Source organism: Megalobrama amblycephala, linkage group LG2 (genome assembly GCF_018812025.1).
Source record: "Megalobrama amblycephala isolate DHTTF-2021 linkage group LG2, ASM1881202v1, whole genome shotgun sequence".
In the NCBI taxonomy this organism is placed as follows: Eukaryota; Metazoa; Chordata; class Actinopteri; order Cypriniformes; family Xenocyprididae; genus Megalobrama; species Megalobrama amblycephala.
Window position 1 is genome coordinate 3,871,203 of NC_063045.1, and position 144,179 is coordinate 4,015,381.

The 144,179-nt window shown below is 40.0% G+C and overlaps 5 protein-coding genes and 3 pseudogenes across 6 annotated transcripts; 3 read left to right on the forward strand and 5 right to left on the reverse strand.

Moving 5' to 3' along the window:
* Positions 1-10,186: 10,186 nt before the first annotated feature.
* Positions 10,187-29,929, reverse strand: LOC125263208. Its single transcript, XM_048182197.1, has 9 exons — positions 29,664-29,929; positions 28,354-28,620; positions 27,980-28,261; positions 27,580-27,867; positions 14,777-15,043; positions 13,492-13,770; positions 13,105-13,395; positions 11,250-11,325; positions 10,187-10,864 (listed from the first exon to the last, which is right to left on the reverse strand). The coding sequence occupies exons 1-8, from the start codon at positions 29,707-29,709 to the stop codon at positions 11,291-11,293; spliced, it is 1,755 nt and encodes a 584-aa protein (XP_048038154.1). The 5' UTR covers positions 29,710-29,929; the 3' UTR covers positions 10,187-10,864; positions 11,250-11,290.
* A 3,242-nt stretch (positions 29,930-33,171) lies between these two features.
* Positions 33,172-37,533, reverse strand: LOC125263211 (major histocompatibility complex class I-related gene protein-like). The gene is made up of 6 exons (XM_048182199.1): positions 37,345-37,533; positions 36,717-36,983; positions 36,338-36,619; positions 35,383-35,673; positions 34,827-34,906; positions 33,172-34,120 (listed from the first exon to the last, which is right to left on the reverse strand). The coding sequence occupies exons 1-6, from the start codon at positions 37,388-37,390 to the stop codon at positions 34,040-34,042; spliced, it is 1,047 nt and encodes a 348-aa protein (XP_048038156.1). The 5' UTR covers positions 37,391-37,533; the 3' UTR covers positions 33,172-34,039.
* A 74-nt stretch (positions 37,534-37,607) lies between these two features.
* On the forward strand, positions 37,608-45,161 carry LOC125263209 (major histocompatibility complex class I-related gene protein-like). 2 transcript variants are annotated; one of them, XR_007183712.1, is made up of 6 exons: positions 37,608-37,747; positions 38,250-38,516; positions 41,965-42,243; positions 43,098-43,415; positions 43,547-43,651; positions 43,896-43,925. XR_007183712.1 is itself a non-coding variant. In XM_048182198.1 (6 exons), exons 1-6 carry the CDS (start codon positions 37,702-37,704, stop codon positions 43,973-43,975), a joined length of 1,071 nt encoding a protein of 356 aa, XP_048038155.1. In that variant the 5' UTR covers positions 37,608-37,701; the 3' UTR covers positions 43,976-45,161. The 2 variants fall into 2 exon arrangements, 1 of the variants encoding a protein (XP_048038155.1); XM_048182198.1 differs by having other exon boundaries at positions 43,098-43,391; positions 43,896-45,161.
* Positions 45,162-48,772: 3,611 nt separating this feature from the next.
* LOC125256540 lies at positions 48,773-65,692 on the reverse strand (annotated as a pseudogene).
* Positions 65,693-74,191: 8,499 nt separating this feature from the next.
* LOC125257033 lies at positions 74,192-91,364 on the reverse strand. The gene is made up of 11 exons (XM_048173448.1): positions 91,228-91,364; positions 90,670-90,936; positions 90,286-90,564; positions 89,680-89,753; positions 88,289-88,361; positions 83,255-83,518; positions 82,880-83,167; positions 81,873-82,166; positions 81,728-81,785; positions 81,187-81,257; positions 74,192-74,279 (listed from the first exon to the last, which is right to left on the reverse strand). Exons 1-10 carry the CDS (start codon positions 91,271-91,273, stop codon positions 81,197-81,199), a joined length of 1,704 nt encoding a protein of 567 aa, XP_048029405.1. The 5' UTR covers positions 91,274-91,364; the 3' UTR covers positions 74,192-74,279; positions 81,187-81,196.
* Positions 91,365-91,442: 78 nt separating this feature from the next.
* On the forward strand, positions 91,443-103,831 carry LOC125263212 (major histocompatibility complex class I-related gene protein-like). Its single transcript, XM_048182200.1, has 6 exons — positions 91,443-91,581; positions 97,378-97,644; positions 100,016-100,294; positions 100,489-100,785; positions 100,976-101,065; positions 101,295-103,831. The coding sequence occupies exons 1-5, from the start codon at positions 91,536-91,538 to the stop codon at positions 101,053-101,055; spliced, it is 969 nt and encodes a 322-aa protein (XP_048038157.1). The 5' UTR covers positions 91,443-91,535; the 3' UTR covers positions 101,056-101,065; positions 101,295-103,831.
* A 9,552-nt stretch (positions 103,832-113,383) lies between these two features.
* LOC125263847 lies at positions 113,384-113,500 on the forward strand (annotated as a pseudogene).
* Positions 113,501-132,794: 19,294 nt separating this feature from the next.
* On the reverse strand, positions 132,795-136,271 carry LOC125257589 (annotated as a pseudogene).
* Between the last annotated feature and the right edge of the window lie 7,908 nt (positions 136,272-144,179).

Consider the following 144,179-nt stretch of genomic DNA (forward strand, 5'->3'; position numbering starts at 1 on the left):
TATCTGTGACGAGTGAATGTTGTTACACCAGATTATTGAAATAATTAGTAACTGTTAATTTAAGGGTATTTTATTTTGAAATTTGTATTGGAAGTGTGATCTATGGTCATGTGATCTTAAGTATAATAGTTTTATTTTCATTTAATGTATATCTGTATTTCTGTGTTATTGTTTTTGTATTACACCTTTTTCTAAATTTGTTATAAACTCTATAAAAAGTTAAGGAACACATCTACGAAAGTCCCGACATGTACGCAAAGGGAATATGCGCGCGCTGTTATTTACTGGTTGTCATGGCAAGAGGTATGTTTTTATCATCTCCTCGAAAAAGTGCTTGAATTTTGTTAATTAAATATCGTTTATGGATTTACTGTGTAAAATATGTTTGTTTGTTTGTAAAATTTTCCTTGAGAGATTAGTAAACTAAGTTATACACATTGTTAAGAGAGTATGTTTAATCAATAATGTAATAACCGCTGTTACATGTGCGGTCAGCTGATGCATTTCGTTATATATACAGTTGTGGCCAGAATTATTAGCCCCCTTCATAAATATGATCAAAGATGACTCTAAAAATAAATCTGCATTGTTTATCCTTTTGATCTTTAATTTATAAAATTAGCAAAAATCTAACCTTTCATTGAAGGAAAAGAATTGAAAGTGGGGGGAAATAACATTATGAAATAAATGTTTTTCTCCAAAACACGTTGCCCACAATTATTAGCACCCTTTTATTCAAAATCTCTCCAGATCCTTCAGATTCCAGCTCCATGTTGGTGCTTCTTCTCTTCAGTTCACTCCACTCATTTTTTTTAGGGTTCAGGTCAGGGGACTGGGATGGCCATGGCAGAAGCTTCATTTTGTGCTCAGTGACACATTTTTGTGTTGGTTTTGATGTTTGTTTTGGATCATTGTCCCGACGGATGATCCAACCACAGCCCATTATAAGATTTCTAGCAGAAGTGGTCAGGTTTTGATTTTTTATCTGTTGGTATTTGATAGAATCCATGATATGATATATCTGAACAAGTTGTCCAGGACCTCCAGCACAAAAATAGGCCCACAACATTAAAGATCCAGCAGTATATTTAACCGTGGGCATGGGGTACTATTTATTCATGTGTGCACCAAACCCATCTGGTGGGTTTGCTGCCAAAAAGCTCTTTTTTTAGTTTCATCTTACCATAGAAGCCGGTCCAGTTTGAAGTTCCTGACAACTGAATATGCTGGAGATTGTTTCTGGATGAGAGCAGAGGATTTTTCTTGAAACCCTCCCGAACAACTTGTGGGGATGTAGGTGATGTTTGATCTTTTTTTTTTAGTCTTTCTGAGACTCAAGATTCAACTAATCTCTGCAATTCTCCAGCTGTGATCCTTGGAGAGTCTTTGGCCACTTAAACATTCCTCCTCACTTCACATTAGGATGATTTAGACACATGTCCTCTTCCAGGCAGATTTGTAACATCTTTAGTTGATTGGAACTTCTCAATTATTGCCCTGATGGTGGAAATGGGGATTTTCAATGCTTTAGCTATTTTCTTACAGCCATTTTCTATTTTGTGAAGCTCGACAATCATTTGCTACACATCAGAACTATATTCTTTGTTTTTTCTCATTGTGATGAATGATTAAGGGGACTTGGCCTTTGTGTTTCCTCATGTTTATACTCCTGTGGAACAGGAAGTCATGGCTGGACAATTTCATGTTCATGATCACCCCGGTGAGCTAAAAAAAATTAAATATGAATGGGAATATACTTCAGAGATATTTTACTCATAAAAAATTCTAGGGGTGCTAATAATTGTGTTGCAACGAAAAACATTTATTTCTTAATGTTATTTTCCCCCCACTTTTCCTTCAATGAAAGGTTAGAATTTTTGCTAATTTTATGAATTAAAGATCAAAAGGATAAACAATGCAGATTTATTTTTAGAGTTATCTTTGATCATATTTATGAAGGGGGCTAATAATTCTGGCCACAACTGTATATATATATATATATATATATATATAATTTCCCCATTTTGGTGTAATATTTGTTTGAGCGTTATGTTTAAAGTAATTGTGAAGCGAACACTTTCACCTGGTAAGCGTCGGAGGGAGAGTCTCACCGGAGCACTAATGACTTCAGCCGTTAATAGAGGAAAGACACAAGTGGACTTTGCCTCATTAGTCTGCGGCCAGTTTGTTTTCCTAATGAGGGTTTTCTCTCGTTTGCCCTGAGGTGTTTGGTGGCGGCGTGGGGTCAGACGACGACGGACGAAACACAGACCTTCATCGGTCAGGCCATGACCTCAACGCTCGGCGTCTACGACAAAAACATCAAATCAAGCTCAGATCTTTAACAGAGTTTAGAAAGAGAGAGATTGGAGGTGCTTTAATCCTAATCTCACACACTAAACCGCACAGACAGGAAGTCTCTTAACATGTTCATCTGTCCTCTCATCTTCAAGTGCTCTCACAGGCTGCTCTCTGATTCCTCTCTAATTTACATGCTGTCATCAGACGCCCTCGTCTCGCTCTCACTGCAAGCGTTTGTTTACTCGCGTGTTTGTTTGTTTGTTTGATGGCAGATGTTGGCACGTTGACTTCCGAACTTTCGACTTTCGACTGTCATGGAGCATTGAAGAGCCCAGATTATCAGAAACGACAATGTTATTAAAAACTGAAAACAGTCGAGCAATGACGCTCCCATTCTTCTCACAAAACTGGTGAATCTGAGCACTGAAATAAGTGGTACTCTTAGTCCTCTAAAAAATATGACCCAAATTTCATGGGATTTATACCCAAATTAAATCATTATTCAGATGTGATACTGTGGTCTTTCTTTACCAGAACAGAATATGTGAATTAAATGAAATTAACTGGCTTCCGGTCAAGCTCAAAACTTCGGTAAAGTTGGTTTTATATTCGCACATTCGGACTTCTGATAAATTCAGACTTTCCAATAAATGTGCAATAAAGTAATGCTTGCAAATTTTAAGCAGCGACATGATATTGACAACCAACGATTGTCAACTTACAACATTTTTCACAGTCGATCAAAATAGGCAAGTATTGATTTAATGGCATATTTACTTGTGAATGTCCACTGAATGTCCAATGTATTGTGATTAACAAGGCTATTGAATACGGATGTCCGAATGTGCGAATAGAAAAACCAACTTTACCCAAGTAAGCTCAAAGTGTAAACAACATGACCGCCCTCGCTGGAGTTTGACAAATACCTCTATAGCTACAAATATATTACATTTATTGGAACGGTGATGTATTTCCTTTCACCATTCTTCTCTTATTTAGAAAAAAAATATGTTGCGGAAAGACAAAAGGCCCATGAGAAGCGACTTCACAGATGAGCGCGGCTATACGGGACGACACGTCCACTTTATCTTAAGCTCTGCGAGGAGAGAAAGCAAGCAGAGGTCACCGATTTACCCGATAGATACGTTACTCTCTCCCACCAGACGAATCTGAGCTCGACAAACGCAAGCAGTCAGCGGGAGTTAAGCTGAAATGAACAAGGAATCGTTTCTGAAAGGCGCCAAATCATAAAGAATGGAGGAGCCGCTGGCTAGGCGAGGAATAAATCCACAGTTAGCGTGTTCCTGATGAGCGCCGGCTATTTTGAAGAGATAGTTCACCTAAAAAAACGAATGTTGAGTCTTTATTTACTCACCCTCGTGTGTTTTGAAAGTGTTTTGTGCCTGCTGGGACGTAACCTACTGAGTCTTTCTTCACCAGATCGTCTTTCCCCTGCGTGTGTCATGTTTAAAACTCATAAATACACACTTCACCGCTGTTGTTTCACAGACGAACAAGGCTGTATGAAGTCATCTGTACAGCAGAGACAACGAAAACCCATTTGTCTGTGAATTCATAATACATTTTGTGTGGTAAAGATCTATATATACCAGCCATTGCCACGATTCTGCCACTTTTCTTTTTGAATCATCTCTCATCCTCTTTGCAAATGGCTTTTGATGGCGGTTTACAGCCTGTTTACGGCCTCTTAAGTAATAAACATGCATTAAATGAGTGCTAAAATAATAAAAGCAAATGAATCAAATCCACCTTAGAGGAGCTAGTGGTCCTTCATCATCCTCTCGTTCTCTCCAGTCTTTTAAGAGTCACTTGAGATGTTCTCGGTAGTTGTTAAGGTCAAAAGTTTTATCTTAAGTTTCAATTTGAAACATTCTGAAAATTGCGGGAAAAAAAATTTAGCTTCAAAACATCACTTTATCATAATTTTATGACAAAAACCAAACGGCAATATTTCTGTAACATTTTGGTTGAAATTTAAATAAAATCTGTACATTTAAATGCAATATTTTATAAGCACAATAAGCATGTTTTAATGTTTTAAAAGATTACAAGAGGACGTTCTGACAACATTATAACATTTCTACAATGGTACAAAAAAGTTTTACATTAAAAAAAAAACAAACAAACGTGTATTTAAAATAGTGCTGTCAAATCGATTAATCACATGCAACTTAAGTTGGAAACGAACAAAATTTTTTTTTTATAGCAATAAAACCAAGTGGGCCACACACGTCCTGATCGCCCCCTGGTGGCTGGCTGCAGTATAGGTCTTAAGCCCCACACTCTCCATGTAATCGAATGGGACGAGAGCCAAACTAAAGAATCCAATTAGACTTCTGAAGATGGTTTCTGTTATTTTAGGTAGCTCTTATCACGCTGATGTATGTTCAAGTGTTCGTTTTTCCATTAAGTTCAGTTTTAGTCAGTTATTTGATGCTTTAAAAAGGGGGTGTGGCATCATGATTGACAGCTCTGTGATCGAGTCTATGGGCAACTCCACGGCTGCGTCCGAAAACTGGAAAATGCTGCCTTCTGAGGACACATTTCAAGGTAGTAAGGCATCAAGGCACATCCGAATCCAATGTTAGCTTCACTTCCTGTCTCATGAGATACCTTCCTCAGATCGATTTTTGAAGGAAGCATAGATGTATCCTTAGCTGCCTTTGATATCCCACAATCCTGTGCTTTCCATTCTGTGACAGTTGAGCTAGAAAAGTAAAGATGGTGTCCGAAAGTTGCGTTTGCTGCCCAGTTTGTGTATAAATGTACGATTTTGACCAACATATTTCAATTTTGATATTTCTATCGAGAAATTACTACTGTAGTAATTAATTATTTGTTTAGTTCTCACCAAAGCTCGCACTATATTGCTGTAGATCATTAAACTGTTACACTGCCTCAGAAGTCTGTCCAAAATCAGCTTCATGAGGTGCCTTCATGCACAAACGCTGCCGTACAAGTCATTCTCTTAAAAGACAGCGAGGCAGCAAGACAGCTACCTAGGTTTTCGGACGCAGCCCAACTCATGATCGCTACTGCTCAGACCTGGGCTCCAAACAACGTAATCGTCACAAGATGTCAGCGGCCATTTCTAAGATATTTTGGCTTCTTTCTTTTGTTATGGAAAGAAGTGGAGACTACCATCTTTTTATTACATTCTATAAAAAAACTCCTATCTAAGGACGTTTACATACAAGTTGAATCTAATCCAATGAAAGACACAAAGTGTCATCTTGGATTTCACACCTTCATATGTGGATTTGAGGCTTTCATCAATATATTCATTAAGAGTCTTGATTTCCTCTTCCTGTTAAACTTCACAGATGCTGACAGCAAATCGATGACAATGGCACCTCCTTAGTCTGGAAGTGTTAAAAAACACTTAACACCCATTCAAATTACGACATGAGAGCGGTTTGAGTTCAGCTAGTCGTTTTATATTGTCATCATTGTGAGGCGTTTCAGAATTACTCCATTTCAAGTTAAACTGAATTTGTCTGTTACACTTCGGCTTACCGTTTGTGCCACAGACATGAATGAACTGCCTAGCAACGCCATAGTAACTGAGCAGAGCATTGTAGCAACTGCAAAGCAGCACCTAGCAACCACCCATAAAACCCTACTGACTACATAGCATTTCCTCGGCAACACCTTAGAAGCCACCTAGCAATCATGCAAAATACCCTAGAAATCTCACAGCAACACCCTGGCAACTGCATAGTTACACAAAGGCAATCACCCATAACTTCCTAGCAACTGCTTAGCAACACCCAATTAACTGCAGAGCATTGTAGCAATTGCAAAGCAGTGCCTAGCAACCACCCATAAAACCCTTCTAATTGTATAATTCATTAGCAACAGCACAGAACACCTTACAAAACACCTACAGTAGTAATACCCTAGCAACCACCCCAAACACCCTACCAACGGCATGACGAAAAGCAATGCCCTGACAATACAGAACACCCTAGCAACAGCCTAGTCACCATGCTGAACACCATGACAATCACTTAACAACCCTACATAAAACCATAACTGCTTAGGAAACAACCCAAAACACCTTAGAAACCACCTAGCAATACTCTAACAACCATGCAAAACACCCTAGCAAACACTTCTAACACCTGCATAGCAATGCCCTGACAACAATACAGAACACCCTAGCAACACCCTAGTCACCATGCTGAACACCATGACAATCACTTAACAACCCTACATAAAACCATAACTGCTTAGGAAACAACCCAAAACACCTTAGAAACCACCTAGCAATACTCTAACAACCATGCAAAACACCCTAGCAAACACTTCTAACACCTGCATAGCAATGCCCTGACAACAATACAGAACACCCTAGCAACACCCTAGTCACCATGCTGAACACCATGACAATCACTTAACAACCCTACATAAAACCATAACTGCTTAGGAAACAACCCAAAACACCTTAGAAACCACCTAGCAATACTCTAACAACCATGCAAAACAACCTAGCAAACACTTCTAACACCTGCATAGCAATGCCCTGACAACAATACAGAAGGCCCTAGCAACGCCCTAGCCATTATGCCAAACATTGCAGCAATCACCATAGCAACCACCCATAAAACTACTGATTGCATAGCTATTCGTTGACAACAAGCCAGAACACCATAGAAATCAGCTAGTAACACCCCAGGAACTAAATAGCAATGCCCTGACAATTAAGAACACCCTACCAACAACCCTAGTAACCATTATAACAATGCCAACTGCATAGCAACACCAAACAATAGAAGAAACCCTAACATCCACCTATGTAACAATACTCTAGAAACCAAACAGAACACCATAACTATTGGATAGCCTTAGAAGTGCCCTGACAACAATACAGAAGGCCCTAGCAACGCCTGAGCATCAGGCCAAACATTGCAGCAATCTCATAACAGCAGCCTCCCTGGAAGCCGCCTAGCAACCACCCATAAAACCTGACTGACTGCATAGCTATTACACTGTGACAAACCAGAATACCTTATAAATCACATAGTAACACCTTAGCAATGCCCTGACAACTAAGAATACCCTAGCAACATCCTAGCCACAATGTAGCAATTACAGCTTAGCAATGACCCTACAATTGCCTAGCAACCATTCTAACACTGCTAATTGCATAGCAACACCTAACAATAGAAGAGACCCTAGCAATCACCTATTTAACAATACCCTAGAAACAAAACAGAACACCATAGCAACACCCTGGCAACAGGATTAGAATTCTACATATTAAAATGTAGTTTCTGTCTATAATGTGTGCAGTAAATAGTAAAGAACACTGAATTCTACACCTAAAACTGCAGTGTTTGAGGAAGCACACATAAGTGGTTCTTCTCCAGAGGTCAGAGATGACATTGTGACCCTCCGGATGAGTGAAACTGATGATGTGATTTGGACTGGGAAATCTTCAGGATTCTTCAGGAACTCTTCGCCCGTGGCGAGCAGCGGGGAGCGTGTGTGTGTTTACTCGCCAGCGCGTTCATCTCCCCCACCTCTCGTCGAGCTAATGGCCGCTGGAATCACGCTGTAAGCACTCAGGCCTCCGAGAGTGAGGAATAAACCTGCTGGGAGGAAAGACGAGGAGAGAGAGGGACCCTCGCTGTTTGAAACAAGAGGGCAAAGGAGGTGAGCCAAAACACGCCGGCAAAACCTGTTCATATTCCTCCCGAAGCGCCACGGTGTCCCGCGAGCCAAAAAGTGCCTTACGTGCTGGAATCTCTCTTCATTTTCATTACCAAGAACAATATTTCAGCAGCGCTCACACCGGCCCCATGAGGTGGAAAATTACGAGATTCAGGGTTTTATCATCTGAAACACTGTTTAATTTTCTGAGAGACAGTGAAGCGATGGAGGGAGACCTTTAACAGAGACAACGGCTCTCTTCACAACTGAATACTAAAATACTCACGGCTATAACTGTGCATATGTAACAGATTATATATAGTTATTTAGTATATATAGTTGTGCTCTGTATTATTTAATTAATAAGTAAAAGGCAAATGCAGCATAATTTAGCTGATGCTTTCAAGAAGAAATACATAATGCCATATTTTGAATCAATACAACTGTAAATGCATGAAAAAGACTCAGGACTCGTCGTTCCAGTATTAATTAAAATATAAACCCATAAACAGTAATCTGCATAATGAATTTGTGCTGTGGTGCATTCTGGGAACTCAAGACATACTGTGTTTATTGGTGAGGACATCAGCACCTGTCAAAAGATAAGACTTGCCATGCTTTCTAACAACAAAGAACTTGCATACTGAACACATACTTGTATTTACATGCTTAAATCCCCCATATTCATATAATGACAAAATCTGTGATTTAGCAGCAAAGAAATAAAGATGTGTGGCTGTACGATGACTATTTATGTTAAGCCCCATTTCCATCGCAGGAACTAGGGACTTATGAGGGTGATATTCGGTGTGTTTCGACCGCAGGAGCCGGGGTCTAAATAAAGTTCCAGGTAAAAAATTCCCCCTCAGAAAGTCCCTGCTCGCGAGGTAGTACTTTTTAAAAGTTCACGCAGCGTTTTATTTCCACCACCATTTTTTAAAGTCTGTTGCGGTGCGTGCAGTAAGAGTTGTGTGCTATTCGGAGTTTAAAAATATCACCGATGGACAAATTGTTCCAGGTAATTTCAGTGGAAACGAGGCTTTAGTGATTACATTAAAATTTGTTTCGTTTTTTTTTTTTCAGGATACTAAGGAAAAAAGGCTAAATTGTGAGATATAAGGCACAAAAAATATAACTATGCATTTTATTTCACATTGCAAGGTATTAACTAAATGTATTAAAAATAGCGTTTCTCGCTTTTTACACATTTCAAAACAACCATTTAAAATTTAGCTGATGTTGCACCTACAATTATTTAAAGGTGCCCTCGAATGAAAAATTGAATTTATCTTGGCATAGTTGAATAACAAGAGTTCAGTACATGGAAATGACATACAGTGAGTCTCAAACTCCATTGTTTCCTCCTTCTTATATAAATCTAATTTGTTTAAAAGACCTCCGAAGAACAGGCGAATCTCAACATAACACCGACTGTTACGTAACAGTCGGGATCATTAATATGTACGCCCCCAATATTTGCATATGCCAGACACATTCACAGACACATTCACAGACACATTCAGGGGACACCTTAGACTTATATTACATCTTTTAAAAACATAATCTAGGGCACCTTTAAATTATATTATATAACTTATTAAAATATGCTTATTTGGAAAAATATTGGCTTTATATTGTTAACATACTGTGATTGAAAAAATAGAACTGTGAGTGTTCTTTAATTTTAACGTTTAAGCAGTCTTCAGTCACTTTAGACAGAAATTTTACTTTTTTAAATTTTAAACATTGTAGCTTTGTAATGGTATGAAATCTGGTGATTTTTATGGCACTTGGTATGTGAACACAAAAAAATTAAGGGTATGATTCAAACATGCTAAATGATCGATCACGCACACAAAATAATCTCTCAATTTTCGTATTTTTACTGATTTCCCATTAATTTCATATGGTGTGGAATTAATGACCATGAGTGTGGCTTGATTCTTCGCACCATTCTGAGCATTCTTATTTTTATATTCTTATTTATTTTTATTTTTTGCAGGACTCTGTGGCAAGAAAATGTTTGAAAAATGTTTACATGAAGCATTATGATTGAATGAATTGCATTTTTATTAAATTCTGAATCAAAAAATGGGTAGCAAAATGCTTCTCTTTCTAACACAATATTCAGATTTGACTGTAATCATAATGCAAAAACTAACACTTCAAATCACTCTTTCTAGTGAAAAAATATGACTTGACAAAAATAATCTTTGAGATTGTTTAATTATATATATATTTAAATCTTGTAATTATGTCTAAAAACAATTATGCAATTCACAAGCTGAGATATACTGGAACCTAGTGGTTACACTGTAACATTTATTTTTTATTTTTTACAACCAATTGGTGCTAATCTGCTTTTCAAAAATTGGATTTTAAAGGCCTGGCCTCTGTTTTAACCTGAAATACTGCATTAATTGAAAAAATATTTTAAAAAATATGTGCAAAAATTTGTATTGTTTTCAATGGAAAAGATTGATAATAATTATAGCATAAATATTAATTAGTACCATAAAATTCTCTCAAAATGCAAAATAAAAAAGACAAAATATTATTAAACAAAAATATATGACATTGATTTTACTGAAGAAGGAAAAAAAGTGACATTTCAGGTGTATAAGGAACATGAGTGTGGTTCACAAATAAGAACCGCACAAGTTCAACATTTAAACTTATAAAAGCCTTTAAACTGCTTGAAATCAGTGAAGTTACAACTTGAAAAAAATGCATTAAATTGTATATTCCAAAAGGCAAAATAATGAAAGATGCGCACATTTAAATTGTATATTTGCAGGAGCTTTTCTTCTAAAATAAAACATGTTTTGGTTACACAAGCAAGCTGGAAATCATCTGTTCTCCTGAAGATTGTCAGCCGGACTGAGATCTGGAGAAAGATTGGAAAAACTTTTGTTACTATAGGTCTGTTTTTCATTCTGACAGATCGTCTCCTCACACTTTAGCTTCTGCAAAGAAATAAAGATTAAATTTAATAAAGATCCAATGAGGATATTTGGTAAAATGGTAAAATCAGCTAATTCTGCAAATCCCTTTATCTAAAATGTTGATTTAAAAACTGTTTGAATTCACGTGAAATCTCAATCAGATTTGGCCAGTTTATTCTAACTGACATGGTTACATGAGACTCTTTTTATTTAGACTGAATAAGACTGGACTGGACTAATGTGAATACAGCTACTGAAAACTGGATTATACATCTAATGCTTGGTTGAACAATAAATGCTTTAAATATAAGATCAAAACAGACTTACTTGCTTCATACGGACTACAGTACAAATATGAATCACTCCCATCACACACAGAAGTGCATGTGTGTTTCTGTAGGTCCTTAAAAATAAAAACAGTGATAATTGAAATATAGCTCAAAACAAAACAAAATATTAGATTAAAATCAAACTTAAAGTAATAAATGTTGCCTTGGCACCTACAGTTACTGAAATAGGTTAAGCCACCTTATATTGATGACAACAAACCTGTTTGCATGTGCACTGCAATGAATAACAACTTAAATTTTGTTCTGTTCCTCAAACAAAGCTATCATATGATTTTGTAAAACTAGAAATATGCTGGAGGACAAAACATCCAGAGAACTGCAGCACAGGCCTGTTAACTTTCCATCTCAAAAAAAAGAGAAATACAAAAATATGTGAACAAAATGCACGTTGTGATCCATACCCAGCACCTGCAGCAGAATTTCAATCACGAAAAACAGCAGGAAGTTCTAAAATGCTTAACATGAAAACCACATTATAGAAAGTCACGTCTAATATAAAAATAAAGTGTCTTACTGTACTAAAACAGTGATATTAAAGGATTCAGTACTGTCTTTATTGATGATGCACACTATAAACAGAAGAGCAGTAACACTTTCTCATGGTTTTCACTTAAAGGTGCCCTAGATTGTTTTTTTTACAAGATGTAATATAAGTCTAAGGTGTCCCCTGAATGTGTCTGAAGTTTCAGCTCAAAATACCCCATAGATTTTTTTTAATTAATTTTTTTAACTGCCTATTTTGGGGCATCATTAACTATGCACTGATTTTTTCAGCACGGCCCCTTTAAGAGATGCGCTCCCTCTGCCCCACGAGCTCTCGACTATATATACATCGCATAAACAAAGTTCACACAGCTAATATAACCCTCAAATGGATCTTTACAAGATGTTCGTCATGCATGCTGCATGCATACATCGAATTATGTGAGTAAAGTATTTATTTAGATGGTTACGTTTGATTCGGTGTGAGTTTGAGGCTATGCTCTGTGGCTAAAGCTAACATTACACACTGTTGGAGAGATTTATAAAGAATGAAGTTGTGTTTATGAATTATACAGACTGCAAGTGTTTAAAAATGAAAATAGCGACGACTCTTGTCTCCGTGAATACAGTAATAAACGATGGTAACTTTAACCACATTTAACAGTACATTAGCAACATGCTAACGAAACATTTAGAAAGACAATTTACAAATATCACTAAAAATATCATGATATCATGGATCATGTCAGTTATTATCGCTCCATCTGCCATTTTTCGCTGTTGTCCTTGCTTGCTTACCTTGTCTGTGCACAGATCCAGACGTTAATACTGCCTTTCCTTGTCTAATGCGTTGAATGGGCTGGCATTATGCAAATATTGGGGGCGTACATATTAATGATCCCGACTGTTACGTAACAGTCGGTGTTATGTTGAGATCCGAGTGTTTTCCGGAAGTCTTTTAAACAAATGAGATTTACATAAGAAAGAGGAAGCAATGGGGTTTGAAACTCAATGTATGTCATTTCCATGTACTGAACTCTTGTTATTCAACTATGCCAAGGTAAATTCAAATTCTGATTCTAGGGCACCTTTAATGAGAAACTGCATATGTTGTGTTTATATAGGCTCAACTGCTCGTATATAGTATGCATTGTCAATATATGTAATTTATTAATATCACTCTCTTCATACATTAGTTCTTGGTACAATCTTGGTGAAATGACTGGTGGGGGAAGGAAAGCTTTGTTTTGTCCAACAGGTAAGCAGTCCTACAAGTGTGATGTCAGGTCAAAACTATGAATTTAAAAGGCGTAAATTAAAAACACTATACGGCACTATTAACAACTTACTGTTGTTGCTCTTGATCTTATCCTCTGTCAGAATCTTCTGGATGGCTTTTACCTGGTGCTCCACCACACAAGTGTACTGGTTCTTCTCCCAGTCCTCTGGAGTAACATATATGGTAGATGTCTTCTGGAAGGTCCCGTCCTCATTTGGCAGAAGCTCTCCAAGATCCACATCCTCATGATGATCCAGTCCATTTCTTAACCAGGTAATAGTGACTCTTGATGGGTAGAAACCTGTCGCATGACACACTAGTGGAGAAGAGGGATGCTTCTGTAACAGAGACACTTCAGGAGCTGAAAAAGATTGAGATAAATGTGAGGAAAGCCCCTTTATATACACACATATATAAATTATCTTGTTGAACAAAAGCGAATTTCTGAACAAGGTACCTCTTATCTCTAAATCTGCTTTGCTTAACTTCAAGAACTCTTTCAGCCAGTAAACACAGTCATTTTTGAAGTATTGTTTCAGAAGTTCAAGCTGTGCTCTGTTATTATTCCACTTCCGCACTGTGGATGATCCCTGCTGTACAGGTGTGATGTATCTGAGCTCCTTCACGTCCAGTGCGACGAAATCCTCTCCATCATAAGCGTACTGATCAAACCCTTGTGAGTCTCCAGTCTGATCATCCCACTCACATCCATACATCCTCTGATACGTATGAAGACCTGAAGAAGAAAACGGGATACCATGAGATCTGCTCTTTAATGTAAAGGGTCATTTTCACATTTAAATTGTAGTATAAAGCATTGTTACGTGTTTAAGATTGTTAAATGGAATGACCGCAACATTTAAATGAGATGCAGCTGTTGCGGTGTGGGGAGGAACAAACCAAACAACAAGGGATGCAATTAATATCCAATATTTATTAACACGGTAGAAATAAGTCAACACAAGTAAGACATAAACTCAATGAAAGTAAGAAAAAAACGAGGATGTCGCCAAAGAAAAGAAATAATCAAAACAAAACCCACTAACTAGCGCCCACGCCCCTAAACTAACTACCATAAATAAAATGTAGAAACAAAACCGAAAACTTCGGCACGGCGCCTTAACTAAACTCCACTAAATAAATAAACAAAAATACAAGGGAGGCGAGCACCCACATTATAACTAACATTAATTGCTAGCTACCAAATCGAGCCGTCACGCACTATACGGAATTAACAATGGTCAGTGAGGTTGATGTTATCTCTGAGCTGTCCGCAGCAAAAGGTTTCATTATCGGTCAACCCTTCGGTTGACAGATAATGACTTCACGCCAGAATTCAAATGGGCTCAACCATTTAACACGAGACTTGTATCACTCTCTCACTCCGTCAGCTTATTACATAGAATCAAACAACCAGGTGCTGTCTCAATAAACCACAGACTAAATAAACAGTTCGCAGACACAAAGGATGGCTGGCTCTGGCTCGACAAGCGTGAGTGAGGTCCGAGCCCAAACGCTCACTGCAGATGGAATGCCGCCAAAGCCTTTTAAATGATCAGCCACCCGCAGATTGGCAGATCGCTGGTTGGGACGTCAGAGTGTCATGACGTCACCAAGATGAGCACCGCTTTACCGTCAACCTAAAATTCTACAGATAACAAAAGAAAAGAAAAGAGAGGGAGGGAAAAAACAACAACAATATACAAAAACATACGTGGAACGTAACAAGCATTTTAACTCACCATGTGACTGACTGAATTCCTGCATTACATCATGAATGTTGAGTTTGTTGATCTGCTGCACACGTTCTCTGATCTCAGTGTATTTCCTCCACTTTTCTGTAGATGCAAACTCCTTCATCCAGTCCTGTTTGGGAATCAGCTTCTTTGTGTTACTGTCATAATAATCGATCTGTTGATCATCCAGTTTAGTTACAGCAGAAAACTCTGGCATTCCTGAAGTCGTCTGGCCTCTTATTTCAGTGTATGTGGTGATAAACCTGTGTAACTCTGAACAAACACAAACACAAAGCTCTCAAACACGGTTAAACACCACATTAGACAGTGTCATAAATCAAATTACCATTTGAGTCATTCGTTTTTTTTTTTTTTCTTTTAAGTTCAATTCAAGACTTTTGCACAGATATTTAAGTATTTTAGGTATCATTAGAAAGTATTCAAAATTTACCCTGTGAAACTGTTTTGAAATTGAACATTGTTTTACTATGGTAACACTACTTTAAATGCTTTTAGTGGCTTATTTTTTATGTGATATCAACTTCAAATTTGGACAACTTGGCTTGATATGGCTTTGATTTTATAGCAGTCGAGAATATTTTGAATATAGAATATTTAGTTTAGTACATTTGCTTTACAGTAAACCTAAACTTCTTTAACTTTTTAAACTTTCATGTTTTAAAGTGTTTTCTCTTCTGCAGTAATTTCTCATTATTGTCTTATATCAGGGGTGTCCAAACTTGGTCCTGGAGGGTCACTGTCCTGCAGATTTTAGCTCCAACTTGAATTTAAATTTTTGCACATTTTCAGTGCAGTGCAAATGTGCAAAAAAAAAAAAAAAAAAAAAAGCCTAACGATGTTCTGTCAGTTCAACAAATAAAACTATTAAAAATATTTCTGTTGAATGAAGTAAAGTTAAATAAATAAAAAATCAATTAAAATGAATAATAATTATAAAATAAATTAAAGCTGTAAGCAGCATTTACGGTGCATTTACAAGCACGTAAAAAGGTATTATATTTTATTTAGCAAGCATGTAAACACTTAGGTCATAGATGGAAAAGACCATTTACAGCCAATATAGGCAATTTAGTAAGGAAAAACATGGATTTAAAGGTTTTTTGACAGGTATAGCGCCATCTATTGCCCGATTTCCACCACTTTTTTTGTGTGTCCTCACAGTGTGCCCATACATATGTGTGCCAATTTTGCTGAAAATGTCTCATTACGTTTTGAAGTTATAGACACTTATATATAAGAGAGCATAATTAATGATCCAAGAAAGACTTTGATTGGATTTTTTTTGCCACTTCCTATCAAAATTTTGACATTTGAGCATTAATGTTTAGTTAATCAACTTAGGTTCCGTGTTTCCTATGCTGGTTTCGTCTCGATCGAACTAACAGTTTCGAAGATATTCACAAAAGTTTTTGAGCGCTAAATCACAACGTTGCACAAACCATAAGCCCAAACCTGGCAAGTCTGGTATCATAGGACTCGGCAAGGTTTCAGGAGTCTAAAGACATGACTCCCGTGAAAATAAGTTGACCACATCCAAAGTTATACACATTTTCATCCAAAACCATTAAAAACATATGTTTTTAAAGGTTTTTAACAGTTATAGCGCCACCAATGGTCCGATCTGCACAAAAATTGGCATGCTTCTTTAGAGTTATATGCTGCATGTGCTCACCTATTATTGTTAAGTTCTGATTTTTCTTTTAGGTTTTATAGACTTTTGGGTATATATAGCCACGCCCACTTTCTAAATTACCCTGTTATAGCTACCCAAAGGGCAAAGTTCAACTTTTTTGATAATTATTGATCTAGAGAGTCCAGAGAATTGTCCTGTGCTGGTTTCGTTCCGATCAGGCAAAAAACCTAGGACTAGTTTGCAAAAGTAGGTTTTTCACGTATTCGCGAATAATGAATCATTTGATTGACAGCATTGGTTCTTAAGGCAAAGATCTATCAAATGATATGCATATTTTGTGGATCTGTGAAACACCACGTGATTACTGAGGCATAAAACTCATTAGCGCCAACTAGTGGCCGATTTCTTTCAAAATTCTTACAGACCTCTAGGACCATGAGTCGAACATGCCCATCGAGTTTCGTTCCGATTGGCCTCCGTTAACCTTGTCTAATAGGTGCTCAAACTTCATTGGCCGATGGCGGCCATGTTTTTTGAGATACGCCAATGTCCTCATAGACCATCATGCCCCCTTGGACAAAGACACTGTATAACAAAATTCAAGTCAATCGGATAAACGGTTGCAGTTACAGCTGTTTCATGTTTTTTTTTAAAGTTATAGCATCACCTAGTGTCCAATCGATTGCGATTTTTTTACCGTGACCAAAGATTGAGCCCCTACACATGTGTACCAAGTTTGGTGCAAATATCTAATTTCGTTGTCGAGTTTTAGTAAAAGTAACTCCGCCCTCATTGTACGTTTTGGCACCCCTTATGGTGCGTTCACACCAGACACGAATGAAGCGGTAAGCGCGAGTGATTTACATGTTAAGTCAATGCAAAGACGCAAATTGACCTCCTGCAGCGCGAATGATGCGATTCGCGCGAATCGCGCAAGTTGAAAAATCTGAACTTTGGCGAATTTCCGCGCCGCGTTAACCAATCAGGAGCTTGCTCTAGAAGTGACGTGACGTAGCGAGCTGAGGCAGAATTTCGAAACAACAATGGAGGACAAAATCATCGTCGCTGTAAGTTACATCTTCATACATTTATAGAAACAGACATAAAATCGTGTTTGAAAGAAAGTGAGTGAGGAGGTCGGACAATCTGATAAGTTGTAAAAAACGGTCTTTACTCAATTAGAGCTATATATATATATAATCATATTAAGACTACAAGCCAACTAAAGACGACCAATTGAGCTTATTCGCTGTAATTTACAACTATTTCCCCACTGACAAGTTGTGTTTATTCAGAGGAAGTGTGCAGAAAGCAGTGGGAGAGTCTGGGACACATAAAGGAGCGGGAGAGCCCCTCTCATGACACGAATTCACGTCTGTTGTGAAGGGATTTTCACGCGCGAATGTCACGCGCGAATGAAGCGAGTAAACTCAAAATGTTCAAGCGTCCAACTACGCGCGAATAGCGCGATTTATTCGCGCAAGTCGCGTCTGGTGTGAACGCAGCATTAGCGACCGTGAATCAAAATTTCAACTTTTTTTTGATAACTTTTGATATTCAGACTCTTGAGAACATTTCTGCACTGGTTTGGTTCTGATCGGGTGAAAAACCTAGGGCTAGTTTGCAAAGTAGGTTTTGGACAAAATTCAAAATGGCAGAAAATTTTGCATACCGGAAATGAAATCAGATATACATTTTGTTTGATTTGAGCCAGGGATTACAATGATATAAGACACTTGAGTCTACGACAAACGGTCTATGAGTTATGAGCCGTTTCGCGTTTTGATCGCTGTAGCGCCAACTATTGGCCAATTGGGGTCATAACTCCTGAGATTCTCCCCAAATTGAGGACTATCATCTGGCAACGTTTCAAGTCTCTAGGCCTTAGGGTTTGTGCTGCACTATTCTTTTTACGGTGGAAGAAAAATAATAAAAATCCTTACAATTACAATAGAAGTTTCTGTCTTACCCATGATACTCTCCAAAAAGGTCATGATGCCTATCCACAGCAGTGTATAAAAACTGATTTCTTGTTTATCAAGATGAAATTCAAACTTTATTTTCAAAATAAAACATAAGATAATAACCATAACTTGATGAGATATTAATAATGAAAAATGTAATTCCAGTATTAGTTAACCGTGAACCTTAATGTAGGGTGGACGCTTGTGAACCATTTATTATTGAGTTATAAACATTAATAACCTGTGAAAGTGAACCTTAATGTAAAGTGAACACATGTGAACCATTTATGTGTTATATATGTTATAATAATAAATATATTGATAGAAAAATGTTCAATTTCATCTTGATAAACAAGCTGTAGATAGGCATCATGACCTTTTTGAAGAGTATCATGGGTAAGACAGAAACTTCTGGTAAGCAACATAGTAATAAAAGTGGCAGTCATGAGATATTAATAAGAAAACTAATACAACACCTTTCTATGGTGGCCCAGTAGTGCACAACACAACGAAATTAAAAAAGCAAACATAAGTTCACAAAATCGAAATCGAGCCACAACACAACGGAAATGCTCCCGACCACTAGGGGGCTCTCAGAGCTCGGTAAAGTTATTTTTCCTTGCCACTGTTCTATAGAGTCGGCAGTAATATCAATACCACGATTAGTTTAAACAGTATGTAACCACCGTATATCGACATGAAATATTAATTCAATATCACCTACGTGCAAAATAGCTTCATATTTATACTTGTGAATGATTTGACGCGCTACCACGGCGCATGATGAAGGGAACGTCTGCCAATCCCACCAAGTGGTTAAAACGTATGATTTGTATTCATTAAAATTACTTTTAACATTTAAAAACAGACATATTCAAATTTCAAAGCTTGTCAGTCTTACCAACAGGAACTAACAAGCTTTGGAATTTGAACATGTCTGTTTTTAGCAGGAAAAGACTCATTGTGCAAAGGCCTTTAAAGAGACAGCAGCCCTTGCTTTCCTGCTACCTGAATGTGTTTTTAATGTTAATCATACAACAAAAGACAAGGAAATCACTCATTGCTCATAACTGAATAGTAACTTAATTAATAATGATTGATCTTTATTTAATTTATACAGTGAAGTTTACATGCAATGTTGTTTTACATTTTATTAGCTATTCAAATTCTGTACCTGAAAACTGAATACATGATAATTCTGAAAAGCTTTAATTATTTGTAGCTTTACTGTCTTTATTTGTGCCGTTTGATTATTTGTTCTTATTATCTTTATTTTTATTTGACAGTATTAATTTTTTACCTGAACATAGCACAAACCGAACCGTACCGAAACCGTGAGCCTAAAACCGTGATACCATGAGTAATATGAACCGTTGCACCTCTAGTAGTAAGTGTAAGTATTAATGGGTCAAGTGTTGCCAAAAAAGATGTGACTTCAGCAGTTTCTTTAAAATGACTAAGGCCGGGTTCACACCGCATGCGTCAGCAGAGCGTAAGCAGCGCGTATTGTTTTCGGCGTCCATGTTAAAGGTCCTCTAAGCGATGTCACGCGTTTTTAGGCCAAAACATTTTTTGTCACATACAGCAAACATCTCCTCACTATCTGCTAGCTGCCTGTCTCCTGAACATACTGTAAAAAAACGCGGTCTCTGTAGTCGCCACAAGCTCCGAAAACGGCAATAAAAACAAACTGGTGCAGCCTGGACCACTTAACATAATAAACATGCTCCAGCCAATAACCGACAAGAATGATTTTAAATGCGCGTTCATGACTGTTTCAGGAAGCACGGAGGGGAGGCGGAGGAGGAGGAAGTGTCTAGCTAGCCTCTGTTTTGTTTGACAACACTTCGAATGTCAACAGGAAGTTACTCCGCTCAGGATTGCTTAAGCCCCGGGTATACTTCGGCCGTCCGCGTTCGTGCACCGTCCGCATGACGTAATTTTCGTTCACTGGCCGCGTGCAGGCCAAATTGAGACTGCGTGGACAGTCCGCGTGCAACAGCGCATGCGCAAGCAGTACAGAAGAGTCCACTAGGTGGCAATACGCACAGTATTGAGCACAGTGTTCAGCCGTCAAAGAAGAGTGTGAAAAGACCGGTTTAAAAACAACACGCTTGAAAAAAGAGAAAAACACGACAATGGACAGCGAACTTGACCAGCGTTTTGCGAAGAGATTAGAAAGTGTTAAATAATTTCTTATTTATTGGGCTTCACTTTTTGACTTTCTCTGTGTCTTGGGATTTTTCCATTGTGCAGCTCATGTGCCTACCTAGACAAAACAAGAAGTAGTAGTCCTTGGACACACTGACACTCTCACACGTAACCAGAAGTTGAAGACACACACACATTTATGCACATACATTTCTTATTTGTTATTATATTTTGTGAAATGCCATACATGGTAAGGTTTGATTCTCAAGTCGTATGATTGGATGCTCAAGCCATCCTGGAGATTGTTGTTTGACCTATGTCTATATATATGACCCTTCTTCCTGAATAAATCTGAGAATACTTTGTACCACACTTGATCTGTGTCTGCTTGGTCATTCTCCTGAGATCTCGCGCTGCTGCTGCCACACATCACAGGGGTTGAGGCGCCTGTTTCTAAACTGATGACTGAGACTACCTATTATTGAGATTTTGATCTAACAGAAAGTAACCACATTTGTACAATTCATGTTTGAAAGAGTACAAAGATGTGTTTAGGGCGGCAAATTCATGGAGGGGGATAAGTAAAATATGGGAAAGGATGCACTTCTTTTCTTCTCATGCCCAGTGAATGTCCCGTTGATGACACGACTCAGTGGTGCTCTCCGATGTCTGGTAGAGCATAGAAAAAACCTGTACCGCGCATGTGACGAACACGGTCAGCCGCGCGCATCCGTGGTGTAGTATACTTTGAAAGACGCGCGGACTTGACTGCGCGTGTGACGCCTCCGGGCGCGGAAAGTGAAGTATACCCAGGGCTTTAGAGAACCTTGAACAGATGAGAGCATTCACACTGCACGCAGAGGCTGCGCGGCAGCGCGTTGCAGGAGCAGCAGTGCTGCGATCGTTTTGGCGCTGGGTCTATTTTTGTTGCGCTGCTAAAGGCTGATTTATACTTGTGCGTCAGACCTACGCCGGAGTATCTGCGCCGTAGGCTATGCGTCTGTTTTCATTTATACTTCTGCGTCGTTGTCCGCGTCGACATGCATGCAGACCACTAGGAGGCAGTGTCCATGATCATGTTTAGTATCAAAACAAAAGCCGAAGAAGAAGCAGCTGGTCATGTACGTTGTCAGGGAAGCGGCAAATGACTTTTGTTGCAGTTTGACTTCATGTGTCCTCTGAAACAGAGTGTTTTTTCATTCATAGTGAAGTTGAAAGCGCTCGCTCTTCTCCGAGTGCTCCGCGCCAGTTTTTTGACCCAAGGGAGTGGTTCTAGCAGACCAATCAGAGCCCTTGCGGTCCACGTAGAATTGCCGCGTTGTTACATTTTTGAAGAGGTGCACGTCAGGCTACGTCGTAGGCTACGCGTGCTACGCACAGCCTACGCCGTTGCTACGGCGTACACTCGACGCAGAAATATAAATCAGCCTTAACGCTCAATTAAAGTGAAAGTACACCTTTGATGGACAAAATAAATATGATTTCACACAAAAAGTGATTATAAGCATATCTAGTGTGTTTTAACAAGAATTGAAGTATGTCAGGAAAGAAAATTAATATTAAAAAATATTTATAGAAGATTTACTCATTTAAACTTGTTTTTAATTATTCAGTTTGGGTTAAAGTATGGTATTATAAAAAAAACTAAACTAAACTAGCCAGAAAATAGGATATATAAACATTATTTTAGTTATTACACAGACAGCAATATAGGCTCTTGCATACCCAAATCAAACCCGAGTTTGCTGGCTTTTTTCACTGAGTTTGCTGTGTTGTAAACATGTTCATGCGGCAGATGATGTAAAACACAAAGCTTACTACATTCGTGTGCAGCAACTTTGTACAAAACTCACATATAAACGTAAAATGAATAAAAATAAATAAATAAAAGCCTTTTATTTATTTATTTTTGTTAATTTTACGTTTATATGTGAGTTTTGTACACCTTGCATGTTAACAAACTTTCAAGACTATCGAGTTTATAAATGACCAACTTATAAAAACAAATTTATATCTGTCTTTGTAAAGAAATCGTCGCGAACCATGACGTATAAAGGGAGCGCCTGGGGAAACAGCCGACATCTTGTCTTTGAGCGACTGTAGCAGGCATTCCGCAGCATGGCATGAAAGCGCAGAGTCTCGTTCCCTGTTCTCAGGGAACCATGGTTACATACGTAACCTGAGACGTTCCCTTTCGAAAGGGAACTCTACTCTGCGCTGACTGCGCTATGGGGAACGATATACCCATGCCGCCATGCTAGAGGAGAATGCCAGTCCAAATGTCTGGACACACATCCGGCAGTTCCAGGGAAAAACCGGGGGCAGAACTCCAAGGCTGTCAGTGACAGCATTCCCTACGGCCAACAGCCCAGGCTGAGCCTAAAAGAGGCCTTCCGAAAAAAGCCTACCAAGGCTGCTCGAGCATCTGGAACCAACAGCCCGAGAGGGGGTGGTCCCTTTAAGGGAATGTGGCCAAGGAACCAAAGGAACCTCGGCCAGTCACTCGGGGGGAAAAATCCATCCCGCTGCCACCAAGGAGGCCTAGCCAGATCCAGCGAAGCTAAATCTGGCCTAGCCAACCTTGTCTGATATACAGAATCTCCAAGCGCAAACTCCAGAGAGGAGAGCAGGAAAGAGCGACTGCGAAAGGGCAGTAAGCAACTCAAACCCACACGCAGAGATGGGCATCCTGGAGAGCGGAACTCAGCTAAACGCTCTGGACCCTCATATGAGGGGAGTACAACCACTCATCCAAGGATCTACTCAGCCGTTAACAAGGTGCTGAGGAGGCTGTGCGCTAAAGACCCCTGACCCAGGGGAGCGCAAACTCCAGAGAGGAGAGCAGGAAAGAGCGACTGCGAAAGGGCAGTAAGCAACTCAAACCCACACGCAGAGATGGGCATCCTGGAGAGCGGAACTCAGCTAAACGCTCTGGACCCTCGTATGAGGGGAGTACAACCACTCATCCAAGGATCTACTCAGCCGTTAACAAGGTGCTGAGGAGGCTGTGCGCTAAAGACCCCTGACCCAGGGGAGCGCAAACTCCAGAGAGGAGAGCAGGAAAGAGCGACTGCGAAAGGGCAGTAAGCAACTCAAACCCACACGCAGAGATGGGCATCCTGGAGAGCGGAACTCAGCTAAACGCTCTGGACCCTCGTATGAGGGGAGTACAACCACTCATCCAAGGATCTACTCAGCCGTTAACAAGGTGCTGAGGAGGTTGTGCGCTAAAGACCCCTGACCCAGGGGAGCACAAACCAGCCTGGGGGCTGGTCTAACGGGAGACTTCATAGAAGTCTACAACCATACCAGCTTAGGGAGCTAAGCACAATTACGCAGTTAACCCCGAAGGGAAGTACAAAGCTCAACCTAACAGACAGACCGTAAAGCGGGCGCATAGTCATGGAGGCCGGGAAAAGGGCCTACAACATAACCAGAGTTCACCAGAGAACTAGAACTGAATGCAGACGGCGGTAGCCCAGGATGGCCTGTAGGGCCACACCCTATTGCATATCAAGGTGGAGCAAACACCAAGACATAACAGCTGCAAGTGCCCACGAGACAGCCTGTCCAACACAAACCAACGAGCAGTGCACTCGGTGAAGTGCCTTCTACTCTTTAAGCAAGAGGAGTACAACATACGCCATCATGCGCTAAGGAAAGGCCCCATGGGCGTATAATCCCAGCAGGCACGTGGCATCAGCTCGTGGCAGTGTTATCAGGGTTCAGGCTGAACAGACCGACTACACAGGAGGTCATAGTCAACCCGAGACCCGGCCAGCCGGCGAAACCATCCCTTTTGCTGTCAAAGGTCAGCATGCTCCACAGGAGGCCTTTACGGCCTACCCGTCACACGCGACATCAGCCAGCGGCCACTAAAGTTCTAGGAGCAAAAATAGAACCTGTTAAATTAGACAGAGAATATATTTTAGCTCGACTAGAGCTAAAGGGAATAAACACACAAAATACTCAGTAAAAACATCTTTACTCTCAGCGAGAGGAGTACCAAGCTAAACTCCGACATGCTAGCAAAGGAAGGCCTGAAAGTGGCCTGTAACCTTAAAAGTGCGCGGATCTGGCAACAACAGAGTAACGTATGGCTCATCATGGAATGATGCCCGTACACGACCAGCATAGCTGGGCCAACAGGAAGCTGTAAGAGAAGCCTGGAAAGGCCTGCTACTTAAAGAACCATGTGGCACCAGCCCGTGGTCATGACAGGGCCCTAGCTACAAGGAAGGGCCAGTATAACTTAAAATGACAATTTTAAGGGAACTAGCTACACAACCTGAGCCTAGGCATACACATTCCAGCAGGCAATGTTAATCATGCTAAACAGCGTGAGCGTAACCAGCATCGTAGACCAACAGCGCTGTATCCAAACAAGCTGCATACAGAGAGGCTAAAAGGCAAATAGCCAACAATCAAACAGCAATGAACCCCAGAAGCTGTGGTGCAAACGACGGGAGAGGTCGGGTAAACAAAATTCCCTACACTCATCCTGAGTGTGCGATCCAACAGGTGATGCACTCAGTGAAACACAAACCCTAACCGTGGAGTACAACAACAACACCGTATTCATATATAGAGGCCGGATAAAGCCTGCTATCATAGAAAACAGGTGTAACCTGTGGCAGCACAAGCACGCTCACATAACACGCCTGCATAAACATATGAAGGGGAAATATGGGCAAAAAACGGCCAGCAACTTCCTCAGAAGGAGGCCAGAACTAGGAACTATACAACCGCAGGGGGATAGTCATAACAGGGGGATGTAAACAAACACACACCTAACCTAGTCCTAGCCTAGCCGCTAGCTAAGGACTGTATGTAGACCAAGCTACACTCGGGCTACGAATTCCCAAACACACGGAGAAAGCAGCGCGAGCGACAGCATAAGGTGGCCGAAAAACCGGCCAACACATAATTGAAAATAGCGAAAGCTAGTTCTAGCTATACACAGTATCAGCCGAGAAACTACACCAACGCTAAACAACAAAGCGGCCATAAAGGGCCTGCCTGTAACAGTCAGCCTAACATAGAGTTATTTGCCCAAATAACCCCTTAAAAACATAAACAGATGACAACTATATGCACGGGAAGCTATACAGGAAAAGCAAGGTCTATATTGAGAATAAAAAATGGACCTGGCTTACCTCCTGCGGCTCGTAGAACGCAGATTCCTCCCCGATTCGTCACACGGAGAGGAAAATCCAAAGTCCCATAAGCCCAAAAGCACTTTCACTATCAAGCCAGACGGCGGGCCGTCAGAAAAATATCCATCATAGGCCCACAACATCAGCCCGACTGTAAAGCCCGCAGCATATAGATGTCACAAACGCTACCGGGAGGCGAAGGAAGAGCGAGGGCGAGAAAAAGCCCTCGCGAGAGCGGAGATCGATTACCGGCGCAGCTGGCGCCGCTCCTCGATCACCTCCCTCAGATCTTGCTTCTTCCTTCTAGCATCTCGCCGTCTCCGCGACTTACTCCGAGGAGGAGGAGGCGCACGGAGGAGGACACTTTCCTTCTGGGCCTGCCTCTGGCCCGGGATCTCCCGGCTGTCTGGGCCCAGAGCTGGATCTGAGCGGGATGCAAGATCTAAACGCCACGGAGCACGTCTTCGCCTCCCCGAACTTCTCAACCACCGCCTGCACGGAGGTGCCGAAAAATTCAGTGGGCGAAACCGGGGCATCAAGGAGAAACCGTTTCTCTTTCTCCCCGATGTCCACACAGATGAGCCACAGATGTCTCTCCGCGGCCACCATGCCCGCCATAGATCGACCGATCGAGACGGCAGTTTGAATGGTGGCCCTCAGAGCGAGATCCGTGGTTCGAAGCAATTCCGCGACCGCCTCAGCGGAAAGACCTTGACCAAGAGAGCACTCGCTCCTGGGTCCGAGGATGTTAAAGATAAAACATCGTCATCATCTGTCAGCAGCGCGTCCTCGTCAGTCGCTTCAGCTTGAGAGAGATTGACACCCCTCTCAAATTCTTCAGCGAGCTCCACCTGCGAGCCCCATGATTTCAATCGCCGCTGAGCCTCAGCACGAGCAGGGCTGGAACCACCAGGCAGCGGTGATGGCACCTCTCCCCTCGAGAAGAGGGCCAAACGAGAACGGAGCGTTTTCATAGAAAAACGCTCACAGTTAGCACAGGCAGCACCCTCGAGTACTGACCGTGCGTGCTCCTCGCCTAGACAGAAAACGCACAAGTTGTGTGTGTCCTCCGGTGTCAGAAACCTGGGACAAGGATCAGCACACTTCCTGAACGATTTAGTAGACATATTAACTTTTGGCAGAGTGAAAAAGGCACGAGCAAAAGCAGTCGCGAAAAGACAAAAGGATGTCGGCTGTTTCCCCAGGCGCTCCCTTTATACGTCACGGTTTGCGCCGTTTGACGTGATAGGCTGTCGCCGGCCAATAGGATTGGAGTGTGGTGATTTTTGGCATTTCGAGCACGGGTCACGGAGGACGTTCCCCATAGCGCAGTCAGCGCAGAGTAGAGTTCCCTATCGAAAGGGAAGCCCACTTTATATGCAGCTTCGAGCCGCTGCTGTGACGCTGTACAAATGCTTCCAGTGTGAATACTCGCGCGTCTCTGCAGCTGCAGTTCACGCTCATGCACCGCTGACGCTTGCGGTGTGAACCCGGCCTAAGACTCAGCTGGGCAGGTCATTCTACCAGCAGGGAACTGTCAAGATGAAGGTCCATGATTTTGTGCCTCTTTGGGATGACACCACAAGGCTCCATTCACTTGCAGAACACAAGCTTCTGGAGGGCGCATAAGTCTGGAGTAGTGAGGTGTAATGGTGTAGTGGTGCAGAGCCTGTGGTTGTCTTTTAGCCAAACATCAGTGCTTTGAATTTGATGCAAGTGACAGCCAGTGCAAACCGATGAAGAGAGGTGTGACGTGTGCTCTCTTCGGCTCGGTAAAGTTAGTGTGAACTGTTTTTCTATAGTCTTTAATGCGATGTCAGGTGAAAACTATGAATTAAAAAGGCATAACCATAAAAACACTATACCACACTATTAACAACTTACTGTTACTCTTGATCTCATCCTCAGTCAGAATCTTCCGGATGGTTTTTCCCTGGTGCTCCACCACACAAGTGTACTGGTTCTTCTTCCATTCATCTGGAGTTATACGAAGGGTAGATGTCCTCTGGAAGGTCTTGTCATCATTTCGCAGAAGCTCTCCAAGATCCACATCCTCATGGTGCTCCTGTCCATTTCTTAACCAGCTAATAGTGACTCCTGATGGGTAGAAACTTGTGGCATGACACACTACTGGAGAGGAGGGATGCTTCTGTAACAGAGACACTTCAGGAGCTGAAAAAAGATTGAGATAAATGTGAGGACAATATTTCATATTTCAGATCGGATCAGTTAAATGTATGCATAAAACTACATGTTGAACAAAGTGAATTTTTGAGCAAGGTACCTATTGTTTTCTCTAAATCTGCTTTCCCTAACTTCAAGAACTCTTTCAGCCAGGTAATGCATTCATCTTTGTAGTATTGTTTCAGATATTCAAGCTGTTCTGTGTCATTATTCCACTTCTGTACTGTGGGAACTCCCTGTGCTACAGCTGTGATGTATCTGAGCTCCTTCAGGTCCAGTGAGATGAAATCCTCTCCATCATAAGCGTACTGATCAAACCCTTGTGAGTCTCCAGTCTGATCATCCCACTCACATCCATACATCCTCTGATACGTATGAAGACCTGAAAAAGAAAACGGGATACCATGAGATCTGCTCTTTAATGTAAAGGGTCATTTTCACATTTAAATTGTAGTATAAAGCATTTTAACTCACCATGTGACTGATTGAATTTCTGCATTAGATCAGGAATGTTGAGTTTGTTGATCTGCTGCACACGTTCTCTGATCTCAGTGTAGTTCTTCCACATTTCTTTTGATGTAAACTCCATCATCCAGTTCTGTTTGGGAAACAGCTTCTTTATGTAATTGTCATAATAATCGATCTGTTGATCATCCAGTGTAGTTACAGCAAAAATCTCTGGCATTCCTGTAGTCGTCTGGCCTCTTATTCCAGTGTATGTGGTCATGAACTTGTGAATCCCTGAAAAAATATTGAACAAAACAACACAAACACAATAAAGCTCTGAAACAGTTAAACTCCACATAAATAAATCAAATTACTGTTTGTGTCATTCAGGTTTTTTTATTTTTTAAGTTCAATTCAATACATTTGCACAGATATTTAAGTATTTTAGTTCAAAATTCATCCTGTGAAAATGTTTTAAAATGTAACATTTGTTTTATACTTTATTTTATTTGCCTTTAGCAGCTCAATTTTTGTGATATCAACTTCAAATTTGGACACAACTTGGTTAGATATATGCCGTTGATTTTATAGAAATTTTAGAGTAAAAATTATATTGTCATATAGGGCTGTTTTCATTCTTGATATAGTTTTGCCTTTAAAATAGACCTGCCTGTCAAATACACATCATTGGAAAATACTCAAACGACTGAATTCTTGCAAAGGAAAAAAAAAAAAAGAAAAAAAAAAGCTGCTTTTCAACAGCGGAAACAGCGAGCACTAAATCAGATAAAAAAAAATTTAAAAAACACCATGATTTTCTGTCAGTTCAACAATTAAAACTATTAAAAATATTTCTGTTAAATGAAATAAAGATGAAAAAATTATAAAATGTAAATATTAGTTGAAAAACTTAGACTAAACAGAAGATATTAATGTTGCATTGGAAATAAACTGAAATAAGTTTGTTGAAGCACAAAAATTAACTGAAAAAAAATTAAACTGAAATAAAAATAAATTTTACCTTAAATAGCAATATTAAAAAAAAATAAACAGCAAGAGCATAAAATATATATATAATATAAAATATATAGTTAATAACACTAACTAAACTAAAACTGAAATAAAATAAATTAAACCTAAATTGCAATATTTAAAAAAAAAATGACACATAATGAAATTACAAAAAAAATTAACATAAAAATCTAAACTAAAAATATAAAAATAAAAGCCAATTCAAAATAATAATAAAATTAAAGTACGTTCAACACACGGAAGTAGCTGAAGGATCTTGCTGACAGATGTTCATCGTTTAAATGATGTCATGAAATGAATCTCACCTGAATGAACCAAAGGTACGCAGATGAAGAAAATTATGAACTTCATTCTGGAAGAAAATCCTTGTATTTGACCCAAACTCTTTATTTGTAGTCGTCGAAGAGACGTGCTAAATCTCTTTAGTCTTCACCCACATCTGAATCGACAGGAAGAAGCATATACTAAAGGAAGCTAGACTGAACAGACGTCACTGATGCTCTAGATTAAAAAACCTCAATACGGACATTTAGAAGAATCTTTTTTGTACATGTATACAAAATGTTCATGCTCAAAAAAACAATAAAACAGCAACATCAAGGTAGCATGAAATTAATCCGCATGATTCAACACGATCACTTTATCTGCCTTATTTTGCAATGCGGAAATAAGCTTTTATCTGTAAATGTGCAAGACTTCAGATTCATTAGCCAGGAAATAAAATAAAGGCGCCATATTATGCCTTCTTACAAAGTCTTGATTTTGTTTTTTGGGCTCCACTAGAATAGGATCCATGCTTAAATGTTCAAAACACATTATTTTCCCCAAATTTAACATTGTTGCATCTCTCTCTCTCTAATGTCCACTTGACACCACCATCCAGCCCTGGACACTGACTGTCTATATGATCACATCCACCTATATAAGAATCAGGTACATATTCTTGCAAAGAGACTCAAAGATGTTGCTCTAAACAGGACTGACCAAACAAGCCCCAGGTGGAGCAGAACCAGCCCTGACCCAGCCAAGACAACAAGACACACGTCAGGAAACCATCCCACCCAACACCTCATCCAGAGCCCCGCACAGAGCTTCAGCTTCACCGTCCTACAACAGCCCCACAGCTCCAGCAGCTGAAGCCCAAAAACCTGTTTTATTCTAGTTTAATGCATTCTGTTTTTATCAACACCTGAATGTGGGTAAGGTCCTTTAAAAAAAGCAACATTTTGAGCAAAAAGCGGAGAAAATCATGTTTGTGAAAGACTACATCCAGATCAGATCAGATTCAGAACGATGATCGAGTCCATCAACATCCTTAAATCTTCAGTCATTTCCTCTTCATGGATCAACATTTCATTCAGTAACATTAGGCAGTTTTGATTTATATGCTGTTTAATGTTTGATGATCGTGTTATTTTACATATGCATCTGCTTACATATGATATCGCTTCTTTCTGCTTCTTCTTCGCCTGTGTTTTGATCAGGAGATTCTCTTCTCTTTCAGAAGATGTGTAATAGTGCCCCCTATCATATAACAGTGAAAACACAGAAAGCCTGAAAAAATCTACCAATGGTGGGGAAAGTGTTAATAGAATTAACTTCATTTAGGATCATTAATATCAATTGATCTGTTGGTCCAGTGAACACTCAGTATTGATCGTCTATCAGCTCTCAGAAAGGATATTTTTTATGGTCATAGAAACATAACTCTTTCTCACCGGGAACAGTGTTACTCTGTGATTGCATTGTTAAAGGGACCTTGATTTGCAAGCAGAGATCACAGAATCAAAACTCATGTGAATTTGCACAAGGGTTTTATTTCACTAAATCACAAACACATGATTAGTCTAAACATACACATACACACAATCACGCAGACATGGGTAAAATGGAAAGTGAAAGTGAATGAAACTGAAACATAACCACACATAACAATCAGTTAACCATCTGAACAGAATCATCAGCACCTTGTTAACAAGAGGTCTACAGCTTATGCTAAACCTCTGTTTAGATAGTTTAGTTTAGTTCTGTTGATCAAGCATCTGGATATAGTCTTAGGAGAAAGTCTTGATGGTTCATTGATGGTGAAGCTGCAATCAGATTCTTCCAGGTTAAATGAAGAGACGACAAACTTGCGGTGTTAGTCTGACCCGGTTATTTTCAAGGAAGTTACGGAAGAGCTGGCTGTAATTTCAGGCCTGGATGTCTCCAGTCTTTTCACATGAACAGTAACCATAAGAAGAAAGAAGAGAGGCAGGACACTGACACAGCACCCTTTAATTTCTGTGGAGGTCACACTTCTCGACTTTGGCTTGACCAATCAGAAAGGTGTAATTTTTTATAAGCGGGAAAATGATCAGAGCTGGCAGTTTTGTGTTTCTTCATACTTTGAATTAATATAACAAGCATATAATGCATGCTATGAGGAGATGATGTACACCAATATGCAGGGTGTTAAACTAGGATAATTTTGATAGGAAGCATGATAGCAATAAAGTTACATTATCTAATAGTTCTATCATAAGGCATACATAAAACAGAATACAATACAAAAAGGCAATATACAAAACTGTATTACACAATGTTCTGCGGATATGCATGTCCATTCATAGAAAGGTTTGTCTATGAATTAATGAAAGAATATTTATGAAGGAATATTTGAACCCTTTCCAGCAGTGACTGTATGATTTTGAGATTCATCTTTTCATACTGAGGACAACTGAGGGACTCAAACTCAACTATTAAAAAAGGTTCAAACATTCACTGATGCTCCAGAAGGAAACACGATGTATTAAGAGTCAGAGGGTGAACACTTTAGAACAGGATGAAGATGTCCAAATTTGTCTTATTTTGTTTAAATATCATTGTTTTTCATTTAGTACTTCCCTTCGGAAGCAACAGAAGATTCTTGCATGTTTCCCAGAAGACAAATTTATTACAATTTACCTTGATATTTGAATTCAAAAGTTTTCACCCCCCGACTCTTAATGCGTCGTGTTTCCTTCTGGAGCATCAGTGAATGTTTGAACCTTTTTTAATAGTTGAGTTTGAGTCCCTCAGTTGTCCTCAGTGTGAAAAGATGAATCTCAAAATCATACAGTAACTGCTGGAAAGGGTTCAAATATGCAAAAATGCTTGAAAACTGAAGAATCTGCAGGAGCTGGAGGATTTTTCTGAAGAACAGAGCTCAGTTTAACTGCTCAGGACAAACAAGAGACTCATGAACAACCATCACAAAACACAAAAACAGTCGTGGATCATCAAGTAACCACACACAGTATTGAGAATCAGTGGTATGTAAACATTTGAACGGGGTCATTTTAATAAATTCAGCTATTTTTTTTTTTTTTTTGTCTTGTGGACTTTTATGTGAAATACTTTATTCAGGACAGTACTAAATAAAAAATAATATGCATTTTTATTTCATAAAAATGCATATTATGCATTATATTTCTTACGAAATATTTATCCTTCTTATTTCGTTTAACCTTTTTTTTTGTTTAACAATTACAATTTTTTCAGATTCTGCAAGGGGTATGTAAACTTTCAAGCTCAACTGTATGTGTGTGTGTATATATATATATATATATATATATATATATATATATATATATATATATATATATATACAGATTTGATGTTTAAAAGTCTTCTGGGTAAAGGTAAATGCAACATAATTTATCTGATATTATCAACAAGAAAACTATACTAAAATATTTGTGATTAATACAACTTTAAAAAGACCCAGGACCAGTCATTCCAGAATAAATATAAACTCATAGACAGTCATCTAAATAATACATTGATGCATACTGAAAAGACATACTGCATTTATTGTTGTGGACAACAGCAGCTGTCAAAAGATAAGACTATTAACAAAGAACTCATTGAACACATGTATAAACTTACTTGAATGCCAGTGTACTCGTATAATGAGAAAATCAGTGACTCCGCAGCAAAAAGAAGTGAAGCTATTAGACTGTATAGTGATTACAATAAAAAAATATGTTTATTTACTTATTGAATGAATCTCAGGATACTGAGACAAAAAGTGTAAATTGTGAGATAAAAAGCAATAAAATAAATAAATATTAAATACATTTGCCATTTTAAAATGTCACAATTGCAAGATATTAGATTTTTTCCAATTTTACACATACTTCATATACTTTTACTATTTTCAGCTTTATATTTTCTTACATACGAGTTTTATTGAAAAAAAAAAGAACTGCACATGTTCTTAATTGTTTGAGTTAATTTTTTCCCATTTGAAACTCACAAACTCTGTCAAACTATTAGTAATCAGAAAACTTAAATTAAAGATAAGTAAACTGTACATATACAAAAAAGTGACTTTTTAATTTAAAATATATACATATAAGTGCAAGTGGCTTTCATATCCAGACAGTTTCTGGATGTTCTTTAGCTGATTATACAGCGACGCATCTCCAGTGTTTTTACAGACTCGACACCACACATATACAGTGTTCTTTTCCTTCACATGTAAACAATTCCATGAAGTCCATTCTTCATAAAACATGTTATATTGTTCAACATTGAAATGTGTTTTGGTCACACGATCTTGCTGGAAATCATCTGATCTCCCTCATCCTGAAGACTGAAATCTGGACTGAAACCAGACTAAGATCTGGAGTCTGTGCAGACGGAAACAGGAAACTCTTCAAAGACCTTTGTCGATGTAAACCTCCTCTTCACTTTCACAGGGTACCGGCTTAAATTTATAATACCTGCTCAGTCGTTTCTGTGAAGTAATGTCATAAATATGAATTAATTGAGGTTATTTTAATTACACGACTGAAACAGCATGTGACTAATTCCAGATCATATTGCATTTGAATAGTTTTGCAATTTTTGCTATTAGACACTGCAATTGTAAAAACAGCAAATGCTGCAAATCTCTTTCTCTAAAATGAAGATAAACATTAGGCTTTTAAAACTTAGATACAACTTTCTTAATTGTTCACAGTTGCATCAAATCAGTACATGTGTGTATCTAAATATTTTTGAAATGCATCCTTTTTATAGTTACAGAAAACTGTTTGAGTCCAAATGAAATGAGTCTACTATTGAGGTCCATGTATGCAATTACTGAAAACTGGACTATGCATAGACAATACATCTAATTTCTTGACATCTGAAGACATTCTGGAGTCAGTTTACACTAGCTTTCTGAAGTTTGTTATCACATTTACAAATTTAACTGAAGTGATGCTGTTGAAGATGAGGCTGTGCATAATGTACAATAATTCAAAAATAATAGTGATTTTCAACAGTATCCATGTTTAATTCACCTTACTGTAATTTCTATCAAACTCATTAAAATGTGTGTGTAAATCCAAACATTTGAATGCGTGTGTGATTGTTGAGGACATTCCCATCATCCTACAGCTGATGAAACCACTTGAATGAGAAATGAGAGCAGAAAAAAGATGTAAACATATACTTACTTTGTGAATAATCCAGACTGCAGCACCAATAACCAGGACTATGATCACACACACCAGTATTGTGAAGTATGGTATAGGTCCTTAAAAAGAAAATAAACACTTGTAAAAAACAAACAAAAACAATAATATACTGAAACAGCAATATAAGGCTGAAACAACTAACTGATGAAATAATAATCAATAATAACAAGTTATTAATTAGTTAGGTCCAGTGTTATTATCAATAACAAAAAACTAAAAGTGAACTAAAAATAAATGAAATCAGCAAGAAACTTCTGAAGCCATGAACAGGGTTTGTTTGAGGAACAGCCCAAACTCATTCACATCAGTGTGATTATATCCATGAGAACAAACCTGTTTGTATAGTGCACTGAGATTAACAACTTACATTTAAATAAACACACAAAGCTATCACATGACTTCAGAAGACATGAAATACAGCCCACGAGTCATATGGACTCATTTCATAATACTATAATACAATATGTTGTTTAGGACAGGAGAAACGTTGTAGCATAACCCTAAAAAACACTGTACTGCACTATTGACAACTTACTGTTGTTGCTCTTGATCTCATCCTCAGTCAGAATCCTCTTTATGGTTTCTCCCATGTGCTCCACCACACAAGTGTACTGGTTCTTCTTCCAGTCATCTGGAGTTATACGAATGGTAGATGTCTTCTGGAAGGTCCCGTCATCATTTGGCAGAAGCTCTCTGATATCCACATCCTCATGGTGATCCACTCCATTTCTTAACCAGGTAATAGTGACTCCTGATGGGTAGAAACCTGTGGCATGACACACTAGTGGAGAAGAGGGATCCTTCTGTAACAGAGACACTTGAGGAGCTGAAAAAGATTAATGTGAGGAACATATTTCATACTTCAGATTAGATCAGTTACATTTATGCATAAGACTATCTCAAGCAAAATTTGTGCCAAGTTCATTTTTTGTTGTTGTTTTAATAAAGCAATGCATGAGAAAAGAAAGACATTAAAGGGTTAGTTCACCCAAAAATGTAAATAATGTAATTAATTACTCACCCTCGTGCCGTTCCACACCCGTAAGACCTTCATTCATCTTCAGAACACAAATTAAGATATTTTTGATGAAATCCGATGGCTCAGTGAGGCCTCCATAGGGAACATTTCCTCTTTCAAGATCCATTAATGTACTAAAAACATATTTAAATCAGTTCATGTGAGTACAGTGGTTCAATATTAATATTATAAAGAGACTAGAATAATTTTGGTGCGCCGAAAAAACAAAATAACGACTTATTTAGTGATGGCTGATTTCAAAACACTGCTTCAGGAAGATTTGGGGAGGAATATCTTAATCTTAATTTGAGTTCTGAAGATGAATGAAGGTCTTACGGGTGTGAAACGGCATGAGGGTGAGTAATAAATAACAGAATTTTCATTTTTGGGTGAACTAACCCTTTAATGACTCATTGTAATAATAAAAAAGATCTACTTGTTAAACAAAGTGAATTTCTCAAAGACAAGATACCTATTTTTTTCTCTAAATCTGCTTTCCCTAATGTCAAGAACTCTTTCAGCCAGTAAACACATTCATCTTCATAGTATTGTTTCAGATATTCAAGCTGTGCTCTGTTATTATTCCACTTCTGTACTGTGGATAATCCCTGTGGTACAGGTGTGATGTATCTGAGCTCCTTCAGGTCCAGAGAAATGAAATCCTCTCCATCATAACCGTACTGATCAAACACATGTAAGACTTCAGTCTTGTCATCCCAATCACATCCATACATCCTCTGATACGTATGAACACCTGAAAGAAAGGGGGGGATACAACATCTGCTCTTTTTCCTTAATGTACAAGATAATCTTTCACTTTTTAAATTGTAGTATAAAGCATTTGAACTCACCATGTGACTGACTGAATCGCTCCATTACAACATGAATGTTGTTTTTGTAGATCTGCTGCACATGTTTTCTGATCTTAGTGTCTTGTTTCCACATGTGTGTAGATGCAAAATCCTTCATCCAGTTCTTTCTGGGAATCAGTTCCATTATGTTACTGTCATAATAATCCATCTGTTGATCATCCAGTGTAGTTACAGCAGAAAACTCTGGGATTCCTGCAATTGTTGTTCCATTTATTCCAGTGTATGTAGTCATAAACCTGTGTCTCTCTGAACAAACAACACAAGACCTAAAGCTCTCAAACACGGTTAAGCATCTCATAGTGTCAAATCAAATATTAAACACCACTATACAAATGAATATTAAGTTAATTCAAGACATTAATCCTAATGAAAACAATTTGTTTTTGGCTGCTTTTTTTTTTTTTGCAGAGTTTCACTCTACTTGTTTCACTCATTCAAACACATTTTCTGACTGTGAATCCAGTTCTGATCATTACATGAGCAACTAAACCAAACCTATTCTATTAAAACATCTCATGATTTTCTGTCAGTTCAACACACAGAAGTAGCTGAAAGCTTCGCTGACAGAGAATTCATTGTTAAAACGACGTTACGAAATGAATCTCACCTGAATGAACTAAAGGTAAGTAGATAAAGAAAATGTTGAACTTCATTCTGGACGAAAATCCTTCTGTTTGGCACACAATTCTTTGTGTAGTCGTCGAAGAGCGCTGTAAAAACACATTAGTCTTCACATCATCTGAATCAAAAGGAAAAACAGGTTACAGAGCGAAGCAACGGCAACCTGAGAGTAAAAGGATCCACCCTAAACTTCCGTATCGGGGCTGTTTCTATAGAGCTGCAGTGACGTCTGTACTGTAACCTGTTTTTCCAGTTGATTCTGGTGAAGCAAAGAGTTTTTACTGCGCTCTTCGATGACTACAGTTATGGAATTGTGGGTCAAATTCATTGATTTTCATCCAGAATGAAGTTCATCATTTTCTTAATCTGCGTACCTTTTGTTTACTCAGGTGAGATTCGTTTCAAAATCATTTATGAATGTGATATTTGGCTCATGTGAGTGACAGATTGCCTCATCATTAGAGAAGAGATGCTGCTGCTGCAAGAGGGAGGGGAAGTTATTCTGATTCCAAGATTAAAAGACACATTAAGTAAAAAGCGAATGGTCATTTATTATAAATACTGCAATATTCCATAAAAGTTGTTGAATCTTGATTTCATGCTGACTTGTAATAACAGCAGTTTCTCCAGCATGTGAATGTGAGTGAGTTTGGAAAAAGCGTCTTCTTGGCAAAAGCTTCCAGTCAGATTCAGGCCTTTAGCTGCTCTGTTCCTCTTCCTCATCCTTATCCATAGTCCTTGTCTCCAGTCTCGTTACACTACAATATTCCATAAAAAAATTTGAATTTTGATTTCATGGTGACTTGTCTTAGTTGGTGTCAAATAGTAATTTTAAAAGCTTTGTTTTGTTGTGTTTTTGTGATGTTGATCAAGTGTTTAATGTTTTTTCAGAGTTACACAGGTTCATCACCACATACACTGGAATAAATGGAACAACAATTGCAGGAATCCCAGAGTTTTCTGCTGTAACTACACTGGATGATCAACAGATCGATTATTATGACAGTAACATTATGGAACTGATTCCCAGAAAGAACTGGATAAAGGATTTTGCATCTACACACATGTGGAAAAAAGACACTAAGATCAGAAAACATGTGCAGCAGATCTACAAAAACAACATTCATGTTGTAATGCAGCGATTCAATCAGTCACATGGTGAGTTAAAATGCTTTATACCGTGGTCTGTCTGAATACTTGATTGTGATTGGCTGGAAGGTGTGCAATAAAATGCACAGGTAGTTCCAAGTCAGTTTAATCACCATTCTATATTAATCTGCTGTTCCCTTTCAAGGGAACTCGCACTGCGTCAATTGCTGTGGGAACGCCTCTGCGTGATTGCGTCGTGAAGCGCGTGTGAAATCAGTCCAATAGGGAGGCGGAACGTCATAGGCGGGTGACAACACTGACCAGGAACTATAAAGCCTACCCGAAAACACACTCATTCAGCTTCTGTGTCTTCAGCAAGCACTACGTGTGAACTTCTCAGTCCTATTTATTGTTGTCTGTCTTGAATATATCAGTGACCGAGAAACAATAGCAACAGGTTAAGAGTAAGGTAGATGAGCACTTCCTGCCATCTAGGTCTGTTCAACCTCCACGTCGGGGCTTACCGTTTTTTCCCGACCTCCACACCGAGGTATCGAGGTCATAGAAGAGACCGGTCTCTTACCGTGTGTACACACTGCAAACCTCAACCTACAGCAATGTAGTGGGTATGAGGAGACACGTTTATGGGGCAATGCCAAAGGCGGAAGAGACGCTTGCAAGCCATCTCTCCCCCCAGGTGGCATCGTCCCTTAAAGCCCCGACATTGCCCACCAAGCCCCTGAAAACCAGGGGTGGGCGCTGGTGAGCAAAGCATACTCGGCTGCAGGTCAGGCAGCGGCGTGCTTGCATATGATGTCAATTTTGCAAGCATACCAAGCTGACCTGCACAGAGACTTGGGTGAGAGTGAGGAAGTGGGTGCTGATATGATTCAAGAGTTACTTCAGTCAGCTGACTTAGCCTTCCGTGCCACCAAGGAGACGGCCAAATCCATCAGCTGCTCTATGGCAGCCCTGGTGGCCACGGAGAGGCATCTCTGGCTTAATCTCACAGAGATTAAGGACAAGGATAAGACGTCTCTCTTAGATGCCCCACTGAATCCCTCTGGCCTCTTCGGTGATGCTATACCATCTGTAACTGAGAGGTTCTTAGAATCTAAGAAGCAAGCTGCTGTGCAAGTGCGTCAGGATCCTGAGGGTGGTCCCCTCCGAAGTCAAACGGCATTCACCCTGATACCACGGTGCCCGTTTGCCTTCGGTGCCCTCAGGGGGGCACTCTGCCAACCCCGCCGCAATGCCGGGGCGCAGTGGTTCCCTGCGAGTCACCCGAGGGTGGTCACTATGGCTCACTATGGTTCTCTATGACAAACCCAGCACCTCTTGGACTGGATTCTATGGTACAGCCGTGGCTGAGGCTGCCGCTGTACGCGTTTCCCCTGATTGCGCTGCTCCCGGGAGTTCTGGAGAGAGTTCGCCGGGACGGGGCCTGTCTGTTATTAGTAGCCCCGTTCTGGCCAGCCCGAGTATGGTTCTCAGACCTGATGTCCTTGCTAGACGGCTCTCTGATGGAGATTCTGATCAGGAAGGACCTTCTCTCTCAGGCAAGCAGGTCAATCCTTCACCCCCGCCCGGAGTTATGGAAACTGCGGGCTTGGCCTCTGAGGGGGCCCAGCTCATAAGTTCAGGTCTCTCAACTGAGGTTGTTGAGACCATTCTCCAATCCAGAGCTCCCTCCACGAGGAAACTTTACACCTTGAAGTGGAAATTATTCACTTCTTGGTGTGAAAATCACCAGTGGGATCCAGTTAACTGCCCCGTTGGTGAGGTGCTGGAGTTCCTGCAGGAAAGATTTTCCACAGGGCTATTCCCCTCCACACTAAAGGTGTATGTGGTGGCCTTAGCTGCTTACCACGCTCCTTTGAGTGGTGTATCTTTGGGGAGACACCTGCTTATAACTCGTTTCCTACGTGGCACTTTGAGGCTTAGACCTGCAATTCACACGAGAGTACCGGCTTGGGATTTGGCCGTTGTTTTACAAGGCCTTTCTATGGCCCCTTTTGAGCCTATCGAAGAAGTCCCCGAGAAGTTTCTCACACTAAAAACAGTGTTTCTCCTTGCTATTACATCTCTCAAGAGAATTGGAGACATTCAAACCCTCTCGGTATCTCCATCTTGCTTAGAATTTGCAGCCGGTATGGTCAAGGCTTTCTTGCATCCAAGAGCGGGATACATTCCTAAGGTCCTCACTAATACTGTGAGACCTATTGTGCTACAGGCTTTCTGCCCTCTATTTATGATGTCGGACCAGGAAAAGCTTAATCTGCTGTGCCCAGTTAGGGCTTTGGATGCCTATGTCCACAGAGCTGCCATGTGGAGAAAATTTGATCAACTATTTGTATGTTTCGGGTCACCTAGGAAAGGTCTCCCTGCATCCAAGCAGAGAATGAGCAAATGGGTGGTCGAGGCTATCTCACTTGCTTATGAGTCGGCTGGTCAGCCTTCACCTTTGGCTGTTCGAGCCCACTCTACAAGGAGTATGGCTGCCTCCAAGGCTTTACTTTCGGGTGTGTCCCTACAAGAAGTTTGTGATGCGGCAGGCTGGTCCTCACCGCACACCTTCGTGAGGTTCTACGAGCTAGACCTCGGCTCCACTCCAGGGGCGCAGGTGCTATCGTGATTGCGTGTGTTTCGACTTCACATGTACGGTCACTTGCTCATATGGCAACGTTGGGATTGTCGTACCCACAGCGATTGACGCAGCATGAGTTCCCTTGAAAGGGAACATCTCGGTTACGTATGTAACCATAGTTCCCTGAATAAGGAACAAGAGGCTGCGTCGCCCTGCCATACACCCAGCATGCCCGTAAGCTCCTTGCTTCAGAATTCAGAAGCTGAATGAATGTGTTTTCAGGTAGGCTTTACAGTTCCTGGTCAGTGACGTCACCCACCTATGACGTTCTGTCTCCCTATTGGACTGATTTTATACGCGCTTCATGACGCAATCACGCAGAGGCATTCCCACAGCGATTGACAGCGTCTCGTTCCCTATTCAGTGAACTAAGGTTACATACGTAACCAAGACGTTTTCATTTAGGCACACACACACATGCATCGCACAGAGAAAGCGAAGAAGACTGTGCTGCGTACAGACACAAACATTCAGGAGCACAGAAACCTATCAACGCTGCCCATCAACTTTTAGTAATAAAATTGATTCGCTACTGAATCGCTACATTATATTTCTCAGCAACGAGGGGGTAACATCGCTATTTTGAAGTAAACTCTCAGCTTCGTTGTTAATAGAGACGCTAAACAGACTAAACAGGGTAATTCACACACGCATCTCTCTCTCTTGAAAACTAATTCAAATAAATGCAATCTTACGCACTACTTTATCTCTGTCTGATTCAAAGCAGCAGAATGCTAGATCTAACGAGCTGTAACTGAAGAAAATAACCGTCATTTTCATTGTTGAAGTGTTTGTCTTGTTGCTAGAACACTTGTTCATAAAAAAATAAAGTAGTACAGTAGAGTATCCCACTACCTCCATCTCTTTCAGGTGTTCATACGTATCAGAGGATGTATGGATGTGAGTGGGACGATGAGACTGGAGACTCACAAGGGTTTGATCAGTACGCTTATGATGGAGAGGATTTCATCTCACTGGACCTGAAGGAGCTCAGATACATCACACCTGTACCACAGGCAGAGCTAACAGTGATGAAGTGGAATAATGACAGAACACAGCTTGAATTACTTAAACAATACTACGAGGATGAATGCGTTTACTGGCTGAAGAAGTTCTTAAATTTGTCTAAAGCTACTCTTGAGAAAGCAGGTATAGTATCAGAGTTACCAGGATAGACAGTTGATTATTCCTTTCCTGCATGTGCAGATCCCAGATAAACCGTGTTTCAACAGACAGCTTGATAAATCTATGCAGGTTAACATTAAATTAGTTTTTAGTTTAGAGCTTTATTTATCCCCTTAGAGGCAATTAATTTAGAGTCGCATGGTGCTTCACATATATAACATATATACATTATACATAATATACATATATACATAATTTATTATTTATAATTAATTGCTTCAGGCACAACAGTAAATTTATAACAATTTGTAGAACATCTAATTGTCCTTAAACGTCACCCCAAGGGCATCCACTCAAAGTCCAAATGCAACAGATGTGTGCTATCTCCTATTATTTTGTGTGCCATCCTCAACATTTGCTCTTCATAGTAAGATGTAAGGCTTCATAAGGGAACTCCCATAATTTTTGAACACATTAATAATACCTTGCAAACGATTTTTGTTCTTTGTAGACAGTGATGAAAACCAACAAATAAAAGAAAAAGACAAAATTATTTTAACAAATGAACTGTAAAATGATCTGAGGATACCTCTCTGTAAATTGAAAGAATTAAGCTTTCTCAGCACAAACATTCTCTGATGCGACTTTTTAATAATTGCATCAGAATTTTGGTCAAACTTCAACTTATTAAAAATCATTCCTAGGTACTTATATTCCTGGACGCAGTGACTGCTGCTTATATACGCTCGTAATGATGATTGACAGGACTGAATGTTTAGGCTCCTCCCGAACCTACGTTTGGAACTACATTAAACAGAAAGTGCATGTGTTTCTTTCTCTGTTCTCAGTTTTGTTCCCTGTTCTCCATTTACTTCTAGAGCCTCCTAAAGTGTTTCTGTTGCAGAAGAACCCAGGGAATTTTATGTGTCATGTCACAGGTTTTCTCTTCAGAAACACAACCATTTCATGGAGGACGAATGGACGAGATGTAAACAATTCTTGTAAATTGGAGACTGGAGACACGCTACCAAATGAGGACGGGACCTTCCAGAGGAATCTTACCCTCTATGTCCTTTCAGACAAATGTAATGAGAACCAGTACACTTGTGTGGTGGAGCACAAGACTGAGAAGACTGAGAAGATTCTGACTGTGAATATGACCCAGAGGAGCAGTAAGAAACCTGATTTTTATTCTTGTACGTTTTATTTATTTTAGGGGTCAAACACATGAGAATGCCTTTACTTTATCTGTTGTTGTTTGTTTTGTTGTTGTTGTTTCTGCCATATTATTCATTGTGTATTGTGCATATGTTTTTCTGTGTTCTAGAACCTGGATCAGATGCTTTATATATTCTAATCATTATTATCCCAGCTTTTGTTGCACTGATCGCACTTTATGTACATAAGAACTGCAGGAAGGAAATCAAAGCTCGTAAGTACTGATGACCTGTTTTGAGATATAATCCCCATCATAAGTGCAAACTTATGTTTTTACACGTGTTTCTGTGTGTGGCAGTACAATGAAGAAGAGTGCAGTGAATGTGAACCTGTTGCTAATTCTCTAAAATGATTAAACTATTCAAATTCTGTTGGTGGTGTGTGTGAAATATGTGAATCCCATGATAATATTCTTTAAATTTACAGCATGTTACACCTCTGTTTATCTCTCTTCACAGCCAGCAAGGGGATATTCTATAAGAACACTCAAAACTTGCTGACAGAACATGAACAGGCTCTTATTTCCACTCCCTCTTAAAGATTTCCATCCTCTCCAGAAACCTGTGGTGTATGAATGAGCAGCACCTCATGGTACCTTCACAGAGATACACAAAATCACTTTCCAGAACCTTTACCTTCACAGTTCCTCACTGGTGGAATGATCTTCCCAACCCTACCTGGACAGCCGAGTCCTTTTATAAAGTTCTTAAGACTTTTAAAGACTATTTTACATGATAGTGAGAGTTCATACTTTTACCTTTTTTTCCATCTCTAGTCTTGAGATTTTGCATCTTAGCATTTCTTTTGGAATGAATAACTTTAGCCACTTTTCAAAATTCAGGGCCAAACCGTTCTATTTTGCTTAACCGTTCCATTCCGTGCTGATCCGGCCCAGCCAGTATGGATATGGTTTCATTTTCCACAGCTCCTTGGAATGTAACACAAATGCGTCAGTCATTTGACGCAAGAGTCTAAAGACGTTATGAGATGTTATGAGACATTAAGAGAAACTGACAGAAGTGACCAATCCTGAGTGGAAACGTCAGTGCACATATTCTTCCACCTCAGTTTCCATGCCGATTTGTAATCGTGCTGTGCTGAACTAAGCTCGAGTGGAAATATAACTGTAACCATTTCTTTCCGTTCTTAGAACCGTTCTAGAACCGATTTGCCTCTAAACAACCTCATATAACTAAGATATGACCCAGTGCCATTTTTTATAAAGATACTAGAGTGCATTTTCCCAAACAGAAGTGCAGAGTTCATTTGCAAAAACAGATCTCCATTTTCATTAATTCTCATAAATCAGGTTAGTCAGCTTTGATGAAATTACCCTCAGCTAGAGCATCTTTTCAAAGTGACTAGCAGCCTTGTCACCTGAATACTGTGCGCTGATTTGCTAAAACTGACTTATCAGTTTGTGTACACAAACAACAAGGGTGCTTGTCAGTTTCTGTTGTAAAACGGGAACTCGCAATGCCTTGACAGTGGACAATACCGTTTTTTTTGACAAAATGTATTTTTTTATTCAAAACATAGGTGTACGTACTATATATGTGCCTTATTTTCTTTCTGTCTTACTGTCACAGTCATATGTAGTTTCTCCATCTTGCTTAAAGTGTTCACCCAAAAATTACATTTCTGTCATTAATTACTCACCCTCATGCCGTTCCACACCTGTAAGACCTTCGTTTATCTTCAGAACACAAATTAAGATGGCTCAGTGAACTTTATGAATCTTTTGTTTTGAATCAGTGGTTTGAATCACCTATCAAACTGTCAAAGTCACGCCCCCCAGTGGTGAACCACTGAAATTTCGAAACACTTATGATGTAACAAAGCTTCGTTTACTGAAATCACGTGACTTTGGCAGTTTGATACACGCTCCGAATCACTGATTCGAAACAAAAGATTCGTAAAGCTTTGAAGCTTCATGAAGCAGTGATTTGAAATCATCACTAGATATTGTTAAATAAAGTCATTATTTTGTTTTTTTGGCACACAAAAAGTATTCTTGTCACTTCATAATATTAAGGTTGAACCACTGTAGTCACATGACTGTTTTAAATATGATTTTAGTATCTTTCTGGGCATTGACAGTGTTAATTATCTTGGTGGCAATGTAATCCTCACTGAGCCATTGGATTTTATCAAAAATATCTTAATTTGTGTTCTGAAGATGAACGAAGGTCTTACAGGTGTGGAACGACATAAGGGTGAGTAATAAATTACATTATTTTCATTTTTGGGTGAACTAACCCTTTAAGATATTAATTGATATTTGTCAAAAAAAGTCCTACAAAATCTTCACTAAAACCAATGATTTTTTAGGACTGTCAAAAAAATTAAAAACTATTAACTACAAAAAATAATCTCAAATTTTGAATTTGTAGAAATTTGCCTCTTAATAACCTTAAGTTAAGTTATTAATATTTAGTTATTAATAGATGACCCAGTACCATTTGTACCATTTCTATGGAGATATTAGAGTGCATTTTCCCAATCAGATGTTTATATATTTATGCACATATCTTATATGTTTAAGTACTGTATATGTGCCTTGTTTCCTGTGGAAAATATGTATATATTTGTGCATATGTATATTCAATGACTAGAATCAATGACTAGATCAAGTCAATCTGTCTGATGGTTTCTCATTGGAAAGTACTTGTTGAGCTTGTGGTTAAAACCCATTTCAGCCCACAGGCAACTTTAGTTAGCTATATAGTTGTCATTTCCCTATTGCAAGTATTTTTCTTTTATGTCTCATAAAACAACCAAATAAAGGATTTCAAGAACAAAAAAAAAGGTATTCTTCCTTCCTGTCACATGAGGCTGTCAACTTCCTACCTCTACTTCCAGGAAGCATAGTGATGGCAAACTCTCACAAAGAAACATAATTTTCATGTTACTAATATACATACATTTTTTTTTTTTTTTTGACATTTACATAATCATGAAGGTCTCTAGAATCATCCAAATAAAACAAATCTTACAAGAGTTTTATAGTTTTTTTTGTACACACTCAAAGGCCCAAGCGGGCAAATGACTTGTAAGTACATATATCATGGGGAAATGGGGAATACTGTGTTAATAAGTTAATAAATCAAGGTTATTGGTGTTTAGGGCTTTTTGCTTTCATAATATCCCACCTAGAACATAACTTAACCCTTTAACTGACATCTCTACTGTTCAGTTCATTTGATAGTGATGGACGTACTTCCTTTGCATGTGAGAATGCGCTGTGGTTTTGCATGTTGAGCGCTTCAAGAAAGTTCATGCAAACCACTAAAACTCGACCCAAGAGAGAGAGAAAAAGAGAGCGGGGAGGACACGTATGACACAAACTTCCCATTATGAATGTCTCTTGAAGGAAATTGTCTGTATGCACTGTTATTTATTTATTTATTTATTTATTATATGTGACCCTGGACCACAAAACCAATCATAAGGGTCAATTTAAAAAAAAAAAAAACCTGTAATTGTTAAAAATATGTATGTTGGGATAGGACAATACTTGGCCAAGATTCAACCATTTGAAAAAAATTTGGAATATGAAGGTGCAAAAAAAAAAAAAAAAAAAAAAAAATCAAAATATTGAGAAAATCGCCTTTAAAGCTGTAAAAAAACAAGTCCAATGCACGGAATGTACGGAAGAGGATTAGGGCCAAGCAATAATAAAAAAATAAACCATCTCGAGATTAAAGTTTAAATTTCGAGAAAAATGTCGAGATAAAATGTTGAGAATAAACTCATTAAATTATGAGAAAAAACTCATTAAATTATGAGAACAAATTCGTTAAATTACGAATTTGTTCTCCTAATTTAACTACTTTTTTCTCATAATTTAATGAGTTTATTCTCAACATTTTATCTCGACTTTTTATCTCGAAATTTAACGACATTTTTCTCATAATTTAACGAATTTGTTCTTATAATTTAACGACTTTTTTCTCGAAATTTAACAACTTTAATCTTGAGATGGTTTTATTTTTTTATTATTGCTTGGCCCTAATCCTCTTCCGTAGCAATGTATATCCACTCTCAAAAAAATATATATTTGATATATTTACAGTAGGAAATTTACAAAATATCTTCATGGAACATGGTCTTTACTTAATAACCTAATGATTTTTGGCATAAAAGAAAAGTCGATAATTTTGACTCATACAAAGTATTGTTGGCTATTGCTACAAATATACCTGTACGACCTATGACTGGTTTTGTGGTCCAGGGTCACATATAGAAGTACAATTTTTATCGGACTTTTTGATTCACAATGCCCTGTTTGGGCAACTTAATGTGCTGCACTATGTTCTACCACTTTAATTGTTTTAATTGTTTTTCCACCACTTTTGTATTGTTTTGATATTCAAGAGATTATAAGCTAGATGCAGCTATTTTGTGTTCGCATCGAATGTTCTTAGACTTTTATACATAATAAATGTGTTTATGAATAAAGATTGATCTGTTGAAAGCAGTTATTTTGAGTTAATTGCCAAATGTTCTCTTCCTATATCAAATTTGACATTGAAGGGGTGCATACAACATATTTGCCCACCGGCAACTCTAGCTGCCACACATTCAAATGCAATTTTTAAAAAAAACAAAAACCTAGGGAAAATAAATGCAGAACATGTTCACATTGGACACTATTAACACGTCTATATGCATGAAACATTCAGAAAAATTTGGGCACAAATGGGTTAACAGCATCAAAAATTGATGATAACCTGTGATCTTCATACATATGTCAACTCTGACAACTTTTAAACTCTTCAAATCTTGTAATTTTGTCAAAAAACAATTAAGCAATTCACAAGCTGCTCTATAGAGAGATATACTGTCTGGAACCTAGTGGTTACACTGTAACATTTATTTTTTATTTTATTTTTTTTTTTACAACTAATTGGTGCTAATCTGCTTTTCAAAAATTGGATTTTAAAGGCCTGGCCTCTGTTTTAACCTGAAATACTGCATTAATTGAAAAAAATATTTTAAAAAATATGTGCAAAAATATGTATTGTTTTCAATGGAAAAGATTGATAATAATTATAGCATGTGATTGATAATAATTGATAATAATTATTTGTGATTGATAATAATTATAGCATGTAAAATTCTCTCAAAATGCAAAATGAAAAAGGCAAAATATTGTTGAACAAAAAATATATGACATTGATTTTACTGAAGAAAAAAAAAGTGACATTTCAGGTGTATAAGGAACATGAGTGTGGTTCACAAATAAGAACCGCACAAGTTCAAACATTTAAACTTATAAAAGCCTTTAAACTGCTTGAAATCAGTGAAGTTACAACTTGAAAAAAATGCATTAAATTATATATTCCAAAAGCCAAAATAATGAAAGAGCCGCACATTTAAATTGTATATTTGCAGGAGCTTTTCTTCTCAAATCAAACATGTTTTGGTCACACAAGCAAGCGGGAAATCATCTGTTCTCCTGAAGATTGTCAGCCGGACTGAGATCTGGAGAAAGATTGGAAAAACATTTGTCACTGTAGCTCTGCTTTTCATTCTGACAGATCGTCTCCTCACACTTTAGCTTCTGCAAAGTAAGAAAGATTACATTTATAAAGGTTAAATGAGGATATTTTAATGACATGGTTTGCATGATCGCTGAAACAGCATGTGACCAATTCCACATCACAAATTTGGGGATTTCCCAATAATATGGAAATATATATTCATCCAACAGCTGATGAAGCCTCTTGAATGAGGAATAAGAGCGGTTCAGAGAAAGATCAGGACAAAGACATGTAAACATGAACTTACTTCATATGGACTACAGTACAAACATGAATCCTCCCATCACACACAGAAGTACATGTGTGTTTCTGTAGGTCCTTAAAAAAAATTAAATAAAAAGTCAATACACTGTTTTAGTGTTAAATATATACTGAAATGAGAAGGAAATAAAATTAAATATGAATAAATAATAAATTAAAATATTAATAAAAACTATAATAGCATACAAATAAAACTAAACACTGGTTATCTGGTGTTAATCAACCATCATAAAGGTTTAATCTGGTGTCTAAAGACTGACTGCAAGAATATTATCAAGCCATGTAATTTCTTTGAGGAACAGATCTCAACTCTTGATGTCGGCTCATTACATACAAACAAACCTGTTTTCATTGAACACTGCAATAAACTCTCTATGGATAACTGCACATTTCTATGGAAAAACACTATGAAACTGCGGCCAGCGTTTATATTCTGGGTTCATCTGCTCGCCTGTATATAGGCTAGTATGCATCATCAATAATGTGTATTTTGAATGTGATATTTTAATATCATTGTTTTCCTACATTACTTGGTACAAACCTGCTAAAATCACTGGCAGCAGAAGGAAAGCCTTGTTTTGTCCACGAGGGAGGCAGTCCTATAACAGTGTGATATATGGTGAAAACTGTGAATGAATAAAGAATAACCATAAAAACACTAAAACCACATTATTAACAGCTTACTGTTAGTCTTGATCTCATCCTCAGTCAGAATCTTCCGGATGGTTTCTCCCATGTGCTCCACCTCACAAGTGTACTGGTTATTATTCCACTCGTCTGGAGGAACACGAATGCTAGATGTCTTCTGGAAGGTCTCGTCCTCATTTGGCAGAAGCTCTCCAAGATCCACATCCTCATGGTGCTCCTGTCCATTTCTTAACCAGGTAATATTGACTCTTGATGGATAGAAACTTGTGGCATGACACACTACTGGAGAAGAGGGATTCTTCTGTAACAGAGACACCTGAGGAGCTGAAAAAGATTAATGTGAGGAACATATTTATACTTCTGATTCAGATCAGTTGAATTTATGCATGAAACTAATAAAACAGAGACAAACACAAAAATGAAGTACTTATAATTAGATTATATTGTGTAATCAGACTACACTTAATTTTTTTAACAATTACATGATTACATGTCATTTCCACAATGGCAGTAAATCATTCATTGATTGATTCATGATTCTCCCTACTACTGCTTTTCATGTTTTAAATGTTCCTTTCTAAAGCTTATATACATTCAGAAAGTCTCCTAGTTTTGTTGAATTGCACACACAGACCGGCCACTATGGAAGCATATTTGCATCAATATTCAATTTGAAATGTAATGTGTAAAATGGCAATGCCATAGGTTGCACTTATGGAAACTGTAAATTTAAATGCAGTAATGAATTGTCATTTTGCATATTACAAGAGAACACACTGGCATGCATTTTCCCCTCTCATCTCGTCTTATTTTATGTTTTTCAACCCAAGTGCTGGGTTAAGCCTTTTGGGTAATTTTTATGGGTTATTTTTTTCAGAGTTTAAAAAAGCAATTATACTTGAATTACTTCTAAATGTTTCATTTTTACTTCTAATTTTTGTTAAATGAGTTGCAATATGTATAACCTGGTATAAAATATGCTATACTGTAAAATATGACGGACAATAAAGGAAGTCACCATGCAAACTAGTGGTTGTGTGGAGTATTTTACAAAGGTGTAGAGGATTTAAGTTAACCATTAAATCATGTATGAAGTAAAAAAAAAAATAAAAAAAGTAGTAAAAATGAAGTAATAAAATCAAGCCATTATGCTGGGTTAAATAAACAACCCATTTTGCTGGGTAAAATTAACTCAACATGTGTTCTGTCCTATATTTACCCAGCGCTTGGGCTAAAAACATGATTTGATGATGCAGCAAAATCATATCAGTGCATCCATACTTATTATATATATATATATATATATATATATATGATCTACTTGAGCCACAGCGTACCTCTTCTCTTTAAATCTGCTTTACTTAACGTCAAGAACTCTTTGCAGCCAGTCAACACACTCATAACTTGTAGTAGTGTTTCAGAGTTTCAAGCAGTGTTCTGTCATTATTCCACTTCATCATTGTGGGTAACTCCCTGTGATACAGCTGTGATGTATCTGAGCTCCTTCAGGTCCAGTAAGATGAAATCCTGTCCATCATAACTGTGCTGATCAATCCCTTGTGAGTCTCCAGTCTGATCATCCCACTTACATCCATACATCCTCTGATATGAATGAAGACCTGAAGATGATAGAGGGATGCCATAAGATCTGCTCTTTTTTTAATGTACAAGGTAATACTTTGACAATTAAAATTGTAGTATAAAATGTTTTAACTCACCATGTGACTGATTGAATAGTTTCATTAGATCATGAATGTTGAGTTTGTTGATCTGCTGCACATTTTTCTCTGATCTCAGTGTATTTCTTCCACAGTTCTTTAGATGCAAACTCCTTCATCCAGTATCTTTCTGGGAATCAGCTTCCATTGTGTCACTGTCATGATAATCCATCTGTTGATCATCCAGTGTAGTTACAGCAAAAACTCTGGGATTCCTGCAGCCGTCTGTTCCATTTATTTCAGTGTATGTGATGATGAAACTTGTGTGACTCTGAACAAACAACACAAACACAAATCTCTCAAACACGGTTAAACATCATAAATCATAAATAAATCATTCAAGGTTTTTTTATTATTTCAAATCAGTAATTTTGCACAGATATTTTAGGTATCATTAGAAAGCACTCAAAATTCACCCTGTGAATCGGTTTTGAAATTGAACATTGTTTTATCAATGGTAACACTACTTTAAAGGATTAGTTCACTTTCAAATGGAAATTAGCCCAAGCTTTACTCACCCTCACACCATCCTAGGTGTATATGACTCTCTTATTCCTGATGAACATAAATGAAGAAATATTAATAAATATCCTGATGCATCCGAGCTTTATAATGGCAAGTGATAGGGATCAATGAGTATGAGCTGAAAAAAGTGCCTCCATCCACATCCATCCATCATAAATATGTGCTCCACACAGCTCCAGGGGGTTAATAAAGTCCTTCTGAAGAGAAGCGATGTGTTTGTGTAAAAAAATATCCATATTTATGAAGTCAAATGTCAAGCTTCCACCAGACTGCCTTCTGTATTCTATGTACGGAGAAAGTGTAAACCTCTTGCAGTTCACAACGCTTACACTACATCATGCGCCTTCCTTATTAAACTTATGGAAAAAGTGTAACTGACGTGACGCCAGTTTACACTTTCTTCGTAATGTGTATATGGCAGGCGGTCTGGTGGAAGCTCGATATTTGACTTCATAACTTGTTTAAATATGGATATATTTTTTTTACACAAACTGCTTCAGAAGGACTTTATTAACCCCCCGGAGCCATGTGGAGCACATATTTATGATGGATGGATGGATGTGGATGGAGGCACTTTTTTCAGCTCATACTCATTGATCCCTATCACTGCCATTATAAAGCTCGGATGCATCAGGATATTTATTAATATTTCTTCATTTATGTTCATCAGGAACAAGAAAGTCATATACACCTGGGATGGCTTGAGGGGGAGTAAATCTTGGGGTAAATTTCATTTGAAAGTGAACTAATCCTTTAAGACATTTTAACAGCTCAATTTTTGCAACTTCAAATTTGGAAACAACTTGGTTAGACATGGCTTTGATTTTAATTTTTCTAATTTTTTTGTAAAACATATTTTGTATAAAATAAAAATGTTTAGTAAAATAAACACTTTACAGTCAATTTAAATTTCTATACATTTTTTTACACTTTTTTTTTTTTTTGAAGTGCTTCCATTTCTGCAATTATTTGCTGAGTGTATTTAAAAAGGGTCTTTATTAAGAAAACATTCATGATCTACAACCATTTGGAGGGTTAGTTCACCCAAAAATTACATTTCTGTCATTAATTACCCTAAAGTCATTCCAAACCTGTAAGAACTTTGTTCATCTTCGGAACACAAATTAAGATATTTTTGATGAAATTTGAGGGTTTGCTGAAGCACACATAGGCAGCAATATCATTGCACCTTTTGACATCCAGAAGGCATTAAAAACATCATTAAAATAGTCCATGTGACTACAGTGGTTCGACCTTAAAGGGATAGTTCAGTGACCAATGGAGTGACCAATCATGCTTCTCAGTCTGGCAATCCGATGGACGAGTCTGGGTTTGGCTGTTCCCAGGAGAATGCTACTTGCCTGACTGCATTGTGCCAAGTGGAGGGGGATTATGGTGTGAGGTTGTTTTTCAGGGGTTGGGCTTGACCCTTAGTTCCAGTGAAAGGAACTCTTAATGCTTCCATTTTCTGTTACACGTGTAGTTTGCAGTGTTGAGCATTATACCAATCACATATTTAGGAATGCAATGTCCAATCAGAGGCGTTGTGATTAGCCACCGCGCAAATGCCGGTGACTAATGAGGGTGGACTGAGTTCTGAATCTCACTCACACGAATTCCTGTTTATCATCATAAACAACAAAATAAGATATAAGTAAGAGATGTTGCAGTTGTTTAATCATCCTCTGCTGAGATCTTGAGAGATTTAATGTCTTTCATCTTCAGTTGATTTCATCTAAGGCTGTGGCTGAAGTCAGTTGTAGTTCTTGTGTTTCTGCTCGTCTGTTTTACTGTTCTCTTCTTTCCTTCAGTGATTCTGCTTGATAACAGGCTTATTAATAAAATATAGATGACTCTATATTTAATATACACAGATTTTGTGGCTCAGATAAGATCCAGTTTAGGTTTATTTCTTTGCTCTTGGTTGACACAAGTAGCCCACACAAGGACCATCATTCATTGCAGCATGTGGGCCAGATCATCATACCACATGTGCCAGTTGTGGGCCGGATGTATGCCGGATCTGGGCCGACACAACGTTGCTATCTGGGGTGTAATGTCTCTGATTTTGTATGCAAAAAGAATTATTGTGCTTACTGTTTCTACTGGCATTTAAACAGAGACAAGTGAATGAGAGCGTGGGCCCATAGGTTTTAAAGGGTTAAGGTTGAACCACTGCAGTCACATGGACTATTGTAATGGTGTCTTTAATGCCTTCCAGACGTCAAAAGGTGCAATGATGTTGCTGCCTATGTGTGCTTCAGAAACCCTTGGATTTCATAAAAAATATTTTGATTTGTGTTTCGTAGATGAACAAAGTTCTTGCAGGTTTGGAATAACTATAGGGTAATTAATGACAGAAATTTAATTTTTTGGGTGAACTAACCTTTGAAGTTTAGATCTGTGCTACTTAAAAAAAAAAAAAAAAATCCTTCTTTTCAACCCACAATGGAAATGGTAAGATTAAACATCAGATTAAAAATGCCTCATGATTTTCTGTCAACTAAAACTATTTAAAACATTTCTGTTAACAGAAATAAAGTTGAAATAAACAAAAACAAACAAATAAACTTTAAATATTAGTTGAAAAACTTAGACTAAATGAAAGTTAGAAATGTTTCCTTGGCAATAAACTAAAATATGTTTAAGTTGAAGCATTAAACTGAAAATTTAACTGAAAATAATGATGTTATGAAATGAATCTCACCTGAGTAAACCAAAGGCATGCAGATGAAGAAAATGATCAACTTCATTCTGGAAGAAAATCCTTGTATCTGATACACAATTCTTCAATGCAGTCGTCAAAGTGGACTGTAAAACTGTTAAGTCTTGACAACACCTGATTCGACAGGAAGAAGTGGTTACTAAAGGAAGCTGTGGATTGAACAAACATCACTGATGCCCTAGATACCCAACCTCAATACGGACGTTTAGAGGAAGCTTTTACTCTATAAACACTAATTGATGAATGTGTACGTCAAAACAAAAGGCAAATCTTTGTATGTTTCTTTCATTGATTTTAAGAAAGCATTTGATTCAATCTGGCATGAAGGATTATACCTTAAACTTATTGACAATGGAAAAGGGGGAAATTCTATAATTTGATGAACTCAATGTTTAAAGGCAGCCTATGTGCTGTTAAAACTGGAAACCCCCCAGGGGGCGTGACTGCAGTTTAAGCCCCGCCCTCTTCAACATTTACATCAACCGATTGGCCAATACATTCGAACATGCTCTTATTCAAGGTCTCACTAGCTATGAAGTGACCTGATTCTCCTGTATCACACTAAAGAGGGGTTCAGGACAGCCTGGATCTGCTGGAGGATCACTATCAGTCCTGGACCCTGACACTCAACCTCCAAAAACTAGAGTAATGATGGTCCAGAAACACTCCAGATCTCAGAGACCAACACACACATTCGCACAGAGCAATGAAACCACAAAAACACACACTTACCTCTGCCTCAAAATATCTTCAACAGGTAACTTTACTTTGGGTGTGAATGAACTCGAAGAGAAACCTCAAAGGGAAAAGATCCATTAAAATTGACATCCCAATCCAAATCTGGCTCAAACTTTTCAAACCAATAATTGTTTTACATGACAGTGAAGTGTGGTGTCCTCCTTTAAAATCTGAGTTCTTAAAATGGGAAAAACATCTGATTGAAACTCTACATTTAGAATTCTGTAAAAGAAAAAGTCCAAAGAAAAACACCAACCAACAGATGCAGGGCAGAATTAGGCCAATACCCTCTCCTTCTAAACATCCAAAAAAGAGCCATTAAATTCTGGAAAAAGATCACCATCAGACAAAAACTATTAAAAACCAACACTAACTGGAATGTTATTTGGCACTAAACGAGAGTACACAGTTACAAAATAGAGGCAATATTTAATAAAAGCACAGTGAAAAAAGATTTATTTACAAGTTTGACGTGGTAAAGATATTTCTTAAAGATATTAAGAACTCCCGGTATTAAAGGGCATATTGCAGGTTAAAGCTTTAGTGATTCAATGTATAGAAAAATAATGTATGAAATAGATTTTCTTGAAAAAACACGCATAAATACGCTACATATGCTTCTGGAGTCGTTTTTTGTGAGAACATTTTACTTCCGCATCTGAAAAATGCCAAATCGGACGTGACGTCACTGAAGGGAGCGCGATCAATATAAACTATAGGAAAACAATGGATCGCAATGACAGTTCGGATGCTGAGGAAATTGTAAATGCTTATTAATACTCGTATAACTAATCACAGCCATACAATTAGCCTGCTATGTGGTCAAGAGAGCAGGGACAGGCCAGAATTAGACAGAATAACGGTCAAAAGAGACAAATTGAGCTGTTGTGTGAGGAGAAGCAGTGGAGAACAGGACAGAGACCGGTGTTAGCTTATAGATATAACGTTAGGTAACGACATGTGCTCAGATCACAATATTGTACAGATTATTATCATGAATCAGGCAATAGCAAAGCTATTGGTCATCTAGGAGTAGGCCTAACTGATTACTTATAACAGAAACGAATAAACTTTGATCAAGCGTATGTCACACGAGTTAATATCCGTCCACACTAACGTTACGTGATATAGCCGTTTCTCATCACGACTGATTTGGTAGTTAGCAAATGTAATAATCAAACACAAAACTTAAAATGTGCACCGTAAGTCTTCATCGAGCTGCATCTCTGACGGATCCGTGATCATGTCTCCCGCCGGCGGCCAAACATATAGTGTTAACTTACTGTATATTTCATGTTATCCTTTATTCATTAATTCTGTGTTATGAGTTTATTCCGTGCCCATTCACTGATAGTGTGAGGATGTATGACGCCGTGGTTAGTTGTGTGAACTTGAATGTATATATAAGTTTACATACATGGCATGCATGAAATTGGAGTATTTACATTACCAGCACATCATTCAAAACTGTTTTGTGTGAGTGTGAGACTGTATGCATGTGTACATAATTCATCAGTGTTGAAATTGATTCAAGTAAAAACGGCGAAGAAGCATAGCGTGTGTAAGTTTATTCATTTAATATAATCATTTACAGAAGTATTACAATGTTGAACTCCATCATATCGCCAGGATGATAATCCTCCAGTTTAGTCCTGTTAGTAAACCTCTGTACTCGATGTCCTGACAGGCTGAAGTTTGTGCAACCTCCACAAACACAATAATTTATCATTACGATGATAAATAGAATACAAAAACTACCGAAAACACACTGATTCACGGCCGCTGTTGCTAAATACCAGTATATTCTGCACTGAATCAACACAGAGCTCGGCGAACGTCTCCCTGTAGTGACGTAAAATGACGCGACGCTGAAAAAAAAGCGGTTTTTACAGAGACCGTCACTTTATCTACTAAATTAATGCCCTTATGTCTCGCACAGGGACGTTGGAACTATATTGTGAGAGGGGGTGCGGGATTTTAGGGGGGGGGGGGGGGGTTATAGTGTAGGCCTATAGTAGGCTGTGTTATGTATCCTGATTGACTTTATGATTAGTTAAATCTGTTTTGCACATGCATCGCCACAGAGTTAACCATTTCAGACAGTACAGGACAGCCTCTGTCTCGTTCACTTCACGTCTGTGGGCGTTACGCACAGCTCAGTGTGGCCCAGGCACGGCGCCAGGATTCCAGTTTTGGATGGGCCAGACCAATTGTGGGTGGGCCTTAAATTAAAAATGTTAAATTTAAAAAAAAACGTTATCCAATCACTGCTTAACCTAATAAAAAATATTGACTAATATAGCCTACTGTTATATTATCTGTGCGTATACATAATATAGATTTTAATAGCTTGATGCTCTTTAAATATTTTGTTGCATTGTTAAAAGTTTCGGTGCATAGGACAGACCTATCTGCGATCGCTCTCCATGGTTCTGACCAAAGAAGAGTGCTTTTGAATCTCCATTACGCATGAAACGCATCATACCTGGGCTGCGTTTCCCGATAACATTGTCTCTTAGCGCGCTACGAAGACTCTTAGGGGCCGTTCACACAGAACGCGTTTTTCTATTCGTAAACACGCGCTTGACGGACGTGCATGACCGTTACGCTCGCGTCTCGCGTCTTTTGCAGCGCCTCACACATGAGCGCCGCGTTTTTAAGACGCCGTGTCAAGTTAAAAGAATTTCAACTTTTACACGCAGCGCAGCTCATCAATGTCAGTTCCAAAACAGTGGACCAATCAGAAGAACTTGGAGGCGGGGCAAGCATTGCGAGTTGGCATGACAACTGTTTTATATAATGGCAACATGGCGGAAGAGGCGCTCATTATTATCTTATTTTCTTTTTTTCCCATGTCAAAACTTGTATCTGTAAATTGTGCAGTTTGCCTATTTCTATTATTTCCATTATTGTCGTTATTGCATCATGTCTCAAAGGCGCGTCTCGAGACTCTCGCGTTCTATGCTGCGCTTTTTTTAAAACCACTCCTGAGCGCTGCGTCTCGCGTTTTTAGACGCAAAGACGCGTTCTGTGTGAACGGCCCCTTAAGGTATAACTTAACCAAAGGTATACTACACTAAAGGTATATCATTGCTAGGCGTCTTCAGGGCTATCATCCACTCGCGAGGCATAGGCGCTGAAAGTCAGAGGCGCTGGCGCCCTCCTAGCACCGGCGCTGTTTTTGGTAAAACATGATTTTGACGACTCCATTAAGTTTTGTTTTATAGAAAACTCTTTTTAAAAGATATTCGTTTTGTATAAATTGTATCTTAATTTTGATCAATGTTTTATCAATCAATTGCCCGTATTTAATAAATAAGAAGCAAATATATAGCAGCATGTAATAACCTTAGTGTAATTGACAGAATTAATAAAAAATATTTTGCTACCTAAAAGTTAAAGATTTTTTGTGTCACGCATGCATGCATGTCTATTTCCCTCATATTAAATATAAAACGCATGTGGACTGATATTTTTCCAATGTCTGAACTGCTTTATTAATGGAGTATATAAACAGACGTTTCAATATATTGGTATTAAATGCATTTTCTGAGAATTTATATTTCAAGTTTTTACTGCAAATGTCGAAATGCGCACTCTTTGGTCCATCAGTGCTTGAGTCACTGATCACATTAGAATAAAATATCTCATAATAAAATACAAATTGACTGATTTATGAATGTATATGCATAGTTCTCATCAGTCGGAAATACAGATAAACGCTTTCATTTGTTGTATTTTTGATCCTGAAAGAAAACAGAACAACAAAAGAGCGAATCATAGGCCTACATGGAGTCTGTACGTGTTATGCTTCTTACGCGGACTTTTGGTACTCAGTTTTGAACTGGTGTCAAGGCGCAATGAATGAAATGCACAAATGGTAATTAAATAGATGATCTGCTTTTATGTCATTTTTCCTTTTTTATTCAGAATATTCACAAATGTGTTAGCTATGGCATGAAATATCTGATATTCCGATTGTCAAATACATGCAAGTGGAAGTGTATTGTTGTTTAAACACCTTTATAACGATCGCGTTAGTTGAGCTGTATGCGCGATATAATTTTATGACACAAAATTCTGAAATGTAGGCTTAGATCAAACACATTTTAATTCAGATTCTGTATTTATATATATATATAAATACAGATTTTTTGTATTTATTTCAACAAATAACCAAAATCAAACCCACATTTTTAAACCCTGCAGTACCTTTTTATATGGTATTTTTGTACAAGGTTATATATTCATCTCGAAAAAAATGTTAAACCTGCAATATGCACTTTAAGACTTTATTAAGACTCCCGGTATTAAGACTAAGGCTTAATATAATGTAGGGCCCTATAAAAGCCATTTTATTTTTTATTTCTGAATTCCATTTTACTTTTTCCCAAATTCCATTTTTTCCCGTTTTAATTCTCCTAAATTCAGTTTTTTTTTTTCCATTTTATTTATTTATTTATTTTTGGCCTCCATTTTAATGGTTAAATTAAATTTAAGTAATCAAAAAGCATGTCTAATTAATGGAAATAATGAAACATATCCAATTTACCAACAATTTATTAAAAGTTTAACAAAAAATTACATTTTTTAGGGCCCAATGATACGCGTTTTAATCTTTCCCCAAAAGTTTTCTGTTTTAACTTTGCTGGATTGCATTTTAATGGTTTAATTACATTTTAATAATCAAAAAGCATGTCTAATTAAATGAATTCTTAAAAACAACAAAATTTATTCATTAAAAATATTCACGGTTTAATATTCACGGACACTAATCTATATCGCGCTGCTTTTTATTCATTAATCAAAAATTTGATAAATTCCATGACATTCCGCCTTATATACTAAATTCCGTATTTATGACTGGATTCCGTGATTCCGTCCGCATTTTCTGCATTGCAGAAATCATAGGGCCCTAATAATGTCTCTTACTGAAATATGTAGTAGAAAATGCATGAAAGATTTAGTTTATTCAAAAAAAATCCACATCGTTTTATGCATATTTTGGACAATGGGGGCGCCATTTTAGGTGCACAGTGCGTTCTGCATTGATGACGTCAAATGGTTGCACTCTGTGAGCTACTGGCACCACCAACACAACTCTGAAAAAAAAATACTGATACAATGCCACATTGTGCGGCTTTTGTTTGTAATTTTCAGTTAAAGGGCAACAAGAGAAGCGATGCAAGTCTTCAATGCTTTCCTAGCGATAAAAAGAGGAGAAAAGAATGGGAAAATGCCTGTGGATGAATAAAACTTCCTAAAGAACCGTGTCTTTGTTCTCTCCACTTTAGCCCCGATGCCTTACTTACTTAATTGACAACATACTGAGAAAATGAGTGGCTTAAGCAGCAAAGAAGTGACGATATGAGATGTGTATATATTAGTGATTACAAATATAAATCCATGTTTCATTTTCTTAATCTGGGATTTCTAAATTGTTAGATAAAAAGCAATATAATTAGATACAGTAAATGTTTATTTATTAAACAAAAAACATTTGCAATTTTGCTTTCAAATGCAAGATATTAACTACTAATTATATTTTAAAAATAGAAATTAGAGGCTAAAAATGTCACAATTACAAGATAATAGTATTTCTCCTTTTTAAATCCTTTCAGGTTTATATTTTCTTATGTACAAATTTTATTTAAAAAAAGAGAGAACTCCATTTTTTTTATTATTATTACTATTAGTAATCAATGAACTTACAAATTGAAAATACACTATTTACAAAACACAAACACACAAAAAAAGTGAAAAATATATACAAATTACACACAGAAGTACATCTAAGTCTTATATTATGTTGCATCTTGTTTGGGAAAGCATATGGATATTAACAACACTGAAACTTGTTTTGGTCAAGCATGCTGGAAATCTTCTGATTTCCCACATCCTGAAGATCCACAACAGAACTGAAATCTGGGGTCTGTGCAGACAATTGGAGGAAACTCTTCAGAAACTGTAAGTCATTCACCGTCGTTCCATCTGCCGTGCAATGTGTACCATTTATAGTATGAAATCCTTTTTTGTTGTATCTGCAAAGTATTGTGATAAATATTAATTAATTGAGGCTATTTTAATGGCCCAATTTGTATGACCACTGAAACCACATGTGACCATTCCCAAATCCCATTTTTTTTTTTTTTTTTTTTACAATTACGCACGGGGGGGGGACCCTCAGCAAATCACTTTACCTAAAATGTTGCTTGAAGACAGACATTTGAGTTTGACTTTTTGTAAATATAGCTTTTTAAATCAATTTTAATATGTGTATAAGAAACAAGAACCAAATATAGCTGCAAGCAGCGATAAAAGGGCCCTGCTACCAGCTGGTGGTGCTACAACTAAATTTTGGCGTGTAGTACATGTGAAGTTTGAGGCAGATTGGACATTGTATGCTTGAATTACAGCAACTTCCCGTTTCATGATGATAGCATGCTAGCATGTTTTAGAACGTTTGTAGCAGGTTTAGCACTCAATTGCATATTTTAGTATGTTTCTAGTAGTGCATCACAGTGTTAAACACATCACTTCCTGTTACCAGTGGGTGGCACTATTACAATAACTAAACATTGACATCAAATTTTTTCAGGCCGCCACAGACACGTCCTTCAGCGAAAACTCTAGTTCTTTGCAATTTAACGTCTCAAAAGGCCTTTAGATTAGACTGACCAAATATGATGTTTATCTGATTAAAGCTCTTGAAGGAGTTCATTAAAGTACAATGTCTGGAAATGGCAAAAACTGCAAAGATTTTGCAGAGAAAACTCAATATCTCACTTCCTGTTGGGTTTACAGATTTTGCACCAGGGGCTTTTTTGTTGGGACTGGGCTGTTACATGTGTCCACTGAATTGCATACCTATATGTGAAACGTAGCGCGAAGGGTGCTTTATTGAAATATTGTAGGTGGCGCTATCGAGCCATTTTGCCACACCTAATTCTGAAACCAGTATCAGATGTAAATTTTCACTATTTCTGATGCGTGTGCAAATCTCACGAGTTTGAGCATGTTTAGGCCCTCAAAAATGCAATTCATTTCGGAGAAGAAGAATAATTGACCAAGCAATTACAGTAGTGTCCTCACACCATCGGTACTTGGGCCCTAAATATTAAATGACTTTCTAAAAGCTAAGGGGAGTTGTTAGGCACGACACAGACCTGAAGGAAAATGTTAAATCTGAATGCAGGTAATACACTCGGTCACCTGCTCTCACAATAATCTTCTACATAATACAGTAAGCTTCAATGAACAATATCAAATGAGAACAAACACATGTTTACATTGCTAAGAGTTGTTGCTAAGGGTGTTGTCATGTAGTGATTCACAGAACCAATAGGTGAAGCCATCATAGCTGTTTTATTGTTACAGAAAACTGTTGGAATCCAAGTGAAATCTCTATCAAATCTGGCCAATTTATTCTATTTGACATAGATGAGACTTTTTATTTAGACTAGTCTGAATAAGACTGGACTGTTGAGGACTAATGTAAATGTAGCTACTAAAAACTGGATTAAGCATCTAGTGCTTGGCAGAATTAACATTATGTCTAATTTCTTGACATCTGAAGACGTTTGAGTCAATTTAGCTTTCTGAAGTCTATCACATGTAAATTTACATGAAGTGATGGCTATTGAAGATGAGATTTGTGCATAATGTACAATAATTCAAAAATAGTGATTTTCAACATGAATCATTGACTCTAATTCCATGCAACTGTAATTTCTATCAAACATATTCAAATGTCTGTGTAAATCCAAATGTTTAAATGCTTGTGTGATTGTTGAGGACATTCCCATCATCCTACAGCTGATGAAACCACTTGAATGAGAAATAAGAGCAGAAAAAAAAAATGATGTAAACATATACTTACTATGCAACAACAGACTGAAGCACCAATAACCAGGAGCAATAATCCCGCTAACACAACCACCACTATTATGCGATCTGATTCTGTAGGTGTTTAAAGAAAACACAGTAAAATTAAATGATAATATTAATAACAACAATTTATTAAATTAGTTAATTACAGTGTTATCGTTAAGAAAAAAAAAAAAAAAAAAAAAAAAAAAAAAACATCTTCGGAAGCCATGAACCGGGTTTGAGAAACAGCCCAAACTCATTCACATCAGTGTGTTTATATCCATGAGAACAAACCTGTTTGTATAGTGCACGGAGATGAACAACTTGCATTTAAATAAACACACAAAGCTATCACATGACTTCAGAAGACATGAAATACAGCCCACGAGTCATACGGGCTCATTTCATAACACTTATATCTTGTCATACACAACTCTTTTCCTAGTCACCTAGTTTCAGTTTATTTAAACTTTCATTGGATGAAAGAAGATCACTCAGACATTGTGTTGTATGTCATCTGTTATGTTCCACAGAAGAGAGATGAACAGGTTTGGAACGACGTAAGGGTGAGAAAATGACATTGTAACACTTTACAATAAGGTTCATTTGTTAATATTAATGTATTAACTAACATAACCATGAGCAATACATTTGTTACTGTATTTATTCATCTTTGTTAATGTTAGTTAATTAACATTCAAACATTCATTAGTTAATTAAAAATACAATTCATTACTTAACTACATTAGTTAACATGAACTAAGAATTAACTATACTTCTACAGCATTTATTAATATAGTAGTTAATTTCACCATTTACTAATACACTGTTAAAATCAAATGTTGCATTTGGTAACATTAGTTAATTTGAACTAACATCAATGAACAGCTGGATATTTATTAACTAACATTAACAAAGATTAGTAAATACAGCAGCAAATGTATTGCTCATGGTTAGTTCATGGTTAGTTAATGCATTAACTGATGTTAAGAAATCAAAGAAGTGTTACATTGTGTTACGGTGATATAATGTTCAATTTTTGCTCAGCTAACCCTTTAAGTTCACACATTTATGCATTTATATATATTATTTTTTTAAATCAAAATATTAATTATTAAACATATTAAAGGGATAGTTCACCCAAAACTGAACATTGTGTCATCGTTTACTCACCCTCACCTCATTCCTACCCTATAAAACTTTCCATTTGTGAAACATAAATGAAGATATTTTTAATCAAATCTAAGAGATTTATGTCCCTCCATTATAGGATCAAATGACCTATTAGCCAAATGTGGTAAGGATAGGATTAACTTTGTAGCAAGTATTTAAAAAAAAAAAAAAAAAAAAAAAACCATAAACACTATACAGCACCTACCATCCTCAGTCTTCAGGAAGGTTTTTCCCATGTGCTTCACCACACAAGCATACCGATTCTCACTCCATTCCTCTCGAGTAAGACGAAGGTAAGATGTCTTCTGGAAGGTCCCGTCCTCATTTGGCAGAAGCTCTCCAAGATCCACATTCTCATGGTGCTCCTGTCCATTTTTATACCAGGTAAAAGTGACTCCTGATGGGTAGAAACTTGTGACATGACACCCTACTGTATAGGAGGAATACTTCTTTAACAGAAACACCTGAGGAGCTAAAAAAGATTGAGATAAATTGAGGAACATATTTAATACTTCAGATTAGATCTGTTACAAGATTATCTCAAACAAAAAAAAATGTGAAAAAATTCAATATCTGCTCTTTTTTGTGTAATCTTTGACATTTAAAATAGTATAAAAGCATTTTAACTCACCATGTGACTGATTGAATCGCTTCATTAGAACACGAATGTTGTTTTTGTAGATCTGCTGCACATCTTCTCTGATCTCAGTGTCTTCTCTCCATGTGCCTTTAGATACAAACTCCTTCATCCAGTCCTGTTTGGGAATCATCCTCTTTGTGTCACTGTCATAATAATCAATCTGTTGATCATCCAGTGTAGTTACAGCAGAAAACTCTGGGATTCCTGCAGTCGCCTGGCCTCTTATTCCAGTGTATGTGGTGATGAAGGTGTGAAGCTCTGAAAAAACATTGAATACCACAACACAACACAGTTTTGTTCCCTGTTCTCCATTTACTTCTAGAGCCTCCTAAAGTGTTTCTGCTGCAGAAGAACCCAGGGAATTTTATGTGTCATGTCACAGGTTTTCTCTTCAGAAACACAACCATTTCATGGAGGACAAATGGACGAGATGTAAACAATTCTTGTAAATTGGAGACTGGAGACACGCTACCAAATGAGGACGGGACCTTCCAGAGGAATCTTACCCTCTATGTCCTTTCAGACAAATGTAAGGAGAACCAGTACACTTGTGTGGTGGAGCACAAGACTGAGAAGACTGAGAAGATTCTGACTGTGAATATGACCCAGAGGAGCAGTAAGAAACCTGATTTTTATTCTTGTACGTTTTATTTATTTTAGGGGTCAAATATATGAGAATGCCTTTAGGTTTGTTTTGTTGTTGTTGTTTCTGCCATATTATTCATTGTGTATTGTGCATATGTTTTTCTGTGTTCTAAAACCTGGATCAGATGCTTTATATATTCTAATCATTATTATCCCAGCTTTTGTTGCACTGATTGCACTCTATGTACATAAGAACTGCAGGAAGGAAATCAAAGCTCGTAAGTACTGATGACCTGTTTTGAGATATAATCCCCATCATAAGTGCAAATGTGTGTGGCAGTACAATGAAGAAGAGTGCAGTGAATGTGAACCTGTTGCTAATTCTCTAAAATGATCAAACTATTCAAATTCTGTTGGTGGTGTGTGTGAAATATGTGAATCCCATGATAATATTCTTTAAATTTACAGCATGTTACACCTCTGTTTATCTCTCTTCACAGCCAGCAAGGGGATATTCTATAAGAACACTCAAAACTTGCTGACAGAACATGAACAGGCTCTTATTTCCACTCCCTCTTAAAGATGTCCATCCTCTCCAGAAACCTGTGGTTTGTGACTGAGCAGCACCTCATGGTACCTTCACAGAGATGCACAAAATCACTTTCCAGAACCTTAACCTTCACAGTTCCTCACCGGTGGAACAATCTTCCCAACCCTACCTGGACAGCCGAGTCCTTTTATAAAGTTCTTAAGACTTTTAAAGACTATTTTTCATGATAGTGAAAGTTCATACTTTTACCTAATCTTGAGATTTTGCATCTTAGCATTTCTTTTGGAATGAATCGCTTTAGACATTTTTCCAAGTTCAGGGCCAAATCGTTCTATTTTGCTTAACCGTTCCATTCCGTGCTGATCCGGCCCAGCCAGTACGGATATTGTTTCATTTTCCACAGCTCCTTGGAATCTAACTCAAATGCGTCAGTCATTAGACGCAAGAGTTTAAAGACGTTATGAGATGTTATGAGACATTAAGAGAAACTGGCAGAAGTGACCAATCCTGAGTGGAAACGTCAGTGCACATATTTTTCCACCTCAGTTTCCATGCCGATTTGTAATCATGCTGTGCTGAACTAAGCTCGAGTGGAAATATAACTGTAACCATTTCTTTCCATTCTTAGAACCGTTCTAGAACCGATTTGCCTCTAAACAACCTCATATAACTAAGATATGACCCAGTGCCATTTTTTATAAAGATACTAGAGTGCATTTTCCCAAACAGAAGTGCAGAGTTCATTTGCAAAAACAGATCTCCATTTTCATTAATTCTCATAAATCAGGTTAGTCAGCTTTGATGAAATTACCCTCAGCTAGAGCATCTTTTCAAAGTGACTAGCAGCCTTGTCACCTGAATACTGTGCACTGATTTGCTAAAACTGACTTATCAGTTTGTGTACACAAACAACAAGGGTGCTTGTCGGTTTCTGTTGTAAAACGGGAACTCGCGATGCCTTGACAGTGGACAATACCGTTTTTTTTTGACAAAATGTATTTTTTTATTCAAAACATAGGTGTACGTACTATATATGTGCCTTATTTTCTTTCTGTCTTACTGTCACAGTCATATTTAGTTTCTCCATCTTGCTTAAAGTGTTAGTTCACCCAAAAATTAAATATCTGTCATTAATTACTCACCCTCATGCCGTCCCACACCCGTAAGACCTTCGTTTATCTTCAGGACACAAATTAAGATGGCTCAGTGAACTTTATGAATCTTTTGTTTTGAATCAGTGGTTCGGATCACCTATCAAACTGTCAAAGTCACGCCCCCCAGTGAACCATTGAAATTTCGAAACACTTATGATATAACAAAGCTTCGTTTACTGAAATCACGTGACTTTGGCAGTTTGATACACGCTCCGAATCACTGATTCGAAACAAAAGATTCGTAAAGCTTTGAAGCTTCATGAAGCAGTGATTTGAAATCATCACTAGATATTGTTGAATAATGTCATTATTTGTTTTTTTTGGCACACAAAAAGTATTCTTGTCACTTCATAATATTTAGGTTGAACCACTGCAGTCACATGAACTGTTTTAAATATGATTTTAGTAGCTTTCTGGGCATTGACAGTGTTAATTATCTTGGTGGCAATGTAATCCTCACTGAGCCATTGGATTTTATCAAAAATATCTTAATTTGTGTTCTGAAGATTAACGAAGGTCTTACGGGTGTGGAACGACATGAGGGTGAGTAATAAATGACAGAATTTTTATTTTTGGGTGAACTAACCCTTTAAGATATTAATTGATTTGTCAGAAAAGTCCTATAAAATCTTTACTAAAACCAATGATTTTTTAGGACTGTCAAAAATAATTAAATAATATTAACTACAAAAAATAATCTCAAATTTTGAATTTGTAGAAATTTGCCCTCTTAATAACCTTAAGTTAAGTTATTAATATTAAGTTATAAACAGATGACCCAGTACCATTTGTACCATTTTTATGGAGATGTTAGTGCATTTTCCCAATCAGATGTTTATATATTTATGCACATATCTTATATGTTTAAGTACTGTATATGTGCCTTATTTCCTGTGGAAAATATGTATATATTTGTGTATATAATATACACTGGAATCAATGATCAGATGAAGTCAATCTGTCTGATAGTTTCTCACTGGAAAGTACTTGTTGAGATTATGGTTAAAACTCATTTCAGCCCACTGGAAACTGTAGCTGTCATTTTCCTTTTGTAAGTATTTTTCTAGATGTTATTCATGTTTTATGTCTCATAAAACAACCAAATAAAGGATTTCAAGAACAAAAAAAAAAGGTATTCACTTCCTTCCTGTCACATGAGGCTGTCAGCTTCCTACCTCTATTTTCAGGAAGCATAGCAAAGGCAAACTCTCACAAAGAAACATAATTTTCATGTTGATATTTGTTGATATTTTTGCAGATTTATTAAAAAAGAAAAACTAAAATATCACATGGTCCTAAGTATTCAGACCCTTTGCTGTGACACTCATATATTTAAAGGTCCCGTTTTTCGTGGTTTTTTGAAGCTTTGATTGTGTTTATAGTGTGCAATATAACATGTGTTCATGTTTCGCGTGTAAAAAAACACAGTATTTTTCACATAATTTACTTATCTGTATACCGCTGTTTCCACTGTCATAAAAACGGGCTGATGACTTCCTTGTTCTATGAAGTCCCTCCTTCAGAAATACGTAACGAGTTCTGATTGTGCCAGCGGTTCCTGTGTTGTGATTCGACAGCAGCTTAGCGAACCTTGCCCGGAAAGGTCACGCCTCTTACCATAACGTGGAGATGCACGCGCTCAGTGTTATTGTAAACATGTCTTTAATTTTACCCTATCAATTTGAGCCGGAATCAGACCCGGTGATTGGACTGCGGGATGAAAATAACAGCGTCTCGACGACATGGCGACAAACACACTCTACAAACGCAACTCTTGTGTATTCCTGTGGGTGGAGGTTAGTCAAAAAACTGTTTTAGTGACGTCATTAAAGAAGGAAGTAGAGGGATGTAGTCCAAACTGGCCGTTCGATGTGGGCGACTTCTGTTAAATAAAATATCTCGCTTGGCATTGAACTTTGAGCTTTAAAATTTTACAGATTTTATTTATACTCTAACAACAACATTACACACTAACTAAAGTTTGAAACATGGGATCACGAAGAACGGGACCTTTAACTCAGGTGCTGTCCATTTCTTCTGATCATCCTTGAGATGGTTCTACACCTTCATTTGAGTCCAGCTGTGTTTGATTATATTGATTCGGACTTGATTAGGAAAGCCACACACCTGTCTATATAAGACCTTACAGCTCACAGTGCATGTCAGAGCAAATGAGAATCATGAGGTCAAAGGAACTGCCTGAAGAGCTCAGAGACAGAATTGTGGCAAGGCACAGATCTGGCCATGGTTACAAAAAAATTTCTGCTGCACTTAAGGTTCCTAAGAGCACAGTGGCCTCCATAATCCTTAAATGGAAGACGTTTGGGATGACCAGAACCCTTCCTAGAGCTGTCCGTCCAGCCAAACTGAGCTATCAGGGGAGAAGAGCCTTGGTGAGAGAGGTAAAGAAGAACTCAAAGATCACTGTGGCTGAGCTCCAGAGATGCAGTCGGGAGATGGGAGAAAGTTGGTGAGAAATAAGATTCTCTGGTCTGATGAGACCAAGATAAAACTTTTTGGCCTTAATTCTAAGCTGTATGTGTGGAGAAAACCAGGCACTGCTCATCACCTGTCCAATACAGTCCCAACAGTGAAGCATGGTGGTGGCAGCATCATGCTGTGGGGGTGTTTTTCAGCTGCAGGGACAGGACGACTGGTTGCAATCGAGGGAAAGATGAATGCGGCCAAGTACAGGGATATCCTGGACGAAAAACTTCTCCAGAGTGCTCAGGACCTCAGACTAGGTTTGCCTTCCAACAAGACAATGACCCTAAGCACACAGCTAAAATAACGAAGGAGTGGCTTCACAACAACTCCGTAACTGTTCTTGAATGGCCCAGCCAGAGCCCTGACTTAAACCCAATTGAGCATCTCTGGAGAGACCTAAAAATGGCTGTCCACCAACGTTTACCATCCAACCTGACAGAACTGGAGAGGATCTGCAAGGAGGAATGGCAGAGGATCCCCAAATCCAGGTGTGAAAAACTTGTTGCATCTTTCCCAAAAAGACTCATGGCTGTATTAGATCAAAAGGGTGCTTCTACTAAATACTGAGCAAAGGGTCTGAATACTTAGGACCATGTGTTTTTCTTTTTTAATAAATCTGCAAAAATGTCAACAATTCTGTGTTTTTCTGTCAATATGGGGTGCTGTGTGTACATTAATGAGGAAAAAAAATATTAGTCATATATTAAAATCATTATATCATATATTAAAATGATTTAGTGATATAAAATGATATAGTGACTGACACAAGGGAGGCGAGGGTAGAGCGGGGCAAGTAAGTTGTAGCATCTGGATAGATCCGGCGAAGTCAATCAACTTTGGAATTTTCAGAACGCTTTTAGCATGCTGGACTGTGTTGTAAATCTCACCGGCTCCGGCCGGTCCAGAAGAACAGACACTTTGACAAATTTGTTACTCTGTCAGAAATTGAACAGAGGGCCCCATTTCCTAGCTCTTGGGACATCAAAGGGCCCCTCATGTGGACTAAGTACCAGATCACATTCCAACACACACCACAGACACACACAAAATACACACAAACATGCATTGAAGACTGCATGTGCAAAATATGACTGTGCCAAAATGTACCCGTCATGTATGTCAAGTGCATGTATGTTTCCTAGTGTTTAGACTTAGTTTAAATGACTGTATTTGTGCTAGTGTTAGTTTTAATGATGGAATTTTGTCTGCAAACCATAACTTCTTTGACATGCTTTTCTTATCTGTCAAGTTTGGATTCGTTTTAAAGCTCCTTCCACGTCTCATTCACCTATGTGTGTCACATGGCTGTCAAATGCATTGTTGCTGTCAAATGCATTTTAATGGTACTATGAAGAAAATACACTCCTATCCGATACCTCCATAAATTATGCAAATCAAGCTACAAGACAAGACAAAGGAAAAGTTTACCCACCAACTTTGCACCTATATCATTGGCTATTCCACCTCAAGGAGGTGTGTCGGCTTGTCTGTCATAAAAGAGGAGCACCAGGATTTTTCTGTGTGTTCTCCTGATTGCCCTGAATCATCCCTCGCCTGCTCATGCACGTCTCTTCCGGACGTCACGGCGACGCGCTTCCATTGCGCTCATCTTTCGGGACCACCATCTCTCCGGCGAAACTAACTTTCACGTCCTCAGTTCAAACCCTCCCGCGGAAACGGAAGAATTTCTGTGCTTTTCTCAGCAAAGGACTGTTAGTAAGTTTGCCACCTCTCTTCTCCCTTTCCCTTTCTTTACTTTCACTTCTGTATATATGTATCTACCCTGTGTATAGCCGTATAACCTTTGTAGTATTAATCTTACATATTAAATACATTATATCCATGCTTTTTGTTCTTTTGCTCATTCAACAAAAACCAGGTCACTTTAACGTTTCGATTCTAACACAATCACTTTACGTTTGATGCTATCATAGGAATTTATCCTTGTGGCCAGAGGATAACATTTCTGTTATAATAGTCTGTGGAAAACTTAACGGTTTGCTGGACAAACTAATAGTTTCTCTAAATAATTATTAAACCAGAACTAATCATATATGTAATTGATTATAATTCGTTGTAATTAATTCACAATGTTTAATTCCCCCTTGGGTTGGTATGTGCATCATAATTAATCATAAAGCTTTATGATTTATTATATTCATATATCTAACCCATAAATTGATTAATAACTGTACAAAATCGCTACAAGGTCCTGGGTAGAACGGTTATATATATTTATATTTTGGACATTTACATAATCATAAATGTCTCTAGAATCATCCAAACAAAACAAATCTTACAAGAGTTTTATAGTTTTTTTGTACACAGTCAAAAGTCTTGTAAGTACATATATCATGGGGAAATGGGGTATACTGTGTTAATAAGTTAATAAATCAAGGTTAATGGTGTTTAGTGCTTTTTGCTTTCATAATATCCCACCTAGAATATATATTAACCCTTTAACTGACATCTCTACTGTACAGTTAATTTGATAGTGATGGACGCACTTCCTTTGCATGTGAGAATGCGCTGTGGTCTTGCATGTTGAGCGCTTCAAGAAAAAAAAAAACAACTCTTAATATTGAGAAAATCACCTTCAAAGTTGTCCAAAAAAAAAAAAAGGCATATTTTTGATATATTTATAGTAGAAAATTTACAAAATATCTTCATGGTACATGATCTTTCTTAATGATTTTGCGAATAAAAGAAAAATCAGTAATTTTGAATCATACAATCTATTGTTGGCTGTTGCTACAAATATACCTGTGCGACTTATGACTGGTTTTGTGCTCCAGGGTCAAATATATTTGTATTTATTTATTTTCATTTAACTTTTTGACAGTGCTCTGTTTGGGCAACTTAATGTGCTGCACTATGTTCCTCCACTTTAAGACAAATGGATTTGTTGTTTTTTGTGTTTTGATATTCAAGAGATTATAAGATAGATGCAGCTTTTTTGGGTTCGCATCGAAAGTTCTTAGACTTTTATACATAATAATTGTGTTTATGAATAAAGATTGATCTGTTGAAAGCAGTTATTTTGAGTTAGATGCCAAATGTTCTCCTCCTATTCAAATTTTACATTAAAGGGAGCTTACAATGTATTTGCCCACCGGCAACTATAGCTGCCATATATTCAAATGGAATTTTTAAGGAAAAAAAAAAATAAATGAAATGTAAATAACATGTTCACATGGGACACTATTAACACAACTATATGCATGAAACCATTCAGAAAAATTTGGGCAGAAATGGGTTAACAGCATCAAAAATTTATGATAACCTGATCATCACAACATTGTTCCCATCAACATGTATTCACATTTGAGATGTTTTTCATCCTGTTTGTTAATCCTTTATCTTTCCTGCCTTATTATATGCCTTTATTTTGTGCTACATTAAATAATAAAGCTCAATACTGTTCTTGCGAGTTCAGTCTCTGTCATTAATATCTGTACATAATAGTTTTAATAGAGATTCACAATAAATTAATTATGCTACACAGATTTTAACTCATACATATGTCAACTCTGACAACTTTTAAACTATTCAAATCTTGTAATTATGTCTAAAACAATTAAGCAATTCATCACAAGCTGCTCTATAGAGAGATATACTGTCTGGAACCTAGTGGTTACACTGTAAGACTTTTTTTTTTTTTACAACCAAATGTTGCTAATCTGCTTTTCAAAATTTGGATTTTAAAGGCCTGGCCTCTGTTTTAACCTGAAATACTGCATTAATAGGAAAAATATTTAAAAATATTTTTCAATGGAACAGATTGATAATAATTATAGCATAAATATTAATTAGTACCATAAAATTCTCTCAAAATGCAAAATAAAAAAGACAAAATATTATTGAACAAAAATGTATTACATTGATTTTACTGAAGAAGAAAAAAGTTACATTTCAGGTGTATAAGAAACATGAGTGTGGTTCACAAATAAGGACCGCACAAGTTCAACGTTTCAACTTATAATAGACTTTAAACTGCTTTAAATCAGTGAAGTTACAACTTGAAAAAACTGCATTAAATTGTATATTTGCAGGAGCTTTTCTTCTAAAATAAAAACATGTTTTTGGTCACACAAGCAAGCAGGAAATCATCTGTTCTCCTGAAGATTGTCAGCCGGACTGAAATCTGGAGAAAGATTGGAAAAACATTTGTCACTGTAGCTCTGCTTTTCATTCTGACAGATCGTCTGCTCACACTTTAGCTTCTGCAACATAATAAAGATCAAGTTTGATAAAGATTAAATGAGGATATTTTTAATAACATGGTTTGTATGATCGCTGAAACAGCATGTGACCAATTCCACATCCCAAATTTATGGAAATATACATTGAAATTGTAAAAACGTCTAGGTTATGTATGTAACCCTCGTTCCCTGAAGGAGGGAACGGAGACGTTACGTCAGAGACTGACAAATGGGGTGTCGCCCGAGAGCCCAATCACCTTCAAGTGTTAACAAAACAAGCCAATGATACGAAGAGTATCTTGGTCTGCGGAATTTGCATGCACAAGCTCTGCCCACATTGTGAGTATATAAGGAGCAGCGCGAGCAACTCGCATTCAAGTCTTCGCTAAGGAGCCGAGCCAAGTGACCCGGCCGTTCAGTGGAACAGCAATTGTGGCAAAGGGACGTAACGTCTCCATTCCCTCCTTCAGGGAATGAGGGTTACATACATAACCTAGACGTTCCCTTTCAGTCGGTCACTTTGACGTTACATCAGAGACTGACAAATGGGGTCCCTACCAAAACGCCACAATAGCTGTCTTCCAGTGAAACAGTGTTACAGGACCATACAAACACAGAAACACTGGGTAGCATATTCCCATAGGGTATAGAAGTCCACTAGCATAGCGGTGATAAACTGAGGTAACCAGCCCGCAGGGTGGAATTACACGTCAGAGATAGCAAGTGGCTTGCCAGGGGAAGACACATGCTCCAAAGGAGACTTAAAGTGGAATACACACGTGGGATTACCCAGAGGGGAACCACAACACATGGAGGCACCTAGTCTAACATAGGGGCTGACCGAAGGGGCATGCACATAAGCGTAGACGTCGACAGTGCTGGAGGAACCCAGGGTTCTGAACAGGAACTCAACTGAGGAAGGGCGCACGTATCCAATCCATAGAGTGGAATGGAGCAGCAAGAGAATGACACCAAGCAGATCCAGCTACTGGCCCGAAGGGGCGAGTATACGGGAGGATAACGTCTCTACACGGAGATTATAAAATCTCTCAAATGTGTTAGGTGTCGCCCAGCCCGCAGCTCTACAGATATCTGTACACAATACACTCCTAGTTGAGTGAGCCCTCACTCTCAGGGGGCATGGCAGGTCTTGAGCCTGGTAGGCTAAGACAATCGCATCCAATAGACAGTGGGCTAACCTCTGCTTGGAGACAGCCTTCCCCTTCTGCTGACCTCCTTAACAGACAGAGAGCTGTTCTGAAGTCCTGAAGCACTGAGTTCTATGTAAGTGCGGAGTGCACGTACTGGACAGAGCAGTGCCAGGGCTGGGTCTGCCTCCTCCAGGGGCAGCGCTTGCAAGTTCACCACCTGATCCCTGAATGGAGTGGTCGGAACTTTGGGCATGTATCCGAGCCGGGGTCTCAGGAAGTCTTCCGGCCCGAATTCTAGGCACGCTTCGTCAACAGAGAAAGGAGGAAAAAGTTTTCTCGCCCCCCTCAGGAACCTAACGACCAGGTCGTGCTTATCCAAAGACCTACCTTCAACAAGGTCATGATGGGCCGCAATCGCAGCCACATAGACCTTAAGGGTGGAAGGAGACAGCCTTCGATCCAACCCTTATTGAAGAAAGGAAGGCACAGACCCGACCGGACATGTCCAGTGGTTCGCATTCCTAGAAGAACACTAGGTGACAAAGAGGTTCCACTTTAGCGCGTAAACCTGTCTAGTAGACAAGGCTCGAGCTGAAGTGATGGTAGCTACCACCTGAGGTGGCAAGGTATCTAATCTGACCGTGTCCCATCCAGGGACCACACATGTAGTCTCCATTGATCCAGACGCGGGTGCCAGAGAGTGCCCCATCTCTGAGAAAGAAGGTCCTTCCTCAGAGGAATTGGCCAAGGAGGGGCTGTCGCGGGGAGCATCAGTTCGGAGAACCAGGTCCGGCCGGGCCAATAAGGGGCGACCATGAGGATCTGCTCCTTGTCCTCCCTGATCTTGCACAGTATCTGTGCAAGGAGGCTCACTGGGGGAAACGCATACTTGCGTAGACCCCGCGGCCAACTGTGCGCCAGTGCATCTGACCCGAAAGTGCCCTCAGTCAGAGAATAAAACAACTGGCAATGGGCACTGACTGGAGAGGCAAACAGATCTACCTGAGTATCCCCGAACTGCTCCCAAATCAGCTGTACCGACTGGGGACTGAAGTCGTGAGAGCTCGTCGGCTGCCCGGAATATGAATGGCACGAAGCGACTTCAGACGCTTCTGACTCCATAAAAGGAGATGGCGAGCGAGTTGCGACATATGGTGAGAGCGTAGACCACCCTGACAGTTGATGTACGCTACAGTTGCCGTATTGTCCGTATGGACCAGAACATGCTTGTCTCTTAGCAGGGCCCTGAAGCGGTGCAGAGCAAGCCGTACTGCCAGCAACTCAAGGCAATTGACATGCCACTGAAGTCGGGGTCCTGTCCAGGAACCCGACGCAGCATGACCATTGCACATGGCACCTCAACCCGTAGCAGAGGCATCGGTTAACACAACAAAAAGCCTGGACACTGGTTCTAGGGGAACTGGCAGGTCGGGGTGATGGTTACCTTGAGCATGCCCTGTTGCCATGCCCATCTCGGGACTCGGCCGTGAAGCCAATGCTGAAGCGGTCTCATATGGAGCAACCCCAGCAGAATGAATACCGCTGCGGAAGCCATATGCCCCAGGAACCTCTGAAAAAGTTTCAGTGGAACCGCTCTCTTGTCGTGAAACTGATTCAGGAAACTCAGCAGAGACCGCGCGCGCTAACTCGTAAGCTGCGCGTACATGGTGACCAAGTCTATTTCCATACCGAGAAAAGAGATCCTTTGACAGGGGAAAGTTTGCTCTTTTCCCAGTTGACCCGAAGGCCCAGGCGGGCGAGGTGTCTGAGCGCTAGATCCCTGTGCTCGCACAACCGCTCTCGAGAGTCTGCTAGGATCAGCCAATCGTCGAGGTAGTTGAGAATACGGACACCTTGAACCCTGAGGGGAGCAAGTGCTCCCTCCGCGACCTTCGTGAAGATGCGGGGAGACAGGGCCAACCCGAATGGGAGAACTTTGTACTGATATGCCTGCCCCTCGAAAGCAAACCGAAGAAATGGTCTGTGTCGAGGAAAAAGGGAGACATGAAAGTATGCGTCCATCAGGTCGATAGCTGCAAACCAATCTAGTGGACGAAAACATTCAAAAATGTGTTTGGGCATTAACATCTTGAACAGGAGTCTGTGAAGAGCTCGGTTCAAGGCCCGAAGGTCCAGGATTGGCCGTAACCTGTTTTTTGGGTACTATGAAGTATGGGCTTTAAAAACCCGACTTCATCTCGGCTGGAGGGACAGTCTCGATCGCACCCTTTGCCAAAATGGTAGCAATCTCCGCACGCATGACGGGGTCATCCCTGCCCACCATCGTAGCGTGGATCCCCCGAAATCTGGGGGGACGGCGAGCGAACTGAATCGCATAGCCGAGCCTGATCGTTCGAATGAGCCAGCGGGACAGGTTGTGTAGCTCTAACTAGGGCTGGACGATTATGACCTAAAATCAAAACCTCGATTAATTGAACATTTTACCTTGATTATGATTAATGAACAATTATTTTGTTTCTGTTTTTTTTTTTTTTTTTTTTTGCCCTCATAGTTCACTTACGAGGTTTGTACTGTAAATATGATTGACTATTACAGGTGGAATATTTTTTCCTATTGAAAGAGCGATCTGACATCATAGCTCACTATCAGCAGTTATTTTATCTATGTTCGTAACATTTCTTACAGATTTCTGCTCATTGTAAATCAGATAAATATAAATTAGCACAGTACCAGTACGAGTGATTGCGTGAATTAGTCCGTCTCTATTAATTGTGCAGCTGTGGGTTGTAAATAGTTCCTTTAAAAGTAGAAAAATATATGGTATAATAAGTTGAGTTTCTAAGCTACTTTAGTGATAAATCATAGGACAGCACTGACAACTAGTTTGACAACTGTGTTCCTCTCTGTGCGCGCGATCTTCACGTTTTGTGCAGTTACTGTTTGTATGAGTGTTCGGGCCACAATGCAGCTGCGCGAGCGAGGTAGCTTGATATAAAAATACACATCCTATTGTTTAATTGCCTGAATGTCCAAACCATAAAACAAATACAACTGACAAAGTTTAGTGAAGACGCAAGGCTCACCGCTCGTGCACCATCACTATGTGTTGAACCGGCATTCACCTCCGTGTTTTGCTTTTATGCCACTGACTGGAAGAGACATGTGACTACACACGCGGTAGTAACAGGATTACAAAAACGAAATAGCCAACATGGGAAAATTACGTCGGTTAGAAGTTCTGAATTTCGGTTTCAGTTACTTTTCGATTAATCGTCCAGCCCTAGCTCTAACCAAGCTCCCAGGAACCTTACCAGCGGGGTCAGAGGAACCACAGGTGTACCCTCGGTGGGGCAGCGAGACGGAAATCGAAAACAAACATTCTGTGTTTATGTAATCTGTATGAAAAGAGACACGTGTCAGAAGTCCGTGATTCAGCTCATTATCCGCTAATGCGGCCACGCCCACGGAGCTAGTGCTATTCTGAGGCAAATTCTGAGGCAATACTTGTATGCATCGTCTCAATCGTGTATTTATTGTCTTGAAAAGTGTTTATCTGGATGTTAAAGCCATGGTTAGCGATCTGTAGAAGACATGCTGTTAGTTCCTGGTTCCTGTTCTTCTGTAAATGAAGTTGTGGACTAAAGCTGTACAGAGCACCCTCCGGCTGCAAGTATGAATTGAAAACACAGTATCCAGCACTCATAGTGATGACAATAAATATTGAATAAATATTACTCCTCTGTATAGAAAATTGATATAAACATATGAGAATCCATAAATATTTCTCCAAATGTGCATGCTTTTAAGCTAAAAGCCTATACGAAATGCCATAGAGGTAACATAACTGTTCAGACACTTTGCATCACAGAAATACATTATATTTTAAAGTATATAATAGAATACTATTATTTTAAATTGTAATAATATTTCACAGTATTGCTGTTTTTTCTGTATGTTTGATATACAGCATGATGAGCTGAGACATGATCACAGAGGGTTTTTTCACAGCCTACCTGACTGAAAGGCCTCATTAATATGCAAGTCATTTCAGGTCATTATTATGCGATTCTTTTGTCTTCTCAGGTGAGAATTAGGGCTGCACGATATATCGCATGAGATTGTCACGCGCATTTCATCAGTAAAGCCGGTGCCCTGATTACCGCTAAATCGCCATCAGCTGCTTTCAAATGGAGCGGCATTTAATAGACAGAGCCGTAGATCACTGAAAAGCCACGCAATATCGCGTTCATATCGCAGATGAATCGCCTTCGATAATGAACGCGACATTGTGTGGCTTTTCAGTGATCTACGGCTCTGTCTATTAAATGCCGCTCCATTTGAAAGCAGGTGATGGACATTTACCGCTAATCACAGAACCGGCTTTACTGACGAAATGCGCGTGACAATCTCATGCGATATATCGTGCAGCCCTAGTGAGAATCACCCATTATTCATGATGATGCACGCCTCCACGCATACTATGTTTCTTGACAAAAAGTATCTTACAAAAACTAAATCAATATATTGTTTTATATGAAGGAGTAGGAAGGATAATTTTTACATAATTTTGAAGCAAAAACTCTAGTCTACAACCTCCAATACCCAGAAGTCTTGTGAACACAGATTTAATTTTTTTTTTTTGGCCTTATTTCAGTGACTTAAGTTTTTTGGTTTTGTCAATAACAACACATAAACGTTATTCCTTCAAAAACACAAACATGTACATACATGTTTCTCACATATTATGGTAGCCTAGTTTGTGATGAATACAGTGTAATGACACTTGTGTCATTAATATGTTTATGAACTGAAAAAAGCACAAATGTCAGGGCATGTCAAAACTTCTCCAAGCCCCAAATCAGCCTCAGACTCCAGAGGGTTAAGGTAATCGAGTCTCGATCTAAGCATCTTGATGGTCATATTCCCACAATGAGAACATGAACCATCCACGAAAGCCGCCTCATTGTGCTGGAAGCCCAAACACGCGAGACAGTGATCATGGCCGTCAAGAGGAGTCATATATAGGCCACACCCAGAAACGCACGGGCGGTATGACATCTTTAAAAAGACGCAACCGTTTAAACCCGTGAAGCTCTTTTAGTACCGAAGCGCTGAGGGGAAACAAGCAAGGCAGGAACACTGGAACTGCTGAAATGCTCCGTCACACCAGTACTACAGAGACTCGTCTTGAAGAACACTCCAGTGAAAGCAACGATGTACTCAGCTCCGAAGCGAAAGCTTGAATGCGAGTTGCTCGCGCTGCTCCTTATATACCCACAGTGTGGGGCGGAGCTTGTGCATGCAAATTCCACAGACCAAGATACTATTTGTATCATTGGCTCGTTTTGTTAACACTCGAAGGTGATTGGGCTTTCAGGCTAGACCCCATTCGTTAGTCTGGGAACAGCAAATTCTGCAAATCTCTTTATCTAAAATGTTAATTTGAAAAATCATTTGAATTCAAGTGAAATGTCAGATTTGACCAGGTTATTCTAATTGACATGGTTAGATGAGACTCTTTTTATTTAGACTGAATAAGACTGGACTGTTGTGGACTAATGTGAATACAGCTACTGGATTATTCATCTAGTGCTTGAGTGAACAATAAATCTTTTAAATATTTTGCTAATTAGCAATATATTTAAAACCCCTAAATCACATCATGTTGAGATCATTTATTAATAAATTATCTCAACATGATGTGATTTAGGGGGTCTGTACATTCCCAACATCCAACAGCTGATGAAGCCTCTTGAATGAGGAATAAGAGCGGTTCAGAGAAAGATCAGGACAAAGACATGTAAACATGAACTTACTTCATACGGACTACAGTACAAACATGAATCCTCCCATCACACACAGAAGTACATGTGTGTTTCTGTAGGTCCTTAAAAACATAAAAACACAGTTTTTAGTGTTAAAAATATACTGAAATTAGAAGGAAATCAAATTAAATATTAATAAATAATAAATTAAAATATTAATAAAAACTATAATAGTATACAAATAAAACTAAACACTGGTTATCTGGTGTTAATCAACCATCATAAAGGTTTAATCTGGTGTCTAAAGACTGACTGCAAGAATATTATCAAGCCATGTAATTGCTTTGAGGAACAGATCTCAACTCTTGATGTCGGCTCATTACATACAAACAAACCTGTTTTCATTGAACACTGCAATAAACTCTCTATGGATAACTGCACATTTCTATGGAAAAACACTATGAAACTGCGGCCAGCGTCTATATTCTGGGTTCATCTGCTCGCCTGTGTACAGTATGCATCATCAATAATGTGTATTTTGAATGTGAAATTTTAATATCATTGTTTTCCTACATTGGTACTTTATACAAACCTGCTAAAATCACTGGCAGCAGAAGGAAAGAATAGTTTTCTCCACCAGGGGGGCGGTCCTATAAGAGAGTGATATATGGTGAAAAAAACTGTGAATTAATAAAGTGTAACCATAAAAACACTAAACCACATTATTAACAGCTTACTGTAGTTAGTCTTGATCTCATCCTCAGTCAGATTCTTCTGGATGGTTTCTCCCTGGTGCTCCACCACACAAGTGTACTGGTCATTCTTCCACTCGTCTGGAGTAACATCAAGAGTAGATGTCTTCTGGAAGGTCTCGTCCTCATTTGGCAGAAGCTCTCCAAGATCCACATCCTCATGATGATCCTGTCCATTTTTAAACCAGTTAATAGTGACTCCTGATGGGTAGAAACCTGTGGCATGACACATGACTAGTGGAGAGGAGGGATCCTTCCGTAACAGAGACACCCGAGGAGCTGAAAAAGATTGAGATAAAGGTGAGGAACATATTTCAGATCAGTTGAAGGCAGGTCATGGAGTCAGTCTATCTATCTCATCTTCAGGCTATGAGTGAAATGCATGACGGCAGTCTGAAGTTAGCGGTTCCCACATTTCCAGCTTCGCCACGAGAACCAGCGCCGTTAAGGTGGAAAAAGGATGACAGAGATTGGGCGATTATACTTGAATTACTTCTAAATGTTTCATTTTTACTTCTAATGTTTGTTAAATGAGTTTAAATGTAGGCAATATGTAACCTACATATTAAAACTAGTATAAAATATGCTACTGTAAAATGATCGACAATAAAGGAAGTTATCATGCAAACCAGTGGTTGTGTGGAGTATTTTACAAAAGTGTAGAGGATTTAAGTTAACATGTAAGCATGAAGTAAAAAAAAAAAATTTGTAAATATGAAGTAATGAAATCAACCCATTATGCTGGGTTAAATAAACAACCCAGTTTCCAGGGTAAAATTAGCCCAACATGTGTTCTGTCCTATATTTACCCAGCGCTTGTGCTAAAAACAAGCCAAATTGGGTTGTTTTTAACCAAGTGTTTTTTAGGGGCTCAAAAAAATGCATCCAATCCATGTTCAACAAAAATGATTTGATGATGCAGCAAAATCATATCAGTGCATTCATACTCATTTTAGATGCTGAACAAAGCAATCATCTTAGTCACAACGTACCGGTTCTCTTTAAATCTGCTTTCCTTAACCTCAAGAACTCTTTCAGCCAGTGAACACACTCATAATCAAAGTATTGGTTTAGTAATAAACGCTGTGCTCTGTCATTATTCCACTTCTGCATTGTCTGAACTCCCTGCGGCACATATGTGAAGTATCTGAACTCCTTCAGGTCCAGAAAGATGAAATCCTGTCCATCATAACTGTGCTGATCAAACCCTTGTGAGACTCCAGTCTCATCATCCCAATCACATCCATACATCCTCTGATATGTGTGAAGACCTGAAGAAGGTAAGGGTAAACCATGAGATCTGCTCTTTTTTTTCAACGTATACAGGGTAATCCTTTGACATTTAAAAATGCAGCATAACTCACCATGTGACTGATTGAATTGCTTCATTAGATCATGAATGTTGAGTTTATAGATCTGCTGTACTTTTTCTCTGATCTCAGTGTATTTCTTCCACATGTCTTTAGATGCAAAATCCTTCATCCAGTCCTTTCTGGGAATCAGCTCCATTGTGTCACTGTCATAATAATCAATCTGTTGATAATCCAGTGTAGTTACAGCAGAAAACTCTGGGATTCCTGCAATCATCTTTCCACTTATTTCAGTGTAAAAGGTGATGAAGGTGTGAGGCTCTGAACAAACAACACAAAGACATAAAGCTCTCAAACACAGTTAAACACCATAAACCATAAATAAATCATTCAGTTTTTTTCTCTTTTAATTTCAAATTAATAATTTTGCACAGATATTTTAGGTATCTGTTTGCTGTTTTTGTTGTAAACGCATATTACGCAATTTGTGCAGACTCATTAGAGGGTGAAAACACAACAGGAGCATGTTGGAGGCTTGATCTGAATGTGTAAAGTCTCTGATCTTGTATGCAAAAATAATTATTGTGCTACCTACTGTATATGAGTTCAGTTTCTATTGGCTTTTAAACAGAGACACGCAAACGGGAGAGCGGGCCGTAAGTTTTAAAGGGTTAAAGTTGAACCACTGCAGTCACATGGACTATTTTAACAATGTCTTTAATGCCTTTTGGACATCAAATGGTGCAATGATTTTGCTACCTATGTGTGATTCAGAAATCTATGGATTTCATCAAATGACTTTAGGGTGAATAAATAATGACAGAAATTTCATTTTTGGGGCAAACTAACCCTTTAAGGTCTGATCTGTGCATCTTCAAAAAAACAAAAAAATCATGCTTTTCTTGCCAATAAACTGAAATAAGTTTAGGTTGAAGCACTAAAAATAACTGAAATAAAAATAAATTAAACCTAAACTACATTATTTTAAAAAGTCATAAAATGACAAAAGCACAATAAATTAAACTAAAATGTAACATGAACATATAAACAAATAAAATATAAGAATAAAAGGGAATTCAAAATAATAATAAAACTAAAGTAACACAGAGTTCAGCACACGGAAGTAGCTGAAGGTCTCGCTGACAGATATTCATCGTTTAAATGATGTTATGAATGAATCTCACCTGAATGAACCAAAGGCACGCAGATGAAGAAAATGAGGAACTTCATGATGGATGGAAATCCTTGTATCTGATACACAATTCTTCAGTGTAGTCGTTGAAGAGCGCTGTAAAACTGTTAAGTCTTGACAACATCTGGATCGGCAGGAAGAAGTGGTCATTAGAGGAAGCTGTGGACTGAACAAACATCACTGATGCCCTAGATACCCAACCTCAATACGGACGTTTAGAAGAAGCTTCTACATAAACACTAATTGATGAATGTGTACAGCAAAATAAAAGGCAAACCTTTATTTGTTTCATTCATTGATTTCAAGAAAGCATTTGATTCAATCTGGCATGAAGAATTATACCTTAAACTTATTGACAATGGAAAAGAGGGAAATTCTGTAATTTGATGAACTCAATGTTCACAGGCAGCCAATGTGTGGGAAAAAATTGAAAACCAAAGAACTGAATTTTCCCCCAGGGGGCGTGGCTGCGGTTTAAGCCCCACCCTCTTCAGCATTTACATCAACCGATTGGCCAATAGAACATGCTCCCATTCAAGGTCTCACTAATTATAAAGTGACTTGATTCTCCTGTCAAAAAAAAACAAAAAAAAACACCAACCAACGGATGAAGGGCAGAATTAGCAGTGAACAATTACATTGCTTCTTTTGTTGCCCTTTGACAGAAAATTACAAACAAAAGCCACACAATGTGGCATCGTATCAGTATTTTATTTTCCGAGTTGTGTTGGTGGCGCCAGTAGCTCACAGAGTGCAACCATTTGACATCATCAATGCAGAACGCACTGCGCACCTAAAATGGTGTATTTAAAATAGTGCTGTCAAATCGATTATTATGTATGTACACACATATATATTTACAAACTTTTATGTTAGATGTGATTAATTGCGATTAATCGATTTGACAGCAGTAATTTAAAAACAAAAACAACTTTTATAAGTGGGCTGCACGTGTCCTGAAGGAAACTTATTTCAATCGCCCCCTGGTGGCTGGCTGCAGTTTAGGTCATAAACCCCGACTTCTCCATGTAAACGAATGTGATGAGAGCCAAACTACAAATATCCAATTACACTTAACATTTTTCCTAAAGATGGTTTCTGTCATTTTATGCATCTCTTATCACACTGACAAGTGCAAGTGTTCGTTTTTTGATATTTGATGCTATAAAAAGGGGGTGTGGCATCATGATTGACAGCTGTGCTTGGATTGAGTCTATGGGCGGGACCTTGATACTGCGGCTCCACCTCACGATCACTACTGCTCAGACTCGGGCTCCAAATGCAACAATTTATCTGACGTTATCAACAAGAAAACTATTAACATATTTGTGATTAATACAACTTTAAGTGCCTGGAAAAGACTCAGGACTGGTCATTCCAGTATAAATAACAGTGTAAACTCATAAACAGTAATCTAAATAATACATATAACCAGGGACGTGGAAACTATATTGTGAGAGGGTAGGTTGTAGGCTATAGTAGGCTGTGTTGTGTATTCTGATTGACTTTATGATTAGTTAAATCTGTTTTGCACATGCATCGCCACAGAGTTAACCATTTCAGACAGTACAGGACAGCCTCTGTCTCGTTCACTTCATGTCTGTGGGCGTTACACAGCTCAGTGTGGCCCAGGCACGGCGCCAGGATTCCAGTTTTGGATGGGCCAGACCAATTGTGGGTGGGCCTTAAATTAAAAATGTTAAATTAAAAAAAAAAAAAAAACGTTATCCAATCACTGCTTAACCTAATAAAAAAATATTGACTAATATAGCCTACTGTTATATTATCTGTGCGTATACATAATATAGATTTTAATAGCTTGATGCTCTTTAAATATTTTGTTGCATTGTTAAAAGTTTCGGTGCATAGGACAGACCTATCTGCGATCGCTCTCCATGGTTCTGACCAAAGAAGAGTGCTTTTGAATCTCCATTACGCATGAAACGCATCATACCTGGGCTGCGTTTCCCGATAACATTGTCTCTTAGCGCGCTACGAAGACTCTTAAGATATAACTTAACTAAAGGTATATCATTGCTAGGCGTCTTCAGGGCTATCATCCACTCGCGAGGCATAGGCGCTGAAAGTCAGAGGCGCTGGCGCCCTCCTAGCACCGGCGCTGTTTTTGGTAAAACATGATTTTGACGACTCCATTAAGTTTTGTTTTATAGAAAACTCTTTTTAAAAGATATTCGTTTTGTATAAATTGTATCTTAATTTTGATCAATGTTTTATCAGTCAATTGCCCGTATTTAATAAATAAGAAGCAAATATATGGCAGACAATGTAATAACCTTAGTGTAATTGACAGAATTACTAAAAAATATTTTGCTACCTAAAAGTTAAAGATTTTTTGTGTCACGCATGCATGCATGTCTATTTCCCTCATATTAAATATAAAACGCATATTTTTCCAATGTCTGAACTGCTTTATTAATGGAGTATATAAACAGACGTAATATTGGTATTAAATGCATTTTCTGAGAATTTATATTTCAAGTTTTTACTGCAAATGTCGAAATGCGCACTCTTTGGTCCATCAGTGCTTGAGTCACTGATCACATTAGAATAAAATATCTCATAATAAAATACAAAATTGACTGATTTATGAATGTAGATGCATAGTTCTCATCAGTCAGAAATACAGATAAACGCTTTCATTTGTTATATTTTTGATCCTGAAAGAAAACAGAACAACAAAAAAGGGGTGGGGTGCGGCTGCCCCCCCCCTGTTCCAACGTCTATGCATATAACGATGTCATGGTGCATACTGACAAGACATATCACATTTATGGGAGTGGAGTTCACAGTCAGCTCCTCTCAAAAGATAAGACTAACAGCTAAGAACTCACATACTGAACACATACTAATACAAACTTACTTAATTGACAACATACTGAGAAAATGAGTGGCTTAGCAGCAAAGAAGTGAAGATATGAGCTGTGTATATTAGTGATTACAAATATAAATTCCTGTTTCATTTTTTTAATCTTGGGATACTGAGACAAAAAAGTCTAAATTGTGAGATATAAAGCAATAAAATACACTCTAAAAAATGCTGGGTTGTTTCAACCCAAATTTGGGTCAAAAATGGACAAACCCAACCATTGGGTTAAATTTTTAAATGCATTTTTTAACCCAATGGTTGGGTTTGTCCATATTTCACCCAAATTTGGGTTGAAACAACCCAGCAATTTTTAGAGTGTAGATACAGTTCATGTTTATTAAATAAAATACATTTGCAATTTTGCTTTCAAATGCAAGATATTAACTACTAATTACTTTTTAAAAAATAGAAATTAGAGGCTAAAAATGTCACAATTACAAGATAATAGTATTTCTCCTTTTTTACACATACTTTACATACTTTCAGGTTTATATTTTCTTACATACAAGTTTTATTAAAAAAGAGAGAACTCCATGTCTTCTTAAATGTTTTTTTATTACTATCAGTAATCAATGAACTTACAACTTGAAAATAAATAAATTATTTACAAAAAAAGAAAAAAAAGAAAAGGAAAAAAGTGACCTTTTCATTAAAAAAAATATACAAATCGCACACAGAAGTACATCTAAAGCACACATTACACCTTATATTAACATAAGTTTCATTTCCAGACAGTATCTGGATGTTCTTTAGATGATTTGCATCTGCAGTTATACATTGATGCATCTCCAGTGTGCTTTTATAGACTCAATGCCACACATATGTTCTTTTTTTGTTTGTTTGTTCATGATGTATCTTGTTTGGGAAAACGTATGGATATTAACCAACACTGAAACTTGTTTTGGTCAAACATGCTGGAAATCTTCTGATTTCCCACATCCTGATGAAATCCACAACCGAACTGAAGTCTGGGGTCTGTGCAGACAATTGGAGGAAAGTCATCAAGGGTAGTTCGATCTGCTGTTCAACCGGTTGTAGTAATAGGGTTCATTGAGTAAAAACCTCCTTAGTTTCTGCAAAGTACCCTAGTGAAAAAAAAGTATACTTTATTGTATTTTAAATATATTCCCTTTTTCTATAGTACATTGCAAATATACTAACAAAAAATGTACTAACTTTAAATATATAAAAAGTATATTAGCATCATATTTTCACAATAAAACTTTTAACACACTTTAAAATATTTGTACTTTAGTATATTTTATAAAAAATATATTTTAGAAAACTATACTTGAAGTGAAAGTTCAGTTTATTTTTTAAAAGTGTATTTATTTGCACTTCATAAAAATATATTTTAACTGTGTGCTGAAAGTGATCATTGTAACAATGCACTGAAATACATTATTTAATATTAGTGGCAAAATTAATATTTGAAAATATTAATTTTTCAAATATTCGGGGATGCCGAAAAAAAAAAAAAAACTTTTGTGAATCGGATGAACAGGGTAAATTATACTTTTTTATCTTTTGGCAAACATGCAAGAATCTTCTGTTGCTTCCAAAGGGCAGTACTAAATGAAAACAATATGATCTTTAAACGAAATAAGACTTGCACATCATATTCTTGTTCAAAAGTTTTCACCCCCCGGCTCTTAATGCGTCTTGTTTCCTTCTGGAGCATCAATGAATGTTTGAACCTTTTTTAAAAGTTGTGTTTGAGTCCCTCAGTTGTCCTCAGTGTGAAAAGATATGTGATCTTTACACAGTACACAGATTATTAAGTGTAATTAACTGAAACAGAAACAGGTGTGTGATAAATCAGAAACCATGAAACCATGGAAACGTACAATGACCGGGAACACAGAGAAAATGAAACCAAAGCACGAAACTAAAAAGATGAAACTAAACAAACTAAAACATAAATTTGAAGTAAATTTGCAGAGCTGTTTGAATTCAAATGAAATCTCAATCATATTTGGCCAGTTTATTCCAACTGACTTGGTTAGATGAGACTAGTCTGAATAAGAGCTGATTATTGTGGTCCATTTATAGGCAGCTATTGAAGACTGGATCAAGTGCTTGGTTGAACAATAAATACATTAAATATCACATAGAGATCATTTATTAATATGTTCTTGATGTTTAAAGACATTTTTACACAATCATTCAAAAGTTTATCACCCAGAAATGTAGCTGCAGTAATGGCTACCGAAGATGAGGCTTTGAGGCTTAAAATAATTCAGTAGTTCGGAATCATTTCCAGCTGCAATATTTGCTCTATTTAATTCAAATTCTATTTAAAAACTATTGAATGCATGTTTGATAGCGGAGACATTCCCATCATCCTACACCTGATGAAACCACTTGAATGAGAAATAAGAGCAGAAAAAAAAACCCACTTACTTGCTTCATTAGTACAAAAGCACAAATAACCAGTACTCCCGTCACATACACCACTGTGTAATCTTGTGTAGGTCCTTAAAACAAACAAACAAACAAACAAACAAACTTGTGAACACTTGAAAATACAATAATATACTGAAACAATTGATGAAATAATAATCAATACTAAAACTAAGTTATTAGTTACGTCCACTGTTATTGTTAACAAATATTTTTAAATTGAAATAGTTACAATCAAATTAAAACTTACAAATGTTTTCTTGGAAATTACCTGAAATAGGTTTAAGTTAAAGCACTGTAAATACTGAAAAAAACTGAAACTAATAAAAATGACAACTAAGCAACAAAATTAAACAGAAAATTAATACAAAAATATGTGGTAAAGATAGGATAAATGTTGTAGTAAGTGTATATATATATATATATATATATATATATATATATATATATATATATATATATATATATAAAGATTGTTACAGAGTAGATATGTTTATCCATGTGATTAACTCAAACATAAAGATTTTTTGTTTTAATGAAGCAATCCATGAGAAAAGTAAAATGATCTACTTGTTGAACAAAGTGAAGTTCTCAAAAACAACGTACCTCTTCTCTTGAAACCCGCTTTCCTTAACTCCAAGAAATATGTCAGCCAGTAAACACACTCATGTTTGTAGTATCGTTTCAGAAGTGTAAGCTGTTCTTTATCATTATTCCACTTCTCCACTGTGGGATCTGCCTGTGGTACATGTGCAGTGTATGTTCGCTCCTTCACGCCCAGTGAGATGAAATCCCGTCCATCATAACTGTACTCATCAAACCCTTGTGATTCTTCAGTCTCATCATCCCACTCACATCCATACACCCTCTGATACGTATGAACACCTGAAGAAGAAAACAGCATGAGAGAATAAAAATATAAAATGTTTTTTTTGTAATGCACATTATCTTTTGACTTTTAAAAATGTAGTATAAATCATCTTAACTCACCTTGTGACTGACTGAATCTCTTCATTAGAACACGAATGTTGTTTATGTAGATCTGCTGCACATGTTTTCTGGTCTCAGTGTCTTCTCTCCACGTGTTTTTAGATACAAACTCCTCCATCCAGTCCTGTTTGGGAATCATCCTCTTTATGTCACTGTCATAATAATCAATCTGATGTCCGTCCAGTGTAGTTACAGCAGAAAACTCTGGAGTTCCTGTAAATGTCTGGCCTGTTATTCCAGTGTATGTGGTCATGAAGGTGTGCAACTCTGACAAAAACATTGCACAAAACAACAGAAAGACATAAAGCTCTGAAACACGGTTAAGCATCTCGTAGTGTCAAATCAAACAACTACAAAAATACCACTATTCAAATGGATATTAACTGAATTTAAGATACTATCCCACTGAAATTTTAATCTTACTTTTATATTCTTTTATATTCATATCTATTCTATTAAAACATCTCATGATTTTCTCTCAGTTCAGCACACAGAAGTAGCTAAATGTCTTGCTGACAGAGAATTCATCATTTAAATATGTTACGAAATGAATCTCACCTGAATGAACCAAAGGTATGAAGATTAAGAAAATGATCAACTTCATTCTGGACGAAAATCCATGTATTTGATCCACAATTCTTTAAGTGTAGTCGTCGAAGATCACGTTACGACAACCTGTGAGTAAAAGCTTTCACCCTAAACTTCCGCACTGAGGTTGTTTATCTAGAGCTGCAGTGACGTCTGTTCAGTAACCTGTTTTTCCAGTCGATTTAGATTTAGCAGAAGCTAAAGAGTTTTTACAGCGCTCTTCGATGACTACACTTGACTACAGAATTATGAGTTAAATACATGGATTTTCATCTGCAATGAAGTTCATAATTTTCTTAATCTTCATACCTTTGGTTTACTCAGGTGAGATTCATTTCGTAACATAATTTAAATGACGAATTCTCTGTCAGCGAGGCCTTCAGCTACTTCCGTGTGTTGAACTTACAGAAAATAAGATATTTCAAATCAATGTAACAGTTTCTCAAACATCTTTTGTAATATCCAGGCAAATAGAACTAGTTATTGGCCTTTCTGTTATGGGCTTAAAAAGACTTTTTTATTTTGTTGAAGCTGCACTGAAATCATTTCAGCAATTTCCAGTGATATGTATTTGTCTGCAATTTGTCTTATTTAAAGACAAAACTATAACAAGACTTAGAATAGCCCTATATGAATGACTTAAGTTATGCACATTTTAATGTAAATGAAAGAATATCCTGTGCCACGGTTTAGTGAAAGATACACTACCTGTGCAAAAGTATTGAAAGAGTATTTGAAATGTAAGTTCCGCTAGTCTTTTATTCAGTCCACATTTATTTGTATAGTGCTTTTCTATGGAATGCCAAGTCTGCCGAGATTAAAAATAAATAAATACATAAATAAGTATACAAAGAAATGTAAAAAAGTTTTAAAAAATAAAATTATATATATATATATATATATATATATATATATATATATATATATATATATATATATTTATTTAGAAAAGCAAAAAAAAACAAAACAAAAATACATTTATTTATTTATGTAGCCTATATATTTATTTTTTTCCCACATTTATTTATTTTTTCTTTTATTCATTTATACATTTATTCATTTAGATTTTTATTATTTCCACATTTATTTATTTCCATATTTGTTCATTTCCATATTTATTTCTACATTTCTTTATTTTTACATTTATGTATTTCTACATTTCTTTGTCTGTAGACCAATAGAGTGCCTCAGGGATGACGTGTTTTTGTAGGCAAAACCCGGAAGCGAGTTAGCATTTTAGGGCTTTTGGTTCCATCGCCCTAAAGTCTATGAGTTTTTTGAGTGGGTTTTGCTAAATGTGGTTTTTACATTTTGATCTATGACATAAAACACACCAGTTATAACCCACTTGTGATTTTTTTAAACTTTTACTGTGTCTTAAAATCGGCGGTTGCTAACAAGTTGCTAAAAGGGACTACTTCCTTTGGCGGGGACTTTAGACGTCATCATGACAAACGGGACATTTGGACAGCATTTCTCATGAAAAAATGGATAAGTATTCATACACAGCGCCGATCATAATCAGCGAGCATGTTTTTAAATATAATTGTCTTTTAAATACAGTTTGAGGAAGCTTGGTGGTGACGACGTTGATCCGCGACCATGGTGTGCTGTAGTCCGTTTAAAGCCTACTGTTAGCCTTTTATATCTGACGACTTTATTTAGGCTTCAAAATCTATAAATGTTGTGTTAACTTGTAAAGATTATCTTGATAGACAAAACGTGCAAGTGTAATAACCCTTTGTTAAACTCAAAACTTTCTGGTAGTGATGGGTCATTCTTGAACGATTTGAATCTTTAATGTGACTCGGGAAGAACGAGTCGTCTCGGAGAGTGATTCGTTCAGTCTCGCATGCGCATTGCGTAACATTCTATGGGTCCTTTACTGGAGTTAGTTCACCTGGGGCACGTTCAAGCTCAAACCGGTGCGCAACGTTTTGCTACGTTTTCCGGGTTGAACAACATGTTTCCTGTAAACAGTGTGCAACGGGTTTAAGATGCGTTTTCTCTTGTTTGGTGGGTGTGTCAGAAATGTCAGCCCAATCAGCGGCAAGATGTATATAAACCACGCGGTATTAAAGAGACAGCTGGCACAATGGGTATTAATGTAACATAAAAATACTATACTTATATATTTTGCTTTTGTATTGTGAAGTGACACTTTCATAAACTTTTCTATACTTTATTATATAATGGTAAATATTACAATATCACACAACAACAGTGATCAGCAATAATGATAAGCCTAATACTCACGATAAAAGGCGAGGCAAGTGTTGGATCACAATAGTTAGAAGTTTTCACAAATCCCTTCACTCGATTGGGATGTTCTCTTTTATTCTGGACGGCAAGGGCAGTGGCTGTAACATCGAGGGTACTTTGCAGTATTAAACACGTAGCTATTTATACCGATTTAATCAGGCTCCGAAAATTCTTCAAAAAGAACACAAAGATTGGCCTTCTCAGCTGCCATAGTTGCAACGCTTGCGTCATCAGAACAGGGTGTTCAATGCACCACCGTTTCCATTTAAAAACCGTTTTACAACGTTTTGTCGGGGCTGAACGCAGCCCTGTTTCGAGTCTTCGGGTTTGAGTTGTTCGTTCTTTTGTCACCTGACCTAAAATTACAAAAGCACATGTTTTTATAGTATTTATTCTCTTTGCTAGAAAGCTTTTTTTGGCATAAAAGTGTTATTTATTTTCATTTATTATAAAAACAAAAGCCTAGCTTGTTGTGCAATGTTTTATTTTAGTTTTTCTGGCTTTAGCATATTTTAATTTTCTTGTATTTTTTATTTAAATTGTTTTAATTCATTTTGGAACAGTTATCCTCTTTGCTAAAGCTTTTTCTGGCACAAAAGTAAACAATAAAAAACAATTCAAGAGTGTGTACACAATGTTGTCTAAAGTGTCATATGTTACAAAAGTATAGTAAGTAACACTATAGTCTAATCTAAAGGGTTAACTCAAAATACATAAATACAAGGTATTGTATTTTATGAAGATTAGACTAAAAAATAAAAAATTAAAGCATAACCAACTCTTTATTATCTTTATTACCGCATTCAGTGTTATGGAAAAGAACCATCGTGACAGAAATTAAAAGCAATAATTTGAGACCAGAAACGCATCACATAACTGTAAGAGTAAATAATAATAATAATAATAATAATAATAATAATGACTATGCACCCGTTTGTAAGGAAGGTTGTAAATTAACTAATTTCTCTGTCCAAAGCTGTCACGTCACGTGACAAAAGAACGAACGACTCAAACCCGAAGACTCGGGAGGTGAACTAATCAATTCTCTTTCCGGCTCTGACTGCATTGGTTTAGCTTACGAAGCTGTCACATGATGAACGAACGACTCAAAACCGAAGACTTGTCAGATAAGAGGTGAGGTGAGCTAATCATAGACTAAAGACCCAGGTAAACATTGAATTAATCTTTTCTGTTTCTTATACCATTATAGTTTTGTATTGTTTGCAGTGTGATCAACGTTTGCAATAATAGTACATGTATTAGGAAAGTAACACGTAACATTTGAATTATATTTTGCTAAAATGAACGAAATGACTCGAAAAAAGATTCGTTCATTTTGCTGAACGAGACTCAAAGGTCCGAGTCAGTAAAATGATCCGAACTTCCCATCACTACTTTCTGGGTTGGCCTACAAAAACACGTCATCTCTGAGGTACTCTATAAGGAGGGCGTGGTTTACCTTAGACATAGCAATCAAGCTCAGAGTAGGCAAGGGTGAAGCGTTGAGGCTACAGTGACAACTTGTGGTGTGCCCAAAATACAAGAAGTGTAGCCTGTTGATACTGGGATGAATGACTTGGATGGGTAGCCAAAATCTTATATCACGGGTAAAGTCCTAACTGTACTGTGTGACATAGATAGGCTACTCTTTATTCCGGACATGGCCGTAGAACATCATCTGGTCTGGATTTGTAAAATGTCCTGTGCTGGCAAACATGAACAGCAACATCTTCAACAGATCTGATAACAGAGACTCTGAAATGGAAGCGCTTGTTATTTCCCATTATTAATCATTTGAATGAATGGGCTTGTGTTTAATTGAGATTCGGCACATACAGGCTACACATTTAGGCTACACTGAAGTCGACGCAAGCATATTGATCAATGCATTTGTAACGACACAGCAAATTCACTTCGCATTCATATTTCCTACTTTTACATGCACAACATGTGACAAACGCTTAAAATACTACGCATATTTCAAAGATCCAAAATAGAACAGGGCATCGTGTCACTTCCGTGTGGACAGTCACGGCATCACTGATTATAATGGGTTATTTGTGTGGTCTTATTATTAATCTCACATCCTAGGCTAAGTTATCAACTGGAAATATCCAGAATTAAATATTTTTAATAATAATAATTTAAACAATGTATTAATTTAAGGTAGAAACAATGAACGCACTGAAATAATAAAAACATGTTAACAATGATTAGGATATACAGTGGGTACGGAAAGTATTCAGACCCCCTTAAATTTTTCACTCTGTTATATTGCAGCCATTTGCTAAAATCATTTAAGTTCATTTTTTCCCCCTCATTAATGTACACACAGCACCCCATATTGACAGAAAAAACACAGAATTGTTGACATTTTTGCAGATTTATTAAAAAAAAAACTGAAATATCACATGGTCCTAAGTATTCAGACCCTTTGCTGTGACACTCATATATTTAACTCAGGTGCTGTCCATTTCTTCTGATCATCCTTGAGATGGTTCTACACCTTCATTTGAGTCCAGCTGTGTTTGATTATACTGATTGGACTTGATTAGGAAAGCCACACACCTGTCTATATAAGACCTTACAGCTCACAGTGCATGTCAGAGCAAATGAGAATCATGAGGTCAAAGGAACTGCCTGAAGAGTTCAGAGACAGAATTGTGGCAAGGCACAGATCTGGCCAAGGTTACAAAAAAATTTCTGCTGCACTTAAGGTTCCTAAGAGCACAGTGGACTCCATAATCCTTAAATGGAAGATGTTTGGGACGACCAGAACCCTTCCTAGAGCTGGCCGTCCCGCCAAACTGAGTTATCGGGGGAGAAGAGCCTTGGTGAGAGAGGTAAATAAGAACCCAAAGATCACTGTAGCTGAGCTCCAGAGATGCAGCCGGGAGATGGGAGAAAGTTGTAGAAAGTCAACCATCACTGCAGCCCTCCACCAGTCGTGGCTTTATGGCAGAGTGGCCCGACGGAAGCCTCTCCTCAGTTCAAGACACATGAAAGCCCGCATGGAGTTTGCCAAGATGGTGAGAAATAAGATTCTCTGGTCTGATGAGACCAAGATAGAACTTTTTGGCCTTAATTCTAAGCGGTATGTGTGGAGAAATCCAGGCACTGCTCATCACCTGTCCAATACAGTCCCAACAGTGAAGCATGGTGGTGGCAGCATCATGCTCTGGGGGTGTTTTTCAGCTGCAGGGACAGGACGACTGGTTGCAATCGAGGGAAAGATGAATGCGACCAAGTACAGGGATATCCTGGACGAAAACCTTCTCCAGAGTGCTCAGGACCTCAGACTGGGCCGAAGGTTTAAAAAAATGAACTTAAAAATGATTTTAGCAAATGGCTGCAATATAACAAAGAGTGAAAAATGTAAGGGGGTCTGAATACTTTCCGTACCCACTGTATATTTGGAATGTGCATGTTGATCCAGAGTTTGTGTCCTCGCAGGGGTTGGGGTCTTCTCTTCACAAGTGTTGGTCATCTGAAGTCTTCATAAGAGGCTTGATCTAAACTTAGATATTCATTCCCTATTGTGGTGTATATGAGTAAAACACCTTCTGAATAAGAACAAATGTAGGGCGATTAAAGATTACAGTGAACATAAAAAAAAGTGCACAGATAAATTATTTATAATAACAGCAATATTCCGTAAAAAAAATAATAATTCCATGGTGACCAGAAGAAAAAAACTGATTGACTTTTCTTAGTATCATATAGTAATTTTATTTATGACACTTGTATTTATATGTATTTACCAGTTTGAGAGCTTTGTGTTGTTGTTTATTTTTGTGTGTGTGTGTGTGTGTGTGTGTGTGTGTGTGTGTGTTGTTGAATGTGTTTAATATTTTGCAGAGTTGCACACCTTCATGACCACATACACTGGAATAAGTGGTCAGAATTTTACAGGAACTCCAGAGTTTTCTGCTGTAACTACACTGGACGGACATCAGATTGATTATTATGACAGTGACATAAAGAAGCTGATTCCCAAACAGGACTGGATGGAGGAGTTTGCAACTATAGACACATGGAAAGAAGACACTGAGATCAGAAAACATGTGCAGCAGGTGTACAAAAACAACATTCATGTTCTTATGGAGCGATTCAGTCATTCACATGGTGAGTGAAAATATATTGTTACACAGCTCTTTGAAATGCTTGATTCTGATTGGTCAGTTGTGACAATCCGATGTCAATTATTCCTCGATAATGTCCGTCGCCAACAGTACTGGAAGTAAAACCTCCATTCATTTTCTCTATAGGAAATTAATTTTTAATGAAATCTTATAAACCTTTAAAGACAGGCTTAATGTGAGCGACGAGGTTGTTAATCGATAGTATTTGCTTCTGCTGAAGCAGCCAGCCTGCATTATTTCAACTTATTTTGCAAAATTCCTGTTAAAAAACTACAAAGTAGCTCCGCCCACTCCCATGAAGCACCACAAATGGTGAGTTGATCTACGCTCTCAAAATACTTAAATATTTGAATGCATATGCATATTTTGCATTAAACTTAAAAAAATAAAATAAATATATATATATATATATATATATATATATATATATATATATATATATATATACAGGTCCTTCTCAAAAAATTAGCATATTGTGATAAAGTTCATTATTTTCCATAATGTAATGATAAAAATTAAACTTTCATATATTTTAGATTCATTGCACACCAACTGAAATATTTCAGGTCTTTTATTGTTTTAATACTGATGATTTTGGCATACAGCTCATGAAAACCCAAAATTCCTATCTCAAAAAATTAGCATATCATGAAAAGGTTCTCTAAACGAGCTATTAACCTAATCATCTGAATCAACTAATTAACTCTAAACACCTGCAAAAGATTCCTGAGGCTTTTAAAAACTCCCAGCCCGACCAGAAGGCCATCATTGACACCCTCAAGCGAGAGGGTAAGACACAGAAAGAAATTTCTGAACGAATAGGCTGTTCCCAGAGTGCTGTATCAAGGCACCTCAGTGGGAAGTCTGTGGGAAGGAAAAAGTGTGGCAAAAAACGCTGCACAACGAGAAGAGGTGACCGGACCCTGAGGAAGATTGTGGAGAAGGACCGATTCCAGACCTTGGGGGACCTGCGGAAGCAGTGGACTGAGTCAGACAGGTGGACAGGTGCCGCATTCCCCAGGTCAAGCCACTTTTGAACCAGAAACAGCGGCAGAAGTGCCTGACCTGGGCTACAGAGAAGCAGCACTGGACTGTTGCTCAGTTTTGCATGTCATTCGGAAATCAAGGTGCCAGAGTCTGGAGGAAGACTGGGGAGAAGGAAATGCCAAAATGCCTGAAGTCCAGTGTCAAGTACCCACAGTCAGTGATGGTCTGGGGTACCATGTCAGCTGCTGGTGTTGGTCCACTGTGTTTTATCAAGGGCAGGGTCAATGCAGCTAGCTATCAGGAGATTTTGGAGCACTTCATGCTTCCATCTGCTGAAAAGCTTTATGGAGATGAAGATTTCGTTTTTCAGCACGACCTGGCACCTGCTCACAGTGCCAAAACCACTGGTAAATGGTTTACTGACCATGGTATTACTGTGCTCAATTGGCCTGCCAACTCTCCTGACCTGAACCCCATAGAGAATCTGTGGGATATTGTGAAGAGAAAGTTGAGAGACGCAAGACCCAACACTCTGGATGAGCTTAAGGCCGCTATCGAAGCATCCTGGGCCTCCATAACACCTCAGCAGTGCCACAGGCTGATTGCCTCCATGCCACGCCGCATTGAAGCAGTCATTTCTGCAAAAGGATTCCCGACCAAGTATTGAGTGCATAACTGAACATAATTATTTGAAGGTTGACTTTTTTTGTATTAAAAACACTTTTTTTTAATGGTCGGATGAAATATGCAAATTTTTTGAGATAGGAATTTTGGGTTTTCATGAGCTGTATGCCAAAATCATCAGTATTAAAACAATAAAAGACCTGAAATATTTCAGTTGGTGTGCAATGAATCTAAAATATATGAAAGTTTAATTTTTATCATTACATTATGGAAAATAATGAACTTTATCACAATATGCTAATTTTTTGAGAAGGACCTGTATATATATATATATAGTATATTCTATTTTAATTCGAATATGCTGTTCTTTTTTAAATCCCAATGGGAGAAATTAATGGAAAAATACTTCCGGAACCAGCACCCCTGAAATAGTGGGTGGGCGCTAATGTACTCTGTTAATGATGCTCATCCAGGGATTTGAGACACTTCATTCTCTTGCATCACAGCAGAAATGATGAGATAATAAAATATTTAAACTCAAATCATCATTTCATATCTAATTATTTAATTATGTCACAAGTAGACGTGTGATAAGCGGGATAGTGTACATCCAGCCAGTTGTTATTGCAGAATAAACCCTGACAGGGTGATCAGGTAGAGTCTTGTTTCACCATGAAGGGGTTTATTTGTACATTAAAAATATAAAGTAAGTACAGTAGAATGTCCCACTCTCTCTCTTTCAGGAGTTCATACTTTTCAGAGGATGTATGGATGCAATTTGGATGATGAAACTGGAGAGACACAAGGGTTTGATCAGTACGCTTATGATGGAGAGGATTTCATCTCACTGGACCTGAAGGAGCTCAGATACATCACACCTGTACAGCAGGCAGAGCTAACAGTGATGAAGTGGAATAATGACAGAACACAGCTTGAATTTCTGAAACAATACTTTGGGCAAGACTGTGTTGACTGGCTGAACAAGTTCTTACGTTTGTCTAAAGCTACTCTTGAGAAAGCAGGTATAGTATCAGAGTTACCAGGAGAGACAGCTGATCATTTCTTTCCTGCATGTGCAGATCCCAGATAAACCGTGTTTTAACAGACAGCTTGATAAATCTATGCAGGTCAACATTCAATTAGAGACTGATAAACTGTGATAAGCAGAAATAGCATGTGTTTCCTGTTTTGTTCCCCGTTCTCTGTTTACTTCTAGATCCTCCTAAAGTGTCTCTGCTGCAGAAGAACCCAGACTCTCCTGTGGAATGTCATGTCACAGGTTTTCTCTTCAGAAACACAACCATCTCATGGAAGAAGAATGGACAAGCTATGAGTGATAAATTGGAGTCTAGAGACACATTACCAAATGAGGACAGGACCTTCCAGAGGACTGTAGCCCTCTATGTCCATCCAGATGAATGGAAGAAGAACCAGTACACTTGTGTGGTGGAGCACAAGAGTTTGACTGAGACCAGCCAGAAGATTCTGACTGAAGATGAGATCACGAGGAACAGTAAGTTGAAACCTGGTACATTTTTCTACATGTACATTTGACTTCTTTTAGGGGCCAAACACTTACAATGAGAATGGCTTCACTTTTTAATGTTTTTTTTTGGTTTTTTTAATGTTTGTTTGTTTTGTCGTTGTTGTTGTTTAGGTTTTTCTGCCGTATCATTTTGTGTGAATGTTTCTCTGTGTTCTAGGACCTGGATTATATGTTCCAGTCAGTATCCTAGTTGTTGCACTGATTGTACTGTATGTAATTTGGAAATGCAGGAAGTAATCCAAAGCTTGTAAGTACTAATGAGATATATAATTCCCATCATAAGTGCAAATGTTTCTTCATGTGTTTCTGTGTGTGGCAGTACAATGAAGAAGAGTGCAGTGAATGTGCCCTTTGCTGTTTTATATTGTTGTTTTTATTTTATTTTCTAAAATCATCAAACTTTAAGAACTCTGTTGATGGTGTGTGAATTGATATGTGAATCTTTTAAAAATATTCTTTACATTTTTTCATTACAGCATGATGCACCTCCATTTATCTCACTTCACAGCCAACAAGAAGAACAAATGTATTCCAAAACACATACAGAACATTCACAGGCTCTTATCTCCTCTCCAGAAGACTGTGGTGTGTGAGTGAGCAGCACCTCATGCACAAAATCACTTTCCAGAACCTTTACCTTCACAGTTCCTCACCGGTGGAACAATCTTCCCAACCCTACCCAACAACAGGGTAGGGTCCTTTTATAAAGGATTAAAAACAAAAGACTTTTAAAGATTATTTTTTCATGAGCATTCAACTATACATACTTAAAATAATCTTTTTTTTTAATATACTTTTACTTATTCTTCCGTCTCTAATCATTGGATTTTAGCATTTCTTTTAGAAAGAATCACTTTAGCCACTTTTCCACCATCAGGCCACACCGTTCTCTTTGCTGAACCGTTTCATTCCATGCTGATAACGGAACTCTTTGGAAATGTGTCAGTCATTAGACGGAAGAGTTTACAGACGTTATGAGATGTAAATTGTAGGGCTGGATATCAGTTTAGATGTCCCAATTTGATTCGATTACAATTCACAAGGTCTCGATTCAATTTCGATTCTCGATTTTTTTAATTTCGATTCTCAATTCGATTCAATGAAATAATAATAAAATAAATTAATAAAATAGTTATTGTTTTTGACCAATGTATCCTTATGTTGTAAATAAATAATAACCTTAAGTTATTAATAGGTGACCCAGTACCATTTGTACCATTTCCATGGAGATATTAGAATGCATTTTACCAATCAGATGTTTATATATTTATGCACATATCTTATATGTCTAAGTACTATATATGTGCCTTATATCCTGTGGATATTGTAATAAATAAGGTTATGACACCCAATATTTTAGATACCAGTGAAATTTAACAATTCTCAATTCCGTTTGAGAACACAGCTAAAGAACAAAAGAACAAATAATTAAATTATAAGCAATAGTACAAATACTGTAAATAAATACAATAGAACAAAGATACAAATGAAATAATCAGTGCTTTTAAGGTTTTTTTAGGTAGGTCTAAAAGTGGTTTTCAGGTACAGAAATTGAGTAATCAAATGTAAAATAATACTGCAAATAATCTTCACTGTACAAACTAAATAAAGGTCAATCCTTATTAAAGTTAAAAAAACAACAACATATATTCAGTGAGTGATTTTCTCTTTTGTAGTTTGATTAAAAACACAAACAGCTGCAGGAATATTAGGTTGCTGTCACTTTAAGCTAATGCACGGATCCAATATACTGATACACATGCGTCCTTTATTTACTGCTTACCATAACCATAACCGACTATGTTTAGATACTCGCAAAGGCAGGCATTTTGAGATAAGTTTGTGTGAATTTGCCCATTTAGGTGCAAGGAGAGGTGAAAGAGAATTAATTTTATTATTTGCATGCTGGCTTAGACGTGCAGCTATGAGCGCTTTGGGTGTGCGCGCACAAAACTTCTCACATGGCGCGTGCACCAGGTTCTCTTTCTCTTGAATGCTTAAATTGGCAAGACTTAAACGTGCAAATGATAAACTTTCGTGACAATGCAGTGCTTTCCCGATCGGGAGACTGACAGTTCCTTCAACTGTCCGGAACGTCTTTCACACTGAAAGGCGCGCCTGCGTCCGTCATGTTCAGCACCGAATAAATGACAATATCACACAAGGTAAATAAGAGGATGACATGTAGTGGATAAGACTAGTAACAGGATATTTCTAGTGTTTACTTCGCTTAAAAAGTGCTACAGAGAAACTGACACCCATTCTACCAACAAACTATTCGGGCCAAGAAAGTTCTGTAATCACGCTGTTCTGAACCAAACTCAAGTGGAAAATAACCGTAACCATTTCTTTCCATTCTTAAAACCATTCAGCCCGACTGTGGAAAAGCCGTTTTTGTTGTATTCCGTTATTTGTTGGAGATATTTGTCTTAATGATATTACTTGATATTTGTATTTAAAAAAAAATTTAAATAAGAACTAAACTTCTCTAGCAAAAAAAAAAAAATCTATAGAAAAGTCCTGTCAAAAAGACTATCAAAAAATTTACTACAAAAAATAATCTCACATTTTGAATTTGCAGACATTTGCCTGTTAATAACCTTAAGTTCTTAATAGATGACCCAGCACCAATTGTACCATTTTTATGGAGGTATTAGAGTGCATTTTCCCAATCAGATGTTTATATATTTATGCACATATCTTATATGTACTACTATATATGTGTGCCTTATTTCCTGTGGAAATATATGTATGTATATATATATGTATATTTATATATATGTTTATACACTGGAGTCAATGATCAGTTTAAGTCAATCTGTTTGATGGTTTCTCACTGGAAAGTACTTGTTGTGCTTGTGGTTAACAGCATCAAAAATAATGCTAACCTGTGACCTTCACAACATTGTTCCCATCAACATGTATTGAGATGTTTTTCATCCTGTTTATTAATCCTTTATCTTTCCTGCCTTATTTATTTTGTGCTACATTAAATAATAAACCTCTATACTGTTCTCAATTTTTTTCTGAGCAAGTTCAGTCTGTCAATAATCTGTATACATAATAGTTTTAATAGAGATTCTGACTAAATGAATTATGCTACACAGATTTTAACTCATACATATGTCAACTCTGACAATTTTTAAACTACATTCGAAAATGTACCCCGGAATTCTGATCGAATATGTGAGACTTCATTTTAAATGTTATTATCTAACGAACTAACACCAGACTGTTGCTTATGGATCTAAGTTCTTTCTTTACCCTACAGCTATTTATATTTAATTTATATAATTTATTCTAATCCTTATAACTTCACCCTGAGCACAGGAGACACGTGACACCTGCGTGAGAGAAAACAGACCGGATCTCACAGGTATACTGCACAAAAACAGTTTATTCATGAGGATTTGTGCTCTGCTTTTCCAGTGAAATAAATAAAAAATCAATATAAACAACTTTGATAAACGCAAAATATTCCAAAAACAGTTAACCGTGTCATAAGAAGTCCTCCAGTACTCAAGGGGGCGATAGAGTTTCTATAAAATGTGCTATTAAACCAGGTTTGTTGTTGTTATATGTAAGTAAAAATTGACATAATCAATAGCACACGTTTGACTTTGTGTAGCTGTAAAAATTTGATAATTTTGATAAATTTGATATATATTTGAATTTGAAATACCACACATTAGACTGTTAAACAAAGAAACAACCCTCGTGCTAAAGCTAACAGGGAATAAAAGAGAAATACAGTGAGAAATGATGGGTAATATCACATTATTTGAAGATACAGAATGAAAAATCACTGCTAAACTAAAAAAAGCTTTTAAAAAGTGCTCTGGAAAGCTAAAGCTACATTTGATATGTGTATTACTCTTTTTCCAGATGGATTTCTTTCTCTTTTTTTCTGTGGAGGTTCTTTTGGCTTATGCTAGTGCTAACATAGCAAACATTAGACAACCTTCATGCTAAAGCTAACAGGGAAATAAGAGAAACACAGAGAAAAATTATGATTATTTGAAGATACAAAACGTCTCGGTTACGTATGTAACCCTCGTTCCCTGAAGGAGGGAACGGAGACGTACGTCAGTAGTGACCGACGAATTGGGATATCGCTTAGAGAGCCCTATCAGCTTCGTGTAAACTAAAACAAGCCAATGGAATTGGCGTGCGATATTTGCATAATGCGCACCGCCCCCGACAGGTGTATATAATAGGAAGCAGATGCAATCGCACTCTGTTTTTCGCTGAGGAGACAACTGGTGTCCGCGCTACAGCGAGGGTACAGAAACTGTGGCGACGGGACGTACGTCTCCGTTCCCTCCTTCAGGGAACGAGGGTTACATACGTAACCGAGACGTTCCCTTTCAGTCGGTCACGTTCGACGTACGTCAGTAGTGACCGACGAATTGGGATCCCAACTAAAGCGCCACAGTTACGAAACCCCTTCCAGTGCCCAGCGCAAGCTCAGCCGCCCATAGCACCGGCTGACGGTGAAGGGGCGAGCTTACACCGAGAGAGTCTACTGCTGTCTAACCACTACCCACTAAGTAACTAGACTACACTGGGGAAGCGAACCCGTAAGGGACGCTGCGGAGACCACTACCTACCCAATGGGGGAGGAGTTTACGTGGGAATACACATATGGACTGGCCCGGGGCAGTACGCATATGGAGTCCCTGGGATGGCTCCACCTGGTTAGGGAGACTCATCTGACAGGTGACAGCAGAGCTGGCTCTGCTAAGGGAAAGACACGGACTCGCCGTAGGGAGTTTTAAACCGTGGAAAATTACACATATGGGACCGCTCACGTAGAGGGGTCACGACATATGGGCCCCAGCCAACAGACAGCGTCAGCGACGGATGTAGGCCTGGCATCAGACACTCCGCAATGTCCGAGCCGAAGGGGGAGGCGGAGGAACTCGACAGGGTTCGCCAAGCGGGGAACTCGACTGGAGTGAAGTATGCACGTATCCGGCAGTGGCGGGAATGGCATTGCAAGCCGACACTTAGAGCAGGTACAACACGTCTACCGACTAGTGGATGCGAGTATACGTGAAGATACTGGCTCTACACGTAGGCTATAAAACCTAGCGAACGTGTTAGGTGTCGCCCAGCCGCAGCTCTACAAATATCTGTCAGCGAGGCGCCATGAGCCAGCGCCCAGGAGAGGCCACCCCTCTGGTGGAGTGGGCTCTCAACCCGAGCGGGCAAGGCACGCCCTGGGATTCATACGCCAAGGCGATGGCATCCACTATCCAGTGGGCCATCCTCTGCTTGGAGACAGCCTTTCCCTTCTGCTGGCCTCCGTAACAGATGAAGAGCTGATCTGAGGTCCTGAAGCTTCGCGTTCTATCCACGTAAACGCGCAGAGCGCGGACGGGACAGAGCAAAGCTAGGGCTGGGTCTGCCTCCTCCGAGGGCAGCGCTTGCAGGTTCACTACCTGATCTCTGAAGGGAGTGGTAGGAACCTTGGGCACGTATCCAGGCCGGGGTCTCAGGATGACGTGAGAAACACCGGGCCCGAATCTAGCACGTTTCGTCGACCGAAAATGCATGCAGATCCCCTACCCTCTTCAGGGAAGCCAATGCAACCAGAAGAACCGTCTTAAGAGACATTAGTTTCAGATCGACTGATTGCAAAGGCTCAAAGGGATGACCCCGGAGAGCTGTGAGAACCAGGGTCAAATCCAAGAGGGTACGGAGGAAGGGCGAGGAGGATTTAATCTCCTCGCTCCCCTCAGGAATCTGACGATCAGATCGTGTTTCCCCAGGGACTTACCCTCAACTGCGTGGTGATGTGCGGCGATAGCGGCAACATACACCTTCAGGGTGGAGGGAGACAGCCTTCGCTCCAACCCTTCTTGCAGGAAGGAAAGCACGGATCCGACCGAACATGATCGGGGGTCCTCTCGGCGAGAGGCGCACCATTCGACGAACAGGTTCCACTTCAACGCATAGAGACTCCTAGTGGAAGGAGCTCTAGCGGAAGTGATGGTGCCTACAACCGCTTGCGGGAGATCACTCAGAACCTCCGCATCCCGTCCAGGGACCACACGTGGAGGTTCCATAGGTCGGGACGCGGGTGCCACAGGGTGCCCCGTCTCTGAGTCAGGAGGTCCTTCCTCAGAGGAATCGGCCAGGGAGGGGCTGTCGCGAGGAGAATGAGGTCTGAGAACCAGGTCCGAGTGGGCCAATACGGAGCCACTAACAGAACCTGCTCCCCGTCCTCCCTGACCTTGCACAGGAGTTGTGCGAGAAGGCTCACTGGGGAAACGCATATTTTGCGCAGACCCGGGGCCAGCTGTGTGCCAGGGCATCCGTGCCGAGCGTGCCGCCGGTCAGGGAATAAAACCACTGGCAGTGGCAGTTTCCGGGAGGCAAACAGGTCTACCTGGGCCTCTCGCCGAAACGCTGCCAAATCAGCTGGACCGCCTGGGGGTGGAGCCGCCACTCGCCCGCAAGTGGAGGCTGCCGTGACAGCTCGTCGGCTGCACGGTTGAGCACACCTGGGACATGAGTGGCCCGAAGGGACCTCAGATACTTCTGACTCCACAACAAGAGATGGCGGGCGAGTTGCGACATGCGACGGGAGCGTAGACCACCTTGACGGTTGATGTACGCAACGGCCGCAGTGCTGTCTGAGCGGACTAGAACGTGCTTGCCTGACAACAGCTTCTTGAAGCGGGCCAGCGCAAGACGTACCGCTAGCAACTCGAGGCAATTGATATGCCAATGCAGCTGAGGCCCCGTCCAAAGACCTGCCACTGCATGCCCGTTGTACGTGGCCCCCCATCCCGTGGCAGAGGCATCTGTGGAGACCACAGCGTGCCTGGACACTTGTTCGAGGGGTACTCCGGCCCGCAGGAACGAAGGGTCCGACCACCGGACAAGGGTGCGACGGCAGCTCGGTGTCACGGGGACACGGAGCGTGCCGCACTGCCACGCCCATCTCGGGACCCGGCCGCGGAGCCAGTGTTGAAGCGGTCTCATATGAAGCAATCCGAGCGGCGTGACCGCGGCTGCAGATGCCATATGCCCCAGGAGCCTCTGAAAATCTTTCAGTGGAACCGCTGTCCTGCGCTTGAGCGAACTCAGGCAGTTCAACACCGACTGGACGCGCGCCTCGGTGAGACGCGCAGTCCGTGCAACCGAGTCTAGCTCGAGACCGAGATAAGAGATCCTCTGCCCGGGGGCGAGTTTGCTCTTGTCCCAGTTGACCCGAAGACCCAACCGGCTGAGGTGAGCTAAAACCATGTCCCTGTGTTCGCACAACTGCTCTCGCGAGCTGGCCAGGATCAGCCAGTCGTCGAGATAGTTGAGAATACGAACGCCCTGTTCCTTGAGGGGAACAATGGCCGCCTCCGCAACCTTCGTAAAGACGCGGGGTGACAGGGCCAGCCCGAAGGGTAGGACTTTGTACTGATATGCCCGACCCTCGAACGCAAACCGGAGGAAGGGTCTGTGTCGAGGCAGAATCGAGACATGAAAGTACGCGTCCTTCAGGTCTATTGCTGCAAACCAATCCCGGGGACGGACGCATTCGAAAATGCGTTTCTGCGTGAGCATCTTGAACGGCATCTTGTGAAGATACCGGTTCAGGACGCGCAGATCCAGGATTGGCCGTAGCCCACCGCCCTTTTTTGGTACAATGAAGTAGGGGCTGTAGAACCCCGACTTCATATCGGCTGGAGGGACCGGCTCGATTGCATCCTTCGCCAGGAGGACAGCAATCTCCGCCCGGAGAACAGGTGCACTGTCCAACGACACCTGAGTGAAGTGGACACCCCTGAAAACCGGGGGACGCCGGGCGAACTGAATCGCATAGCCGAGTCTGATAGTGCGAATGAGCCAGCGGGACGGGCTGGGAAGCGTGCTCCACGCCTCCAGACTCCGAGCCAGCGGGACCAAAGGCACCACAGACGCACCGGGGGTGGGGCAGCAAGGCAGAGAGGGACCCGACTCGGACGGCATGGGAGCGGCCCGGAGTGAGGTCGGACTCTGCGAGGCAGCAGTGCGAATGGGAGACGGCGCACGGGACGCGGTCTGCGCCACCACACTGTCGCCTACTGGCGAAATGGGAGGGGGTTGCGAGTGGCGAGGCGGGGCCTGGCACACTGGCAAACGCGCCCTCTTGTGACCTGGAGTTTGAGGAAACTGCTCTTTTTGTGGCAAAGTGGGTACCGCTGGACTCCGGAGAGCCAGCGGCGGTAGATGGACAGACGCCACAAAATCCCCCCGGCCCTCCTCCGGGGGTGGGAGAGCAGATGGAATACTCTCCCGAAGGGCAGGAACCTTCCGCTCCAGGTCGCCCGTCTCAGGGCCGAGTTTTCCCCGACCGCTTGCCACCTGGCTTGGCAGAGACGGGCTGGGCACCACGTCCGCGACCGGCACCCTGCTGTTTGGCTGGTGTAGGCTGCTGCTTTGCCGACTTAGCAGGGGCGGAGGAAGACGCAGGCGGGCGCCCTCGGCGACGAGCGGGCTGAGGCTGAGCCACGGGCGGCTGGGTGGAGGCAGCAGCGGACCGCCGTGGCATGACATGTCTGATAGCCTCAGCCTGCTTCTGTGCAGCGGAGAACTGTTGGGCACAGCTCTCCACCGCGTCGCCGAAAAGGCCGACCGGAGACACGGGGGAATCCAGGAACCGATGTTTGTCGGTCTCCCTCATGTCTGCCAAGGTCAGCCAGAGGTGGCGTTGCTGGACTACCAGAGTAGACATCGCCTGGCCAACAGAACGCGCTGTCACCTTCGTTGCCCGGAGGGCAAGGTCAGTGGCAGCGCGCAGCTCCCCAAGCAGCTGTTGGTCAGGACCTTCCTGGGGCATCTGCGACAGCGCTTTTGCCTGATAGACCTGCAAAAGGGCCATCGCGTGCAGGGCAGAGGCAGCCTGCCCACAGGCACTGTAAGCTTTCTCAGTCAGACCGGCTGAGAATTCACAGGCCTGGGACGGGAGACGCGGCTCACCGCGCCCGCCAGCGGCCGTTGGACACAACTGCATCGCAACAGACCGCTCGACTGGCGGGAGCTTCGCGTATCCCCTGGCTTCCCCGCCGTCCAGGGAGGTGAAGGCGGACGAGGGACCAGGCCCTGTACGAGCCCCATACGGAGCTTGCCAAGACCTGGTCACCTCATCGTGTACTTCCGGGAAGAAAGGCATTGGGGCGGGACGCTGGATTTGACCAGCGCGACCCCCCCCAAGTACCAATCGTCCAACCGAGATGGGCCGGACAGGGTGGAGGGTTCCACTCAAGCCCGACGCACAAGGCGGCCCGGGAGAGCACAGCCGTGAGCTCGGGATCCGACTCGGGCCACGCTACCGTCCCGGGCGGCAGCGCGTCCGGATCTTCCTCCCCCGAGGACTCAGGCTCACCTTCCGATGCAGCGGTCGACATTCCGATCCGCCGCCGGCACACCAAAGGTAACGGCTGGACAGTCCGTAGAGGGCCCAGCGGAAACCAACGGTGGCACGATGGGTTGCGGTGCTGATGAGGCGGCAGGGGCCCGAGGAGCGTTTCCGCTCGGCGGGGAAGCCCTGACCGTAAGCCTCAGGTCACCCTTCCTATACACCGCCGAACCGTCATTCCGGCCCGGGCCGGAAAAAACGGTCGAACGGGGCACAGGGGAGGGGGCCCCCGCTTCCTGAGACTTCAGGAAGGAGAGTCTCGACCTCAGCACCGCGATAGTCATGTTCCCGCAATGGGAACATGAACCATTCACAAAAGCTGCTTCAGCGTGCTGAATGCCCAAACACGAGATGCAACGATTGTGCCCATCAGCAGGGACCAGGGAACGACCGCACCCATTAACGCACAGACGAAATGACATACTGTCAGGGTTCGTCTGTAAAGCTCTTTTAGAAGGGGAAAACAGTCAACTCGCTCGTGCCGAAGCACACAGGGAGTGACGCGATGTGCCAGGTACACCACTCCCTGGACACACCGAGGAACCGGCCCAAATCGCAACACACACACTTTCACTCTAGGCGTGTGCTGTGAAAACAGCAGTTGAGAGCTATAGCTCGGATCCTCGGGAGCTCGCGACCTCGCTGTAGCACCGTTACACCGGCACACACGGCTTGCTGTGAATCCTCTTCGAGGCAGTTTAGTTCACACAAACAGTCTTCTTAAACAGGACACCACTGAATGGCTCCGAAGCGAAAGACAGAGTGCGATTGCATCTGCTTCCTATTTATATACACCTGTCGGGGCGGTGCGCATTATGCAAATATCGCACGCCAATTCCATTGGCTTGTTTTAGTTTACACGAAGCTGATAGGGCTCTCTAAGCGATATCCCAATTCGTCGGTCACTACTGACGTACGTCGAACGTGACCGACTGAAAGGGAATGAAAAATTCAATGCTAACATAAAAAAAGCTTGAAAACACCCTGGGAAGCTAAAAGTTACGTTTGATGTATTTATTACTGTTCACCAGATGGATTTGATGTTTTAAAGAGGACATCGGATGCCAGTTTTCCACAAGTTAGTATGATTCTTTAGGGTCTTCATGAAAAGTCTATAACATACTTTTATTAAAATTTCTAAATGGTTGTGTAAAAAACACCCTTTTTACCTTGTCAAAAACAGCTCTGTTCACAGCGAGCCGTTTCGGTGCATGTCCCTTTAAATGATAATGAGCTACTGTTCACCCCACCCCTATCTTTGAAATTTTGCTTTGCAAATGCAAGATATTAACTACTAACTAGAGGTTAAAAATGTCACAATTGCAAGATATTGGTTTTTACTTTTACTATTTTCAGCTTTATATTTTCTTACATATGAGTTTTATTTTTTTAGAGAACTGCACATGTTCTTAAATATTTGTGTTCATTTTATTTCCCATTTGAAACTCACAAAATCTGTCAAACTATTAGTAATCAGCGAACTTACAAATTGAAAATAAACTGTACATTTACAAAAAAAAATGACTTTTTAATTTAAAATATATACAAGTGCAAGTGGCGAAAGACAAAATCGCACACAGTAGTAAGGCGCCCATTTCACCTGATATTAACACAAGTTCATATTCAAGTTCATATTCAGACAGTATTTGGATGTTCTTTACTTCATTTGCATCTGCACTTATACTTCTCCCATGTGTTTTTATAGACTGAACGCCACACATATGTTAGAAAGTGTTTTTTTTTCTTCACATACTCATGAATATTGTTCAACAATGAAATGTGTTTTGGTCACACAATCTTGCTGGAAATCATCTGATCTCCCTCATCCTGAAGATTGAAATCTGGACTGAAACCAGACTAAGATCTGGAGTCTGTGCAGACGATTGGAGGAAACTCTTCAAAGACCTTTGTCGATGTAAACCTCCTCTTCACTTTCAGAGGGTACCGGCTTAAATTTATTATACCTGCTCATTCGTTTCTGTGAAGTAATGTCATAAATATTAATTAATTGAGGTTATTTTAATTACATGATTTATATGACCACTGAAACAGCATGTGAATAATTCCAGATCATATTGCATTTCGTTAGCCTCATAGCATAATTGCCTAAGTATCATTTGAAAATGAATGACTTAGGCAATTATGCTATGAGGCTAACGATTTGAATAGTTTTGCAATTTTTGCTATTAGACACTGCAATTGTAAAAACAGCAAATTCTGCAAATATCTTTCTCTAAAATTAAGATAAACATTTGGCTTTATTTTTGTAAATATGGCCTTTAAAACTTTAATATAACTTTCTTAATGTTGACAGTTGCATTAAATCAGTGTATCTAAAAAAAAAAAAAAAAAAAAAAACAAGAACCAAATATTAAAGGATTAGTTCACTTTCAAATGAAAATTAGCCCAAGCTTTACTCCCCCTCAAGCCATCCTAGGTGTATATGACTTTCTTCTTTCTGATGAACACAATCAGAGATATATTAATAAATATCCTGATGCATCCAAAGCAAAACGTATTCCACACAGTAATAAAGGCCTTCTGAAGCGAAGCAATTCATTTGAAAAATATCCATATTTAACAGGTTATAAAGTAAAATATTTAGCTTCTGCCAGATCACCTTCTGTATTCAAGTTAGGAAGAATCATAAGTGACGTTGTGTTAGTTAAGCTTTTTTCATTTTGCTTTGGGCTCTTTCTTCAGCTCATACTCATTGGTATCGTTCACTGCCATTATAAAGCTCGGATGCGTCAGGATATTTGATATTAATATTACTCCGATTGTGTTCATCAGAAAGAAGAAAGTCATATACTCCTAGGATGGCTTGAGGGTGAGTAAAGCTTAGACTAATTTTCATTTTCAAAGTGAACTAATCCCTTAAATCAATATTTTTTAAATGCATCCTTTTACAGTTACAGAAAACTGAGTCAGAGTCCAGATGAAATTAGATTTGGCCCAGTTATTCTAATTGACATGGTTAGATGAGATGGGACTTAGGGTGCGTTCACCCTGCACTTGTAGTTCGGTTTGTTTGGTTCATTTGGTCCGGACCAAAAAAGAAGAAAAGAAACAGTCCTGGTCCGATTAGTGTTCAGATTGGCAATTTTATCACCGAACCTAAAGGCATAGGGATACATTCACAACGTGATTGGTCGGATTTTGGCCAGCAGCCATATCACCCTGTAGCCCAAGACCGGTTGCCCACTGAAGCTAAGCAGGGCTGAGCCTGGTTAGTACCTGGATGGGAGACCTCCTGGGAAAACCAGGCAGCTGCTGGAAGAGGTGTTGGTAAGGCCAGCAGGGGGTGCTCACCCTGTGGTCTGTGTGGGTCCTAATGCCCCAGTATAGTGACGGGGACACTGTACTGTAACAAGCACCGTCCTTCGGATGAGATGTTAAACCGAGGTCCTGACTCTCTGTGGTCATTAAAATCCCATGGCACTTCTCGTAAAGAGTAGGGGTGTAACCCCGGTGTCCTGGCCAAATTCCCTCCATGGGCCCTTACCAATCACGGCCTCCTAATAATCCCCATCCATTGAATTGGCTCTTTCACTCTCTCTCCTCTCCACCTTCAGCTGGTGTGTGGTGAGCGCACTGGCGCCGTTGTACTGTGGCTGCCGTCGCATCATCCAAGTGGATGCTGCACACTGGTGGTGGATGAGGAGAGACCCCTGATATGATTGTAAAGCGCTTTGGGTGTACAGTAGTACATATGAAAGCGCTATATAAATGCCTCATTATCTTATTATCTTATTTTATGACGTATTGCCTATTTTGAGACGGAAATTACTGAACATGCAAAACAATGCTGTGTGTTGAGATAAATGCGCTTATGTGTGCGTAGCCTTCATATGATGGTATTTTAGCCGGCTGGGAACTTGTGAAGCTTATAAAATGTGTAAAGTAGTCAAAACAACGGCGGGAATCCATCCGTCACACACACAAACAATCTGCTGCGTGGAGACGCGCGTCTGATGCCTGTGGTGGGCAAACTCGCAACTATGACTAGAAAAAACTGACATGCGAGAGGATTCTGTCCTTTTCAGGGTTTCGTCTTCCTGTTTTTGGTTCGTTTACATGTCTTTGGCCCGTGTTGCATTCATATATCATTCGAACCGTTCGTTTGGAAGCGGACCGAGACCCATCTTTTCAGCGGCCTCGGTCCGCTTGTTTGGTGCACACCAGGGTTCGAACGGCAGCATTCACATATGCTCAAATGAACCGCAGTATACAGGTGCTGGTCATATAATTACAATATCATCAAAAAGTTGATTTATTTTACTAATTCCATTCAAAAAGTGAAACTTTCATATTATATTCATTCATTACACACAGACTGATATATTTCAAATGTTTATTTCTTTTAATTTTTTAATGATTATAACTGACAACTAAGGAAAATCCCAAATTCAGTATCTCAGAAAATTAGAATATTGTGAAAAGGTTCAATATTGAAGACACCTGGTGCCACACTCTAATCAGCTAATTAACTCAAAACACCTGCAAAGGCCTTTAAATGGTCTCTCAGTCTAGTTCTGTAGGCTACACAATCATGGGGAAGACTGCTGACTTGACAGTTGTCCAAAAGACGACCATTGACACCTTGCACAAGGAGGGCAAGACACAAAAGGTCATTGCAAAGAAGCTGGCTGTTCACAGAGCTCTGTGTCCAAGCACATTAATAGAGAGGTGAAGGGAAGGAAAAGATGTGGTAGAAAAAAAGTGTACAAGCAATAGGGATAACCGCACCCTGGAGAGGACTGTGAAACAAAACCCATTCAAAAATGTGGGGGAGATTCACAAAGAGTGGACTGCAGCTGGAGTCAGTGCTTCAAGAACCACTACGCACAGACGTATGCAAGACATGGGTTTCAGCTGTCGCATTCCTTGTGTCAAGCCACTATTGAACAACAGAAAGCGTCAGAAGCGTCTTGCCTGGGCTAAAGACAAAAAGGACTGGACTGCTGCTGAGTGGTCCAAAGTTATGTTCTCTGATGAAAGCAAATTTTGCATTTCCTTTGGAAATCAGGGTCCCAGAGTCTGGAGGAAGAGAGGAGAGCACACAATCCACGTTGCTTGAGGTCCAGTGTAAAGTTTCCACAATCAGTGATGGTTTGGGGTGCCATGTCATCTGCTGGTGTTGGTCCACTGTGTTTTCTGAGGTCCAAGGTCAACGCAGCCGTATACCAGGAAGTTTTAGAGCACTTCATGCTTCCTGCTGCTGACCAACTTTATGGAGATGCAGATTTCATTTTCCAACAGGACTTGGCACCTGCACACAGTGCCAAAGCTACCAGTACCTGGTTTAAAGGCCATGGTATCCCTGTTCTTAATTGGCCAGCAAACTCACCTGACCTTAGCTGTCACGGAGACACAGAGACAAACAGGCAAGATCCAAGTGCAGGGTTTTCAATGGGTAATCCAAAATCGTAAGTCCAGAACAGGCAAGTGTCAAAATCCAAAGAGCAGTCAAAAACAGGAAACAAAGAAAACAAACAGAGAAACCAGTGACCTGAACTGAAACCTCCATGACAAAGGCAGAAACAAACAGGGTATAAATAGACAGACACTGATGAGGAAACACAAAACAGCTGGGTGCAATGACATGGGATAATGAGTCCTGGAAGTGCGTTATGGGTAGTGTAGTCCAAGGGGTGAAAACAAGAGTCCAGGATGGAGTGCCCTCTAGTGGCAGACAAGGGCACTCCCAGTAATGATCATGACATTACCTCCCCTCAAAGGAGCGGCTACCAGACGCTCCACCAGACACAAAAAAACAAAAACACAAAAACTCAGGAGGGAGGTGGAAAGGAGGAGGCAAGGGGAGGGATGGTGGGCCAGGTCCAGAGTCTCCAACTGAAGGCCAGGGGGGAGCCGGGGGAACAGACCATGGAGACTCTAGTGGGGTCGGGGTTCTGGCTAGTTGCCAAGGCGGTGCTGGAGGAACTGACCAAGCGGGTGCCAACAGGTCTGGGGTCCTGGCTGACTGCCAGGGTGGCGCTGGAGGAACTAACCAGGCGGGTGCCAGCAGGTCTGGAGTCCTGACTGACTGCCAGGGCGGTGCTGGAAGAACAGACCTGGCGGGTTTCGACGGTTCAGGCGGCCTGGGCGGTGGTGGCAGGGCTGACCAAGGGTACTCCGTGGCCATATCAGGGAGAGCGGGAAGCTCGGTGACGGCCTCCGTGGCCGTATCAGGGAGAGCGGGCAGCTCGGTGACGGCCTCCGTGGCCGAATCAGGGAGAGCGGGCAGCTCTGGGACGGCAGCGGGCTCAGGTTGGAGCTGCTCTGGGACGGCAGCGGGCTCGGGCCGGCAGACTGGTCCAGAGTCAAAACCGCCTGAGTGCATCCTCCAGGCACGCAAGACCGCCAAAACATAAAAAGCGAAGAGATTTTTTGGGTAAACTAACACTCAGGTCTGTGCTACAAAAAAAAAAAAAAATAAATAAAATGGGTTTTCAACCCACAAATGCCTCATGATTTTCTGTCAACTAAAACTATTAAAAACATTAATGTTAACAGAAATAAAGCTGAAATAATAGTAATAATAATAAAGCAAATAAACTGTAAATATTAGTTGAAAAACTTAGACTAAATGAAAATTATGAATGTTTCCTTGGCAATAAACTGAAATAAGTTTAGGTTGAAGCACTAAAAATAACTGAAATAAAAATAAATTAAACCTAAATTGCATTATTTTAAAAAGCCATAAAATGACAAAAGCACAATAAATTAAAGGGCAGAATTAGGCCAATACCAATAATAACTGACTGACCTCAGACCTGCAGAGATCAGCAGCCTCAGGACAGACCCTAAGGGTGCGTTCACACTTGTCATGTTTGGTTCGATTAAAACGAACCCTGGTGCGATTGCTCGGTTAGTGCGGTTCATTTGAACATATGTGAACGCTGCCATCCGAACCCTGGTGCGCACCAAACAAGCGGACCGAGACCGCTGAAAAGATGGGTCTCGGTCCGCTTCCAAACGAACTCTGGTGCGGTTCGAATGATATATGAACGCAACACGGACCAAAGACATGTAANGTGAACAGTCTGTGGCTGGGCAGGGGTGGCAGTCGTGGCATGGATGACTCCAGACATGACGGTCAGGACGTGGAGACACTCTGGTGTGGTGGCTGTGGTGGGCCCTGTGGGATTGTGGAACCCCTCATCCACAAATACCACAGTATGCAAGGAACCACTCAACAAAAGGGAAAATTCAATATACTGGTCCAAAGACCAGTGGATTTTGACTCCAGGTAGCCTTGAGCAATAGGGTTAATTTAAACCCACTCGAAAAATGTCCTTGAGTGCTACCTCGTTAAAGTCCAACCAGCAACACAGTCCACAAAATTCCAAGCTCCTCTTGGCTTTTTTCTCGATTGTCTTAAGCAATAAAGAATCTATGGCTTGGATCTCGCTTTTGCCGAGGCGACGCGTTGATTTCGAGTCTGCAAACTGCAATAAAGATTCTAGTGGCTCTAATCTCGTGTTGGCCGAGGCGACGCGTAGATTACAGGCCAGCCCCACACTGGATAGAGCTGTGTACACCTCAGTATACGGTGCCCGCCCCACTTCATTGTCCTTAGGGGGCCGTTCTGCCAACCCTGGCACCCTTGGTGCTTCAGGGAGCAGCGGTTTCCAGCAAGCTTATGACTCAGCGTTCACGCATCAGGTTCGCACCCTCTGAGGAGGGTCGAAAAGCAGTCAAATGGGTTGTTTCCTGCCATTGTGTTTCAGGTCACCAATGTGGCTGCTCTAAGTATACCAGAAACCAACCTTGAGAGGCTGGTTCCCTTTTGTGGATTTTCTGGCAGAGTTGAGGCTTCTGCCAAATTCATCTCAATGGGCAGGCTCTGGTAATGAAACAGAAAGTAAACTCTTTTGCGAAAGGAGCTATGAAACAGGCTCCTCCTCCCAGCAGAGAGTTAGGGTTTTTACGGCCACTACTGTTTTGTTCCAAAGAAGGATGGAGGGTTGTGCCCTATATTAGATCTTAATCATTTGAATCATTCAGTCAGGAGACTTAGGTTCAAAATGTTGATGCTAAACCAGATCCGAGGACTGGTTTGTCATGATAGTTCTAAAGGATGCATACTTCCATGTCTCCATCCTTCCACAGCATAGGAAGTTCCTCAGGTTTGCTTTCAGGGGCAATGTATACCGATATTAGGTTCTTCCATTCGGTCTAGCTCTATCACCCCACACGTTCATGAAATGCGTAGATGCAGCTCTGGCCTCGCTCAGGCTGCAGGGCATACGCATTCTGAACTGATTAGATGACTGGCTAATATTAGCGCAGTCGGAACAGATGGTCAGTTCAACATTGAGATGTTGTTCTTGCTCATATAAAAAATTGGGGTTGTGGCTGAATGCCAAGAAGAGTGTGCTTTCTCCATTACAGAGAACCACCTTCCTGGGCGTGGTATGGATTCAGTGATGCTGCGGGCCATTCTGTCGCCCACTCGTATTGCTGCAATCTTTTCAGTCACACAGGAGATATAACTAGGCCAGTCACTCACTGTAAAACAGTTTTCTAAAACTGTTGGGTCTGATGGCAGCTGCGTCCAATGGTGATACCTTTTGGTCTGCTGTACATGAGACCCTTACAGTGGTGGCTCAGGACCAAGGGTTTTCCCTGGGGGGGAACCCACTTCGTATGATCAAGATCACGTGGCGGTGGTTCCTGTCCCAGGGCCCTGTGTTAATGTCATTGAGTGACTCTCATGATAGACGTTTCTCTCACAGGCTGGGGAGCGGTAATGGAAGGACGCTCAGCTCAAGGGCTGTGGAGGAGTCATCATCTTTCGTGGCACATGAATTGCCTGGAGATGATGGCGGTCTTCAATGTGTTGAAGTTCTTCCTCCCAGACCTGAGAGGTCATCGTGCTGTCTGAACAGACAATACATCAATGGTCTCTTACATAAATCAACAGGGGGGTCTGCGTTCACGCCCACTATGCAAACTTGCACACCAGATCCTCCTGTGGTCCCTGGGGAAGATGCTCTCCTCGAGAACAATCTTATTCCAGGGACCTAGAATATAGGAGCAGACATCCTGTCGAGACAGGGGCTGAGGACAGGGGAATGGAGACTTCACCCCAAAGTGGTGAAGCTCATATGGGAGATTTATGGCCACGTAGAAGTGGATCTTTCCTGTCTCAGGATACAACTGTCCACTGTGGTTATCCCTCACACATCCAGCTCCTCTTGAACTGCATGCAATGGGACAGACATGGCCGAGGCTACGTCTGTACCTTTTTCCCCCAATTGTTCTGCTCCCAGGAGTTCTGGGCAAAATTCGGCAGGAAAGGATAAGTCTACTGCTAGTAGCACCTTACTGGCCAAGTCGGATATGGTTCTTGGACCTTGTGTCTCTCCTCGACTGCTCTCCTTTGGAGATTCCGATCAGGAGAGACTTTCTATCTCAGGCGAAGGGCTTGATTTTTCACCCCGCCCAGAAGTATTGAACCTGTGGGTGTGGCCCCTGAGGGGGCCCAACTCATAGTATCTGGTCTCTCAACTGAGCTTGTGGAGACCATATTTTACTCCAGAACTCCAGCCACAAGGAAACTATAGGCCCTAAAGTGGAAACTTTTCACTTCTTGGTGTGATGTGCGACAGCTAGATCCAGTTAACTGCCCAATTGGTACAGTACTGGAGTTCTTGCTAAATCATTTTCATCAGGGCTATCCTCGTATTTCTGCATACCATGTCCCTGTGGATGGTAGAATTGTGGGGTATAACCCTTTTAGGTATTGTTTGCACTCTGAGGCTGAGGCCTGCAACTTTCACTAGGGTTCCTGCTTGGGAGTTGGCCTTTGTGTTGGAGCTTCATTTGAGCCGCTTGATTCTGTCTCAGAAAAATTTCTGACATTGAAAACTGTTTTTCTCCTTGCCATTTCTTCCCTAAAAAGTGTAGGAGACCTTCAGGTCCTATCTGTATCCCCTACGTACCTTGAGTTTGCACCAGGGATGGTCAAAGTGTTCCTTTACCTAACCGGGTTATATACCTAAGGTTCTGACCAATATTCCACGGCCTATAGTGCTGCAAGCTTTCTGTCCTCTGTTCTCAGATCCAGACCAGGAAAAGTTGAATCTTGTGTTTCCAGTGTGAGCACTGGACACCTAATATCCACAGAACTGTCACTGTGGAGAACTTCAGATCAACTATTTGTTTGTTTCGGACCGTGCAATTAGGGGTCTCCCTGCGTCCATACAAATGGTTAGCAAGTGGATAGTTGAGACTATATCACTTGCTTATGAGGTCTCTGGTCAGCAGTATCCACTGTCTGTCAGAGCTCATTCTACTAGGAGTATGGCGGCCTCCAAGGCCTTGTTGTTATGAATATAACCATAGTTCCCTGAGAGAGGGAACGAGACACTGCGTCATGTTGCCATACTCCCTGCATCCCTGTGATCGATCTGTCTTTCTGGATGTGTATTTATCCTTTCCTGTTTGTGATGTCACCAGCTGGTGACGTTCACTCTCGCCATTGGACTTGTTGACACATTTTTGTTTTGATGTTTGTTTTGGATCATTGTCCTGATGGAAGATCCAACCACGGCCCATTATTGGATTTCTAGCAGAAGCGGTCAGGTTTTGATTTTTATTTGTTGGTATTTGATAGAATCCATGATACCATGTATCTGAACAAGATGTCCAGGACCTCCAGCAGAAAAATAGGCCCACAACATTAAAGATCCAGCAGTATATTTAACCGTGGGCATGGGGCACTTTTTATCCATGTGTGCACCAAACCCATCTGGTGGGTTTGCTGCAAAAAAGCTCTTGTTTTAGTTTTATCGAACCATAGAAGCCGGTCCTGTTTGAAGTTCCAGTCTTGTCTGACAACTGAATATGCTGGAGATTGTTTCTGGATGAGAGCAGAGGATTTTTCTTGTACCCCTCCTGAACAACTTGTGGTGATGTAGGTGCTGTTTATTTATTTTTTTAGGCTTTTTTGTGTTTAGGCTTGATTTTTTTTTTTTTTTTTTAAGGCTCTTTGTGTTTTATTGTATTTTGTATCATATCTTCTGAATCAAACATGATAACACAGACAATGTGATTTGTACCCCTATGTTTTGATGGTCAAGGATTACAATGATACCATATGAAACATCATAAACTGTTAATGGTGAATTCAGTGACGTGAGGAGGAAATCACAGTATCTGAGAACCTAGGCTAGACTTTATAATATCATGTCTGTTGCATGCATGTTGTGTGGAGTTTCAAAAGCTTAATCCTTTTGTTCATTAACCCTGACAATACAGTGACTGTAAAGAGTAGAATATCCAATATGACCTCAGCAACATAGCTTAAAAAGATTTACTTCAAAAAATCTACTCTGCTCAAAACAAACAAACAAATAAATAAATAAATAAATAAATAAGGGTACACTTTACACATTAGATCTCAATGAATTAAATATTCAATTTGAAAATCTTTATTCATATACATTCTGTAATTTGTTAATATCAAAATATGTGACAACAGTCAATGGAAACCAAAATCATCAACACACTGAGCACTGGGTTCAAATATCATACCAAAAGTCAATGTAAAAAAGTTACAGGCTGATCCAATTTGCATGAAGTTCATCACAGCGACTCATAATGTGAGTCAGTAGTGTGTAGGGCTGCACAGTTAATCAAATTTATAATCGTGATTACAATTACAGATGCCACAATAACATAATTGTTCAAAAATGCAATCACAAAAAAACAAAACAACAAAAGTCCACTTACAGAACATTATTTTGTGTGCTTAAGATGTGTTTTTTTTTTAGTTTAGTTTTGGTATAACATTATAATACCATATATTTTTACCAAATCAAATATGGTGACATGTCAATAATATCAATATCAATCCTCAGGATTTGGGCTCTGTAAACGGAGACATTTCTCTAAATATCTTCTGTGTCACCTTAAGTTATATAGCGCTTTTTACAATGTAGATTGTGTCAAAGCAGCTTTACAGTGATAGAGGGAACATAAATGGCCGTACAGCAGCTCTAGAAGAAAATAGTGTTAATGTCCTGCTCAAGTTCAGTATTGATTCATTCCGTTGTAAAAATCAATAGTTATTAATTTAATACAGCAGCTCTGGAGAAAACAGTGAAATCATCGTCCAGCTCAGTCTCATTCAACAGTGTCAATGCGGGCAGATCAAATGTTGATCGATCTTCTGTGTTGGAGGATTTCTGCATATGTCAGCAATGGATGATGGGATGATTTTCTCTTGATTATAATCACACTCTTCATGTCTCTTGATTTCCACAGAAACTGATCCCAAGACCAGGAATGACTTCCTACAATGTAAGTCACTGATAAAACAAGCATTAAACTATCTATCTATCTATCTATCTTGCGATAACACCAAATTTAACACACCTGCTCCCCATTCACACCTGAGACCTTGTAACACTAAAGAGTCACATGACACCGGGGAGAGAAAATGGCTAATTGGGCCCAATTTGGACATTTTCACTTTTGTGGCCGGCGGTTTAGACATGAATGGCTGTGTGTTGAGTTATTTTGAGGGGACAGCAAATTTACACTGTTATACAAGCTGTACACTCACTACTTTACATTGTAGCAAAGTGTAATTTCTTCAGTGTTGTCACAAGACAAGATATAATAAAATATTTACAAAAATGTGAGGGGTACTCACTTCTGTGAGATACTGTATCTATCTATCTATCTATCTATCTATCTATCAAAACTACTAAAGTAAAACGTACAGTTTTTCTCAGTCGCTTTGGCACAAAACATCAGTTTTGTCTGAATGTTCTTGTGTATCACACTGAGATTTTCAGATACAGATTTCAGCAGTAAGTAAAAACTTACTAGTAAAAATGTCAATACTGTAGTACATAAAAGGAATATGGACATTTGGTCAGTTTATAGTAGGTGGCCTTAACTACTATGTACTTACATTAAAAAATAGCTACAGTGTGTTTACTGTGTTCATATTGTACGTAGCTCCAGCTCAAGAGCAGCGGTAAAGCTTTAGATTACAGCCCTGAAATTACTGCGTAATTACAACGTATTTACAGCGTAACTTTCGATAATTATAGTGTACCTATAAGTTCAAATTGAAATTCAAATTTATTTATAAAGCACTAAATAAGACAACAACAACGTTGACCATAGTGCTGTACAAACAATAACACAATAAGATGACAACTTTTAAAAAAGGTTCACATCCATATAGTTATATAAGTAATATAAGAATAAACCTTAAAAAGACAATCAAATTACATATTAACTAGGATCAGAAGAGGCATATATGATACTAGCAACCTCCGCAACTTCTATGATCGAATGCTATCGTAAAAAAATATGTTTTCAAATGGCTTTTAACCCTTAAATGCATGACTGTTTCGCCAATCATTCTTACATATTCGGGTCTTTATCGACCCGGATCTATATCTAACACGGAAGGATCTCTACCTGTCGCGATAATATAAAACTCCTCTGATATTAGAGTAACAATTACAGAAGAATAAAATAAAGCATATTTTGTTAGCTTTTGGAGCTTGAAAGAGCTCAGTTTGAGCAGATGTTTTATGCCATCATCACTGTCCTCGTCAGAGCTCATTTCCCAGTAAATTCAGCAAATAATGGGCTAGTTTTATGTTTGAGGTCACGAATATGAGCCCATTCACGATCTCAAACGTATTCTTAAAACTATATAATTTTCAACATCTTCAAAATCAATATTTCGATCGCTAACAGCTTCACCAGATCCATCCTGTAACAGTTACAGTCATATATAATTGTGTTCAGTACTTGCTCTGCAGTAAATCGCTGAGCCATTTCATGTTTTTCTTAGTATTTCGTTTTCTGTCTGAATGAATCGTCACTTCAGCATTGTGTATCCCACCTTGTGGAATAAAGGTGAACTGCACTTATTCAATCATCTAAGATTCAATTATTGTTGTGCAGAAAAAATATACGTACACTTATACACACCTCGGGTCGTTAGCGACCCTATACAATTTTTACAAAAAATGAGTACAAAAATAGGCATTCTTTTATAATTTTAAGATTTTTTTCTTGTTATATTCTTTATAATGAATTGATTGAGGAATACCAAGAAGGTTGATGTCTAACTTTAAAAAATGAACGAGGAGGAGGGTAGTGAATGACGTCCCGGGTCACTAAAGACCCGAGGTATGCATTTAAGGGTTAAACTGGCCGAGCGTCGGTATGTTCCTAATATAGAACGGCAAGCTGTTAATTTAGGGGCAGCGACCTTCAAACGTGCGATCCCCTCTGGATTTCATCTTAGACCGGAGGACAACAAGAAGTTTCTGTGATTGAGATCGTAAGGATCTTATTGGCTTATGTTCCTGAATTAAATCAGCAATATAAGATGGAGCTATGCCATGTAGAGATTTAAATACAAATAATACAATTTTAAAATTAATCCTAAAAGAAACAGGCAGCCAGTGCAATGATTTTAACACCGGGGTAATATGATCTAATTTACCAGTGCCTGTGAGCGTTCTTGCAGCCGCATTTTGGACCATTTGCAGTCTGTCTTTATTTTGAGCACCATAATATAGCGAATTGCAGTAATCTAATCTTGAAATGATAAATGCATGAATAACTTTTCTGGGATAAAAAAGGCTCAATCTTAGAGATCATCCTCAGTTTGAAAAAACTAGTTCAGACAATTTCATTTATCGGCTTGTCAAATTTTAGTGCGCTATCGCAAATCATCGCCAAATTTTTTACATGGTGTTTCCTAAAGGGGACCCAGCTTAATTTTAACTGTCTTATCAAGTTCAGAAGGACCAAAGATAATCAATTCTGTTTTCAATTAATTTAGGCTCAAAACATTTATAGACATCCATGCTTTGACATCATTCAGCCAAGCCAACAATCTTTCCATGGCGGTGGAGTCATTTGACTTGAATGGTACATACACTTGTGTATCATCTGTGTAGCAGAGAAAGGACACACTGTATTTGTGCAGAATTGAACTTAATGATGTTTTATTAACAAAATTCGGGAGGAGCAACGTTCAAATAATCTGACTAATCATCACGTCATCTCGGCCAGCTGTCAGCAATCCGTAATCAACATATCTACCCAATCAGCACAAGTGAAAGCATATATATAAGACACGGTCGACTCACCCATATTCCTCGACAGTTTGACAGCATCTGACCCGCCCTAAATTCCCACCGTGTCCGAAATTAATCTCTGTGTGTCCGATGAAGAATCTTTCGTCCACAAGGTATCTTTGCCACAATCCTCTGGCCTTACTAGGAGCAATTACACCGCCGCCGATTCATCTCGGGGGCACTTCAGCCCAAACAAAACGGTCCCCGCATGCCAAGACGCCGAGGCCGACTTTCGTCACTGCGGTCGAAACATCCGTGATCTCCTTCCGTGTATTTTCCTAGTTCTGCCCAGTCTATCTTTCCTGCCATAAAGAAATGGACAACAAGGCAGTCGAGCACCAAGCTCGAGTCTCGGGCAATTTCGCCTCTTTCCGTGAAGAAACGGGCCTTCCTCCAGCATCAGGCCACCGCAGCAGGCCTTTCAGCAAAGCCGCGCTGCAGCGCCGCAGCGCAGATATCAGTCCCAGCCAGCTGACACTTTCCACCCCATCGGCTCAACCCAGCAAAAGCACAGTTAAAATCCTTCTCGTTTTCTGTCACTGAATTAATTTCCACAGTTATGCCATCTGTATCAATGTTGATCGAGGGAATCCACGTTTTAAACTTTTCTGTAAAGTTTGCCGTTCTAAATTACGGCACGATTGTGGTTTAAACACGCAATCAGCTGATGCTCGTATGACGTTAATATTACATGCATACAGAATCATTGAAACTCGGAACTTATTGTCCTCGCTGTCCAGCGATTTATCAACAAAATCGCTTAGAAACTTAGTCATAGTATGTATTTCTGTTTAAGTATAACCACTGCTTCAATATTGGAGACGCAGAGACTGGTAGGAAAAATTATTTTCAAATCATTATTTTGATGCATTTAAATAAATCTTACCGTTCCCTTTTCATCTGTATCTCTTTTATAATGAGCATAATTTGTAAGTAACTTAACAAACCAGACAGATAACCAATGAATAAACTATTACGTTGCAGTTTGGAAGTATGAATTAGAATTTGAGTAATTTCCAGGTCTGGATAGAAAAGAAACCAACATAAAAAATAAATATAAATGAACAATGTTATACAAGCAGTGTGTTCATGGTAAAAATTTAGTGATTGTTGAACACAATTAAAATAAATTCAAGGTGCACATTTTTATTATGCAAAGCATGTCTTTTACAAATGATTCTCTTTTGATCTTTACTAAATAAATGTGCTTGTGACACAGACCAGCAACAGTTAAAGAACAAAGGATCATCCAAATCATATTGTACTTTGCTGTTTGATGATCTTTCAACATCAAACAATGACAGTTCAACAGTACTGTCTTTTACAGTATCAAACCATTGTGTCAGAGTTTCGCTGAGCTCAGGTTTCCAATCGCCCCAGATAAAACGATGGGTCCAGCCACGTCCATTGAATTTCTGGGCCTTAACTAGAATACAGCTAATATCCAGGCCTCACGGCATAAGGAATCAATAGGATATTTATGTTCGCTTCCACCTTCCTAAACAGTCCAAACTGTTCTAAACAGGAATTACTATCTTCGATCAGCTACTTAAACTTCATGATGTGAGTAATTCCACAAGGCCACTCTTTCATCTTACATCTCCTCACTCTTCAATTCATGTGCTAGAAACAAGCATCAGGCCGCAGCAGCAGCAAGCCTGGACCGTGCCCCAGATTCCCTACTTTCCTCCCTCTGCTTAGCCACACATTGCGGCTTTCACCGGCGCCGCACTCCATCCAAAGATGCCTGCCCCTCTTGGTGAACGCCTTCACTCCAAACATGAGGATGCCTCTACTAGTGAAGCAAGCTCAGCTGTCTCAACCATTTCATCCCGCCATCTTTCACCCTACCTCTTCTTTTGTCTTTGGTCTACAGTTCAACTACGGACCCTAGCGTGAGGCTGCCTCCGCTATCGGCACAGGCCTAGACGTCCTACTTTCCCTTCCTTCCTTTTCTAACCACCCTGTTCCTTCCCAGGCTCCAGGGGCAAACCTGAGCGTGAAGCTGCCTCCGCTAACGGTGCAGGCCCAGATGCCACAATTTCCCTTTCTCAGTTTCCCTCTTTTCTAACCTCCTCATCCCTCCCCTGGCTCCAGGGGCCGACCGAGCGTGAGGCTGCCTCCGCTAACGGCCTCGGTCCCGGCCTTTCTTCCTCCTTGCTCTGTCTCACAAGCAAACGCAGTTCACCCTGTCTACTACACTGATGCCCATCCCACCAAATGCTACAGCCCTGGAACCAAACCATGTTGCCAACAACATCAGATCCTCTTAGAAATTCAAGCTGTTGTCACCAGAGGTGGACCCATTCTCAACCCCGGTACCTTATTCTGAGCTGATATTTCCATAAACCACACGCAAAAAACTCTCCTTGACACCTCTCTCAACTTCATTCTTCAAGCTGCCTCCCCTAGAACCCTACAATCCATTCTGCATAGGAGCAGCAACTCCAGCCACCCAAAAAGGCCACTCCCAGCATCAGATTCAAACATTTGGTCACTGGAAGCTTAAGAACTACATCCGATCTAATCGCTTCCATATTAAAGAAGCCCAACGAACACCTATCGGTCAGTTTCAGCTCCAGCTCGTTCTCTCACACATACCTGCAAGCCACCATATCCAACTCAACCAATACCATCATGCCAATATGACGGAAATTTTCTATCATTGCCGCAGCAGTGATGTCACCTCGGCTCCCGCAGGAGCTCAGTTATTCTGGTTGTTCTCTCCACTGCCGCAGCAGTGATGTCGCCTCGGCTCCCGCAGGAGCTCAGTTCCTCTGGCTGTTCTCTCCACTGCCACAGCAGTGATGTCGCCTCAGCTCCCGCAGGAGCTCAGTGCCTCTGGCTGTTCTTTCCACTGCCGCTGCAGTGATGTCGCCTCGGCTCCCGCAGGAGCTCAGTTCCTCTGGCTGTTCTCTCCACTGCCGCAGCAGTGATGTCGCCTCGGCTCCCTCAGGAGCTCAGTTCTTCAGGCCAATTCCTCCACTGCCGCAGCAGTGTCGTCACCTCGGCTCCCGCAGGAGCTCAGTTTTTCAGGCCAATTCCTCCACTGCCGCAGCAGTGTCGTCACCTCGGCTCCCGCAGGAGCTCAGTTTTTCAGGCCAATTTCTCCACTGCCGCAGCAGTGATGTCGCCTCGGCTCCCGCAGGAGCTCAGTTCTGGCTAATTCCTCCACTGCCGCAGCAGTGATGTCGCCTCGGCTCCCGCAGGAGCTCAGTTCTGGCTAATTCCTCCACTGCCGCAGCAGTGTCGTCACCTCGGCTCCCGCAGGAGCTCAGTTCCTCTGGCTGTTCTCTCCACTGCCACAGCAGTGATGTCGCCTCGGCTCCCGCAGGAGCTCAGTTCCTCTGGCTGTTCTCTCCACTGCCGCAGCAGTGATGTCGCCTCGGCTCCCGCAGAAGCTCAGTACCTCTGGCTGTTCTCTCCACTGCCGCAGCAGTGATGTCGCCTCGGCTCCCGCAGGAGCTCAGGTCTTCAGGCCAATTCCTCCACTGCCGCAGCAGTGTCGTCACTTCGGCTCCCGCAGGAGCTCAGTTCTTCTGGCTATTTCCTCCACTGCCGCAGCAGTGATGTCGCCTCAGTTCCTGCAGGAGCTCAGTTCTGGCTAATTCCTCCACTGCCGCAGCAGTGTCGTCACCTCGGCTCCCGCAGGAGCTCAGTTCCTCTGGCTGTTCTCTCCACTGCCGCAGCAGTGATGTCGCCTCGGCTCCCGCAGGAGCTCAGTACCTCTGGCTGTTCTCTCCACTGCCGCAGCAGTGATGTCGCCTCGGCTCCCGCAGGAGCTCAGGTCTTCAGGCTAATTCCTCCACTGCCGCAGCAGTGATGTCGCCTCAGTTCCTGCAGGAGCTCAGTTCTGGCTAATTCCTCCACTGCCGCAGCAGTGTCGTCACCTCGGCTCCCGCAGGAGCTCAGTTCTTCAGGCCAATTTCCCCCACTGCCGCAGCAGTGATGTCACCTTGGCTCCCGCAGGAGCTCAGTTCTTCAAGCCAATTCCCCCACTGCCGCAGCAGTGATGTTGCCTCGGCTCCCGCAGGAGCTCAGTGCTGTCCAATGTCTTCATCCATATGACGATAACTCTACCGGTCCTTTACTAACCCTTCTAGCAGCACATTCAGCCTAAGCAAGGCAATTTTGGGGGTCATCAGTAATGTTCCGGCTGCTGTCCTGCATTGGTTTGCAATTTCTGGGGGGAGTAATCTGGGTTCGGGCCAAAATACCGAGCTCGGAGCCCTCTCCTCGGACAGCACGCCAAATACGCATACTACTACGCATACATTTTTCTATCTGATTATTTGTAAGTGTGAACTCGTGAAATGATGTTTTATTAACAAAATTCGGGAGGAGCAACGTTCAAATAATCTGACTAATCATCACGTCATCTCGGCCAGCTGTCAGCAATCCGTAATCAACATATCTACCCAATCAGCACAAGTGAAAGCATATATATAAGACACGGTCAACTCACCCATATTCCTCGACAGTTTGACAGCATCCCTCCACCACCCCGTCTCCTCACACCTGCACTGGTTACTTTCCAGAATACTAACCAGAATAGGGGGGAGTAATCTGGGTTCGGGCCAAAATACCGAGCTCGGAGCCCTCTCCTCGGACAGCACGCCAAATACGCATACTACTACGCATACATTTTTCTATCTGATTATTTGTAAGTGTGAACTCGTGAAATGGGAGCATATAAAGAGAAAAGAGAAGCGGTGCTAACACAGACCCTTGAGGAATACCACACGATAAAGGTGATGTACACTCACCTATACCAGCAACAAATATTTAACAAACTTATTCTTCCGCACACGTCTGCCAAAACATACGCAAATTGCTTAAATCACTAAGAAATCCAAGTCTGATGTGAACAAGAAACTGATTGTTCAGAGACCTGAACTTATTGTTCTGAGAAATAAAAGTCTTCGTTTGACAATTGAGCCAAAGTGACTGAAAAACTGTCAACTTTCCAGCTGAAAACCATCAAAGTTTGTCTACAAACGTTTTTATCTAGTTCCTGATTGTGATGTGTTTTATCTCCATCAGATTCCCTTCAGCTCACTCTGGATCTGAACACAGTGAATAAATCCCTCCGTCTGACTGAGAGGAACAGAGTGATCACTAACAATGTCATTGAGCGTCAGTCGTATCCTGATCATCCAGACAGATTTGATGGGTGGCCTCAGGTGTTGTGTAGAGAGAGTGTGAGTGATCGACGCTGTTACTGGGAGGTTGAGTGGAGTAAATGTGTGTTTATATCAGTGTCATATAAGAGCATCCGCAGGAAGGGAGAGGGTAATGATTGTTGGTTTGGACGTAATAATCAGTCCTGGAGTTTAGAGTGCACTCCCACCAATTACTCATTCAGATACAATAACACAGAGACTGTAAAGTCCATCAGCACTAGAATAGGAGTGTATGTGGATCAGAGAGCAGGAATTCTGTCCTTCTACAGCGTCTCTGGAGACTCAATGAGTCTCATCCACACAGTCAAGACCACATTCACTCAACCGCTCTATCCTGGGTTTATGGTTGGTAATGGATCATCAATGAAACTGTGTGATTAAATCAGACTGTAGAGAGATTCTACCCATAATGCTTTGAGCTCATGATGATCCAGTGACAGTGAGATGCTATAGAGTCTCTTCATTACATTAATACTATCACTGAAATATCATGTCAGAATAAAGAGTGTGTGTGTGAGTTTGTGTGATAAATCCTTACATAGACAGTCAGATCAGTGTGTGTGTTTTCTCAAGTTTGTGGTGATGGAAATGAGTTTTTATTATAGTGTCACATCTGAAATCTGTCCTCATTTATCATGTGTGTAGTTTTTATTATCAATCATTTATCATGTTTGTAGAATTGAGATTAGCTGAACATCTGAACATCTGTCCTCATATGGATCAGTGTGTGTGTTTTCTCAAGTTTATGGTGATGGAAATCAGTTTTTATTATCAATCATTTATCATGTTTGTAGAATTGAGATTAGCTGAACATCTGAACATCTGTCCTCATATGGATCAGTGTGTGTGTTTTCTCAAGTTTGTAGTGATGGAAATGAGTTTTTATTATAGTGTCACTCAATCATTTATCATGTGTGTAGAACTGAGGTTAGTTGAACATGTTTTAATCAGGTGTATTTCAAGCTGCTGCAGCATCATTATTGTGTTTGTGCTGTTTATCAATGATTGTTTTTCTGCTCTAAACATGTCTGTACGTCATTGAGGAAATAATAAAAACTTCTTCTGGACTGTTGGTGTTGTTCACTCAAAACTCATGACAAAGGTCATCAAAACCCCTGATGCATCAAAGCACTGTGAAGATATTAAACAGTCACACATCTGTATTCTAGTGATGGGCGATTTTTAAACACTGCTTCATGAAGCTCCGAAACGCAACAAGCCCTGAAAATTGATAAAAGAACACATATTCCACAGACACTTGATATTTAATCTTATTAGATGATCGTTGCATTTAATGGATTATCTTTTCAATGAAACACTCGAAAAAGATGTTTTATGCATGTTTGGTTTGAGGTTTTGTTGCTTTACACTGTTCTGACCAGCAGGAGTCACCAGAGAGTCGCGATTCAAATGATTCAAAACAGTGAATCACATTGGTTCAACTGATTCAAAGCTTTGAAAAACTTAATTTCTCCCATCACTAGTCCAAACTTAGCAAACATGAATCCTCAGAATGGCCTGCTGTGGACTAAGTTTTAGTATGTTTTTAATATGAACTCCACAGGATAAGAAATCTGTAAGTCCTATTCTAAAGTTGCGTCCCAAATGACACACTATACACCATGAACTCATACACTATGTACTCATCCGTGTAGTGCGTGAATTATAAGGTTATTTTGTCATTTAACATCAGAGTCTGACAGCCCCTTCCCCTCCACTAAGTAATTAAATCTGCGACAGTTGAGTGCATGAAGTGTCCAACATTACACACTTCGTTGTTTCTGTTAATTTAGTGCATCATCCAGGTATTTAAAGTGTACTTTTTCTTTTAGGACTTTTCAGTGTGAACACACTACTTGCACTATTTATACTTAAAAACATCATAAAATAGTGCACAAGTACACGAATTGGGACGCACCTAAAGTTTTAATAACACTAACTTACTCCTACATATTGGAAAGCTCTTCTTTATCTTCATGAGGATTCATTTTCCCAGTTAAGTGTAATGAAGTATTAAAAATCATGACGCTGATGTGTAAAGACTATAAATGGACATTACAGGCACTAAATATATGTTATATTTATCCCTTTTGATATAACATACGTTGAGACGATTGCTGTGTTAACTCACTTTGTTTTACTGGAAACTCAGACTTCTTTGGTTATACCAACACAACATACAAGGGAGTGAACTAGAGCGCCCTCTAGTGCATAGAAACATTAAGTGCATGTATCACATATTCCTCCCCACATAATGTTGTTGTACTTGCTTCAGTAACAATGTTACATACACTAACATGAACAAAAAGGTGTATCTTTTCTTCTTCTTCTTTTTTCATGTCTATATTAATTACATGACACAATTATACACCTGCGTAATACAATTCTTCTAGTAATACCAGAAATGTAGAACAACTGTGATTGAACACTATAATCATTAGATGAACTGTTGTGCTTATTCTTTTAAACTAAACTTAGTACCATGACTGTCAAAATGTAAACAACAGAATTGACTTATACCACCTAGGTGAACATTATGGGCTAAACCGTACTGGGGGCTTAATGGTACGTTCAGGATATCTCTTAGTCTCTTTGCATGGAGTGCGTAACACCTCCACTGTTTCACTTGGGAATGAATCCACAGGCTGTGCTGTTCCAGTCTGGACTGGATCGAAACTAGGAAGTGATGTTTCTACTGACAATGGATGTTCACAAAAATCTGCCAGATTCCCCTCACAAACATCACTGACCTCTGGTCCAGTCTCATCTCCATTGTCACAGTCAGTTAGACGTGCCAACATCTGATCAACATGATGCCTCCAGTGAACTGAAAGTCCCACATCAACAGTGTATGATACAGGGCCCGTCTTTGCTGAAACAACACCAGTGTCCACTTCTTTCCCCTCCGATAATCACGAACTAGTACTTTGTCACCCACAGCAAATGTTCTGTCTTTAGCATGCACTTGACGTTGCTGGCACAGTTTGCTTTGTGCTTTTTCAACCTCAGAGGCAACATTGGCTTTCAACATATCTAAGCGAGATCGCAATCTGCGGTGCAGAAACAACATGGCAGGCGATTCCTTTGTGGTGGCGTGTGGGGTGTTTCGGTACGCCAGTAGAAAGGTGTCCAGCCTTTGTTGAATTGAAGTTGACCCCTTAGAACAACGTAGTGCGCGCTTAAATGTCTGAACCAAGCGCTCAGCCAAGCCGTTTGTAGCTGGGTGAAAAGGTGCTGAACGTGTATGTGTCACTCCATTAGCCTTGAGAAATGTCTGGAACTCATCCGAAGTGAACTGAGGCCCGTTGTCACTAACGAGCACTTCTGGGAGTCCATAACGACTAAACAGTCCCCTCAGTACCTGAATGGTCTTGGTAGATGTAGTTGATTCCATTACACACACCTCGGGCCACTTGGAGTGAGCATCCACCACTACTAAGTACATGTGTCCTTCAAATGGACCTGCAAAGTCCACATGTATGCGTTGCCAAGGTGACTCTGGCCATTTCCAAGGGTGTAATGGTGAGGGACCAGGAGCTTTTTGTGTCTGCTGGCATGAGTGACAGGTTTTTGACAATTGTTCAATTTGAGCATCGATACCAGGCCACCAGACATAACTACGAGCAACTGCCTTCATCCTTACGACACCCGGATGTCCAATGTGCAGCTCTGCCAGTACCCTGGATCTCAGCTTAGGTGGGATGACCACTCTCCAACCCCACATGAGGCAACCCTGTTGCATAGTCAGTTCATCCTTCCTGTTCACATATGGAGCAAGCACATTGTTTGTATCTGTGACCTGTGAAAAATGTCCTGTTGCCACCATCTCCATTACTTTTGACATAGTGGAGTCACAAACAGCTGAACACAGCACTGGTAAGGAATCAAGATGCTTTATTTGAAGCAACTCCACCGTATCCAGCTTGACCTGAGCTGTGGTTGGCAGAGGTAGTCGTGATAACCCATCTGCATTACAGTGGTGTGCACCGTCTCTATACTGGATATCATAATCATAGGCTGCCAACAACAAAGCCCAGCGCTGCATCCGAGCTGCAGCCATGGATGGAATGGCTTTTGTTGGACTGAAAATTGTTGTCAGTGGACGGTGGTCTGTGAGCAATGTAAACTTTCGCCCATACAGATATTGGTAGAATTTCCTTACTCCAAAGACAATTCCAAGTGCCTCCCTTTCAATTTGAGCATAGTTTTGCTCTGCTTTGCTCAGTGTTCTCGAGGCAAAGGCTATTGGCCTTTCCAGCCCGTCTGGGAGTATGTGTGAGATGACGGCTCCAACACCGTATGGCGATGCATCACAGGCCAGTTTGATTGGTAACTGTGGATTGTAATGTGCTGTAATGTGGATTGTAATGTGTCAAAACGCTCTGTGACAGCAACAATTTTTTTGCCTTGTGGAATGCATCCTCACACTCATGAGACCACAGCCACTGCTTTCCTTTACACAGAAGAGCATTAAGGGGTGCTAACACTGATGTGAGGTTAGGGATGAATCAACTGTAATAGTTTATAAGTCCCAAAAATGAACGAAGTTGGCTGACGTCCTTTGGTGCAGGCGCATCCACGATTGCCCTGACCTTTTCTGGTGACTTATGAAGACCCTGGGCATCTATGATGTGCCCTAAATACTCCAGCGAATCTTTAAAGAATTAACATTTCTCACGTTGGACATATAGCCCAAACTCATTCAGATGACCGAGGACTGCGTCTACATTCTTGAGATGTTGCTCGTCATTTGACCCAGTCACTAATATATCGTCTAGATAGCAATGAACATTGGGAAGGCCTTGTAAAATCTGGTCCATGGCCCTTTGAAAGATTGCAGGGGCCGAAGCAATACCAAATGGTAAACGATTGTAACAGAACAGCCCCATTGAAGTGGTGATTGTGAGGCACTGACGTGAGCTTTCTGCCACAGGAACTTGTAGGTACGCATTTGAGAGATCTAATTTGGTGAAGCGTTGGCCCCCTGCTAATGATGTGAATAAATCCTCTATTCGTGGAATTGGGTACCGCTCAACACAGAGGGCTCCACAAATCTCCACAAATCCTCACATCTCCATTCCTTTTTACAACTGGCACGATCGGCGTTGCCCATTCGCTGCATGTCACAGGGGAGATGACCCCTAGCTCCACTAGATGATTTATTTCGGCCTCAACCTTCGGCTTCAAGGCATAGGGAACATTGCGCGCTTGGCAAAATCGTGGCTGAGACTGTGGCTTGAGTGACACAGTGGCTTTGATACCTTTTAGCAAGCCCAGTCCTTTCCTGAAGACATTTTTGTATTTTGCTAGCACTGTCTCAAGTGCATCCTTTCTCACGTTCTTAATTTCACGCCAGTTCAGTTTGATTTTCTTGAGCCACTCTCTGCCGAATAGTGGTGGGGCGGTTCCTTCCACAACATAAAGTGGTAATTTCGCTTTTTGTTTGTTCATTTTCACTTTGACTTCTATGACCCCTAGTGGAGACACCACCTCTCCAGTATACGTTTTCAGGATCACGTCTGTTGTGCACAGTGGTTTATGAGCTAATCGTGCATTGTAAAGTTCTCTTGAAATTAAAGAGACAGCAGCTCCAGTATCTAATTCCATTTCCAAAATTTCCCCCTCTACTTTTGGCTTTAGAGAGATGTGTGACAATTCCTCCTTCCTAGTCATCACATGCAGTGAAAGCTCTGTATCTGTAGTATCATCACTTGATGAGTCTTTCACATCCATCTGATGCACTTTTTTTTCTGTTGGACATTTTTCATCCTCTTTGACTTTAGCTTTTTACATTCAGTAGTGTACTTCCCTTCATTTCTACACACTCTGGAAATGTGTCCTTTTCTACCACAGTTGTGGCACTGCAGCTCTTTATAGTAACAGTCTTTCTCGTTGTGGTTTGTTCTTCCACAACGGTAGCACTTGCATCCTTCTTTCTCTTGCAGGGACAGTGCATTCACTTTCAAAGAGCCACTTAACTGTTGAGATTCCCTCGCAGCCGTTTCCATAGACACTGCAATCTCCACTGCCTTCTGGAACGTGAGAGGCGCTTCCGTCAGTAACCGTTTCTGCATTGACTCCGTTTTCAGCCCGCACACAAAACGATCTCTTAATGCATCTTGCAGATGCGTCCCAAATTCGCAGTGATCACTCAGCTTTTTTCAAAACTGCGACATACTGTGCTACTGTTTCCGTCTCCTGTTGACTGCGGTTATGAAACCTAAATCTCTCAACAATTACGATCGGTTTCGGAGAGAAATGTTCTTTTAAAACAGTCACAATGTCGTCATATGACTTCACACCAGGTTTATTAAGCTTTAATTAACAATTAAGCTTCGCAGCAGTCCGTATGTAGATGAACCCATTACACTCAGCAACACCGCAACTCGTTTCTCATTTGCAATGTCATTTGCAGAAACAAATTGTTCAAACCTCTCTACATAGGTAGCCCACTGTTCGGCTGACTCATCAAAGGCATCCATATGACCGATGAACACAGCCATTTCGTCGGGGTGTTCACTACGTTCATCAGATCTGCCGAATTCAGTAGCCAGTTCTACACCGTCGCATTAAATTATGAGTTCGACATAGATAATCCTCGTCACCAATATGTTATATTTATCCCTTTTGATATAACATGAATAATACACTGAGACGATTGCCGTTTTAACTCACTTTTGTTTTACTGGAAACTCAGACTTCTTTGGTTATACCAACACAGCATACAAGGGAGTGAACCAGAGCACCCTCTAGTGCATAAAAACATTAAGTGCATATATCACAATACAGATATTTTATACCTAAATACTAAATACTGAATCCTGTGCTTGAAAGTATGTGTTTTACTAAGAGCATGTAACTGTACAGACATCCTAGTCTTAATTTGACCCGTATAATCATGTTAACTGTTAACTTTATCACATGCTGTACAATATACCAGTCCAGCAGTCCAGTCTCTTTATCCTACTTCCCAGGAAATCTACAGAATACCAATCAGGTGATGTGCTCCAGGAGAGCCTTTAGTGTGGGCTGTTAAACTGAACTCTGCTGGTCGTGTCCCTTGTTGACATGAGCCACACCCTGTTTCAATGGGAAATGCAACTTTTCTAGGCTACTTGAACCTCTTCTGCTTATAAAGAATAATAATGACAACACAACTGTGATTTAAGAGAAAAAACATATATTGAAATAAGTGATTTATGAGTAATAATAATAACAACACAACTGAGATTTGAAGATAAACAGAAGTTAGCTGTTTATGAGGTACAGCTGTTATGAGAGATATATAGATAACTTGTTTATGACTAAACAGTGAAACAAAATGTTTGATAGCTGTTTATATGATAGCTGTTTATATGATAACTGTTTATATGATAGCTGTTTATATGATAACTGTTTATTTGATAACTGTTCATATTAACGGAAAGATTGATATCTGTTTATGTAAACAAAAAGATTGATATCTGTTCATGTAAACAAAAAGATTGATATCTGTTCATGTAAACAAAAAGATTGATATCTGTTCATGTAAACAGAAAGATGTGATCACATCAAAAGAATGTAGAAAGAAAAAGAGCCCAACAGCATATATATATATATATATATATATATATATATATATATATATATATATATATATATATATATATATATTGACCACTGAAGAATGACAGACAACTGGTATTGTAACGTCTTTATTAAAGCATATATTAACCATTAAAGAATGACAGACAACTGGTATTGTAATGCCTTTATTGCATGTATTGGTCACTTATTAAAGAATGAAAAACAACTTCTATTATAATGCATTTGTTAGTAACATGTTAGTAGGTTAGAAAGGAAATAACATGTATTAGAAAGAAAAGCAATCTTACCGTTGAAGGATGTCTTGATCAGAACAAAGAGGAGAGGCCTCTATATATAGACAGATGAGGGGAATTCCCAAGAAGATGACATCAAGTGGTCAGATAGTCTATAAAAGGCTGGAACATGAAGCGAACATGAGGGGCTGCTTCACACCTGAGGCTGTACCTCTGACACCAGAACCAGCTGATGATGCCTCCATCGCTGATATTGCCTTGACTGAAGAACTTTTCAATACTTATACTTTATTTAATTACTTGTATAGAATGTTAGTAGAATATATGTAATGCTAGTAGTATTAATGTAATAAATAAATTAACTTATAACTTTATAACTAAACTCGGCCTCATGTGGCATTAATTTAAGTCGTTGAGCCTGAACAGACCACGGAGAAGTCTTCTGTCTGATTGTAAGTATTTTAAAATGCTTATAATTTAGGTCAGATTTGACTTTCTTACCTAACCTGAGAATAATAAAAATAAGGTAAAGGTGCTTAGAGACGCATCACAAAACATGGCGCCCAACGTGGGGCAGATTGATCATCAGTTACTGGCCAGGACTGATGACCAAAATGCTCGACAGTTGGCTTAATACTCGCTTGTATGTTAAATATGTAGAGCATGAGATGAGAAGTTACTGAGGAGAAAACTAGATCCTGTAAGACCCAAAACAGAATAGAATAATTCTAAGATTAATTATTAGGTTCGACCCAGAAAGGGTTGAGTGCGCACACAAAAAAGAATAAACCGTACGAGCTTAGAAAGCTGTAGAGTTTATTTAGCCAATAGATGTGAGATGAGATCTCATATGGCAGGTCTCTGAGAGGCTAGAATAGCAGAAGAGACAGGGCTTCCTTCCTTTCCCTTTTCTTATTTCATTTTTTTTTCTCTCTCTCTCTCTCTACCAGTTTGTTCTATTCATTTACCTTATGGTGATAATTTCTGGAAAGGAATCATCTGTACTCTGAGTAATAGTTTAACCCTCTGGAGTCTGAGGCTGATTTGGGGCCTGGAGAAGTTTTGACATGCCCTGACATTTGTGCTTTTTTCAGTTGTTCATAAACATATTAATGACACAAGTGTCATTACACTGTATTCAGCACAAACTAGGCTACCATAATATGTGAGGAACATGTGTGTACATGTTTGTGTTTTTGAAGGAATAACGTTTATGCGTGGTTACTGAAAAAACAAAAAACTTAAGTCACTGATATAAGGCCAATAAAAGTATATTAAATCTGTGTTCACAAGACTTTTGGGTATTGAAGGTTGTAGACTAGAGTTTTTGCTTCAAAATTATGTAAAAATTATGCTGACTACTCTTTCATTTATAACAATATACTGATTTAGTTTTTGTAAGACACTTTTTGCCAAGAAACACGGTATGCGAGGAGGCGTGAATCTTCATGAATAATGGCTCATTCTCACCTGTGAAGACAAAAGAATTGAATAGTAATGACCTGAAAAGACTTGCATATTAATGAGGCATTTCAGTCAGGTAGGCTGTGAAAAAAAACTTCTGTGATGTCTCAAGCTCATCATGGTATATGAAACATACAGAAAAATTTTATTACAATATAAAATAATGGTTTTATATTATACTTTAAAATATAATGTATTTCTGTGATGCAAAGAGTCTGAATATAGGCTTTTAGTTTAAAAGCATGCACATTTGGAGAAATATAGGATTCTCATATGTTTATGTCAATTTTCTATACAGAGGAGTTATTTTTTATTTAATATTCATTGTTATCTCTATGAGCGCTGGTGTTTGCAATTCATACTGCAGCCGGAGGGCGCTCTGTGCATTTTAGTCCACAAATTCACCTAAGAAGAAGACGATATTCCATGAATGGTGTTTACCAATTCATACTACAGCCGGAGGGCGCTAAAGAAACAAAAACTCACTTAAAACTTATCAATAGAAGAAAACAAACAGGAATTTACTGAATGTCTTCCAGAGATCGCTAACCATGGCTTTTTCATCCAGATAAACAATTTTCAAGGCAATAAATACACGATTGAGATGATGAATGCATGTGTTGCCTCTGAATTTGCCTGTGAATAGCGCTGGCTCCGTGGGTGTGGCCGCATTAGTGGGTAATGAGCTGAATCACGGACTTCTGACATGGCTCTCTTTTCATACAGATTACATAAACACAGAATGTTTGTTTTCGATTTGACTTGCACGATTTAAAACCTGACATTTCAACGTTTTGTTAGACATAAGTATGAATTTTTTGTGATTAGTATTCACTAAGTTACACTTCATTTTCTGAGAACTATCAGATTGGACTTCGTTCAGAGGGAGATGAGAGATCACGCATCATGTTAGTTTTCTTTATTTTACAAAAAGCACAACATTTTGTTTTTACTCTGAGTGTATACAAATAAAAGAAGATATTCTATAGTTTCAATTGATGTATTACTTATGTCTCTATGACAAAAAATGACAGAGTATTTTAAGTCTGTTTTGCTGCAATGTGAAAAAAAAACCTGCAAAACGCGCCGGCGCGTTTTTAGACCTCAGAGTGTTAATGACGTGTACCAGCCCCGTCATCAGTCAACACAGCTTACAGCTGTCATCCAAGATAGTTAAACACCTTAGTCTCATGCTGGCTTCCCCCACTTCAGCTAGCCACTTCCTATATGGCCCACATAGCTGTACGAACTTGCATTTGCCTGTGCTATCTCTTTCTCTCATGTCCCCGTAAGTGTGCCTGTCTGCCCAGTACATCCAGCCCTGCCATCCAGGACCCCCTGGAGACCCAGCGGAACAATGTGATGGTTGCCCTTCAGCTAAAGCAGTCAACAACCTGCAACAGCAGAGTAAGGGACAGCGAGATCGGCAGCACCAGCAGACACTTGACACCTGACCTGAGCCAAAAGGAGCTTCAATTTCTCCTTAGCCCATGCTCATACGGGCTTCCAACAGGAGGTAATTGAACGAACGCTGCAAGTCACTGAGTTCCACAGAGAACCAACCCACTCAGCATGAGAAGGCACAGGACAGATGCAAGAACCATGACAGAGCAGAGCAATTGAGGGAGGTCACCAGTCTTCAGGAGGCTCTGACAGCTGTTGAACTTCGCCAGTCAAAGAACGTAAAGAACTCTTTGTATTTAAAGAGACACTAAAGCGCATGCAGAGCTGAAACCCAAACACTGACTCGGCAATGCACCAGTGTGGGAGACGAACTTGTGGTGGTCCAAAAAGAACTGAAACAGTCCTACCAACTGCAAATGGACCACACCAAGCACCAGCTCCCCCAGCCTTATACAAAGGGGGGAGGGGCCAGAGCCTGCAGCCTAGGATATCACAGCGCTCATGCCAACATATGAGACCTTCCTTTTTGCCCGAAGTCCCTTACTGGCGTGACCCAGCAAGACAGGCTCTCTGTTCTTGATCCCACCAGATTCACTATGAGTTTTGACTTAACAGCCAGAAAAACGTCTCGGTTACGTATGTAACCCTCGTTCCCTGAAGGAGGGAACGGAGACGTACGTCAGTAGTGACCGACGAATTGGGATATCGCATAGAGAGCCCTATCATCTTCGTGTAAACTAAAACAAGCCAATGGAATTGGCGTGCGATATTTGCATAATGCGCACCGCCCCCGACAGGTGTATATAAATAGGAAGCGGATGCAATCGCACTCTGTTTTTCGCTGAGGAGACAACTGGTGTCCGCGCTACAGCGAGGGTACAGAAACTGTGGCGACGGGACGTACGTCTCCGTTCCCTCCTTCAGGGAACGAGGGTTACATACGTAACCGAGACGTTCCCTTTCAGTCGGTCACGTTCGACGTACGTCAGTAGTGACCGACGAATTGGGATCCCAACTAAAGCGCCACAGTTACGAAACCCCTTCCAGTGCCCAGCGCAAGCTCAGCCGCCCATAGCACCGGCTGGCGGTGAAGGGGGCGAGCTTACACCGAGAGAGTCTACTGCTGTCTAACCACTACCCACTAAGTAAACTAGACACACTGGGGAAGCGAACCCGTAAGGGACGCTGCGGAGACCACTACCTACCCAATGGGGGAGGAGTTTACGTGGGAAATACACACATGGACTGGCCCGGGGGGCAGTACGCATATGGAGTCCCTGGGATGGCTCCACCTGGTAGGGGGAGACTCATCTGACAGGTGACAGCAGAGCTGGCTCTGCTAAGGGAAGACACGGACTCGGCCCGTAGGGAGTTTTAAACCGTGGAAAATACACATATGGGACCGCTCACGTAGAGGGGTCACGGCATATGGGCCCCAGCCAACAGACAGCGTCAGCGACGGATGTAGGCCTGGCATCAGACACTCCGCAATGTCCGAGCCGAAGGGGGAGGCGGAGGAGCTCGACAGGGTTCGCCAAGCGGGGAACACGACTGGAGAGAAGTATGCACGTATCCGGCCAGTGGCGGGAATGGCATTGCAAGCCGACACTTAGAGTGGGTACAACACGTCTACCGACTAGTGGATGCGAGTACACGTGAAGATACCGGCTCTACACGTAGGCTATAAAACCTAGCGAACGTGTTGGGTGTCGCCCAGCCCGCAGCTCTACAGATATCTGTCAGCGAGGCGCCCTGAGCCAGCGCCCAGGAAGAGGCCACTCCTCTGGTGGAGTGGGCTCTCAACCCGAGCGGGCAAGGCACGCCCTGGGATTCATACGCCAAGGCGATGGCATCCACTATCCAGTGGGCCATCCTCTGCTTGGAGACAGCCTTTCCCTTCTGCTGGCCTCCGTAACAGATGAAGAGCTGATCTGAGGTCCTGAAGCTTCGCGTTCTATCCACGTAAACGCGCAGAGCGTGGACGGGACAGAGCAAAGCTAGGGCTGGGTCTGCCTCCTCCGAGGGCAGCGCTTGCAGGTTCACTACCTGATCTCTGAAGGGAGTGGTAGGAACCTTGGGCACATATCCAGGCCGGGGTCTCAGGATGACGTGAGAATCACCGGGCCCGAATTCTAGGCACGTTTCGTCGACCGAAAATGCATGCAGATCCCCTACCCTCTTCAGGGAAGCCAATGCAACCAGAAGAACCGCCTTAAGAGACATAAGTTTCAGGTCGACTGATTGCAAAGGTTCAAAGGGATGACCCCGGAGAGCTGTGAGAACCAGGGTCAAATCCCAAGAGGGTACGGAGGAAGGGCGAGGAGGATTGAGTCTCCTGGCCCCCCTCAGGAATCTGACGATCAGATCGTGTCTCCCCAGGGACTTACCCTCAACTGCATGGTGATGTGCGGCAATAGCGGCAACATACACCTTGAGGGTGGAGGGAGACAGCCTTCGCTCCAACCCATCTTGCAGAAAGGAAAGCACGGATCCGACCGAACATGATCGGGGGTCCTCTCGGCGAGAGGCGCACCATTCGACGAACAGGTTCCACTTCAACGCATAGAGATTCCTAGTGGAAGGAGCTCTAGCGGAAGTGATGGTGTCTACAACCGCTTGCGGGAGATCACTCAGAACCTCCGCATCCCGTCCAGGGACCACACTTGGAGGTTCCACAGATCGGGACGCGGGTGCCACAGGGTGCCCCGTCTCTGAGTCAGGGGGTCCTTCCTCAGAGGAATCGGCCAGGGAGATGCTGTCGCGAGGAGAATGAGGTCTGAGAACCAGGTCCGAGTGGGCCAGTACGGAGCCACTAACAGAACCTGCTCCCCGTCCTCCCTGACCTTGCACATGAGTTGTGCGAGAAGGCTCACTGGGGGAGACGCATGTTTGCGCAGACCCGGGGGCCAGCTGTGTGCCAGGGCATCCGTGCCGAGCGTGCCGCCGGTCAGGG

Coding starts and splice junctions, on each gene's coding strand:
- LOC125263208 (XM_048182197.1), bottom strand. CDS start 29,709: ATGAAGTTCATAATTTTCTTCATCTGCGTACCTTTGGTTCATTCAG. Junction 15,044..27,579: donor GGATGAGATCAAGAGTAACA/GTAAGTTGTTAA, acceptor GTGTTTGTTCAG/AGTTACACAGGTTTATCACC. Junction 13,771..14,776: donor GGAATTCAGTCAGTCACATG/GTGAGTTAAAAT, acceptor TTTCTTCTTCAG/GTCTTCATACGTATCAGAGG.
- LOC125263211 (XM_048182199.1), bottom strand. CDS start 37,390: ATGAAGTTCAACATTTTCTTTATCTACTTACCTTTAGTTCATTCAG. Junction 35,674..36,337: donor AGATTTAGAGAAAAAAATAG/GTATCTTGTCTT, acceptor AATCTTTTTCAG/CTCCTCAAGTGTCTCTGTTA. Junction 34,907..35,382: donor TGAGATCAAGAGCAACAACA/GTAAGTTGTCAA, acceptor TTTCTTTTTAAG/GACCTATACCATACTTCACA.
- LOC125263209 (XM_048182198.1), top strand. CDS start 37,702: ATGAAGTTCATCATTTTCTTAATCTGCGTACCTTTTGTTTACTCAG. Junction 37,748..38,249: donor CGTACCTTTTGTTTACTCAG/GTGAGATTCGTT, acceptor ATGTTTTTTCAG/AGTTACACAGGTTCATCACC. Junction 42,244..43,097: donor AGCTACTCTTGAGAAAGCAG/GTATAGTATCAG, acceptor ATTTACTTCTAG/AGCCTCCTAAAGTGTTTCTG.
- LOC125257033 (XM_048173448.1), bottom strand. CDS start 91,273: ATGAAGTTGATCATTTTCTTAATCTTCATACCTTTGGTTCATTCAG. Junction 88,362..89,679: donor CTTTTGTACTAATGAAGCAA/GTAAGTGGGTTT, acceptor TTTTTTCACTAG/GGTACTTTGCAGAAACTAAG. Junction 82,167..82,879: donor AGCAGATTTAAAGAGAACCG/GTACGTTGTGAC, acceptor AATCTTTTTCAG/CTCCTCGGGTGTCTCTGTTA.
- LOC125263212 (XM_048182200.1), top strand. CDS start 91,536: ATGAAGTTCATAATTTTCTTAATCTTCATACCTTTGGTTTACTCAG. Junction 91,582..97,377: donor CATACCTTTGGTTTACTCAG/GTGAGATTCATT, acceptor AATATTTTGCAG/AGTTGCACACCTTCATGACC. Junction 97,645..100,015: donor GCGATTCAGTCATTCACATG/GTGAGTGAAAAT, acceptor TCTCTCTTTCAG/GAGTTCATACTTTTCAGAGG.